Source organism: Hydractinia symbiolongicarpus, chromosome 12, assembly GCF_029227915.1.
Source record: "Hydractinia symbiolongicarpus strain clone_291-10 chromosome 12, HSymV2.1, whole genome shotgun sequence".
NCBI lineage: Eukaryota > Metazoa > Cnidaria > Hydrozoa > Anthoathecata > Hydractiniidae > Hydractinia > Hydractinia symbiolongicarpus.
This window is the reverse complement of record NC_079886.1, coordinates 11,146,832-11,268,727: the sequence shown is the minus strand read 5'-3', so window position 1 is coordinate 11,268,727 and position 121,896 is coordinate 11,146,832. Positions and strand designations below refer to the sequence as shown.

The following is a 121,896-nucleotide window of genomic DNA, read 5'->3' as shown; positions in this document are numbered from 1 at the left end:
TTTTGTAGTAGCACGTTTAATCTCCACTTATTCACCCTCCAACAATTTCGTTACATCCGATCTGAATTCACTACCTTGTTCGCATTGGAAAATCTTCGGATAACGGAGAGGTCCTGCTTTGTAAATATCCTTTAGCATCTCAGCGACTTCGCTCGCTCTCTTCGTTCTTAGGGGCCTAGCTACTTTATATCTTGAGGCAACATCGATACCCGTGAGTATATACTTGTATGTGTTTCCATACACTGTATCATGGGGCATATAGAGCAAATCGAATTGATGCAACTGATTCAGCTTTGTAACAGTGAAATGTGGGTAGTTGATCTTTTTTCTGGCCTTTGATATGCCTTAGCCAGAGCAAATGGCGACTCAGCCAGTGAATAATTTTCTTTTTGGAAAAACCACTCTTCTCAGAGAGTTATTTGATAGCCTTGCGTCCAGTCCAAAGATTTTCTGGAGAATAGCATATTTTACTCAATTTTTCAGATTCCTCTTCTGTGGAGGATATGTGCTTTTGTTTTCGACATGTTTATTATACATATCAAAAAACGATTACATGTAGCCGAGGAGGGCCAAGGAGCCTAGAACGAACGTCAGTTCACCGTCCTGTTGCTGCTTCGAAGGTGTATAAAAATCAGATAACGTAGGTGCCTGTTCAATTGTAGCGATATAGTACTGTCTCATATTTTCATCCAATTCCTTTAAACCCTGTCCAGCAGCACGTTGTTCTTCTCGTCTCTTATTATACCAGTCTATTTTTGATTGCCTGTCACGTACCCATTGAGCTTGGGCAGCTTGTAATTTCTCCACCGCTAAATCGTGTCTTTTGCGCTCTTCGTCGCTATGGCCTGAGAGTTTACTGAATAAATAGTTACTGCCGCTGAATGTGAGCGCGTTAATCAGCGCCCCGCCAGCCATAATTGCGAGACTTGCCATGTTTATTTTGTAGACCAAAGGCCTACAAAAACAATTTTTAATGCTCTTAATATTCTACTGAATGAAAACGACCATCCAAAATATTCAATTGCGCGTCCATCAGCAAATACACGTAACATTTTATATCACATGTGCCATCTGGCTTCCTGGTGATATGTAAGGTAATGCCATCACTAAGTCTTTGCAGAGGTCTTCCGCTACCATACAATCCATTTTCTGGGATTGATCTGAAGTCGATAAACAGCGCGTATCTTTCACTAAAGAACTGCCCAATGGTCACTTCGCTATCGTGGGATCCAAAAAGTTCAAAGACTTGTCCCAGATGGTCCTTAGGCAACATGGCATGGCTATACAGTTCATTCGGCTCACCCTCGACAATAATCGAGATCTTTTCGATCTTGGGGTTGTAGAAGACCTCGTTGTTCCCCGAATAGGCCTTCACTTTCCCCGGGATCTACGAACAATAATAAGACGCCTTTTAAACTTTTTGCTGGAGTATCGATCTGGAGGTTGTAGCTGGTATCAGCCTTTTTTATGGTGACAACTTTCGATCTCAGAACTCTCTCGTAGGGCAGGGCTAGACGGCTGTATGGAGACATTATGGCACTTGCTAATTCTTCGTTTGTCACTTTATCAAATTCGAGGCATATATTGCTGATCTTGTAAGAGGAATCGGCTGGCTTAGTTGCTGTGCTTCCAGCGGCAGCCGTACCAGAATCTTTGATAACTTGGCCATAGGGAGCAAAATGTATTACGAACTGCAGCCTATCGTGTAAGCCTGCTTGATAGAAGGGCAAGTCTCTAGTGAGTTCGAACATTTTCCCCAATGGTATGCAAAAGGTGTTGCCATACGCCGCTACGATCGCCTTTTCCTCGTCATTCCCTACATGGTCGCTGGCTTTTACTTGGAGAGCTCTGAGGGTGCCGTCATTCGGATTGATGCCCTCTAAAATTAGGTTGTTATCGCGTTCGAATTTGGGCAGCCAAAGATCGCCATACACGGAAAAGATATTAAAATCGCTGATGTTCATCACTTCATTGCCGTTCAAGCTTATGCGAAGGTTCTGTACTAAGGCCTTGCCGATGTTGCTGATGATGGTGCGTTTGGTATTGGTACCCGTAAGCTCCAAGTCAAAGAGGAGTTTGAGAGAGCCTGGGAAAATTACATCATTCTGACCCATGTTTGGCACGTCAATATACAAGTCTTCGTTCTGGTTGATTGTTGAGGGACATGACTCACCTTGACACGCTGCTTCTTGCCTTTCAAGGCCAGCATTGTTTTAAATTCCTTGAGAGGATATAGCTTAGTTCCAAAAACAGACATCTTTATTTATAGCGGTGCAGGCTTGAAATAAATGACTGATAATCCGGGATATGACTTTACGCCGGAAGAGGATATTCCATATGAACCTGAGGAGTTTAGTAGTGAGATCCTTCGACCCGAGGATATTCCTGATACAAGCACTACGCCCGCAACACCTTCACAAGGTGGCCTTACTGACACCACGACTGCAAGGCATGAACTACTAACATCAAAAGTTGATAGCCTCTACGAAGCTCTTAGTGGGGAGCTAGGGCAACCGAATGCCAGGCATTACGATAACTTTACAATAGAAGGTAATCAGCTTACCTATGATGGTGTAGAGCTCACGAAACAAAATGGTGAGTTGAGGGGTTGGAGTGATAAAGGAACACTTAGGTGTTGGTAGATTGCGAGCTCTGGGGTTTACTGATTATGCCACACCACACAAGGGTAGTAAAAAGATGGCGCAGGGACTCCTTAACGAAATTGTTCACGTTGAAGAGAAGGCTGATGACATTGAAATGTTGCCGCTACTCGAGAATGTTCTAGATGAAACGAAGAGTCTGATGGAGGATACTTCCTTTACCGAAGCTTTAGACGAAAGTGAAAGAAGGGGGCTTCATTTCTATGTTAGAACGCTCCAGGACGACTTGAATAACGTGAAAAGTAAGATGATCTACTACGATGGCGAGCTTTCCAAGGCAGATGACAAGATCAAGAGGCTTGAGGCGAAGAAGGCTGGATCCGACGTATCCGAGGAACAGCTAGCTATCTGGGATAAGGACCTCGATAAGGCTAAGGAGGATCGTGAAAAGCTAAAGAATGAAAAACGGGCCATTCTAGAAGCCCATGGTTTACTATCCTCTAGCATCCACAACCAACTGAAAAATATCAAAGATACTTTGATGAAGATAGCTGGCGATGATGTATCATTACGGGAGAAATTGTCCATTTTGTTCAAAGAGCAGGGTATAACGATTGCCAACATCGTTAGTGCCATTGGCTTGCTCGTGTCGACCTTGGTCCTAGCACTCACAGGTGGTAGTGGGGCAGCAGCAGGAGGAGGAGGTAGTGCTGCAGGCAAAGGGTTTGTGCGGAAACAACTGGAGAGACTGGGAAAATTCCTTAAATATTTAGCAGGAAAGGCAGGTGCTGCTTTGCCTGGCATTATTGACACTGTTGTGTCGTTCTTCTTCAGGGTTGCAGGGAGGGTTGTCGAATATGTAGCGAAGAACCTCTATTTAGCGATTGCGGGAGCTGTGGGTTTAGTTGTTGCATACGTTGGTGACAGGAGGAGTAAGGATGGGAAGAGATCGTAGATTATTCTGGTAAACCAGTAGCTTATCAGGCAACTATTACATCTATCTCTTCAACCATATATAAGTGAGGATCAATCCTAATCCCACCGTGATAATGGTAGCCTTAGTTTCCTCGTGAACAGCAGCTTCCTTGGTATCAGGCGACTTTATATGTTGCCTCGGAGCTGTGGTGAAGGTGCCTTATGTTTGACACTCAAGGTATTCATATCTAGCTCTACACCTACACCTATATTAGAAGGTGCTATTAAAACGTTGTTGTTATAACCCACAATCTTTCCAATACGAAGTTCCATGTTTGAAGGAAGCATGTAGACGCTGGGCATTACGGCGAAATTTACTGGAGTCCGTGCATACTGTAACACTTTTTGAAACTCGATAATATCTTGACCTACGTTTTCCTTACGTTGAACCATATCCTCGAATTTCTGCAATAATATTTGCCTCGCTGTATAGTTATCAGCATTAGAGCCTAGAATTGATGCCTTTGCACTAGCTTGGGACCCTAGTAGCAAGATTATGTAAACGCGTATACTTTCACTCAATTTTGTCAGGCCCTCCGATGTCAGACCTTGGGAGGTTGGTATGATGAATTTAGCCCAATCCCCATCAACCTGAAGCCACCATCTACCGTTTGTTAACGACGACACTAGGGCTTTAAACTTGTACAAGGCGTTGGGATCGGCACCATACTCACGACATACTCGCGCATACCCCGAGGTAGAGTAGGGGTTATCATATTGAGAAAAGCCTCCCTCGTATGGCATGGGTACCTTCAATCTCGCGAGGATATGACGCATGTGGTAATATACATGAAATTTGAAAATGGCGTTAACGAGGGGTACGGAGCCACTCGTGTCCCCAGCGCCGTTGTCGCACAATATTCATCTTTTCTATTAATAGAAAAAAAACAATGAAGCAGTTATATATTAAGAATATTGAGGAACCAATAGTCTTTGATGAATACCTAGAGCAGGACACGAGAATCGCTCTGAAATCCATAAGTACTCGAGCTACGTGGCTGAATCTTTTCGAAAAAAAGAACGATATAAAGATTTACAAAGCGACGCCTGGATCAACCAATGATGGAGATTTTACCGTCGGGGATTTTGAAACCCTCATTACCATCGAGAAAGGCCTTTATAGAATAGAAGATCTCGCCGGAATAGTAAATGAACATGCGGGAGGGAGGAAACTTTTTGTACTTAGAAATGGAGTCTGTAAAGTAAGGGTAAGCAAGGGATATGTTGCGATAGTTGATAAAACATTGACGGATCTTCTGGGATATAATTTTGATACCAAATCAATGTTTACTGAAGGTGATCACGATTCAGTCTATAACGTGTACCAGAGGCTTAGGCTCACTTGTCACCAACTCGATGAAAATTATTGCCTATTTAACGGAAAAAGATCAAATATTCTTGCCATCCTACCAACCAAGGAGGTAGGATGGGGAGATATGCTTACTTGGACTTTTGATAACCCTGTTTACCTCCCTTTGAAGGGCTCCACCGAACGGCTAGAATTCATGCTTACTGACGAGTATCACGAGGATAAGAACGTTTTATTCATGGGTATAACCATGCATATTCTGATACAATAAATGACAGATATTACAAAGCTTTACCCGAGCTTACCACCAAGTGCTCCAGATCATGAGAATAACACCTAATTAGACTGTATCATACATCCTAATTAAGGTGAGTGTAAAGGAAAAAATGATTTTTTTTCATTTTTTCTTTTTTTTTTCGTGAAATCAGGGCAAAACATACTAAACTTTTTAATTATGATTTTTTTAAAAAAAATTCCATCTGGATCTCTGTTTATTTTGTTTGTTTATGTTTACTCGCTAATAACGCTGTGATGATCTTTGTAACAATTTTTTCTGTGTCATATGTGCTCACGTGCGCATATTTCCTTCAAAACAAAAAAAATTTTGAAGAGCTGATATTTTTCTCACTTTCCGAAGAAGAAAATATCACGCTTTAAAAATGGAAAACCTGTCAAGCGTAATTTTAATGCCGCAAGTAGCCGCATGTGAGTAAAAACTTCAAAACTTTAATACTCTTTTTCTCAGTGTTCATTTTTTGATAAAATGGTATCTACATATGAACTTTCTCCTACAAAACTAAATAACGTTTGTGTAGGAGAGCTGTTTTGAAATAAAGCTAAATAGCTGTGATTTCTAGACATGGCTTGCAATGAGACCCAAGGGTTTGCGTTGTAGTATCTCTATATTTTATTTTGTTAATTGCGGCTATAATTTCAGCCTTTTTCATAGTGGAGTAGCCACGGATACCCAGCTCTCTGGCTTCTTTTTTTAAATCATTCATAGTTTATTTGTATACTAATGTTGTATACAAAAATCTATCGAGTTTTAACTATACCACAACGAATGGGTCCTCTTCATCATCTAAATCAAGGTGTCGTGTCCTGGATTGTTGAACGGACTTATATTTACACTCCTCAAGAAAGACCTGCGGATAGTGCTTATTCCCCTGTTGATAAATGCTGGATATTTTTAGTATACAGATACATTGACATGGCTGTCGCATAGGTACTGGAAGATCGTAGAAATACGTGTTTATTTTACCATCCCATTCTTTAATTTTTGTGTTCAGGTATCTACCGTTCTTCACTGATGAGGTCGTGAATTCGCTACCATACAATTGCTGTATCCTTGCTAGAATACATTTATATTTTTAAATCCATTTAGGATGTTCATGCATATCAAATGACATGGTAAGAGAAGATCCATCGTAATATCTGGATGCACCATTTGAATACAGCCCCTTTGGCGTTATGATTAGCAACGATGGTATATTATTACCATTTTTGTACCCTATCACATATCTAGCATCTTTACCCCTATTAGCTTGTCCCATACAAGCTAATAGGGGTAAAGTACTATTTTTTCAATTTGAACCTCGTCAATATCAAGTACTGTTGGTTCGCTATAAAAATCCCTTGTCTCTACGGAATCATTGTAAAATTTGAACATCCCTTTATTTATAGAAATTGAACCCTCAACTAGGAATTTTACAACACAGTAACCTCCATTATACGTTATATACATCATATTGTGTTACCAACAGAGCATCCTTCCTTTAATTATTAGCCTTCGTCCACACTTATCGCATCTGTCATATTTATCAAGATCAATTTGACATTCATCACAATATTCCCTGGTCATATTTATTTGATATAACTCTGGTAACTAGCAATTAGGGAATTCCTCCTAGTCAATTCTAATTTTATTGATGTCAGCATATATATTATATATGCTATTGCGCATATGACGTCATATGATTTCATTTATATTATTATGTGTTAGTATTTAATGTATTTATTATTTCATATTATTATGTGTTGGTGATTGGCAGATGACGTCATGTATTTATAGTATATATTATTATGTGTTAGTTATTAGCATTTAATATTATTTCATATTATTTTGTGTTGGTGACTAACAGATGACTTAGGGAATTTCCCTTTGGTCGACGTCGACTGTTCCAGAACGAACATTTCTCTATCTCTTCATTTTAATATATGGCCCTTGGGTTGTCAGCAGTTGTTTCAAGGTATAGCTAAAAATAAAATAAAAGCGTGTTTGAAGAGTGTGTTGTTGTGGAGAGATTTGGCTTGCCTTGTTCCTAGTATACTTATTAAAACAGTATCTCCTTGCTGTATAACTACAGTGGGAAGCTTTTTATCATGTTTATTATGTTGGAATGTGTTGGTCACATTCATAAAGGAGTTGATGGACGCTTGCGAAAACTAAAAGCAACAAACAAAGCTTTGCTGTCAGATGGAAAATCCTTAGCCAGTCAGGGGAATCCTCTTAATTAAGCTGTATAGCTTAATTTGGAGATCTCCTAAATAAGCTGTATCATACAGCTTAATTAGGTGACATACATCTAAATTAGGAGGTAGAAAAAGTTTTTCCCTGATTTCTGGAAAAATGTAAATTTTAGTAGAATTACCGCTGCAGCTCTTTCATCGTCAATTTGACCACTATATTATAAAAAAAGAATAGTATTTCCAGCACCCCGTGCTGAAAAGATATGGACTATAAACAATGGTTCATTGTTAGCGATAGTCTATTTAAGTTGTACTGCATCCTAGTTAGGATGTCACGTCACGTGATACATCCTAATTAAGCCGATACTTTTAAAACTTCAAATTTAGCGGATCTCCGGGGTGCTACGAAAAAACTAATGTATTGGAGATGTTTATATGCACGTAAATATTGGATTTATTCAGTTAGATAGATGCTAAAACACAGTTAAATGTGTGTTTTAGACGATCAAAGTTTTGTACATTTTAACTAAGCTATAAAACGCCTAATTAGACTGTATCATACATCCTAATTAAGGCGAGTGTAAAGGAAATCAGGGCAAAATATACTAAACTTTTTAATTATGAATTTTTTTTAAAAAAATTCCATCTGGATCTCTGTTTATTTTGTTTGTTTATGTTCACTCGCTAATAACGCTGTGATGATCTTTGTAACACTTTTTCTGTGTCATATGTGCTCACGTGCGCATATTTCCTTCAAAACTAAAAAAATTTTGAAGAGCTGATATTTTTCTCACTTTCCAAAGAAAAAATTCACGCTTTAAAAATGGAAAACCTGTCAAGTGTAATTTCAATGCCGCAAGTAGCCGCATGTGAGTAAAAACTTCAAAACTTTAAAACTCTTTTTCTCAGTGTTTATTTTTTGATAAAATGGTATCTACATCTGAACTTTCTGTTACAAAACTAATTAACGTTTGTGTAGGAGAGCAGTTTTGAAATAAAGCTAAATAATATATCTAAAAAGGTTTTTTTTATTGAATTTCCGCGCCCGAAGGCGTAGGAAATTCTTTAAAACCGTCGTTTTTTTCTTTCGGAGCATTTTTTAAGAAAAAATCGACCTTGGGATTTCACGTTCCTCCGTCACAGATGTAAACTTCGTACCCAAGCTCCTTAACTACTGGAAAGTCTCGTATTGACGTTTCAGGCCAAAATTGGTATTTGTTTTCGACAAAACTTGGCACAGTTAACAAAAAAAGTATGCTGAACATAATGGTGACATAATAATTTTGATTTTTTCACCTAAATGTCATTTTAGGCCAAAATTGGTCCAAAAATTAGAACTACTTTATTTTCAACAAAATTTAGGCACAGTTAACAAATAAAGTATGTTGAACATGATGGTGACATCAAAATTTTGATTTCTTGTTACCAAAATGTCATTTTAGGCCAAAATTGGTCCAAAAATTAAAACTACTTCATTTTCAACAAAAATTGGCAAAGTTAACAAAAAAAGTATGCTGAAAATGATGGTGATACAAATGTTTAATTTTTTGTCACCAAAATATCATTTCAGGCCCAAATTTATCCAAAAATTAAAACTGCTTTATTTTCGACAAAAATTGACACAGTTAATAAAAAAGTATTTTGGTAGCGCGCGGAAATTCTTAGAGCCCCCAGGGCTTCTTGTTTTTTTGTAAAAACGTGTTTAAATTTTTTTACAGCCGTCTATGTAAAAGAAAACAAGTTAAAAAAGTAACATTTGGAAGAATATGAAATAGTAATAACCCTTTTTAGATACAGCCCAGCTGGGAAGAATAGTCAAAAAATTTTGAAAAAAATCCAGCCGTTTTGTAAGAGAAACATCAGTTAGGAGAGACTGGGGTAAATTTTGTATACACCTAAACCTCAAACGACCTTAATTTTTTTCCCAAAAAATTATATCACTCAATTGAGAAAAATAAGAGCTTCCAAAATATCTACATATCAGCTTATGAAAATGTTATTTAGAGATGATATTTGGATTATAAAAATCATGCGCACTTTCCTTTACACTCTCCTTAAGCTGACATCTAAATTAAGCTGTACAGCTTAATTAAGAGGATTTCCCTGACTGTTACCTACCTAGCTCGCTAGATGGAAAAGAAAGACACACAGAAAAAGTAATAAATTTTTTTGGTATAGCTGTTCGTCAGTACACTGGTACTTCTGTGTATCAACTGAAGAAGGAAATTGGTGCAACATTGTACCATTGTTTTCGTCAATCTGACTTGTACTTCAAACATAGAATGTGTCCCACGTACTCTGGTAATACCCGGTATCACTATCAAGCTGACCGATTGAATGACACAAGTACGTATAAGGAAAGACCTGACTTACCAGTAGCAATTCGTGAAGCCATTAAACCAGTGTTTTTTTAGTGACAACAAGTTACTGAGCAAATATTTGCACGGTCAGACTCGAAACAACAATGAGTCAATAAATGGTGACATTTAGGAGCGTTGTCTTGAAGATGTTTATGTTTGACGTAGTACCATAGAAATGGGTGATAAAAAGATAAAATGTAGCATATGGATAGAGTTTTCATTAACATTAATATCTAGTCATCATAAATAAAGATTTTTGATATAACAGCTTCATAGTTACTGTAAATCTGGCTTAAGGAAATGAATTGAAACCGGAAAAATATATTTTCAAAACTTTAAGTCGATTTTTCTAATATATGCTTTTTTTCAAGGGCTGTGGTCAATAACTTTTTGTCACTTTCACCGATTTATCTGTAATTTTTAGGGAATGTTTATCCATATAAATGACAGGTACTGATTTATTTTGGGTATGTGATGAGTTTTCATTTGTGAGTTATGGACCTAATTTTTTTAAAATTTGGGCAATTTCTTTACCTGAAAACTCAAATGCGCATAAATAGGTATCCATTTGACCTTTTGTCTTGAATTTCAACCAGTGCCTGTACTTTCATAACATAAATAAGTGATGAAAATTTTAAGAAGGTATCTTCACCTTTACTTGAATTATTGACCGCAGCGTATATAGTACTTTTTTGCTCCCGATGGACCGAAAAACCATAATCAGAATATAAAAAATTATTTTTTAATTTTTATTGTATTTTATACATGTAATGTCACATTCAGTCAAAAAATAAAAGCACATAATGCTGTAAATCGGATTTTAGCATTTCAGGTATAGGACCACCTTAAATTGAAATTGAAAGCGACATCGTTCATCCTAAGTCATCTCTTGTTCTTTTAAAATTTCACTGAAAGTTAAATCGTAACTGCTGTGCCGATTTACAGTCCTCTCATTTATTGCAACGAGTACAGTAAGCGTGGGATCAGTGAATGCTCTAATTTCATCAGGGATACGATTTTGCCATCTCAATACAACTAAATCTATTTTCTTTCTTATGTGTATATTATAATTATTAATCTCCTTGGGCAAGGTGTCAAGAATCACTTTCCTTCTTTTTCTCCAGGTTTCTCTTTCATCCGCCATTTTTGTTAGCTCGTGTAGCGTTGTGTTTGACCATTCTATTAGATCGTCACTCCATTTTCTTTTTGGTCTACCAACTTTGTTTCCCCCCTCAACTGTTTCTAGCATAACGGTCTTGATAAATCGTTTGCTGTCCATACGACAGATGTGGCCAAAGACACCAAGCTTGCGTTTGATGATCGTTTGCATTACTCGCATTTTGGATTGGACTCGCTCAGAAAAATCAAGGTGGATGCAGCAGAGATGTGAGGAAAAAGAGAAGAGCGCCCAAGAGAAAAAATCACGCAAGACATACCAACTTATCAAAGACTTGAATAAGAAATGGGCAGCCAAACAGCGAACGATAAAAGACAAGAACGGAAAGATCCTGCAATCACCTGAGGCAGTGAAAAGGAGATGGACATAGTACTGTCAAGAACTGTTCAGAAAAAATGATCAAGATTAAGAAGTAAATAGAATGCTAGAAAACCTTATTGCTATAGCACCACCTCATCTTAACACTGTAGACGACCAGTTTCTAAAATCGGAAGTTGAAACTGCCATCAAGAGACTTCAACCTCATAAAAGCACTGGATCAGACGGCATCCCTGCAGAAATAATCAAAGCAGGAAGAATTGTCTTAGAAGAACAGATGTACAAACTTCTGAACAGACAAAAAAACTACCCAAAGAATGGACGAAATCAGTAATGGTGATTCTTCCAAAGAAAGGAGACCTTGGGCTCTGCAGCAATTATAGGACACTGTCGTTGTTAAATCACATGTGTAAAGTGTTTTTATTAATAGTTTTGAAGATATTGAATAGCAGAATCGAACCTTTCTTATCAGAGGAACAAGCTGGTTTCAGAAGTGACAGAAGTACAGTTCAACAAATCCTAACATTAAGATTGATTAAAGAGAAGTACACAGCAAAGCAGAGATAGTACGTTTGTAAATGTTCATCGACTATAAAAAAGCTTTCGATAGCGTGCAAAATGACTTGATATGAGGTGTATTAGAATCTTATGAAATAGATAATGGACTTATAGAAGTTTTAAAGAGCGCATACTAAAGTGCAAAGGCTGCAGTAAGAGTGGGATCTGAGGCAGGTGAATGGTTCAAACAAGAGAAAGGAGTTCGACAAGCGGACCCAATATCACCTTGCATTTTTAACATCGACTTAGAAAAACAATGGAACGAACTCAAGAGTCAATGCTGGGACTTAAAGTACATGGACATACCATTAACAATTTAACGGTTGCAGATTATATAGACCTAATATAAAAGAATTGGATACAGCTATAAGAAAGTGTAAACATGATAACAGCAGATGCCTTTGATTGGCTTGGAGATAAATACCAGCAAGACGAAAGTAATTTTTCGGAACAAACTCCACTAATAGAAACATCAAGCTAAATGGAGAGGGCATTGAAACGGTTGATCATTTTGTATATTTAGGAAGCCTGTTTTCAGTTGGTAGTTGTGAAAAGGAAAAAAACATGCAGAAAAGCTCTTGCTTATGGTGCTCCATCCAGCTTTGGGAAAGTCTTGTCCAGTAATGAAATCAGGGTAAAAACCAAGTACTAAGTGCTACAAACATGTGTCTTGAGCATCTTACTCTATGCATCGGAAACATGGACACTTCGCAAAGAAGATGCACAAAGACTCGAAGCTTTTGAAATAAGATGTTACAGAAGACTGCTTGGAGTATAATTGTATGATAGGATTACCAACATAAAAATCGTTTCTCAAGTAATAGCAAACTAACCTATGGACTATATTACCTATGTCATCACTTAAACGCCACGCAAGCATGATATTAAGTTTAACAGAAGCTTACTTTTCGAGGTTCTGAACATATCATATATTAAATACACATTGTACAGAAACAAAATCGCTGCATTCATCAAATTAATGAGCAATGCAACAACAAAGAAACTATCTATGGATCAACTACAACACAATGCACCAAATTCCTTTATCTCGGATTTGATTAGAATTTACTCAACCTCAAACATAAAATTTGAAACTATACTTCTAACACGGAATCCTTATGTTATTATCATGGATTGTCCAGCAACTGCAGACAAACATTAGACTTTGCTTCAATCTTATATATTCTTTATTATATATTCTTTATAGTATATATTCATGAAGAATATATAAGATAAAGAAAAAAGACACTGTAAATAATTTATAAACGAGATGTACCTTTCTGATGACAAAGAAAATATGTTGTTATTATTATTGTTATTATTTGGGTTATTCTCGCCGTTCGAGATGTAAGAAAGAGAAAAAGAGCCCTGTGGACAAGGTTACCCAATACTCTCTTCACTGGTGCATTGGCTGTTACAGCCGCCAAACTGCAAATCTGCTTACTAGAAAACGCGCTGAAACAATACGAAAATGCTTAGATTTACGCGTTTAAAATACTGAGGAAAGCAAAGACGAAGATTTATGAGCACGAACCTTTACATTAAACAGGGCCGGCTAATTGATTCTTGAATTGGGGAGGCTATATTTGAAATGAAGTTTTAAGGCGCCAACCATAGCATTTGTTGTTGCAGTTGTTGTTATGTAGGGAACATTTTAAAATTCGTTTCAAGCGAAAAAGTAAGGGCATGCCCCAAACTCGACCCCAGGGCATCTTGTATCTTTCTGACATCCGGGACGGCGATACGAACATAACCCTGATGTTTGTGTTGCCTTCCCCGTGTCAAAAAGATATAAAAGATACCTTTGGGTCGAGGTTGGGCATGCCCGACTGTCACCTCCAACTCTTTTTAGTGCTCTTGTAAGCCTATGATAGCCGTTCCGTGTAAGACTCTCATACGCAGTTCACTCGAAATCAACGGTTTCCAAAAGTGACGATCGACGAACACAGAGGGAGGTTGCCAATTAAAGCTTTTATTTTGAAACTGTTCCGCAATCAAATTTTGACAATGTGTAATCTACATTTCTTCGGCTTCTTTTGAGTGTTTTTTTGAAAATTGTAAAAATAGCAGTAATAGTAATTCGACCTTCACGACTGTTAATGAGTTCTTTTTGGAATTCTCTATTCCACTCAGATCTTTATCATCAACTCTGTCAAATGCTTTCCATAAATGTTATCAGTGCTTTTAGACTGTTGGTCAGACTCTCGGTTAATTTTTATTTTGATAAATCTCCAACGTGGACAGATAAAGTTTATTTTTTAATCGAAATCAGTTAATTAAACTCCTGATAACAGTAGGAGGTTGGTTGAGCTGGGTACTGACAAACATGTAGCTATCGTGATAAAAAGGGCTGCGCTCTGCTAACCAATTTTAATTTAATTTTTCTTTTCCCTCACTTTATAAGAAAGTAAATATATGCTAGCCGCCTGTGGTTTAAAAAAATTAAAGTCACAAGTCAATTTTTATTTATTTACATAAATATTACTCCATTCTAACTACATATAAACACCTAAAAATTTCTTGTATACTATGCCCTAAGTACGTGTTCTTCACGCACTGATCACATCTTAATCACGTGTTATAATCATTCCTTCTGGTGAATCGTCCCCATGTTCTTTGATTTCCTAAAAGAAGGAAAGGGTAAAAGAAATTGCTCATATCTTCACATACACGCGAGGTAGTTTATATCAACGCTGCAATTCAAACTGTATAGCCATCGGCGAGAGGTCCTGCAAGCAAGGTAAAGCAAGGGACAAAATATATAACCGTATTCTGGCGCAAAACATAAGTATTCACAAGCAAATATAGAGGGGATTAAAGCTCGTAAGAGAAATCTGATTGTACCAATCTTGTTTTTAGCGCATTTGTGTTTTAACAACGCACAGGATTCTGACAGTTCCTACAAAACAGTGTCGAATTAAGAAACAAAAGATGCTATAAACTAGGTTGCTGTCTCATCTAGTTGTATATCAAGTTTTACACACCCACATCCATGCTAAATTATACCTGTGCGTCTTGAATTAAAGCACAACATGAGCAAAGCCAATTAGTTACCACATCACTAAAATACGAACCCTAAAATAAACAGAGTAAGGGACATAAGATAATGCAATAATCAAGAAAATTGCTTATTGTATTTCTACTTCAGATAGACTGGGGATGAGGTTACCTGTTGGTAAGACTCATGGGGACTGAGGCATAAAGTGTAACGCTGGGCAATTATTTAGGTTGTCTACAACATTTTAATTCTCAACATAACTTCTGTATCTCACTCTTTTTTGGACTGCTACAACAAAATTGTTATGTTTGGTACTGATTTATTAGTTGGTTTTGAAATCATAACCTTCCCAAAAGAAACCTTTCCTCGTCTGCCGGACATTTTTCTTTTCTAATACTCATGACTGTGATAACAAAACAACCTGAGGACGAAGATGACAGTGACTTCTCACTTGATAAAAAGGTAGACTACAGAAAGAATACGAAACTGCAATTATTTAATTAACAGCGTAATTAGGCTTTTATTTATATATATAAGTGACAGATTATTCCTAACGTTTAGCATATGACAACATGGCAACATTAACCCCAGACCTTGTTGGGTTTTAACGGTTTCGTGTTAACACAAAAAAGCTAACAAGCCATGGGTACGAGTTTGACAGAGCTGATTAGATATTTTGCTATTTGTTATTGCCGCACATTCTTTTTTAAATCGTTTCTGCTTGCAAAATCGCATTTCTTAAAGAGGGGCGTATCTCTAGCGTAAAAGTTAAATTTTTAGAGTTTTTTATGCGTTATGAAAGTTTAATCGAAAGTTTGCACGATGCATGCAGTACTTCAGCATTTTACTTCAAGAATGCTGTAAATAACTATAATGTAACTTCTGTCACGTGTAAAGAAGGCCTTAGTTTATTTGATGCTGTTCAGTGCCGTTCTATTACAAAGCTAATCTTGTCTAACGAGATAAAGTTAGGGAACAATACGTAAAAAGATCTGTTCCCTGTCATCTTTTATACGATAACGTAATCATTGCGTGAACAACATATTTTCTCACGATATCTTTCAAAGAGCCCGGTAAGCCAGGAACGCTTAGGCCTTTATAATTGGTCAAAGTCATAGGGATGAAAACTATACCAGTTAGCGGAGAAAATTTGTAAAAAATATTTCCACTTCATTTTCTCAACTTTCAAATCAGACAGTCAAACCTTGGTTGGTAAAGACAGTTTAATTGTCAAGGGAAGAGCGCAATATAAAACGTGATTATTTGAGATGTCAAAACAATATTGAAATTTAAAATGATTATTTTGAAGTTCGCTTTTGCGAAAATATATTGATTTCATCTCTAAAAAGGTGGAGCAACGGGCGACAAAATATTAAGAAGAAAAAAAATAATTTGTGACACTTCAACTCCAGAGAGGGAGTTGGGGTGTTTAAGCATAGTTTTTGTCTAAACTATGGTTTTAATGGCCACCAGTTTCACTGAAAGAGATGCTTTTTACTGTCTTTGAAAGCGAAGCAACCTTGTCACAATAGTCTCTGACCGCAAATACTTTCAAAGAAGGTTTAAATACAATAGGGACGAATTGGCGTGTTTTGGGCAAGTTACTAACAAAATAGCATGTGGCAAAATTGTGTAAACAAAGCGAAAGATTTTTATTTGTCTTTGAAATCTCTTTTTACATTTTTATTTGCTTATTCAGTGATGACTCTCGGTTGTTTAAAAACAAGATGAAAGCGGAGTTCGGATTACCCCACTATGTGTGACAGCATGATGGAATAACATAAGGCTGACAAAATTCACATCGATAGCTGTTCCTGGTGTTTTTAGACTTATTGTGTAAGTCTATTAAACTCTACTTGTTGTGATAAAAAATAACTGAAGATTTTGCTACTGCAATACTTAAAAACTGGGAACTATATAAACAGAAAGATATAGCTGACCCCTTGGAATAATAATATAAAAAAGCCCTGAAAACGTAACAGAAACTCAGAAAAATAACTCAAGAAAATTCAACTTACGTGAATTCCGTACCGCTCTCGAATTTTCTTTCTAATAATTCCATTTGTTATTGGTAGAATTGGGGTTATGCTCGCTATACCAAACAATAAACAACTCTCCTCCAATGCTTCTGCGTTTTTACCGGCTGTATAACATGGTACAAAAGTTGTGACCAGACATAAACTAACATTGTTCATACAAGAACACAACCCATGTTGGTACTCGCTCATAGTTTACTTTGCGTATATATTATGTGTATGTTCATATATCTATATCTATATATATATTATTCAAGTCTGTATATCGTATATGCGTAAAGGATTGTAAAGCAGATGTTAAAACCTTCTTCTGAAATTTTAAACTTCTAAAATTTACAACTTTTTTGATAAACTTTTTTGTTTTTCTGTGAAATAAAATTCTATATTTATTTGAACAGAAACACAAAAAAATAATTTCTTATTATAATAACAACATTAAATATTAAGTACGATTTACACGAGCAATAACTTTAACAAAACCGAAAGAATAAGCAGTCTGTAATCGTGTAGTCTTGAACACACAATGCTGTTTTTTTATGTTTTTGATTAAAAAGTTCTTGTTGAGGTTTTAATCACCGTAATATAATCCTATAGCTTGATAACAATCTGCCTTTCCTTGGCGACATAAAATGTTTGTAATCTTCCTCTAATAGCAACATTAAAATAACAAATAAATACACACATGCATATATATAAAATATATAAATGCATATATATAAAACAAAAGTAACGACGTTTATAAGAACACTAAAAGTCATATACTTAGCCACTGTTTAATATTAAACATGTTTTTAAAATTTTGAATATGGAGACGTGTAAATGAAAATAAACTGATTGAGGTTTAAAACAAACGACGCGCGAAATTCCCCTTTTTGAAAGACAAAAATAAATTCTTGAAAGTTAATTATGAATTATCTGGTGTAAATGAAGCTTTTGATGTGTAAAAATTGTTAACACGCGAAGGCTGTGCATAGTATACGCTTTTGTGTTGGATAATTTTTTTTAATTCTTCAGGGAAAACTGGGAACGAATTTGTAATTATATTTGAATTTCCGCGCCCGAAGGCGTAGGAAATTCTTTAAAACCGTCGTTTTTTTTTTCGGAGCATTTTTTGAGAAAAAATCGATCCTGGGATTTCACGTTCCTCTGTCACAGATGTAAACTTCGTACCCAATCTCCCTAACTACTAGGAAGTCATCTAAATGACGTTTCAGGCCAAAATTGGTATTTGTTTGCGACAAAATTTGACACAGTTAGCAAAAAAGGTATGCTGAACATAATGGTGACATAATAATTTTGATTTTTGTCACCTAAATGTCATTTTAGGCCAAAATTGGTCCAAATATTAAAACTACTTTATTTTTAACAAAATTTGGCACAGTAAACAAATAAAGTATGCTGAACATGATGGTAACTTCAAAATTTTGATTTCTTGTTACCTAAATGTCATTTTAGGCCAAAATTGGTCCAAAAATTAAAACTACTTCATTTTCAACAAAAATTGGCAAAGTTAACAAAAAAAGTATGCTGAACATAATGGTGACATCAAAATTTTGATTTTTGTCACCTAAATGCCGTTTAAGACCATAAAAGTTTCAATCGCAAGACTTTCAACCATGAGTGATAGGCTGTATTTTTTGTTAGCAATTTCTTTTATAATGTGAGTTTATTATGACACGTTTCGTTTTGTTTGCGTTTGTTGTAAGATATAATGTCACTTGTGTGCTCTATCTTCAGAGGTTCATGCACCAAACCTCCTCGAATGTTTGGCACAACAACACAACGAATTAGCAGGTTTTCATCAAATATTTTTGTAGTGAGCGGAAATTCTTAGAGCCCCCAGGGCTTCTTGTTTACTATAATAAGGAATAGCGTGAAAAATCATTGTCTAAAAATTTAACCTCAATCGCTAAGTAAAAGCTGAAAAATTAAGAATTATAGGCTTGGTATATTCTCGTCACTAGAGCTTTTTGAAATAAAACCTGGGAACGAGAATGTGGCTGATAATAAGAGTTTACTAACTTCGTTTCCCCAGGTTATCTTGTACCTTTTCTGATAGCAGGACGAAAATAAAAGATGCCCTAGAGTTTTTTTTCCCACGTACATAAAGAAAAGGGGGAAGCAAAAATTAAAGATATTACAAAAAAAAATGTCAGTTTATAGTTTATTTTGCTTTTTCTGCTTGAAGTAGGAATCCAAGGGAGGGAGTTTTATAATAAACGTCCGTCTTAGAGGGGTGGGTTGCGCTATAAACTTTTTTACCTTTTAGGTGGGGGCACACACTCGTCTTCAGGGAAACCCTGGGTACATGGGGGGTGAGATAGGATATTAAACTATCATGACAAAAGTGAAGTTTTTAGAGCAATATAATATTCTGGTTGGATTTTATTTAGATTTGAAGAAAATAATTATTTAAAAAACGAGGCTATTCTTAGTAACCTCGGCTATACGAAGGATTTAACCGTAACTTTCAGCTCACAACTGAGGCACTTAAGGAACAGAAATATCTCATAAATTATTATTTTTTAGAGGGGGTGGTGGTATACAGAAGCATGAATAACTCAGCAATATGTCGCGAATCATCTTCGACCCCAGAGCTAATTAAGATAAACTCGAGGTTTTAACCCAAGAGCTCTGGGGTCGAGAATGGTCGCGAACACTTTATAATCCTTCGTTATGGATTTTTTTTATTTCTTAATTTTATAATTATCGTTCAACCGAAACTAGGACGTGTTCGGTGTACAAAAATAATAACATTGAGCGCGGCCATCAGATTTAGGAAAAAGTAAAATGGATATCATTTTTAAAATGAAACATGCCTTTCTTAACCACAACAGAGACAGCGACACAGCATTTTTTTTACATTTAGTTTAAGTGTAGCAACCCTTTTGTCTGTTCGCCAGGATTGAGAATGACGTTGTATTGTTGTGACATTAAAAATTTATGAGACAAACGGCACCCTTTATACAATCATTTTGCAAATTTAATCAGGAATTTCATTTTCAATATAAATATTCTTAACAATTGTTTTGTCTAATTTTCCTTAGCCACAGAAAACAAGATTTGAAGACAAACAAAAAATGCCAAATCAATGCAGATGACACTGTAAGACTTCTGCTTATTTTTTGCTTAAATTGTGTTTATCATAAGGTGGCCATGAAGTGCAGATAAGTATTAAAGCAAAATTTAAAAAGTAACAACTTTTAAAATCATGCACGTATTTTTCTTGTAAACCTGTGTATTATAGGAACACATACAGTCCTGAGATAAGTACAACTTCTAATGTAATCCTCAAAACATGACGTAAATATATTTTTACAAAAGGTTACAAGGTGAAAATTAAAAAAATTAATTTCGATCAAGTATGCCACAAAAGCTTCTTTGTTATTTAGATAGAAATAACGAAGGAGTTAGTTTCATAAATTGAATTAGGCATGTGAGTAAGGCCTTGCAAACCCTTTATAAACGAAGAAACTACAATCTTATTACAGGTTTTTACAGGGCAAAAAATTCCAATGTTATATTTTTGTCTGAATATTATTCTCTTGCCATTGCCATACCACCTGGTGCTCCGCCTCCATGAGCTTTGATTTCCTGAAAGAAAGAAAAATACCTAAGTTGCTAACTTAAAGAAAAATCAAATCTTTACTGGCTTTAGCAGTTATCACAGAATGGAATATTCCTTCTTGTTGGTTTAGAGGGTAGTAAAAGAGGAGTTTTAGTATGGCTGTTTACTCCAAAAAACCATACAGGGATTACAGCCTTTCATTGATCAAAAGCTAAAAACATGCCAATGTTCTTGGCATGAACCATGTTACGTTAATGAGAATTAATCAAAGTTCAGTATTCTTGTGTACGCAAAACTAATATAAAAGACTGAATACACCTTTACGATAATTCAATTGTACATGCGTTCCTGTGGCTCTCCATCGTTTTACAATATCGGAGAAAAGGAGGTAAAAATCGGGTTTTATGAGAGTTTGTTAGAGACAAGTTAGAGTTTGTTAGAGTTTTTTAACTTCTGTTGTATCAATTTCTTTCAAATTTTCAGGAAACGTTAATAATAATAAGATACAACTTATGTGTACTTTTTATTAAAAACAAAACGCGGCAAGAAAAGTTATCACAAAAAAAACGTGTTTTCTCCTTAATAAACTCTTATGAAAGTGTGATGTTTACCTCCTCTGATCACAAAATAAGCTGCGATGGAGTGTTTGTTTTCCCGAATTATCGTAAAGGTGTATTGTTGAAAATAAAGATAGCAAGGATAAAATAAAAATTTACAAATATAATACATCCAAAATATAGACAAAAATACCCTAATGTTGGGCATGTCAACTAGTGGTCAGACCTTAAAAAAATCTGTTAAAGAGAAGTGGCTTGAGAGTTGATATTGTTTTTATCTGCTTTTCTACTTCCTTTAACTTTAACTTTGGAATTTATTTGCAGAATTAAATTCCACGTGAAAAGTAAGATCTTGTGAAGAAATTTTCAATTTTTGTTTTTAACGTTTACACCATATATGTCACTAATATTTAGCAAAACAAGATTTTTATACATACTAAATTAAAGACTGTCACATCTCTTTTGGGCACATAGAACACCAATCAGAGACAATGAATAATTAATTACACAAGAATTAGTTTAGGAAACATCCACCATCTTTGTTTTGAACATATTTCTGTGGCTTTCTCTTGATTTCGAAATTACAACTTATTTTAACTCAACTATATTACATTGTATTTTAAGAAATACATATTTTTTTTTATAATGAAAAAAAGAAGCTATTTAAAAGGTTATGATAAATATTACATTTACTGTTGTTTATTATTATTTAAATTCCAACTTTCTATGCCTTCTATTCTAAATTCTAAACTTACCTGTGCATCTTGGACAAGGGCACATAAGGAACAGCACCAATGGCAGATTATGTCGTTAATAAATGATCCCTAAACCGAGAAAAAGAAATGAGAATTAACATAGCTAGCTAAGAAACTAAAAAACACACGAGATTAGCGAAGTCAAATTTATACAAACTATATACTATAAAAATTAACGAGTCAAAAAGTCACTTACTTCAATTCCATATTTTTCACGGACTTTTTGTCTTATCATACCATTTGTAAAGGGAAGTACACATGTAATTCCAGCGATACCGTATAACAAACAATTCTCTCCCATAGCCTCTGCATTTTTGCCCGCTGTATAACATGGGACAAAATATGTTATAAGACACAAACCTATATCATCAAAACAACCACATAATCCATGCTGAAATTGCGCCATGATTTCGTTGATTTAATTTAGTAACACAACTTTTCAATAACACAACTTTTCGGTAACACAACTTTTCACTCCTTTTTCACAAACTTTCTACCGCCCAATTTACTTTCAGAAAGCTGTTACGAATCGTGTTACATTATTCGTATCCTACTTCTGAATGGCATTGTTTTTTAAACCAATCGCGTTGTTCAAAGCTGAAAGAACAATCAAAAATTTTAAGCATAAACAATGTAACGCGGGTTACCGTGAAGCTCTCTAGAGATTTAACATAAAAATTAATAATTAGTATACATTATAAAAAGTACTTATTGTTTTTACTATACTGGAAATAATTATGCAAAGCAAAATAATTATAACAGTAATATAAATTACGAAAAAATAAAAATTACTACCACTCTCCTGCGTAGGGTCTCGAAACTTTTAAATATGCAAATGAGCTAATTAATTGTTGTTAATTTTGTTCACGGGGGTAAAAATATCATAAAAAGGTATTGCCAAATAAAAATCTTTAAGCACTTCCAATATGTAAAAGGCAAAATGAAGTGTCTGTTTTTTAATGTATTTGATACAGCCTATGGTTTTAACTTGGTATTAAAGCCACACAGCTTCATCAATTTTTCCATCATAGTTAAAGTCTACACTTTGTATAAAACAAGGCCTGATTCAGTGTTTACCGGGCCAAGTTTTTTTATATTTGACAATAGCTAAAACCGGTAGACAAAGGGCTTGGTTTAAAAGAAAGTGTCTGGTTTGGTTGAAAACTCCACACCATAGTTTTTATAACCTCAGCCTTGCGACAAATAAAAGGTTTTTGTATATTATTTTTGACAATCTTGCCCCCCACCCTCCCTAGGCCTTTTCTTTCGCTTGCTTATAGAAGGCGAAAAAGAAGCTCTGTGGACCAGATTGTTATTCTTGTATCTAACACTTTAAACTAACTTTAATTTGTCTAGATTTTGCGTGTGTATGAAAAAAAGATCTCGTCTCCATGGCATATGAGAAAGCAAAAAAGAGGCTCTGGGGACAAGATTTAAAAGGTTTTTGTTGTTACAAGATGCCTTATTCTAGTAACAAACCTGGGGACAGGGTTGGTATGCAAATATTTGTGAATTATTTATCACTTGACTGACTGCATTGTCCAATAATAAACTGCTTACACTGCATGCTTTTATAAAAGCGGAAAAACGATCCTTCTTAGAGGTTAATTAAGCGGAATCTTCTTGATTTTTTGTGGTTTGTAAACTCCCAAAAAAATATGTCTTATCTTTATATAATCATTTTAGGTTCTTGTCAACATTATCCCCAGGTCTCCGCCGTCCCGATGTCGGAAAGTTACAAGATGCCCTTGGGAGGAGATTCGCAGGATCGAAGAGGATGCATTTTTTTATGAATAAAATGTAGTTTTTTTTCATCTAACTAAAAAGTACAGTCAGTGAGTGTGTAAAAAACTCGATATTTTGTGTAAACATAATAGATGCTTGCTATATGATTTACGTCAATCCATATGGTCGGTGCATGAACAAAGACATTGGTAAAAGAGATCCTTTTCCCGCACACAGATTTCACTATAAAGTTAAAACTTCCGGTCAATGTCGTCTCTTCTGCATATCCATAATAAGCTATTATGGAGCTGTCCCGCCAGACTCAGGTTGCTTTCTGGTCAAATGTAGAGTAAAACTGGGTGCACAATATCCAAAAAACAGCTTGCTTTTTTGAGTTCCTCTATGTTGTTGAAAAAAATAATTTTAATTGATGATTACAATTGGGAACCAAATGTTATTTAAGCGACAAAAATGTCATCACAGTGCTACTTCATGGTTTTTAAGATAAAGAAGAACTCTCTTTTGATCCTGGAAATATTTTGTGCGCACGTGTGTAAAATGGGACGGGAAGGCCAGTGTTGAAAGACAATTTATCATCCCCATCCCTGCCGTGTTCCCGAGCTGTTATTATGGCAAGGAAAATGTCCTGGAAAATGGTTTCGTATTTTACATTTAAAATACAGCCTTGGCCGCATTTTGCTCCATATAATAAACACGTTTATATAAAATGGAAAATGAAGGATGAAAGCGGATCAAACATCACCAGGGAGACTAGAAATGATCAACCTCGATCCCAGGGATTTTTTCTCTATTTGATATAAAAATGAGGAACAGCGAGAAGAAAAGGAGCCCGGAGGTCGAGGTTGTAGAAATGTAAAAATGATGCAAGAAAACATACAAGATGCCCTGGGGATGAGGTTGTTTTTGACAATCTCAGTGAGAAGAGATATTTTTTCTCGCGTTCGAGATTTTTAGAAAGAGTAAAGAGCCCTGGGGACAAGGTTGAGAGAAGGACCTTAAGGAAAACAGACTACGAAACTGAATGGTAACTTTGTGGTAGAGCGTTCGCTCCCAGTGCGGGAGGTCTTCAGTTCAAACACCGGCTGAGTCAAGCCAGAGAATATAAAAGTGTGAATCTATCCTTTCTGCTTATCGTTCATCATGAGAATAGGGGATTGATATCTCAGACGGTAGTCTAGTTGAGCGAGTGATGTGCTTGCACGACTTTCGTAGCTCAAATGAGAGCTTTAAATACACTAGGACTCCCTTTGCGCAGGACCCTTGTTGATAGCATTACCAACAGGAACTAAATACGCCATCCTGATGGGTAGACAATTTCAATAATAATAGTAATAAAAATAATAATAATAAATCAATATTAACATTGAAAGTGGCACATCATTATAACTTTTTAATAAAGATAAAGTCCTACTTTATTCGTACTAACTTTCGAGCGAATTAATTTTCCAGCAGTTGGAGAAATTAATTCCATGCGTAATAATTTGTGGGTGACTAATTAACCTCGTTCCCGGGGCTTTTTGTCTCTCATCGATGCTGCGCTTATTGATAAGTCTGACGTCCGTGTGTAAAAAAAGACAACTTGTCCCGGGGTCGAGGTTGGGTGGCTATAATATAGACGTATTGTACGTGTTACTTTGAGTTTTAATTCCCTGCAAAAATATGGAAAAATTAGAAACATCTAGGATTCTAGACAAAATATAGATACGAAAACGCCTTTCCTAATTTGAACAAAAAAAATATTTTAAGCGTATTAATTTTTGCGCAAGATGCTTTGAGGGTAATTTTTGTACCAAACTTAGCAAACTAACAAACTTTTCTGAGCAAAGGCGCAAAAATTAGGATGCAAAAGTTTGTATTAATAATTAATAAGTAATCTCAAAATTCAATATACTCATCAATCCTGTCAACCGAGATCTATATTTGTGGAAGATCTTTTAATTCGAGCACTCGCTGCTTTGAAAGAAGGGTATATTTGTCACGCTTCTACTAACCTTGGCGGAAAGACTAACACTGCGAAACGACATAATAGGACTTCCTCTTTTTGCGGTCTGCAAAAATGTGAGGCTTGATACTGGTTCTTTTATTTATCAGGTAAATCAGGCAAAACGAAAAAATAATAAAAATAAGCAGACAGAGGAAGAATAGACTAAGAAACATCGTGATTTCTCGAAAAATATATTTGGCTCTCTAAGTTACACGGTCGGATCCATAGATTTTTTACAAGTAGGCTTAAGTAAAAAAGTTCTTAATAATTGAGCTTTCAACGCCCCAGCAGGGCGTTGTATTGCGCCTGTTAGAGCTCAAGTCAGAGAAATTTAAGTTTGGAGGAAGTTGTGAGCCTCCCAACGTTGCCAGGGCGGAAACCCTGGAAGCCAATGCTGCTTTAAGAGCCCTCTAAATGCCTTAAATGGCTCTAAATTTGTTAATTGATTATTATTGATTGATTAATATATACAATGCTTCCAGCTCGTTTCAACTCCATCTCGATTCTTAATTTCCACAAAGATAGGACTGACAAACTAGACCTGATCAAAATTGCCAACGCATTTGTTCGGAAAATTTACAAAGGAGGACTTGTGGTTGTCATATGCTATAGCCTTTCTCTGCATTATCTTTATTTTGCTTCGATGTTACTATTGCTTATTTTGAAAATATGTTTCTATATTCTTATGTATAATTTCCTGCATTTCGTGAAATTTGAATTACGTTTTAGCCAATCTTAGGGGGCCAAAAGCTAAAATATTTTCTTAGCCTGTCGGCCCCAAGCATAATAATGAATAAATTAGCGTCTCAACTTTCAAAATTTCTTTGCTAGGCCTGTTTTGCAATTCACTGCTTCAGTCCAATGACCTCTGAAGACATTTGCTATAAGAAGCAGCAATTCTTTAATTTTGCGGTAATCAGAGCGATTAGTTATAACGCGCTATAAAGTTGAGTAATAATTCATTCGTTGCCCCGAAGTTCTGTCGGCGTGGTAAAAGGTAAAACAAGATTTCCGTCAATAGCCTGAAAGATATTGAAATTTGAAGCGGACCTTGATAACAGAGAATTATGGGGTAAACAAATCACCGAGTATCCCAATTCTCAATAATTATTGTAACTAACCTGCAATGTTAAAATACAATCTAATTAATAAAAAATAAAATAAAATTTTTACATAGCTATATAAAGTATTCTATAATAACAGTTAAAACTTTAACTGGATATTTTTAAAACTGATCAGGAAATTCTGAAAATTTTAGAATACAAATCTTGTTATGTATAAACTTGACAATTCGAATATAATAACTTTTGAACGAGCTCCATTTAAATGAAGGAAGTAGTTCATTGTTAATTAATTCAGCAATAATACATATTAGCGTTTAAATATTTCAGTATTTAGGCCTTCAGAATTTACTCTCCTGTTGAAGATTTATTTAAATTTTGATGGTGCATGGTTTGATAACAGCTGATCTGAAAAAGAAAGTACGTTTTAAAAATGAGAAACAAGAAAACAATTTTGCCATGAACTGAAATTTCATTAGGTTGTTTAATTATTGCATCTTTAACCTCTCTTTGCCTCTTTGATTTGAAAAGGGAATTTATTAAAAAGATACAAATCGATGCCATGTGATGCACGAGGCATATTATATATATAAATATATATAAATATTATTGTTAAACAAGTAACATATTAAGCAGGAGATCCATGATTTTGACACCTGTGGACAATACAGGATTTATTTTGTCGAAATCGATTTATTGAATTCAAAAAATTTAATTGTTTGTTATCCTTTTTTGATATGAAAATTTGAATTTCTTTTCGGAGAGTCTGATTAGTTGCATTTTTCTGAAAATACTTCTACTTTTAAATTGACGAATTGAATTCAATAATGTGTAACAAAAAAGGTAAACACAAAATAAACTTGCGGATTTGATAAATCGATGGTCCTTTTCGTGAGATTTTTAAAAATGAAGTCTTTTCTAAGAAATCTTAGATTTCAGCACACCTTTCTCACTTAATAAAAAATAATTCTTACCTGATAAAATACACGATTTTAAAAAATGTGCTTAGCTCCCCAGCTACATCAATAAAACTACTACGACCAACTACGACCAAACCATCAGAGACCAGCAAGTGGCAAGGGGGCGACCAACAAAATGTAAGCACTTTTAGTCATGGCCATACACAAAATGTTCTGGCCACACGAAGTACGATGGCTCCTATGGCTCACTTCTCTTCTCAATAAAAACACTTCTCTTCTTAGTCAAAACACTTCTCTTCTGTATAACAACACTTCTCTTCTGTATAAAAACACTTCTCTTCTGTATAAAAAACTTCTTTACTTTGATACCTAAAGTTCTCTTCCGTTCGAAACACTTCTCTTCCAAGTGCGAAACACTTCTCTTCCATAAGCTCGAAAATTTCCCAGACCGAATCTGGTCCTTAATATATGAATTTATTCAAATATTGTTTATGAATAAATGGCACACCCAGGCCCTGCGCATAGGAAATTTTGGACCCAGTAAAGTTTGCATAAATTCTTACGGGGGCATATGAACGTTTCTACAAAATTAGATTTTTCGCGGGAAAAACTTTGCGAAATTTTAAGCTATATTCTTATACGGTTCCAGAAGCGTAATACGAGATAGCTTTTTTTATCTAGTGTGCGGGAATAAACATTGATTGTGATGTCTGTTAGGAACAGAACTCGTGGTTTTCAAAAAACAAGATATTTTTTTTGCAGCAATAAACATTGTGATGTTTGTTGGGAAAAGAACTCGTGGTTTTCAAAAAACAAGATATATATATTTCTAAAATCCAAGCATTTTACATTGTTACAGTTGTTGTATTACATATATCTTTCTACTGCACAAATCAAGGCGATATAATAATCAATAGCTTCATGAGCTGTCTCTGACTTAAGTTTGGAGAAACCCTCCATTGGAAGAACTGTTTCCGCAAATTCAATAAATTCAGGCTCATTATCGTGATCTGGTACAGATAGTTCGCTAAACTCTTCTAGCTCATTAAGATCTAAAGTTTTTTTAAAAGACTCGCAACCATATAATTCTGGAACAAAGGGGAGCAGTAGCACCTTTGCTTGGTGCTAACAGATGTTGATTCCAATGAATCGCAAATTCATTAAGGTCCTTTTTGATCAAATCCATAAAGCAGTGGCGTACACATTCAGCAATGAGTGCATCACCAGCAAAAATCCTAAGTCTGCAAGTTCTCTAAAAAATAACCTCCACCAACTTGGTCTGTCTTTTGAAAGTTGTGACCAAAAAGATTCGATTCTTTGATTAGCTGTTTATGTACCAACAATAAAACTGCCAGTGCCAGCATATTCGTCATTATGCTGAGATCTTAATGCAATCTGAATAGCTTCCAAATTACAGTTTTCAGTACCATCATCAGACCTTATTCTTGCTGGAGGACGATTTAACTGCTTAATAGATTTTATAAAAAAGTTTGTAATAACTTCAGGCTTTTTGTTCGTTCTACTAACTTCTAACCAAATAAGCCGACGGGAGAAACTGTCTATACAACCATGGATACTAAAACCAAACGGCTTAAGTTTGTCGTGCCCGTCAAAGATGCCACAAAAAATCTGGCCCAGGAACGCAATATTTTCTTTTTCTTAATCTTTTCTTTTTTATTGAAGAAACACCTTCAGGGTCTAATTCTCTCAGAATTTCCATCACAGTTGTTCTATTTACAGCAACTCCATATGATTTAAATATTTTCCACTCTTTTTCTTATTGATGGTGGTTAGTAGGGTGGTCAACCTACTTGATACGTTACTTGTTCTACCACTACTGCTAGCATGACTTGTGTTAGCTACACAAGACAGCGAAGACCTTGTGGCTGATGGTGTTATTGTGGTTGCTGTCAGGGACGAGCAGGACATTAGATTTTCAAGCTCCTCATTAACAATTTCACGTACCACAGACTTCATGCTCATGCTTGCTTGACGACGGTTGAAAAATATGACACATGGCGAGGGGACTGGTCCCGTGTAATAAACCTCACAAAAGGTTAAAACTACGGACCAATGATGTAAAATTGCGGACCAGATTTTAGAATTCAAGTTGTAAAGAGCCACATGCAGAGAAGTGTTAAGTGCAGAAGAGAAGTGTCAAAAAAGAGAAGTGTCTCGTTATATAAAAGAGAAGTGTTTTTGATTTAGAAGAGAAGTGAGCCATATAGGGGCCATCGTTACGAAGAGTACACAATCTCTGTTCAGATTGGTCATTTAATTGACATTGATTAAAATAAAGCATCTTCATTGGCTTTCGAAAATATGGAAATTTTTCGAGGTTTTAGCCTGGACACAAACTTAGCAGCGTCCAGGCTCTGTGCTGTCTCTAGATATATACAGTAGAGTCTCCATAACTCGAACGGCCAGGGGGAAAAGGAAACCGTTCGAGTTAAGGAGACGTTCGAGTAGTAGAGGTTTTCAAGTTTTTTCAAATTTTTTCTCTTATTTGCCTACCAGATGAACAAAAACAGTATATTAAGTACGTAGTGTTACTTATTGAGGTTTTGGGTTGGTGAAATACAAAAACAGAGCGTTTTAGTTGCTTTTAGCTCAAATTTTTTGAAAAAAATCAGTTATAATTGATTGTTTACAAGTATCATCATAATCTCGTTTGATGTTTTTATTTAAGTCCTTTAGGGAAGCCAACATTTCTTCCCCAAATTTCGAGAAAACGCTTAGGTCCTCAAGGACGGTGATTGCTGAACGCACTTGTTCGGCCGTCGGTCTTGAAAGATCATGCTCATCCATGTCATCGTCATCTTCTTCATCCTCTCCAATGCTTTTATGAACTTGCGGACTGCTAACGATCGATACTTCGCTTTCAGTGGACGAATGATTCCTTGGTCCATAGGTTGAGCGGTATCGACAGGGTAGTGTTTTGACACCTTTAGAGCAACGAGGTTTGGCAGACTTTCCGATTACAAACATTGGTAAGCGCTCTCCTAAGGCATTGCCAGCAGCTAACCCAGTAAGTCAGACTTTACTATGCTTTCCTCCAGAGCACTTTTCACCTTTCATGTGCAGAGATTTATTTGGAAGGCATTGGAAGAAGAGCCCGAATTCTTCGGCATTGAAAATGTTTTCCAAAGGATAGCGGGACAAAATGGTTGGTAAGGTTGTCTCTGACAATGGTGCTGTTATCTCCACAGTGACAGATCTTGATTCGCCGGCGATGGTTTTGAAGGATACGCCATACAAGAAAATATAAGATAAGAAAAATGTGTATCTCCGTTGTTGTGTCAAGTGTGACTAGAGCATTAATGTTTGCTTGATTCGAATATAAAAGATTCGACTTTTCTAAATTTGTTTACTTGGTTTTCGGAACAAAATTTTAAAAAAAGTATGGATGCCATGGAAGTCAAACAAGTCAAAAAATTAAAAGACATTATTTGCTGCAAGGAACTTCCCATCATTAGGCTTCTTACTTACGAAATCAACGCTTTTGTAATGGGTTATCATGTTTATAAAAGTAACTGGACACCCTCTACCGGAGACGAATTTTATGGTTTTATGGAACCGACAAATAAAATGGATAAATATGCAGTTGCAGTCAAGAAAAATGATGGAGAAATCATAGGTCATCTACCACCCTCGGGAAGTCCGGCCGTTTTGCAAAAGTCATTTTTTATTTTCTCAAGAATGACAGCTTCAATGTTTGCAAAATAACAATTACTGGAAAGTCATTAAATGCTGGTGATGGTTTGGGGATGAAAGTTCCATGCAAGTTATCTTTCATCTCAGAAAAAAGTCTTTTGATATTTTGCAAAGACAACTACCAAAGCTTTTGTAATATTCATAAGATTTATATAAATTTAAATAAAAGAGTATGTTTAACCAACCTGGTTTTCCATTTAGCTAGCCACCAGAGATATAAAAATGTTCGTTCCGGTGCAATCGCGCACGCACATCATACAGCAAATGAGCAACCTCTCCAGAAATGATGTCACGTTTCATTGCATAATATAAGGATTTTCCCAGAAATCCCGGAATCCAATAAACTCCAGGAAATACCGATAAAATCCAACGCATGTGCAATAGCGACTAACAGGAATAATGCTGACATCAACAAAAATAGAGATTGAGTAGGGGAATTCCTATACTCAAGGATCCCTTGCCGAGATCGGGATAATATAGATGAGTTGGAGGCAAGAAAGATGGAAAAAATTGGTTGAAGAGAATCCTTTGGTGATAAGGTATATACCGGACCAATTCAAGATCCAGGAAATGTGTAACAAGGCTGTTCAAGAACATCCCAGAGCACTTGGGGATGTACCGGATTATTTAAAGACAAAGGAAATGTGTATTAGAGCAATTCAAGGGAGGGACCGGCTGCTCAGGTATGTTCCAGAGTGGTTCATGACCCCGGACATGCGGAGGGATAACATTTATCCCCAATTACTCGATGCCTATTACGCGAGAAAGAAAGAAAAATCCAAGATCAAGGAGGAGCTGGCTCCAATAGCGTGGCATCCCGATAGGGTCATAGACTGGTGTTTTTCGGAGGATGAAAAGGCAGACCTTGAGCTCTTGTGGAGTAAATAAACGATGAAGGAACAATGCGATGAGTGTGAACGGGTACTCGACACCTATGACAGATGCTTCTGTGGACGGAGATTCATCATAAAAGGTAAACTGCTTTGCTGGTACTGCTATTATGAGTATATTACATATAATGGTGGTAGCTGTACCTGTAACAAACCCTAGTTGAACTCCAGTTTCCACAAAATAAAAGGATGCTCAAATTCGGTAACGAGAATGTTAATTCAAGAGACTTTTATGCCAAAGCGATTTCACTAAATATTGAAGATGTAAATATTGAAAATATCGTGCTAAGCGATGCTATTCCAGCAAACAAGGGTAAAGATTAACGTTTCGTTATTGGCTATAAAAATAGTGACAACAAGCTATCACCTCTATTGGTCAAAACACCTAAAAAGCTCTATTCCAATGGTGCCTCGCGTTATAATGAGGGCTGCTCTCTTACCATGTCATTCGATATCTATAACCATCCCGAGTGGTTAGAGAAGTAGAGAGTATCCTGACCAAGGTAGAATCCTTGGAGGGTCATTGCTTCACCACCCCACCTGTGAAAAAAGGTAAATGCTTCACCACCAAAGTGAAGGAGTGGGAGGGTAAAGTCAGAACCGACTTCCATTCCAAAAAAGTACCAATAAAACAAAGCTGCGAGTGCAGCGCCATATTTAAGCTATCTGGTATCTACAGGCAAGGTTCAAATTACTACATGCAAACCTACTTGGAAGAGTGCAAGTATAAGGTTGTCGAGTTTTATGGCACCCGCTATCTTAGTGATTCTGATGACGAATCCTTCGTCGTGGTAGACTAAATGTGAGAGGTTTTGATATGTTGTTGATCCAGCATACCAAAACAAACATGTTTATAACCGAATTAAAAAAGCAAGCCAAGGCGTTAGGTATCCGTAACATTTCAACCATAAATAAGGCCACCCTTATCGAGGTGATTCGTAAGGTCGCTCCCGTTTATTAAGGGACTCTACGATTTTACGTGTTCGTTGCTCCTTCAACATCATATACTTCTGTTTTTCTTGCATGATTAAGCTGAACTCGTGGTCGCTAATCACACCATTCTCCACAGCTCTGCTGAGAAGGTCAACGATAGAGTTCAACTTGGTCTCTGCTAATAGTCTGATGCTCTCATGCTTTTTACTCTTAGAGACCAGTCTCTTCCCCGCATTCCGCAGACCCGCTTGTCCCAACCCTACAGCAATCGTAATTCCACCCATAGCCACGGGTAATGGTACGCCGATCCCAGATATCATACTGCCAATGCCAACGCCTGAAGTTATCACACTTACCGCTAGTAACCCGTGATCCATGTATCTAACCCACGTATCATGCATTTTGAACTTTTTGGCGAGCTTGTCCCGCTCTTTAATCTCGTTACGTAGGTACTGTTCAACCTCTTCTATTTTCTTGAGTCTGTATACTTGTGAACCGTCCTCCGTACCCTCTAGAGGTGCAGAAGGTAAAGGCGGGTAAAGCTTTGTAATATCCGTTATTTATTCCATAAGCATGGTTATTTCCGTGAACAAGACATTCTTATTGTGGTGATTCTCATCCGTCAGCATGAACTCGAGACGACCCGTCGAGCCTTTATGAGGAAGGTATACAGGAGTATCAAAACTCCACGTAAGCATATCTATACAAGGGATCCGGTACATCCTATATGCGAAGGTACTATATGTACACCAGCCACATGGTACGTGCCTGTTCAGCTTCTTCGTCTTGGTCTCCTTCGCATTCTCTTTTATTGGAATCAACAGGCTCTCAAAATCTGCATAGATGGCGAAGGATTCTTTGAATTGCTGCTGACCATCAGTATAAAATAGCCACTTTTCCTTTTCGCTTGGCATCGTGATCTTGACCGCTTCGTTGTCTTTGCAGTATGTATAGTGCTTATCACGCTACTCGATTGTTGGAAAGGCTTGCAGGCAGTTCATACAAAAGTGCATCTTTGCATGATTCTTTGATATTTCGCTGCCCAGGAGTCGTGAGAGATTTTTGATGGTTATATAATGACTCTTTTTATCGTCCGTGAGGAGTATTCTCTTGTCCGTTTTATGTCGATCGACGTAGGATATTGAACGTCTTCCCCGTAACGTATAAGACATTCACTGCGATGTCTGGGTTGTTTCTTTCAAACTTGGAGATGTCCTTGATGCTTGTGGGAAACTCAATGCCTTGCCAGTTATACTGTTTCATATAGGGTTTCAACTTGCTCATACGTTCTGGATTATATTTTATTTCCTCATGATGTAGCGCTGCTATAATACTCCACTTAAAACACTCTTCGTCGTTATTCTGTGGATTAATGGTAGCCTTCTTAGTGTATATCCACTTTGGTGCTTCAATATATGGAACCTCTCGTCAGCTTGAGCTTGTGGAAGTCTACATCGAGATGTATGATTCGACCGATGCTAAAACCGCTTTTAGGAAGTGCTGTGTTCTCCACATGCGTTTTGACTTGGGTAAACATCGTATCCAACGCCTCCTCCACATCGCTACCCTGGAAGATTGGTGTCATGTTGCTGTGAAAGACTTTATCCACCTCGATAAACTCGCTGGTACCCTCCACTGGTTTCTTCCATAGGATCCAGATGGATAATTGCGTCTTTGCAGACCCCATGTATTTAACCTGGTTCTCAAACAGGGTTTTCACATGTGATCGCACCATCCCCAAGTATCCATCAACATCCGTACCTTCTATGCCGGGGATGCGGAAACTTCGGAAGGTTCTATGGTGAGCATGTTTATGTTCTTGGGGTGTAAAGTCTTGCTTCGGTTGCTGCTTATCTTCAGCATGATCCTCCCCTGCCTCCTCTTCAATTTCACCCATCAGGGTCTTCTTAGCTCCATCATAAAGAGCAAGGATGCGATTTTTTGCTGATGCATATATATCCCGAACAAGCTTTCTAATACCCTCTGGTACATAGTTCACAAGCCAGTCAGACCATTCTCGCAGCTTACTCTTGACTACTGGGCGGGTCTTTGACATCTCTTGGCGCTCGAAGATATTCATGGCTTCGGGTCTGGGGAGTCGAGGTTCAATTCTGCTTTAATTGGACGGGCTTTTGCCATCTCTTGACGCTCAAAGACATTCATGGCTTCGGGTGTGAATGCTTGTGGCCTTGATTCTGTTGCAGGAGCAGGTTGTCGTGGTGCCTCCAGTAGTGCAATAAGATCGGCTTTGCGTAGCTTGTAATATCCACTGAGTCCTCGGGCCTTTGCCTCATCGCGTAATTGTTTCACGGTTATATTTATTTCTTTATTATATATTTAGACTCCAACCAGCATTTTTCTGGTGCGGTCAGCGAGTAGGGGAAAGTCCCTATATTATGCAACGAAGCGTGACATCATTTCTAGAGCATTTTAATCATTTGCTGTATGATATGCGTGCGCGATTTCACCAGAACGAACATTTTCATATCTCTTCACCCTTGTGAAGCTTGAAACGACTCAACACCCAGTTCTTCTGCGAACTCAAGAGCTTTCTTCTTCAGAATCACTCCACTTATCGGAATACTTTCGCTTCTCATCACAAGTAGCCACTTATGAAAAGCCTTGTTGACATCTTCAAAATTTTCAGGTTTTGATCTCTTAGAGATTAACCCTTTGTTAAACTGTTTAAAGAAGATTTTTTCCTTATTTTTTTTCCACGTCGACAATGTGCTTGAAGGAATATTGAAAGCTTTTGCAACATCTTTTGGAGCAGTTCCTTTTTCAAGCTCTTTGTGGGCACTGTATTTTATTTTACAGGACTTGTTATCGGCTCTACTTCTTTTTGACCCTGCCACAGACGCCATTGTCAGATTGCTATGAAATTCTGTTTTTGAAAATTGGTTGAGAAAGCGTTGTCGCTCGAAACACAAACAAAACATTCGAATCATGCATTCGAACAATATAAGGCCCACCACACACGTAAACATTAAAATATGAAAATGATAAAGAGTTATAAATGATCAGGAAAACTTATCATTTTTTTTTAAAATGCCACACAATTCGAGTTATGGAGTCAAAAACCTTCAAGGGAAAAAATAATCTGTTCGACTTAAGGGAACATTCGAGTTGGAGGTTCGAGTAGTAGAGGTTTTTTTATAAGAGTTTACTAGGAAATTTTTACGGTGCCAACGAATTGGTTCGAGTTAAGGAGACGTTCGAGTAATAGAGGTTCGAGTCATGGAGACTCTACTGTATCTATCTTCCATCAGGCGATTTTAAAGATTCCGCCCCGCGTAGCGGCGACGGAAATCAAAAAACAACCTCGTCCCAGGGCTCTTGTGCCCCCCCCCCCCCCCCGAGTCCTTATTGCGGAGAGTTTCATCATCAACAAGGCAAATTGCCCTTGGAACGAGGTTAATGTTGAAAGGCAGGTCTCAGGTGTACAGAAGTCTAACGCCCCCTTATAATCTCGCCTTCCCCTCCTTCAGGGCTTCTTAGTTTTTTACTATCAGGAAACGGAAACTTGTTATGCGGTGTTGCTTTCTTTAACGTCTTATAGAGTACGGAAAGTAGACTAAAAACATCTTTAAATATACGGAAAGGAGTGGTGTGTGTTAGTCAAGTGATTTAAAACATATTAGTACTATATAATAATAGGTAAGGGAGGTTTAGGGGAAGAAAAAACGGTTACAGGTTTTTCCGTCCCGGAGAAAAAACCCGGAGAAAAAAACCCCTGCACCCACGCTCTCATCGTTAACCGTCTTCTTGATCCGTGTGAAAAATAAAATGGCGGTTTCACTGTTCGTCGCGCTTTCTTTTTTTTTCTAGCTAGGAGACACGCGTTTTTTTTTTACTACTTGGAAGTCGTAATAGTAAGGTAAGAAACTCATTCTAAGATTTTGGAAAATATGGACAAAAGTGTCAAACAGTCAATGCGCTGCAGCTGGCAGGCTGCAAAGTCGCTACTTTTGCACACGGGGACGGGTAGGCCAGGCGCGCATAAGAGCAGACGGTGTTGAAAAGTTGCTAGCTAGTCACATTCACTACGCCTACACACTGAAACAAATAATCCTTGTTGGGCTAACAAAGGCTCTAAAATTCGTGAAAAATGGCCATGCTGACGTCAGCAACAATTAGCACATATTAAAAGTTTGGACTTAACCAAATAGCCTAAAGATCCTAGGTTGTATAAGTCTGCTCCCCAGTCAAGTTGTAAGAGTCCACCCTTTTGGTGCACTCTGAACATTGACAATGTGTGAATCTAATATAGAAATGAACTTCAACATTAGCTGTCTTTTCACAACAAGTTTTGACCAAAATTGTAGAGTATAGCTACCTAGCTATCGAAAAAGATATAGCTAGCTATATAGCTATATAGGATACCTAGTCTAGCTACCAAAAATATATACTATCAACTAGTAGTAGGATCTTGTTTTACTGAAGAGAGTTTAAGTCAGGAGCTTGACAAAAGACTATGTTTTAGATTTTTTACAGGATATAGATAAGTTTCAGTTTTACCAGAATTTGCGTTTTTATGGGTGTCTATACGAGGGTGCTGATAAGCCCCATACGCCGTAAAAAAATGCAGGGCGTTTTCGGGCGAGTTCAGGGTTTTTTAAAAAAATCAGGTATTTGCCCGAAAAACCCCGAAGAGACCCGAACAATGCCCGGAAAAGAAAAGAAAAACAGACACTAATGATTCAAAAAACTATAAAAATTAAAATAAACTTACTATGTGGTAGCGAAGTTCTTAAAAGAACTGTTTTTAATAGTTTAAAATAAGATATACTTGATAAATACCTTATATATAAACTTTATTAACTCCTTTATCTTTAAGCACCTTCTTCCAACTATCGTCCGCATTGTTTGTTACGTTTTCCGTTTGCGTTGCTAAACATTGCTTTTTATAAAAAGAACTTTTAAAAGTTTCGCATGTTAAAAAATATATTTCGACGATAAAGAAATATTACTAAAAGTTTTAAAAGTAGCATTAGTTTTTTTAAAATATTTAGATCATTGGATTTGTTGTTTTTTAAAAGAGCTTGTGTTTTTTAAATATATCAGATTAAAATCGCATTACTATAATTAGTTTCGTTGTTAAAAAAAAATAAAAATTCAATGGCCTTCGCGTTTAATTTTTTCACGCGCAGAGTATTGTTTTTAAACAATGTTTCTTGCTATGCTTTTGTTTTTAACACGAAGCAATTATTTTCGCGCAATTTGAAAGGAACTCGCTATCCTATTGTTTTTTTTAATGAAAGCAATTATTTTTGCAAGTTGAGCGTACGCGTACGCTTACATCTGGACTGTACTGTAGTATGTATGACTATACTGTCATTTTTGTATTTACTGTTTATTTTTCAGGTCATCACAAGCAAATAGGCAAAAATATGCTTTGTTTTCAAATTAAAAAAAATCATTATCCATGTGGCTTAAATAAAACTTAAAAATTCGTTCAGAAAGTTCAGCTACACCTTAACAAAATCTTCACAGAAAAAAAATTATACCGCACGTGAGTTTCGTTTTCACAGGCATAAAGAAAAAATCTATTAAATTCGGACCTGCTATGGTTTCCAATTGTTTTGTCAAATAAAGAAATTATCTACAATTAAATCCATGATAAAATGTCTATTCCGCCTGTAAGTGCAGTTTTGCAGACTTGCTTTATCCGTGCTCCGTTGGCGTTCACCTCCGCATTTGTTAAGAACTGCATTTCTTGGTACAAGAGCTGGTTACCAACAACGAAGGAGCCAGGCAAAAGAGATTTATGTCTACGTAGTTCTTTTAACTAAGTCAGGAGTCTGTGAATTAGCTAGGATGGTCAGGTTGGCTATGCATAGGCTTGCTCATGGATTAAAAGGACCAGGACTATTCAATAAATTCTGAAATCTAAAAGTGTCCGACCAATACGGAAATCTATCAAACGTTTTGTCTGACAAGTCTCCAAAAATTATTTTGAGGGCTGCCATCTCCACTACAAAATGGATTTTATAGGTTGATTTTGAGAACTCAATATTTATATTTTATTTTTTTTTGGCACATCCCTAAATCGTTTTTTAAAACGATTTAGGCGTGTGCCAAGGCATGCGCGTGCGATCGTACGCCCCTCCTGAAAAAGACTGCTTATACATTATTTGTCATTCTAAATTTTGCTACATGTAATGGACCTTTTACAAAGTTCAATGGTTACATCTGCTTTCTATTTTATTCATGATTCTGTACCTTCTCCTGCTCTTGCTCAAGCACAAACAATGGTTGTGACAAGAATTAAATATGGCACATGTATATATTTTATGTTTACCAAGGGACGATTCTTAATTTGAAATTTAATTCATGTATTCCTATGTTCGTTATATTACAATTAATATTGAGGTGCATGAATGGTGTACACGCGTGTGCTTAGAAGGCTGATGCACAGAAATAAAAATTACACGCTTGTACACCTATAAATAATGATGTGTACTAAGATTTTGAATTTTTAAAGCTTTAACAGCTTAAATTTCAATACCACCGTTTAAACTGTAACCTGTAGTTATACATGCTGTTAAAATTTTAGTTCATAATAGAAAATGCCACCTGTTGCTATTGAGGTAGATGACAATAGTGGGAAGACAGAAGTGGAAAAAGATGGAAAAATCTATGAACGCTCATCCGAAGATGGCGAGTTATATTCAAAACCAACTATTGGTATTATTTATCCACCCCCTGAAGTAAGAAGTATCCTTCTCAGTGCGATATATTAACTAAAACATAGATTGCCTGCACTTTAATCTAGTTTTAAATATTGCCTATCTAACACAGTGATAAATCCACATTTTCCCTATTAACAATTCATGTCTAAAGCGTAAAACTAAAAAACATTTATTCTCCAGGTTTGTTTCTACATTTAATTTTGATTTCCTTGCTTAGATTTCTTAGGTAATTTTTCAATTGAGGTATACATACAGGGTACAACTAAGGTTGGGTCATTAAGAAAGTTATGTAAACAAGGGTACGTTGATATAACAAACATTTGTTATTTATTTGTTCAATGATATTTTTCCTTTACATGTGTGTATGTTTCTTTGAATCCAGTGTAGTTTATGTTTCCTTAGCATGTTTTTTTAACAGATATTGTTGATAGAACAGCTTTGTTCGTTGCCAGAAATGGTAAGTCTTTAGATATTTTTTGTTAACCCCTACTTTGATGCTATATTACGCAACTGAGGGGCTTGTACAGTACTGGAAAAAGGTTGTTTAACATATCAAGCGCACAACGTGCGTGGACTCCCGCGATATGCGATGTACAGCGTTTATAATAATAAGAAACAATTAGAATGAATTGTCGTGATCTATCGAGAATCGAGTATCGTGACAAAATCCGTCTCGATGTATTCGCAATACATCAAGACGGATTTGGGTGATAATGAGAATAAAGAGAAAGTTTTTTTAATGAGAATAGAGAGAAAGTTTTTTATTTCAAACACATCTCGGCTTTATCTTTTTTTATTTTAAATAGGTGTATATTATAAGAAAATGTTTAACTTTCGTATTTATTAAAGTAATTCTAGCGCATTACTTTTTTAACGTATTTTTTTTCTAACGATACTTTTTTTCTTAAACTTTGAAAATGCGATTTCTAACGAAGCTTTTTTTGTCGCCGCTTTTTGTTCTTAAACTTAAAATGCGATCTTTTAAAATGCGATCTATCGAAGCTTTTCTATCGCTGTTCTTTGTTCTTAATCTTTTAAAACGCGATCTAAAACAGCATTTCTATTGCCGCTTTTTCTTCTTAAACTTTTCTAAAAAAACATTTCTATCGCCGCATTTCGTTTATAAACTTTTTAACTTCGACCTAAAAAAGCATTTCTATTGCTGCTTTTTCTTCTTAAACTTTTAAAATGTGATCTAAAAAAAACATTTCTATCATCGCATTTCGTTTGTAAACTTTTTAACTTCGATCAAAAAAAGCATTTCTATCGCCGCATTTCGTTCTTAAGCTTTTAAAATTCGATCTAAAAAAACATTTCTATTGTCGCTTTTCGTTCTTAAACTTTAAAATTCGATCTAAAAAACATTTCTACCACCGCATTTCGTTTATAAACTTTTTAACTTCGACCTAAAAAAGCATTTCTATCGCCGCATTTCGTTTTTAAACTTTTCAACTTCGATCTAAAAAAGCATTTCTATCGCCGCATTTCATTTTTAAACTTTTTAACTTCGATCTAAAAAAGCATTTCTATTGCTGCTTTTTCTTCTTAAACTTTTAAAATGTGATCAAAAAAAAGCATTTCTATCGCCGCATTTCGTTCTTAAGCTTTTAAAATTCGATCTAAAAAAACATTTCTATTGTCGCTTTTCGTTCTTAAACTTTAAAATTCGATCTAAAAAACATTTCTACTGCCGCATTTCGTTTATAAACTTTTTAACTTCCATCTAAAAAAGCATTTCTATCGCCGCATTTCGTTCTTAAGCTTTTAAAATGAGATCTAAAAAAACATTTCTATCGTCGCATTTCGTTTATAAACTTTTTAACTTCGATCAAAAAAAGCATTTCTATCGCCGCATTTCGTTCTTAAGCTTTTAAAATGTGATCTAAAAAAGAAAGATTAACGCTAGCTTTATACCCTAGATTTTCATGCACAAGTTAAAAAATATAACACAAAGGAAGTATAATTATATTTAAACCTCCGCGATCATTGTTGAATACACTCTTATTTTTAAAATAGTTCTTTTATGAAAAAGTGTTAATGGCCTCGATAGCTTCGAGAATGACATCGAGACGGATGCGATGCGAAGCCCTCTCGATACAATTTGAAAGTAAAAAAACATCTATCACGGATCGAGAATACCGTCGCGATATGCAAAGCGCGATGTTACACAACCTTTTTCCAGTACTGTAGTTTTTTAGCTACTCCAGATATCACAATTTGCCATGCAGTAGAAACACAGCAACAGGAAGGGTAGCACTTAAGGAGTTAAACAAACAGTATCAGGGTGCATTGTTATACCTAAGGCTGGCTTGATGATAGAACAACAATCAATTAAACAAAGTATTTGATGCTTAGTCAAAGAATAAATTGTATGGAGTGGACTAAAAATCATAGTTCTATTACCCTACTTATGGCCATGTAGCACGACTCCTTTTCAAAAGATTGTTTCTTCTTTTTTAGGTCCGGAATTTGAGGACAGAATTCGTGCTAATGAAGCCGATAACGTCAAATTTAATTTCTTGAATCCCAACGATCCATACCATGCATATTATGAGTACAAATTAAAGGATTTCAGAGAAAATGATCAGGAGGAACCAGGCATGTATTATATAACCTTTATATAACTTGTTCTGTCAATTAAATATTATTGTAATGTGCTATATACAATTACAAATGGCTAATAAAACATTTAGTTCTATTTTTCAAAATATTTTTTCTTTTAATTCATGATTTTGTACAACATTTTATTTTCATTTTTTTAATGTTTATTGTAGCTCCACAAGAAAAGGAAGCTGTCAAACCAGCACAACAGCAAACAAAAGTAAACTATTTACAATATTGTTTTTTGTAATTTTATGACTTTTGTTCATTCTTAAAATTTTTTTCTATTTTACAGTTGAAGCAATCTGCTCAAATTGTTGAAACAATAATACCTAAAGATCCTCCTCCTGTGTATGAATACATGGCAGACCCACCTACTATCTCTGCCATTGACTTGTAAGTGAACTTATAATGATTGAATTTCAATAAATTTTGTAAAATAATGAGATAAGAAAAAGATAAAGGACTGTAGATTTACATAATATAATTAGACTTTTGTAGTTTTCAGTTGAAAATAATAAATTAATCTTGACTTAGTCTTGACTTTATTACCACATGTTTTCTGATTGAAATAGAATAGAATATAAGTATGAATAAAAACTTTTAGATATCAGGGAAGTGGTGATTTAACATGATAAGTCAGAACTCTTATAACTGAAGAAGATGTCTTATACATCAGAAAGCTATAAAAAGCTAAAAGTTGCCATTGTGATTGACTTCAAAAAAGTTGTTTTTGCATATTATTGTTAAACTACTATAAAACCTTGATTAAGCACTGCAGTGCTTATTTAAGATTAGATTCTTTTATTGTGGGGCTTAATCAAGGGTGGTGCTTATGCAGGCAGCGCTTTTTCAAAAAAACAACTTGTGTTGCTAAAAAATTTCGGCTTGCTGTTATTCTTCATGATGAATTGGAAACAAAAAACAACAAGTAAGCTGTTTCGAACTTGACCATATAGTGTTGATATGAAGAATTGGCATATCTTGGTGTACTATAAGAAAAGTCTCTTTTCTTTTGAAATTCCCTATAATTAAAAAATGCTTCATGCTTGTAACGATGTGTTCAAACTACAATATATAAGAAAAATGTATGTAGTGAAAATTCAAAAAATGACTAAGTGAAATATAACAAATATTTATAAACATATATAATGCATACCAGCTTGCCAAGTGAAAAATAAACTGAAAGATTATTAAAAGATTATTTAAAACTTTTCTTGACATTGATTTTGTGACTTTTTTCCTAACATTGAAAAAGATGTGATCAACTCAGTGACTTCAAGTGAACAGGTGGACTGAAAAAATACTTAACAACACAATAGTTATATAAATTAAAGAACAAACATGGCAGACAAAACATAAAGACACATTTTAACATAGAGCTGACTCAACACAGTTATTCGAGGGTGGTGCTCATTCAGATATAAGTTAAAACTAGTTGATAAAGCCAGTGGAAAAATCCACTGAGGCAGGATAAAAAAAAAGAAGCATCATTTGAATTTTGATGACGTCTGCAACCCATCAACAACAAAAAAATTTCCAACCTTGTTTTCATGTTTCCCCTATTGTGTAGAGCTCAAAGCGCTCATCAAAATAATTTATAGGACCATATATTTTAGACAAACGCCTAACAAGATATAAGGGTTTAAAAATTTTGCTGACGTCAGTAAAAACGCACAAAAAATTTTTTTCCAGAGTTTTATATATCTAATGCCTTCATCGTATAGATCTTTAAATGGTGATAAAGAAAATGTATAGGATCATGTACCTTTTTACAAACGGTTGCAGAGATATGGGAGTTTGAAGGTTTTTGATGACGTCTCTAACCCGTTTATTCCGAAACAGATTTAGGGACTCAGGTTTGGGAAACATACCCAAATTGGTCCCAAGTGGTCCCCAGTTACCCACGCGGTGAAAAACCATTGACGTCATCACCTCGTTTCTAAGTTATTTGGCCTAAAAGTTTGTAATGGCTTCATTAATTTAATATAGGATATTGACGTTAAAGTAGTGTTTTTGACGTCACGTAGTAACGTCACATAGATTAAGAAATTGGAGATAAGTTTTTCGTCGACATCAAAAGAAAATAACGATACCCACTTTGGCGGTCACAGACTGACACAACTTCCGTATTAATATATAGAAAAATGGGACGCTTTTTAAGGGTGGCGCTTATTTGAGGGTGGCACTTACTCAAGAGGGTGCTTAATCGAGGATTTACTGTTTGTTTTCCTTAATCATGATGGAAAATATTTATGGCCTAGCAATGTTAAAACTATAAAAGTTAAATTTAATTTAATAATAGGGCTTTATAGGAGATATATTTTTGAAAATAACCGCCATGGAGTGTTGTTTATAAATATCAACATATAAAAATGTAATTCTAGAAAATGAAAAGTTTCACTTGCCGAACTTTGGCACATTTGGTGTACAGATTTTTAAAAAAATTTGAACCCAAATCCAGCTGAACAAAAATGAAACCACTTTTAATTTTGCTGCACCATAATTGACTGAAGGAGTTGTTAAACAGCAATCTTGCCAGCATATAAAAGTATAAAGTTTAAAATGTAGTCAAAGAAAAGTAATGTAGAAAGTAAAATAAAAATAAAAAAGCTTATACTTTGTTAATAGTATAATACCAGACAACTAGCATTGATGTGAATTTTTTAAATATGTACAAGTCTACAGATGGAGAGTGGAACCTTCAATTGGTCACCACCCATAGTAGCAACTCCTTACAAAGTGTATTCAGCTTTGTAAAAAAAAATCTCGAACAAAAACAGTATCAAATTTTATAACTTTCTATGCGTTATGTTGTTAATGGTATGTTGTTTATTTTCAGAGACATCGTAAAACTTACAGCTCAGTTTGTAGCAAAAAACGGTAAAGATTTTCTTACAAGTTTAATGACACGAGAACAGGTAATCTTTGCACATACTATATTTGTTTATTTAATTTGTCTTTATTTTTCTCAACTTTACCTTATTTTTTAGAGAAACTACCAGTTCGATTTTCTTCGCCCACAACACAGCTTATTTCAATATTTCACTCGATTAGTGGAACAGTACACAAAAGTATAATTTTTTATGAAGACAATTGATAAGGAAGGCTCAGATTATTGCTTAAGAGCTTATTTGTCACAAATATATTCAGGTTTTGTGGGACTCTTCTGAAGTTTTATGTTTCTTTAACCTTAAGAAGTTTTCACTTTCATCAAGCTGCCACAAATCACAAAATGTTCTAGTATTTTGTATTGTTGTCAATCGAGTATCTTTACAAGTATTACACTGTTTAACAAGCTTCTTCACTTGTTCATGGTTATTTTTCAGGAATAGGGTATGCAAGTTAATTAGCTAAGTATGAAATTTCAGGCCAAAAAAATAGACGCTTTAAAAGATGGGTGTTTTATGATTGCTTTTTAAGAAAGAAGAAATACACTTTACATTTCTAAAAATTCATAGGCTTTGGTAATAACAACAACTGGAATAATATTAAAAAATTTGCTGCTCCACCCTCTTTCTTAGATCTTACTACCACCAGATGATATTACAAAGAAATTAAGCAAAGATTTTTCGGAACCATGGAAGGTAAACTTTCTTTTCTTGTATTATTAAAGTTTTATCCCATGTTAGTGATAATTAGTAAAACCACTAACCTTTCGTCTTCTAAAAGACTTTCTAATATTCTTCCTTGCTCAGTAATCTTTTGTTCCGATAGTCTATGATCTTTCTGATAGAATCCAACAGCTTCTCTTGCTTCCTTGCTCAATAATATCATCCAATACTCATGTGCAATCTTTCTTGTACAAATCAACACTTTCTTAGCTATATTTACGGGGTCAGTGATATTGCCTTACTCTTTGTTCTATATGACAATAAATACATGTTAACAGTTAGTACTTTTATAATAATTGGTATTTGTTTGAAGTTTGAATGAAAGGAATTAATCAGTTTGATTAAATGTTACCCTAATTGTATATGTTTCATTGATTTATTCAGGTATTGGATTGTGTTAAGTATCGAGTTGAGTGGCAAAGATTTCAAGATAGAGAGAAAAGAAAAGTTGAGGATGAAAAAGAAAGGGAAAGAAGTACATTATTTTCTTTTTATTATTACATCATAAACTTTTATGTGAACTTTCTTTTTATGTGACAGTCTTACAAAAGTTTAAAGAGATTTGCAAATTGTATTTTTAAATTCTTACCTAGAAAAATTATATGCATGCGAAAGTCCTCTAAAATATCTGCAATTATGTAATAAAATAGTGGCTACATAATGTTAAATATTTGTCGCAACTTAAAACTTATTTTCTTCTGTAATTTTTTATCATTTGACTAATTAATTTTAGATTGCAAAGATTTTAATTTTTTTTTTTGATTTTACTAAGCCTTCTGACACTAACTGCACTTTATAATGGATTTGTTTAAATATATATTCTTGCGTGAATAAATGAGACAACGTTTCCTGTCTCTTATATCAACTTATATTATTCCCCATATTTGTGTCAACGTATATTATATTTTTTTTGTAGTTGCATTTGCACAGATTGATTGGCATGATTTTGTTGTTGTGGAAACTGTTAATTTTCGAGAGAATGAAACAGGTTAGCGTATAAGCTTTTAGATTTAATGAATTCAAGGCATCTAGTAACCTGGAAACTAGGATTTTGTTTCTACATCAAGAGAGCTCCAAACAGTTTTGCAGTCACATTCAGTGACTCACAATCAATCATTTTACCATTTTTCCCAAATTTGAAATTGTTTATTTTTGCGTTCACTGTGTTTCTAACAATTTCTTTAGTTAAAAGTTTACAAATGCAATTCTACCATCAGTCGTCATCTATTTTAAAGTTGATAACTACGTCTGCATAGCTACATTTTTTATGTACCCAATGTCATGTTAATGCCCCCTCCCTTCCGAACTCAAATTTACCAAATTTGTAAAAGGTGGACAGAAATATTTTCGCCAAATGCGCCTTGATACTGCTAATCCACTCTTGTATATATAATCAACACCATAATTATTATTGATATATATTTTACAACTTTACAGCGTCGTTTGGATCATTTGATGAAGCTAATTTGCTGTGTTTTTATCTTCAGCTAACTTACCTACTCCAGTTACAAAAGACCAACTTGGTGCACGTTTATTAGCTCAAGAACGCTTCGAGAAGATGAAGGTTTGTATGGCATTTTAGCCTGTCAATATAGGTCCTTTCCGAATAGTCAACTATCCTGAATTCTGAAGTAAAGTTTTTAAGTAACTTATGCATTAGCTGACTTGTCAAATTTTTAAAAATCTGGGTTTTACAATCAAATATTATTTAAACACATTTTTTAACTCTTTCCGGACAGTGTAAATTCATTTTTTAAAACACAAAACAATTTCCAACTTTGAGCGACTGTATCCCAGGACTGCAAGGTGGGAAACTGGTCAAGTTCGGGTTTAATCGGAAGCTCTATTTAAGTTTTCAGCCATAAGAAAGATAAAGTAGCCCTCTCTACCCAAAGATTTGAAGTGGGAGGAGGGATCCAAAGGTTCGTGTTGAAGATTAAACGATTATTTATGTTAATAGATCTGCAATCAGTAGACAACCTTTCTTGCATTAATTTATATAATTATGTAAATAGATCTGCAACCAGTAGACAACCTTTCTTACATTAATTTGTGTAAATAGATTTGCAACCAGTAGTCAACCTTTCTTATATTAATTTATGTAAATAGATTTGCAAGCAGTAGACAACCTTTCTTACATTAATTTATGTAAATATGTAAAAAGATTTGTAACCAGTAGACAACCTTTCTTACATTAATTTATATAATTATGTAAATAGATCTGCAACCAGTAGACAACCTTTCCTACATTAAGGCAAGTTGCTTTGAAAGTGCGAGTCTATATTCGCCTTTTTTAATTTTTCCGTAACGTACTCTTATAGGCAGCGTTGTGTAAAAGTTTCACTTCGCCCATAAATCAAAGTGCTGTGTTTATGCCAAATTTGGCTTAGTCCGAATGAATTAAAATTTTGGCCCGCAGTCTGTTTTACGCCAACCAAAACCTAAGTTTCACTGTAAACTGTTTACATGAGGTTTTTATAACAACAGTTATATTTAACTTCTGTAAAAAAGATCGAAGTGGAATTCAAACAGGACTAACTTTTACTGTAGGGATATTGTGAAATGCTTCTTATGCAGAGTTATTTCTTTGTAGAAAAGTGGCGAAGTCAATGCTGAAGAGATTGAAATGGACGTGGAGGAGGAGGAAGAGGGCGAAGAAGAGTTGTATCAACCTTTCCAACAAGAGGATAACGAGGAGAAAGGTGATGAAGAGAAGGTTGGCTCTGATATGGTTAGTGTCATACTGTAGTTAAGTTTCTGAAACTTTGTTACCAACTCTTAAATTGCTGTTTATCCAACGTGCTTGGTGTGAGTAAATCTTGAGTGATTAAATATTTTGGAATTGGATGGCACATACCTTGGCAACCTAAAACTTGGAATGGATTTTGTTTCGATTACTATGCCAAAATCTATAGCATTATTTGATGATATACTGATGCCCAAACGTTAAGGACCAAATATTCTGTAGGCCCAGAAACCAATGCCACTAAAATAGATAAAATCTTTTGATAATTATTCGATTTTCACAACTCGATGATCAAAATGATCAAACTTGTTTATCTGTTAATAGTTAATTGAATAATTCTGATTATTTTTATTTAATATCAACTGGCTCCTCAAAAAAACAAGAAAATCGTTATCGGTATCAACATAATTTGGTTTTTACTTATTATTAGGAATCACAAAGTAGGGTTTTTTTTGGAGGGAATTAAGTTTCGCAAATAAGAAGCAAATCCGAAAAATTTTTGACCTGAAAGTTTCTGACATGTAGTGATTTATAAATAAAAGATTTACTGAAATTGTTGTTACCTTTCAGGAAGAAGAAAGTGACGATGAAGAGGGAGGTGCAAAACCGCCAGAAATGCCTCCCCCAGTTATGCCTCCCATGCCCGGTCTTAACGCACCTATTCGTAAAAATTACGATCCGAAAGCATCCAAGCAGAGTACAAGCAGTTCATTGTCCGACAAGTATTTGATATCTCCTCTTACAGGAGAGAAAGTTCCTGTTGAATCCATGGCCAACCACATGAAGGTTAACCTGCTTGACCCTAGATGGAAAGTACAACAAGAGAAATTAATTGAAGAGAAAAGACAGCAAGATGATGTGCTTGCACAAGGTGAGTAAACATGAAAAGATTTGTCTTGACAGCTTGATAGCATAGATTACCAAAAACCTTTAAGAAGCAGGTCAGCAAAGTTCTGATGTTACTTAAAATCAACTCCACTCAATTTAGCACTTTATTTACCATACACGTCACAGAAAACATAAGCAAATATAATGCATTAAAAAGAAGTATAAGAATTATATTATTTGACTTACCTAAATTATAATATGTTATAATTACTTCAAAAAAGTGTAAGAGCAAAAAACGAGATTAATGGTAAACAAATGCGGACGTTTTCTGCTAGTTTTTCTTTGAAAGATTCTTTTTTCGTACTTTTTATTTCTGTTTTCAAATTATCACAGTTTCTGTGTTTTTATATTTCAGAATATTCTTGTGTTTGTTACGTCTGCGTTTACTTGCGTTCTCTGGTTCACACGACAGAAGCTGTGCTTTAAACACAAAAATATCAAAATGCTTCGAGATCTTGCGCCAAGCTAGTGCTTCCGTCGAACGTGTTTACGCAGTCTTTTTCTTGCGCTTTCGCCACAAAGTTGGGCCAGACTTTATCTTGTATGCTAAAACATAATATCTTAGATAAGCGTTTTGTTTCGGTTAACCCTGTCACATCTGGACTTTTTTTTTGTGACGTCACTCGCGACGTCACTATTGGCATGAGAGATATTCTTTGACAGGCTTGAACAAGCCACCCTCCCTAAAACACACGTGCACTACATGGCATCACATAGTTTCCGAGACAGCTCTCTATCTGGTTTCAAATTTAAGCGTGTATACGTTTCTATTTTTGTTCTAGGTGTTCACATTGGTGATTCGCTGAAACAACTTGCCGAACGACGTTCAGATATCTTTGGTGTTGGTATCGAAGAAACGTTTATTGGTAAAAAACTGGGAGAGGAAGAAGCGTCTAAGAAACCTACTAAAGAAATATGGGATGGACACACGGCTAGTATGGAGCGTGCTACGAAGTTAGCTCATTCAAATATCACGTTTGAAGACCAAATCAAAGCTATCCACAAATCTAAAGGCTTACTGTAAGTTTTTCGCTTGTGTTGAAATGCGCATGCATGAACGTCTTGTACTATTAAATTTAGTATCGCGTAAGTCATTGGATATTCCGAGTTTTTGTTAATATTTAAGGTGGATGCCAAAGTTTTCACCATTCTGTTAAAAACTAAGATAAATATAGTTTCAGTTACTGTTGTATATAAATCGCATATGGTAAATATTTGTGCTCCGTTTTTAAACCAGATATAAAAAGCGTTTAATAACAAACACCACAGTGTGGTTAAATAAATAAAAATAAACATCTTGGTGTCTTGTAGAAATAAACTCTTTTTTTAGACCGTCAGAAGAAGCAGAAAAAATTGGTCCTGCTGTTCCCTTTTCTCGTCCTACAGAGTCGGCACCGCCTGTTGTATCAACTCCTACTGAACCTATTATAATAGAGACTTCTAGCGCAGAGTTATCGAAGCCGCCGCAACCTCCAACCACCCTCACTGGATCCAGTATAGACAAGCCTGTGGAGGGACCCCCTCCTCTTCTCCCACGAAATATGCCAGTGAGCTCTGCACCTGTGTCTGCTCCGCCTCACCATAATATGCAAATGGGTATGCCTCCCAATATGCCGCCCAACATGCCGATGCCACCGCCCATGTCAAATCAAACCCATCCTCCCAATATGCCTATGATGCGCCCGCCTTCAATGTTACCGCCAAATATGATGATGCCTCCACAAATGCAAAACATGCCGCCCCATCAACCTGGATTTATGCCGCCCCCGATGCCCTCAACTGGAATAGAAGGAAACCAACTTGTTTTACCATCCCCTGCAGAAGACGAGGAACCGGCAACGAAAAAGGCCAGGGTAGAAACTGAAACTGACCTAGTACCAGAGGATACATTTGTTGCACAAAACAGATTACCGGTTACATTCCGTGTCCAAGTGCCAGAATTACCGGATAAAACAGAATGGCAGTGCCAGGGACAAGTACTCAAGATTTGTCTACCTGTGACAGACCAGGTAATAAATAGTTTGTTTTTTTTGTTACCTGGTTTTACTCGTATACAATCCATACTTCCAATGCGATTAAGTGAGACTATATGCGTCGATTTTATTATGTGGGATGTTAATAACGCGCATACAATTTTGGAAAAAATGATATCATTGCTTTTATTATTATTTTTTACTTTTTTTATTTTTTTTTCCTTTTTGTTTTTTGTTTACCAGTGTACAATGAGAAGCAGGCTTTTACTGTCATTTTCCAGATTTTCTTTGTTTAACTGATTTAAAAGCAGTGGGCCGAAGTTTTGGCAAAAACGTACAAATTGTGTATCAAAGATGGCGTAAAATTTATTTAATGTCTTTATGTCTCAGTGCTGACGTCAGCACATTTTTACATTTAACATATCGCCATAATGGAATATCACCTTATTTTTAGTGTTCTGTCATTAAAGCTAAGATCAACGAGATGATAAATATGCCAGCTGGAAAACAGAAGTTACAGTTAGGTGTAAGTGGCTTGCTTTATCTATCCTAGCACTTGTAAGAGAGTGTTCTCTCGCAAACATCTGAGAGAAGCTATTTTAGAGTTTATGTCGCAGTACTTTCTACGCCGCGTCTTTCCGTCACCCTGTTTTTGTTTGCTTGTGTAGAAACATAGGTCTAACTTCAAAGATAAAGTTTGTGGATCCGTTTTTAAATTAGGGTTTACAAAAATTGTAAAAGTTAACGAATGAACGATAATTATAATAAGACTAAACAAGTCCAATTATTAGAGAAAAATTGAACTCCCGTAAAATTTGGCCGTTTAAAGGCGTGGTTTATATACAGTGTGTTAACATATCCTCCTGTTTTTAGACGTTGTTCATCAAAGATTCGAACACACTCGCTTATTACAACTTTTCATCTTCTACGTTGATTCAACTTCATGTCAAAGAGAGAGGAGGTCGAAAGAAATAAGTGAATTAAACGTAAATTCGAACATTTCAACCCTCCCTGGAACCACATGGTCCTGGAAATACCTTTTCCTTCAGGAGTATGCTATTTGTTGCCATCACAACATTCTGCATCTAAAAAATCTGTATTTTATTTGTGTGGATAATATTATAAAAGAATTCTTCTTTTTATGAATAACTTGTTTATTTTATACGAAAACCAATTTCCTTGTAAGTATAATGTCTTGGTATTCTAGATGAAAATAACCAAACCGTTAGGATTCTAACTTTTTACTTTTCTTCTTCATTATCCTGCGATAATTTTACCAACTCTTCCCTACTGCTGTTTTTTGGTATTATTCATATACATTCGTTCTAGTCTCTTTATTGACATCTTAGTCAAAAGTTTTTGACCAAGATATTTCGCGTGGAAAATGTTATAGTGGTCAGACTATATATTTAAATCTCGTCACAACAAACAAATGATAACAATAGCACATATAACCAGAGTTGTTCCTGTTCCAATTAATTGTGTGGCTTGTTTATATTTTTGGATTTTGTTTACAATCTTTCGAAAAGCTCGTGTTTTAAATCGTCCACTTGTTCTAACATGACATGGCCTGTTTTTACTCACATTCAACGCTCTGTAAAATTCTGTTTGGTCAGTGTAACCAGAGTAATCAAAGTCGGGAGCTGTTGGATGGCTCTCTTGAATGCCCACAGTACCAACAGAATATGAAGCACCTCGTACGCATTGCTGTTCATCTGTTACGCAAAAGGCACCGCTATCCATATGTTCTCTGAAAGATATCTCTTGTTTGTCTATATATTCTGCAATTCTTTCTTTAAAATGTTTTTTGTCTTTTCTACAAAATAAGTCAAATTGCTGTGAATATTAAGTTCATGACTGGCGTGTGCTTTAACAAAAAACAAATTGAAATAAAAAAAGGATCTACCTTTTTCAATTTGTATTCACTCTTCTACAGCTAAAATATTTACTATGCTTCAACTTCGCGTTAGCTAGCATATTTATACTTTTTAGTGAAGAACGCGCCACAGCAACTGTTTTTTCCCTTTCAATATCTACCTGACGTCAGCATGTTTCACGTGATTTGATTATTAGTAAAATCACATCCGATTAAACGCAGAACAACTGTTGCCTCTTTTACAGATTACAAGATTTTTCCATGTAAAATGTCAGGGGTTTCAGTTGAAAAGAAAGATTTATATGCAACGAAGCACAGTTTGATAGAGATAATCTGTTATCGCATCACTGACGTGACCGATAAGGTAAAATCCTCCTTGCAAATCACAGCTAATTTCAGAAAATCGGCGACGTGACGTCTTCTTGACGGATAAGATCCTGCATATAATCATCCACAAAATAAAAATTAAAGACTTCACCTCCTTTTTTCTCTTCATGAACAGTATCGTTTATTTAAATTTCTATGACGGCATGCAAATGTTTCAGATTTTCACGAAATCATCTGCGTTGGAGCTCAAGTGTAATTAAATTATATCATGATTACGTCATGTTTGTGTTTGTTTTTACTGAGAAAATTCTAGATTTATGGAAGTTTTTTTTTCTTGCTTAGAAACGAACAAATTCGGTTAATACTGAAAAAACATTTCTATATATATTTTTATTCTAAATGGTAATTCATCTTCGGCACTGAAATTCCCTGTTTCCAGGGGCGGATACAGGATTTTTTTCCCCTTGAGCAGATTTGCGGAGCGAAGCGAAGCCAAAATTTTTGCTACGCAAAAATTGCGCGTGTTAATATCAGATATGGGGCTCTTGGGGGTGCTGTAAGCCCCCTAAGTGGCGTCTGGGCGAAGTCCCAGAAGCTTTAGCTTTTTTACCAATTTCAGCACTTCAAAATGCAGCAGACAGGACCTTTACAAGTCTATTTCTTACATTTTATTTGGAAAAACAAACATAAAATTCTTAAATCAAAGCCAAATGATGTTTTCAGAAGAATTAAGGCTAAAATTAGCTAACCAGCAAAACTTCTTCTTTCTTCCACATCCAGAAAATTTCTTTGCAAGTTATGGGTAAATATAATAGCTCTTAAAGGCTATAAATTTTTGGAAACTAAATTAAGTAAAAAAGACATATAATTTTTATAATTCGGTAAAATTTTCATATTTAATCTATTCAAAACATTTAATAACATGAAAAAGGAGGCCTGAAAGAAAAATAAGCAAAAAACAACATCAGAAAAATGCATATGTAAATAGGCTCTATTTGTAATTTTAGATCATAGTAACAACAACATAAACAACATCAGATAAATACAATAAAATAAAAATGGCAAGATTATATAGCTACCTAAAAACAACTTTACAACACAACAACCTACAAAAACGAAAGAATGAACACTGATTTAGCACAACATTCAGTCAAAAAATATTTAGCCCTATTAGCCTAATAACAAGAAAAACACTGTTTTTATTTTTTGGTAACAATTTCTGGCTCAGACTCTTAATAGACCATTTCGGAGATTATGCGCCATTATGTACGATGGCCCCTATGGCTCACTTCTCTTCCAAATCAAAAACACTTCTCTTCTATATAACGAAACACTTCTCTTCTGTATTTTGACACTTCCCTTCAGTATTTTGACACTTCTCTTCTGCACTTAACACTTTCTCTGCATGTGGCTCTTTACAACTTGAATTCTAAAATCTGGTCCGCAATTTTACATCATTGGTCCGTAGTTTTAACCTTTTGTGAGGTTTATTACACGGGACCAGTCCCCTCGCCATGTGTTATATTTTTCAACCGTCGTCAAGCAATCATGAGCATGAAGTCTGTGGTACGTGAAATTGCTAAAGAGGAGCTTGAAAATCTAATGTCCTGCTCGTCCCTGACAGCAACTACAATAACACCATCAGCCACAAGGTCTTCGCTGTCTTGTGTAGCTAACACAAGTCATGCTAGCAGTAGTGGTAGAACAAGTAACGTATCAAGTAGGTTGACCACCCTACTAACCACCATCAATAAGAAAAAGAGTGGAAAATAATTAAATCATATGGAGTTGCTGTAAATAGAACAACTGTGATGGAAATTCTGAGAGAATTAGACCCTGAAGGTGTTTCTTTAATAAAAAAGAAAAGATTAAGAAGAAGAAATTATTGCGTTCCTGGGCCAGATTTTTTGTGGCATCTTTGACGGGCACGACAAACTTAAGCCGTTTGGTTTTAGTATCCATGGTTGTATAGACGGTTTCTCCCGTCGGCTTATTTGGTTAGAAGTTAATAGAACAAACAAAAAGCCTGAAGTTATTACAAACTTTTTTATAAAATCTATTAAGCAGTTAAATCGTCTTCCAGCAAGAAAAAGGTCTGATGATGGTACTGAAAACTGTAATTTGGAAGCTGTTCAGATTGCATTAAGATCTCAGCATAATGACGAATATGCTGGCACTGGCAGTTTTATTGTTGGTACATCAACAGCTAATCAAAGAATCGAATCTTTTTGGTCACAACTTTCAAAAGACAGACCAAGTTGGTGGAGGTTATTTTTTAGAGAACTTGCAGACTTAGGATTTTTAGATGCCGGTGATGCACTCATTGCTGAATGTGTACGCTACTGCTTTATGGATTTGATCAGAAAGGACCTTAATGAATTTGCGATTCATTGGAATCGACATCTGTTAGCAACAAGCAAAGGTGTTACTGCTCCCCGTGGAAGGCCTGATACATTGTACTTTGTTCCAGAATTATATGGTTGCGAGTCTTTTAAAAAAACTTTAGATCTTAATGAGCTAGAAGAGTTTAGCGAACTATCTGTACCAGATCACGATAATGGGTGTAGAAAACTTCAATACACTGCCCATAGAGATATGGTGAACAGATTCAGATTCTAGGAATAGAGCCATTAGTCATTTTAATTGCAAATAATTTTTATTATATTGATATTTTTAAATTTTTGTTTTTCGATGATAATTACACTAATCTTTATATTTATCCCTTGATTCGTCTACTTAAACACTCCTATCTTTGAGTCTTTCAAGAGTGGTATTAGAAAAAAATAGCTGCTATTGCCCTATATGTATTATTTATATATACACGTATGTCTTTATCGGTTTCATTATCAGGACACGCAATTATAGCAGTAATTTATTACTAAAGTGTAAATCTTTATGATAAATAAATAAATTACTCTGTTAAGCTTGTTTGAATTATTTGCATAATAAGTTCCATTGCAGAAAAAGCTCTGGCGATTAACTCATCTATTACTCAGCCCACAAGAAGGCATTCAGCTGCCTCATGCTAAGTTCTAAAAAATCCTCATACGTTGTAAGAGCTGACAAGAAGTCAGTTAGCTGCCTCACACTAAGTTCTAAAAAATCCTCATACGTTGTAAGAGCTGACAAGAAGTCAATCAGCTGCCTCGCACTAAGTTCTAAAAAATCTTCATACGTTGTAAGAAGCATAATTCGATCTTTAAAATATGTTTAAAGTTGATTAAATATCCACTTTAGCGTTAAATAATAATAAAACACACTCAGTATCCCTACGTCCTACACGTGTATTTAATTACTATTTCTAATTCATTAATAGGTCAAAGCTAAATAAATGTTGTCTGGTGTTATCCCCTGTTACTTAGATAAAAACATTGCGAAGACCTAAACACCCTAAGAGTGTATACAAAACTCGTTTCTTTTTTTGTGTTTTAAGAGAGTTTTCTACTACGGCATATAGGGTTAAAGTTCAACTTGCACCACCGAGCTTTGAAAATCCATAATGGCGCATAATCTCCGAAATGGTCTATGTTGAAACAAACTTGAAAATACCTTTTAGCTGTTATGCAATAATTACTATAAATACTTTAAATTTTTACCAAAACAAAATCATTCAAAAACAGATATCATTAACTACATTATTACACGTTTTTGTGTCCATCTGGATTGGGTTGTAATAAGTATATATGCTAAGTCTAAGTCATGTTCGCCATGTTGGTAGAACCACAAACATATTTCAAGTTTATCAGCAAGACAACTTCTTTAGTGAAAATGTGAAAAACTTTTGTCATTTTATCCATTAAATAAAGCCATGCCTTTCTCTTATTCGAATTGTATATAATTAGCACCATTTCCAGGAATACTTCGATATGAGGCTCAAGATTTTACACCAAAACATCATAAAGTCTTGTCAAAGTTTTCCTCCCAAAACTAGTGTTCTTTTCTTGGCCTCGTGGCATGTTAAAAAATCATTTGGAAAGTGTCTACTGCCAGAAGCTTTGAATCTACAAAAGTAAACATAAAAGGTTGTTACGAAGTCAACAAATTGTTAGCTATTCAATTTATTGTGATGTTATAAAATGTCTTGTTACTTAAATAAAAAAGAAACCCAAGAAAAAATAAAGCTCTTTTAAATTTAACACAAAGCTTTTTCAAGTTTGTTGAAAGTGAAACTATAAACAGTTTCATGTTCACACTTGCTAGCACAGCAATAGAACGCAATACACCTATACGATAATTCGGGAAAACTAACACTCCATCGCAGCCTATTTAGCGATCGGAGGAGGTAAACATCACACTTTTATAAGAGTTTATTATGAGAAAACACGTTTTTTCGTGATAACTTTTCTTGCCACGTTTTGTTTTTAATGAAAAGTACACATAAGTTGTATGTTATTATTATTAACGTTTCCTGAAAATTTGAAAGAAATTGATACGACTGAAGTTAAAAAAACTGGAGAAAACACGCTTTCGTCTCTAGCAAACTCTCATAAAAACACGATTTTTACCTCCTTTTTCCGATATTGTAAAACGATGGAGAGCCGTAGGCGTTCCTACATGTACAATTGAATTATCGTAAAGGTGTATTGTGATCTTACTCTAAGATCAATGGAATTAAAAGTAAACAGATGTACCTGAAAGCGTAGTCATCAAGTTACTGCTATTATTTTTGTAAAGTCAAAGCCTGCTTTTCTGGCAAACTGCTTTCCTTACAGCAGACTATACGCGTTCTCTCATGTTCATTGCTGAAGCCATGATGAACGGAAAGAATTGAAATAGGGAAATCTCAGGAGACACTGCTACAACATAATATAAAAAAGCGAAGTGAAAACAGAACCTAATTGTAACGTTTCTAGAAAGCGCGGGAAGGCTAAATTTCTCCTTAGGCGATTTCCGAGTTCGCCAATGTGTGAATCCCCCCCTGGTCTCATATGACTAGACACCAGGATAAAGGATGGAATCTTGAACTATCACCCAACCTTGATTCCAGAACCTGTAGCGTTTTTATAGGAGGAGAAAATGTGTACGAATCTCTTACATAAATTTTTTCCAAACCGCGCATGCGCAGAAAACGACACACGAAAAGAAGCCCTGAAAAAGATTTAAAAAATGAAAGAGCTCTTCCCAACGCAAAAACCAAGTATCTTAGTCAGGAAAAAACAAGGTTGGATTTATCTGGGGTAAATAATAATCGCAACCTCGTCCCCACCCCTATTTTTCTCTTTCTGACAATCTCGCGCCGGTCTCGGATATCAAAAAAGCGAACTGGGAACGAGGTTGTAATAATCGAAGGAAAATTTAGCCATCTGTAAATTAGTCACTTTTCCCCGACTAAATTTCAGTTTCAGATTGAAAGAAAAACAAACTGTTTGATAGTTATTTTACTTTTACTTTGTTGCCAAAACTACCTCAAACCTTTCCTTATTCATCTTTGGTGGCTGAATCGGTATACAACAATTGTTGGTCACCGTAAGGTTAAGAAATAAATCACAATACCATTTACTATTCCATCTTCTTCGTCTTTTTTCATCAGCAAAAGTCGAAATGATATAATCATACAAAGATTGAAGAAACGATTTCATTATCTCAAAGTTTACTTGTTGTAACTCGAAAAAAAATTTATTCTGTTCTTTGGTACTAGCGCAGGAAAATATTTTGCAGACATGGTGGTTCCATTGACAAAACATCTGTTTTTATAAACTAATGCACGTATCTAGAAATAGCTTTTTAGAATGTTTTCCATCAGTTGAATTATTTTTCCTTTGCACGTAATCTCCCAAGTAAAGAATGATAAGGAAAAAGTGACCGATTCTTACGCGCTCTGAGGGAGTGTCTAAAATCTGTGTTGTATGGAACTCCGTATATTAGCACAAGCATTGGCCCCGAACCTAAGCGTCAACACAGCTGCAAAGCATCTCAAAAACGGCACAGCATCGCCTGATGTAAAGGTTTCTATTCTTACTTTAAACTTTTTAGTCAAGGTTAATTTGAGCTATTAAAATTATTAGTCTAACGAAAACTATAAGTCCAGGAAAAATTTATAGTTCCCAATCTCTAAAATTAGGTCACGGGCTTCTTTGTTTCGTACGGGATGGTAAAGGGTTAAAATGGCAGATTTACTGCGAGTGGGAAATAAAAACAATTGAGAAAAAAGTTGAAGTTGAAACGAGAAGAGAACAGCCAGATAGAAGAATAAAGAATGTGTACATAAATTATGTATATACAAGGGAAATAGGTATAGAGTGTAGATTACAGTTAGATTTAACTGACTAGTGTCTGATAGCTAGCAATTAAAAGTAAAAAAAGGGGGTGAGATTTTTTATAAGCAGTGCTGTGGTTTCTAAAATAATCAAACTTAACTAGAAAGGTAAAGATGTCTTTTTGCAAAAGGTTCTTTTTATACCTCTTTTAGCTATAAATAGCTATAAATCTACATGTAAGGAAACTATTCATAAAATCTTTTTAGAGTATATAAAGAAACAAAAATGAGCAGCAGACATAATCAGCGTACAAATTTGATAAAAACTTTATCTAAGGATGATATTCATGAAGTATTAGATCGATATGGAGCAGGTTAGTTGTACAGCCAAACCTTTACTTTTCTCTTTTGTATGTTTAGGTTTTGAAGTTAAAATGTAGAAACGAGAAATTATAATTTGTTAAATTTCACCAAACAATACTTGCATGACTTTACCAAATTGTACACTAACTAAACAGACTAACAGTAAGTATAACATGTTTTTAATCTGTCTCTAACTATATATAAACATGTAAATCCTATTTGAGTGTTTATAGCTATAGTTCCTCGTTTTTTCATTCTGAAATTGCGTCTGATTTTTTTTAAATTTTTTTCATTTTCCGATATGTTAAAGATACTATTGGTCTGAAATTTTGCTTTTTTGTTTTCAGTGAATTTCTGCGAGGTATTTTCGAAATCGGATAAAACTCGAAAAGGTTTACAAAACCCTTCTTTTCGATTGAAATCTGTAGTAGTTATGGGTTCTGCAGATATGGACCGAAATATCAGACTTTTATTATATAAGTAAAATAAATGGACTTCTTTGCTGTTGAAAGTTTTACTTTCAGTAGTTTCACAGAGTTGTTTGAGTTCCTAGTTATGACTTAATGACTCACTTTTTTCAAAGTATTTTTCGAAGTCTGGACAAATTTCTCCATCTAAGCAGTTTCTAACGAATACACATGACTGCTTCAACATTTCGTTATGAATATTTGGAATGTTTACACCATCAATACGTCTAGCACAATTTGGTAAGGAATGTTACTTACCAAATTGACCATTGGTTAGGTGTGGATGAACCATTGACAGTAAGTAAAAACAGGCACAATCATTAACTGGTAGATCAATTGAGCTGTTATTAAAATAATGAACATGGTCAAAAAAAGTGTGACCTATTAAAAAATATCAAAAGTGACTTATATATATAAATAACTTTTGTAATATTCTACTAATAAAGCCTATATTTTACAGGAAGGTGCTAATACCATATTTAAAACCAATAATTTTTTTGTTATTTTAGTCATTATTGTGGCTTCAGACACATCATTGTGACAACTCATTTCTTGTCAGCCACCAAAGTAATTTCAATAAAAAAATGCAAAAATAAAATTATTTTAAAGCAGCAAAAAGATAAACGAAAAAAAAAAATCTAGAAATGTACATTGTTTTGCACTGTAAAGGATATATACATTTAGTGGCTGACATTTTACTATTTCATCCCGGCTAAATCTAAGTCAAATAAACTGTATGTCACAATATTGGATCATTTAAAACAAAATAAAAACATAATAACAAAACGTTACCATATTAACTTCAATACAATTTTTTTTATTAAAAGGACCAAATTGTGGGATAGGAGAGTTAAATAGAGCTGAAGGAACTATTAGTGTTGTACGCACAAACATGTGGACACTATTGGTTTGGTTCAAACGGAAATGAAATAATTTAACATAATGATAGATTTTAGTTCATAAATGCTTACTAAAAATACGAAACTTGACTTAATAAAAAATACAAAAAGAGAAAATAATAAAAAGAAAGCAAGCACGCACGCACAAAAACCTCCACCTACCTGGGGCAAGACTAAACAAAGTGCCCATATACCCAGCACAACAAACAAGATGGGAATCAAGTGGGACAGTGTGAGACTAAGAATAAACATATACTAATAAAAACATAGAAACAAAACAAAGTATCTTACTAAAAGACATTGACTAAACCACCACCAAACAACATTAGACGCAAGCAGCTATACACACATACTAACTAACAACGCACCCATGAATCCACTATATGCGAAAAATGTAAAACGCAACAAAACCCATAATACAAAAAACAAAAGAACTTTAAAAGTAACACAATAAGCTGTTAACAGACATGAGAATAGAGAAACAGGACAGCAATAACATACATTAAAATGCTAACATGTAACACAAAGTTAATGAAGTGTGACATTTAACATAAAACTTAAGGCTAGGAACATACAACAGAAATAAAACTATACACAGACTACAAAATAAACACAATCTTCAGGGATACCTGAAGGCTGGCATTGCTGTGCCTCAGCAGCAGCAACATGGCTCCCCTCAATATGGTGTCTTACATCTTGACAAAAACTAACTATAACATTTTAATCAAAATATACAAAACCATGGCTCCTCAATTGGGAATCGTTTTTTTTTAAATTATTTTTGACAAGCAACACCAACTTATGTATTGGACGTACTAGTTCATGTTGATTACAAACAGTTTTCAGTGACACTGATTGAACCAGTCCATCATTGTCTGGAAACATGTTTGTTATTCTTGCCAATTTTAAATCAGAACGATGTTTAGATTCGTCTTTCAATATTACAATATCACCAACTTGAAAGCAACATCGCTTGTGTTGCCAAACAGCTCTTTTTTAGAGAGTTTACAGGTATTCTTTCCTCCGCCTTGACCAAAATTTATTTGTAATATACTGGATTCGTCCCCATCCTCACCAACTGTAAAGATTAGTTTTGTCAAAAACAATTGCATTTGATTTCATAGTAGGCAAATTTGATGGTGAAAGGGGGAGTGGGATATACGCATCAATTGGTGTTTCGCATGTGAGAGGTCTTCCTTCTCTGATAATAAACGGACGAAACAGATCTACTCCACATACTGTGAAGGGTGAAATTGCTTCAAGTGGGTTGCTCGGAAGATCAGCCATCTTTGATCTGCAGTTTTTCCTGGTAAGGCTCTGCAGGACACATTTTGATATCAGATGCCGAAAAAATGAATTACAATTGATAACCCAATATCCACTCCCTCTGAGCTCATTAATTGTAAAACCTCTACCTCCATGTCCGAAATCTTCATTGCACCTACGTACAATTATTGTTGTAACATCACCAATTCTGGGTAGAATAATGGAGTAAGCTGTCCCATATTCTTCCATTTCGCTTTTTTTAGGGAATAGTTTTTCTTTGTATAGGTATTTGCTATGTGCATTAGTTGGCTAATCATAACACAAAAAGTCATTTTCTACACTTTTCTGTCGTCTTGCGCATTGTCAGTCCATTTTTTTGTCTTCTACGACCACAGCGACCATCTACTTTCACGTCCACTGCTTGTCTAATGCAACCTTCATTACGATACACATGTCCATACCACTGTAACCTGTTATATCAACATGCTAATTTAATATCGACTATACCTAATTTTTTCAACAAAGACTCTGGACTAACGTGACTAACAGTGTGGGCAACCTGAATCTCCCTTTCCATTTTGGCAATGGCATTTAGCACCGTGTCAACCGTGATAAAAATAGCAGAACCAGCAACTGAGTTAGCTGTGCGGTTGTTGGAATTCCATGGAAACTCATTTAGATGGCGCTCATGGTTTTGTTTCCAAGTGCCTTCTTAGCCTCAATATCTATTGCAAGGTTTCCAGAATCATCTTTGACACATTTATCTCCAATGATATCTTGATTATCATTTCTCATCTGTTTTGCTATTTTAAGGATGTAATTTATACCAGGTCTGAGGTAGGCAAACTTATTTTTCTCAGCAGTCTTCTTAACAGTGTATACATTACATTGGGCTTGGAGATATATTTCTTTGTTACCACTCCGCTTCCATAACTCTTAACACCATCTTTTTTCAGCAATAGCTACACTTACTTTCTCATTCCACCACCACGTAACCCGTTTCTGGTATTGTTACCTCGTTTTGCCAAATATTTCATCAGTGAAGGTTAGGAGAGCTGACTTCAATAGTTTCCAGATGTCCTCTGTATTCTCTTCAACAGTGGTGTTAACCTCTCAGAAAACAATCGCTTAAAATCATTGTGTAACATTATTCAACTTCCCGTAGCGAAGTCTTCGTATAAATAGGTTAGTTTGATGTTTTAGTGTTTTTAGTTGTATTTTACATATGAGGAGTTTATTTTGTGGAATACTCTCCTCACTAGGTATGATCTTGATGTCTTTCACCATTTTCTGATGTTGCTTCTTCAACAGGATAAAGTCAATAAAACTACACTTAACTAAACCTATGAACAAAAATACTGAAGCTGATAAAATATAAGTGGAACTTATGCTTTACATATGCATCTGATAAGATATAAAGCCTTAACATTAGAGCTTAATATCCCAATTGTATTGGTGTTCTTTCTGTATGACAATATGCACAAAGTACATTCATCCTCAGGAGATATCTGACGCTAATGATGTATGTCATAACTTTTCATTAACTTCAAAATGAGTAAAGTTATTTATTTTGACATAGTGCATCATGTTAACTAGGTCAGTGTTATTCAGTACAAGATTTTTCCTTGCGTCACTGGTATTTACAAATGGATACACAACAGCTTCTTTGTAGAAATGCCTTTATTTCGAACTCACTTCATATGTTTTAGCTTTAGCATTTTTTGATGTATTTTTAAGAAAGTTTCCTTTTAGAAATGGAACACTATGTGGAATTACATGACCATAATCATCCTTAGATTCATTTTCACAAATACATTTATAGTACAGTGCATTATTTATCACTCTACATTTTACCAAGATGCTAGAAGATCATTGAAGAAAATAATGAACAATAAAGGCCTAAAATAGAGCCCTGTAGAACTCCATTAAACACATTGATGATGATATGCTGCTCTCTATCGATACGAATTTCTGCCTCTATAAAAGATAGTCTGTGAATCATGACAGTTTGTTGTCTTTCATACTATACATTTGAAGTTTTTTGTAGCAAAGCAGCAAGGTCCATCTCTCCTAATATTAACTACAAACAATGTTGCAGCAGAGGAAGTAGATCTTTTCGATAGATAGCCAAATTGAAGTTCGAATAACAAACTTTTACTTTCGAGATATTCATTTAACTGGTTATGAACTGCCTTTTCAAGTAACTTGAGAAAACTGGTAAAATAGATATTGGTTGGTAACTACCTTGTTTGTTTTTATCTTCAGACTTATAAAGAGGTGTTACTTTTGCTAATTTGCAGATAGGAAATTGTCCAGTTTTTAATGACAAATGGTTGATATCACATAGCGGTTTACTAATGACATGCGCACAGCTCTTTAGAAGCTTGGTGGCTAACTGATTTAACACTGCTGCTTCTTCTAAAAAGATTTTATCTCTTTTTTGATGAATAGTTTTGTAGCGTATCTCATCTTAAAGATTTTACCTGTTCGATATGCAATAAAATTTGAAGTCCTCTGCATATAATAGTAAAATATTGATATACCAGGTTTCAAAGACTTCACTAATGTTAAAAAGTAATCACAAAACTTTTTTGCTTTGGCAATATTTTCTGCCTTATTACAAGTTGTGGTGAAATTTGTTTTACTCTTTGTTGTAAACAAGTTCTTAATAATACTCCAATTTAATTATTGATTTTTCTTGTATACAACCATTTCGTAATGACTTATTGACTTGGTGACTACATATTGTAGAAACTATAGCTAACGGTAAATTTGTCGCTATCACCATTCTCGGCTTCACGTCTGTTTACCATGCTAGCATGGGTTGGACGCGGTATATTAATGACCCTCTTCCAATCTGATCAAGACTGTGTTAGATCTAAACTCAACTTCCTCTGTATCAAGTCTGTCCTTATAACCTCCTGCCAAGTCTTTCTCGATCTGCCTCCGGGCTTTGCCCCAGGAACTATCAAGTCTCTACACTTTCTTACCCAATTATCTCCCTCCATTCTTTCCAAGTGCCCCAGCCAATTCAATTGTCTTATCTGGATAACATCTTTAATTCTACGGATACTTTCGGACTGGCGTTACACATACACCTAACCATTCTCATATCATTCCTTTCTAAACGGTCAAGTTCTTCCTGCTTCACTGCCCATGTCTCACTACTGTACAACATAACACTTCTTACACAGGCCTCATACAACCTACCTTTTACCTCAATTGACAAGACTCTGCTAGTCAACAAAGGAAGTAACTCTCTGAACTTTTTCGAAGCAGAACCTATACTGCAAGTAACACTTCTATAATGTTGCTATAATGCTATAATGTCAATTAAATTAGACGTAGAATCACTGATACATGTTGGCCCTTAACTAATTAAGTTAATAATGACTTAAATTCTTTACCTATGTTAATGTCAAGATAATTTACGTTAAGGTCTCCAAGGATGATTGTTTCCTTGTTTCTCCATTTAAAATTTTATTGAACGATGTTAAAAGATATTTTGATCCCATGGGTGCGTTATAGAAAGCAGCTACAATTACACTGCGCAAGTTTTCATTTAAAAATCAACACCCATTGCTCTCTTTCCAGATCATTTCACAGTTTTTAATTTAAAGTATGGGGAATATACATGGCCACTCCATTGCACACCGAAATGAGTTTGAGATAACATTATGATGTCAAGTTTAGTTAAGTGATCAGTTTATATAATCCGTTAAAGTTGTAAAATAACCCTCTCATATCATAGTGAACTATTTTCAAACCTCTTGTTTTCAAGTAATCAGTAAATTCATCACAGGTTAATGATGTTGGACCAGGACATGATTTATATCTCTACAAGCTATCAAAAGAACATTTAGTAATGTTATGTTTGATATATAACAAACGTATGCTCTTACATCGATGTGTTATTGCTGACATGACAAAAATTCAAATGACATATCTTCCAATTGTTCTTCTGTTTAAATAGATTTTTCCAGTAAATAGTATTATATAATGAAACAGTAAATGCTTAGGCAATAAAGTTGAGGTATGTATATGTGTAATTAAGGTATACAGCCTAGTCATATTACTCTTGCACAACATTTAATTATACAATATCATTAGATCCTAAAACAAAAGTTTTGAAACCAGCTTTGCAAGATATGTTTACCAAGATATATTTTTCTGCAGCAACAAAAAATTTGAATCCAATTGCATAACACACTTGCTCATAAACATTCTTTTCTTTTACTTTTTCCAACTCTTTCCAATACTTTCTATTCAAAAATAGTAAAACCCAAAAACTTGTGCCATGTAGATCATTTCATTTAATCTTTGTTGTCACAAACAAAATAAAGATATATAAATGAGAGTGTTGTGCTAGGATAAACAATTTAACTATATTCCTGATATTTTACTGTAATTTAGAATCATTTTACTCATCAAATCTCCAAGTTTTCACTACAGTTATGATTTAATGGATATCAAATACTGCTATTAGGCACCACAAGGTCCCAAATTAAAAATAAAAATGTAAAAAAAAAATATCAAAATAATATAGAATAGAGGAAGTAAAGAAACTTAAAAAATACTAATTTATTTTTTTGATTTGTTTCTTATGGCTTTGCTATAAGTGAAATACAAACTACAGATAAATTAAAAACAGTTTACCTCCACTTCAGTCATGGGAATCTAAAAATTATGGTAACAGCATTTTTAATAAAATTTTTGTCACCGCTGTGATAAAATAGGGCTGTCACTGAAACGAAGTATAACAGCAATTTTGAGAGACTATAAAGATGAAATAAGACTAAAGAAATGAATCCAAACACAGTCCCATGCTTAAAATACATGGAAAGATAATAAAAGTATCAGAAAATTACAATCGCTAAAAGAAAATTGAAAACTAAAATTGCAGAAACTCTTTATTTTTGCATATTATTACAATATTATTATCAAGAACTTTGTTAATAATTGGTTGTCATGTATGTAACTCATTAAAAAGAAAATACTATATGAAAGTGACAATGGCAATTATTTTTGCCGTCTTTTGGGCAAAGTAGGAAGGCAATTACGACGGAACTGCCATATGCCATCATTAATTCCCATAAATGCAATGTAGTAAGCCACACATAGATTACCTTAGCTAATTAAAGTTTATGTGCTTAAAACATTATGTGCTTACTAACAGATTTAAGAAAGCTTTGATGCTACAAAGCTTCTGGTGATAACTATAAGTGTACACATACTGTGCTGTTGAATGTGATGTTTATGTTGTGACCAATGTACATAATTTGTTTAGAACAACCTATGGTTGATCCCTTAATTACAGATCCTGAAAATGGAGCTGGTGGATACTTAGAAGGAAGTCTGCATCAAACTAAGTATTATGTTGATAAAAATGCACATAACAGTGTTCAGTAAGTAAATTCATTTTTATTGAAAAAATTATGATGTTATGTCTTTTGATGTGATGGACGTAAAATGTTTAAATCTCTAGGGAAGAGTGGGATCAGCTATTTAAATGTAAAAATATGTTGGAACAGGTAAGAAAAGTCAAGTCTCATTAGTTTTCCTTTTCTTCCGTTTGATAAATTTAATAACCACCAGACTGCAGAATTTCTTCTCTAGTGCATAATATATGTAATTTATTTGACAATCTTTTTAGCTCAAATTCAAAGCATTAGATGGGAATATGGGTACAAAAAGGTTTAGAAGCATTTGCTGGAGGGTTAGTTTTCCCTATTTTTAATTATATCAAGTTGATAACTTATTTGGTTTTAAGTATATTTATAATGTTGTATACCTTAATAATACAAATTTTTGCTGGTAAATAATTTTGTTGAAAATATTGATATTTTGAGGGTATTAATGTTAGCATACTAGTTGTAAGTAAAAAAATCTAAGCGAATTTGCCGGTTGCTACCCGCAGCTACCATCTTTTTTGCAGACGGAAAGTTAGCATTAAGATTAGTATTAGAATTCGCCTGTCACATCAAAGTCGATACAAAATATATTGCATCTGTTTTTCGTAGCTTAAAGATTTTGTATGTGGTTAGCAGGCCAACAGAAAAAACCCTGGCTATTATTATTGACATGATTGTTTGCTAGCAACCTGTGAAAAGTGCTAAAATTAATGCCTATAAAAATTAATACTTTTTTTGTCTTTCATTTTCTTAAGTTATTTTGGGAGTGTCTGCCTGAAGAAGAAAAGTTTTGGTTAGCTCAAGCCAAAGTCAACCGACAAAATTATGCAGATATTCGAAAAAAGGTTGGAATCTTATGTAGCATGTAATCTTATGTAGCATGTACTATCTTGGACAAAATATTTGTTGACAAAGGGGAAAAGTTCATCCTCACAGTTATATTTTTGATGTGTGCGTTTTAAGTTTGTCTTTCTTTACAGTGAACTTGGAACATGAATCTTTTATTTAATTAGATTAGCAATCTTAAATAATAATTCTTGCTAAGGTCAACATGAGACTGTTTTACAACTTTCAAGGCTTTCAGTAATATAATGTGCAACTTAAATGCTGTGTCCTATGGCTTATTTATTTGTAAATGTAGGGCTTTTATATAGCAGCTTAATTGTGACTGCATCTTTTTTAACAAATTTCACCAAGTCTTTTTATTGTGTTGTTTCTAGTATGTTATTGATCCATATGAACAAAAGCAAGACATTGATCTTTCAAAACATCATCCATTATCTCTTGCAGAAGATGTAAGTGGCTTTATTTTTTTATTGTACCACTAGCGTGATAACATTTCACCATGAATTCCCCATGCAAATCACAAGATTGCACTTTTGATTCTCTTAGAATTTGCAACACAAATCTAACATCAGCCTTTGAGAATCAATTTTTAGGTTTATATATTTCACTCTATTTATTATTGCTTACACGTTATTTGTTTATGTTTACATTTCCTGTCAGAAGAGTTAAAAATGGCCACTTTGAAAGCAATATACATACACTTCGACAATTTCATAAACAAAAGGGACAGCTGAAAACCAAAAACCAAAACAAAATAAGAACAACAGTGACAATTTTACATGACAGAAATCTTGTAAAACTATTGTATTTTTTATATAACTGGACTTGAGACCCCACACAGAAGCCATATTACCCATATTACCTGGTTCTTATAAATAAAAGTATATATCATGTTATAAAAATAAAAAAGCAATGAACAGACATTTGACATTTTTTAGTGGGACATCCAGAATTATTCATTTATGTTAGCTGTTGTAAAGACATTCAGCAGGGTCAAATATCAACAAAGCGAGACTAAATAACTGCGGAGGTCTCATTTAACCACGCTGACTATACATTTTATCTTTTCATTTTCCTTAAATTCCTCAATGTGATAATATTTTTTTGTGATATAGAAAAAAATATAACAGGCCAAGAAGAGTTAAACAAAAAGTTTGCACTGTGCTGGTTTTTTTTAATGCACTTTATGTGGCTGAAAGCTCTTCTGTTATGTAACAGAGCATTTTTATGTATTACGGATGTTTTTAGTTATTTTAGTGTATAATCTACATCTTGATTTTCTTTCTTGTCCCTGGACTTACGCAAAAGTACCAAAAATGTCATCTTGTGTGCTAAATAAATGGCATTGTTATATCTTTTCCTGTAAAAAATGTTGTAAAAAATAGGGAATTTGGGTGTTACGTAATTATTGAACAGCCCCTTAGGAATACAAATTTATGTGGTTGAATAATTACAATCAATTTGAATGTTGCTGACATTGATTTTATAGAGTGTAAGGGAATTTGATTTTATGGAGTGTAAGGGAATTTGATTTTATAGAGTGTAAGGGAATTTGATTTTATGGAGTGTAAGGGAATTTGATTTTATGGAGTGTAAGGGAATTTGATTTTATGGAGTGTAAGGGAATTTGATTTTATAGAGTGTAAGGGAATTTGATTTTATGGAGTGTAAGGGAATTTGATTTTATGGAGTGTAAGGGAATTTGATTTTATAGAGTGTAAGGGAATTTGATTTTATGGAGTGTAAGGGAATTTGATTTTATGGAGTGTAAGGGAATTTGATTTTATGGAGTGTAAGGAAATTTGATTTTATAGAGTGTAAGGGAATTTGATTTTATAGAGTGTAAGGGAATTTGATTTTATAGAGTGTAAGGGAATTTGATTTTATAGAGTGTAAGGGAATTTGATTTTATAGAGTGTAAGGGAATTTGATTTTATGGAGTGTAAGGGAATTTGATTTTATAGAGTGTAAGGGAATTTGATTTTATAGAGTGTAAGGGAATTTGATTTTATGGAGTGTAAGGGAATTTGATTTTATAGAGTGTAAGGGAATTTGATTTTATAGAGTGTAAGGGAATTTGATTTTATGGAGTGTAAGGGAATTTGATTTTATAGAGTGTAAGGGAATTTGATTTTATAGAGTGTAAGGGAATTTGATTTTATGGAGTGTAAGGGAATTTGATTTTATAGAGTGTAAGGGAATTTGATTTTATAGAGTGTAAGGGAATTTGATTTTATGGAGTGTAAGGGAATTTGATTTTATAGAGTGTAAGGAAATTTGATTTTATAGAGTGTAAGGGAATTTGATTTTATAGAGTGTAAGGAAATTTGATTTTATAGAGTGTAAGGAAATTTGATTTTATAGAGTGTAAGGGAATTTGATTTTATAGAGTGTAAGGAAATTTGATTTTATAGAGTGTAAGGAAATTTGATTTTATAGAGTGTAAGGGAATTTGATTTTATAGAGTGTAAGGGAATTTGATTTTATAGAGTGTAAGGGAATTTGATTTATGGAGTGTAAGGGAATTTGATTTTATGGAGTGTAAGGGAATTTGATTTTATGGAGTGTAAGGGAATTTAATTTTATGGAGTGTAAGGGAATTTGATTTTATGGAGTGTAAGGGAATTATAATTGGTTATTTATTTAATTGTGTTGTTTAATTTTAGAGCATATGGCATAAATATTTTCAAGATAATGAGTTGCGTTCAACCATTATGCAAGATATTGATCGATTGTAAGTCTCTTTCAGTTTTAAAAGTCCACTTTTTCTTTTTTAACACATATCGTAAGATAAAAATTTGACCATTAATAATTACGATTTGACCTTCCATTTAGATGTCCTGAAATTGAGTTTTTTAAACAAGAAAATGTAAAGTAAGTATCATTCTGTTAATTAAAAACTAATCTATTGGATTCAAGTATAGGTTGTTGAAATGACACCTAAAACATTGTGAAATTTTGTTTTTGTGTTAAAATAACCTGCAACTTATGCTTTGAATAAACACGTTTAATAGTAGAAACTGCTGCAATAAGGTAAGGTATTTTCTTATGTCTGGCCTTATAAAGAGAATAAAATTTAGTTGATAAAGGACTAAATTTAATGCGTTAGTTTTCATAATACTCTAGCACACTTTAAATACAGTACTGCCAACCAATTATCTGTCATTCACTTACCGCAGTCCTCATATATTACGGGTCAGAAGGATAATGTATTGGATATACTGTCTAAAAGAAGGAAGAAATAGCTATAAGCATGGAACCTAAAGAATGTTAAAATTATTAAACCTCTACGTTGACGAATTCTCCGGAAATTTCTCCTTCAGTTGATTTTACAAAATGTTATAATGTTAAGTTTATCTCTCTTGTGGTATCCTGTTCATATTCATTTCACTGCTAAATTTTAGGGATTAATTTTCGCAGGTAGTTTTAAGTTTTAGCAGAAATAAACTATCCCAGACAAAATTTTGAGACAATATTGATTAAAAACAGTTTCTAGCAGGGACTTACCTTAAGCAAGAAAAAAACGCTTGAGAAAGAAACAATGATTTTCTACCACAAATCATTTTTTCCTTAAGTAAATGGTATGTTGTAAATAACCATGTTCTCTTTAGATCGATTATTCTTCACGTGCTGTTTTGTTATGCTAGAGAGCATCCTCAAGTCTCCTATAAACAGGTGCGGTGATTTTTAGGAACTAGCATACACCATGCTCCTCTAAAAATAAGTTTTACTTATTTTTACCTATCTCCTGAAGTCTTTTTTTACGCAAAATAAGATCTCTTGCCAACTATCTTATATTTGTTTTTATTCTTATATAAATTTTATATATAAAACCTTTTAAAATAATTTTAAAACTAATTTTTAGTATATTAGTTCTTTGCTATTTAACTGCAGTTGCGAAAACAAGAAATTTCGTGTTCATTGCAACAAAGTGGATAAGTTGTCTTAGTGGTGTAAATTAAATTTTATGTAGCAACATGGATAAATAGTTGACTTGAGCACTTGTAGAAGAACAATTGATGGGAGGACTGGACAAATAGGGACTTAAGTTTCAGGTTTCCTGTCTCAACAAATTAATGACATCATTTTTCTAATAAGTTCAGGTCTGGTCAAGTCTATTGATAACCACTCTCAACCCACCAATTAACTTAACTTTTCCATTATAAATATTTTTTTTTATACTCCCATCTTTCGAGTTGCCATGGAAATGGTGTTAGCAAATGTGGTTCTAAAAGTTTATGATTTTTGAATTATTGTTATTGCACATTTTGAGCACTTTGGCCACCAAAAATTAGCACTGTCTCAAAAGTTTGTATCCATCCTAGTAACAAAACAAACAAATCACAATTACTAATTTTTGGAAATGTGTCAATGTCATACAGAAAATTGGTGATGTCAGCAAATCTTTTTTTTCATCCTTTATACCACATTTTTATACCACACCATATTTCTGACGTTTGTCAACAGGACTTATCTATTTAAAGGTTAGGATGCCAGACTATGAAAACGTTGAAATTAGACTAGGCGTCCCTAAAAACCATAAATACCCATTACTTTCTTGAGACACACCTTAAATTATGAAATATTTCAAAAAACATTTCCGCCTAGATGCCTTGTGGTAATTATGTTTCCCCTTTTTTTAAATAAATAATTTCCAATAGGTTTACATGTTTAGCACCTCAATTTTGGGGTATTTTGCCTTATTGTTTACTTCTGTATTTTGTATGTGTGTCTGTGTGCTTTGTAACCTTAAAATTTTGCATAAAATTATAGTAAACCTGAAAAAAATTTGAAATCTAAGAAATTGTTAATAGACACCCTAGATAATTGAATTTTCTCAATGGCTTATCTGCAAATTATTTTTATGTTCTCAGGGTATGCATGAATTATTGGCTAATCTTGTATATGTTATGATGACAAACAGCCTTGCAGTTAAAGATTGCACAGAGAAGTTGAGGTATATAATATAGCCAAGTTCAATTTCCTATTTAATAAATGGCCGTTAACCCATTTGAAAATCCACGGTTTCGAAATAACGGTGCACACAACCATTTTAACCACACACTGATGACCTGTGTAACTCCACAGGGTTATTTCGTGCATCTCTAGCACTGATTAACTCTAAGTGTAGAAAAAAAGCAGGGTACAGCCATTTTGAACTGACAAAATAGGCGTATTAGTATAGGAGGTTGATTTTTATTAACAACTTTTTTCAGATTTTTCTTTAAACATATTGGAGGCTTAAAGACCTTAAAAATTCAAATAATTTTAATAAGAGGATTTTCCTCTGTGTATATAAGCCATATAAAAGACAATAAAATAAAAACACCTGCTCTTTTACAACAAGTTTTCATTGCGAAATGTAAAGTAGAATAAGTACTTATTTGATCAAGAATGACATTGGTGTAATTTTCATGTCAACCTAAACTTAGAAATTTCATTTTAGTGAAACCATAACCAGCATTCTTGATATTTCATTTATTGAGCATGATGCGTAGTAAGTTAAAATATTATTTCAGTTTTTTCAGTTGTAATTTTAAAATCGTTCTTGGAGAAGGCAGTGTTTAAGTGCTAAATTGAGTGGGATGGTAAATCTGTTGCTAGGTAAAAATGGTAATCACTTGCATGTTTGTTGTTCAAAGAAAAGCGAATGAAACTTCTTACAATTCAATGTGTTTGTACATCTTATCAAAAATAGTAATGGTAATGGTTATTTGTAATGCTAATAATTGTTTCTTTTAGAAAGAATTCGAGTTTAAAGCAGTTTTTTAAGAAACTTTAGAAATTACCTTCTTTCATTAAAATACTTGTACAACCCTTCTATTTCAATTTATTTCAAGTCAGCAAAAATTTTCTCATACGAAATGCTATTTGCTTGCCTGATTAGTTAACATGTTAACATTTGCTTTGGCAATTGCTGAGCGCCGACATGAACTAAAAGGCTGCTTGTTATATACCTATGCTTATATATAATATAAAAATGTTTTTCAGCTCTTTATTTCAAAACATAATGGATGTTATCGAACCATGGTTTACAAACCTATCTCAGAATCAACAAGCATCACAACAGCAAAGTGTATGTTATATCTTAAAAAAACTTAACAATTAGCAGCAATGTAACCATATTTTGAGCAACTGTCTTTCCTATTCCTGAATTATCATTTTTATCTAGTATGATATTAAAAGTGTAATCCCTCGTGTTTGTTATTCGTTTTTAGTGAGAAATTGTAGTCGTGAGCTTTTCATTTTGTTTACTAGGTACCAACTGATAGAAGGATGTTTCAAAAGCCAAATGACAACCAAATGGTAATGCATGCTTCTTTCTTTTAACATATATGAGTCAAATATATGTTCAATTTTTCATCTTTTTTTAGATTACAGCTATATCAAAAAAACTGAACCGTATCCAGAACTACATGCTAAAACGATATGACGCGGCTCTTAGTGATCATTTGCAAAAAATTGATATCACGCCACAATTATATGGAATGTAAGTTCATCTAGCATTGTTGTTGTTTTTGTTGTTGTTATTGTTGTCATGTTTTTGTTGTTGTTGTTGTTGGTGGTGGTGTTTTCGTTGTTGATTTCGTCGTTGTCGTTGTCGTTTTTATTATTTTTGTTTTTGTTGTTGTTGTTGTTGTTGTTGTTTTTGTTATTGTTATTGTTGTCGTTATTGTTGTTGTTGTTGTTGTTTTTGTTGTTGTTGACATTGTTGTTGTTGTTGTTTTTGTTTTTGTTTTTTTGTTGTTATTTTTGTCGTTGTTGTTGTTGACGTTGTTGTCGTCGTTTTCGTTGTTGTTGTTTCTGTAGTTCTGAATTTTCATTTGTATGCCTTCGCATGATTTTCCATGTGTATGATATATGATTTTGTTTCTATTCTATTCAGACGATGGATTCGATTGTTGTTTGGTCGGGAATTCTCCTTAAATAGACTTTTAATTTTATGGGATGCATTGTTTGCTGATGGCATGTCGTTGGATCTTGTTGATTTTGTATATCTAGCCATGTTAATCAATTTGAGAGGTGTCTGTAAGTAACAATTTTAAATTAATATAATTGGGTTGGTTTTCTAAAGTTTTTTTCTTGATATTCTTGTGAAGTTTGGTTTATCTGGAAACTTTTTGTCATACCAAAACACCTCTACAAATGGATAGTATTTTTTAAAATTACTTGTTCTTAAACTTGTTGAAAAGCAAGTTTATTTTTGTATTTTTATACGTTGTTTTTAGTGTTACAAAACGATTTTAACCACTGTTTAACGTATTTGATGAAATATCCTGCAAATACAGATACTAAATACATTCTCAAACGGGCAATTTTTTTGAAGAATAGTAAGGTTAGTGCGTTGCAACTAAAAATTTATCGTTTGTGGGAAGATCAATATTCTTCCTACGTCTAAGTGGCACTCAAGTGTTCTATATAGAGAAACTGGGGCTGGCCAATAATGTTAAATTTATGTAGTTGTTTCAAGCTTTTTTCGTTCTCATTTTTTTTAAAACGTGTATTTGAACTTCTCATGCGTAAATAAAGGTGTGATTTTATCCTTTCTTCACCATGTTGATTAAATATTAATAACCATAGAACTATCTAACTGAAATTTGCTGCTCTATTTAGCCGCAGTCTACATCCCATCCACACACTGTGCATAAATCAAGTCCAAATCATCGCTCAAAACCACCTAGGCCTGTCCACCCTGTACGTAACCGACTTGGTGAAACAAAAGAACAAATGGTATATGTTGAAGTGTTACATGAAATCATTTTTCTTGACTAGCGTTTGAGTTTTTGAAACTGAGGGAGTTAAGGATATACTATTCTTCTAATCATTCCTGACTAAACTTTTTCTGTTATGTTTTTAAAATAATTTGTGTGACATATTTTAGTATGCTAATGCACTTGGTTCAGGCTCGCATCCAGTTCAACATAGTTCAAAACGTTCTGGGAGCTTGGCCGCATCTGTCAATAAAAGTCAATTTTACACAGACGGCCCAACAAACGTGGAAGCAAAAACAGATTTTTCAGGTTTATGTTTTTTCAAAGTTTCACAAAAAAAAAATGAATCCGTCATGCGTGTTTGATTAGACTCACTCTCTCTTTTCATATACCCTTGTGTGCTTTTCTTTTACTTTAGAAAGTAAGTCAACGGAAAGAAACACGAAAACATCAGTGGCCTCCCAAATTTCAAATCTTAAAACCAAAGTGGGGTCTCCTACGCAAATTATTAATCGCATTTCAAATCCCATACGAACAACTTTGCATAGACATCGTGGTGGAGATTTGGATGTTAATGCATTGGCGGAAGTTCGTAAATTTAATTTAATTTGTTTACCTTGAACAAAGCATCATTGTTAAAAGTGCTTTTTTTCAGTAATATTCACTTTCCTTGTGTACTAATCAAACACATATGTATAATGCTGTTTTTACTCATAAAGGAGCGCCTGATGAGAAATCTCAACCTATGTGTGATGGCTACCAATTTGTATGAAATTTTAGCATAATCATGAAATTCGTGAATTTTAACAGCTGTCAATTTCGAACCAAATTAATTCTTTTATTTAGTTAGAGCCACGTGAAATTTTTTTGTGACATTAAATCAATTTTTTACCAATCTATGTTACAAGCACTTCCATACACATATTTTAAACGAGAGTCTCCTTCACAGAGCTTTTAACTTTAAACGTTGTTACTTGTGTTATGGTTTATTTCTTGCTTCATCAGGTCACCACTACATTAATAAGCTAACCATAGTACATACAAAAGATTTTCGTTATAATTTTCTTTAAAAAACTTGTTTTAGGATCATTCTCGACTGCAAAAACAAGTGAGTGAGTTAAAGTCTGAACTGGATATGATGCAGTCTTTATGTGCGTACTGTGGAGGAAAGATGGACCTGTATTTAAGTGAGACAAACGTTTTTAATTCATTAAAATTGTTTTTACTTTTCCTGCAGGAAAAAAAAGTATATATGCCTTAATTTATGAAATATTCGCGCGTGCTTAGAAAATTACAATTTTCAACAGATCATGCATAGTGTTTAAAAGCATTATCAGAGTTGAATTTTTACCAACAAAAGCACTGTTAATATTGTGTTTATTTATAATCTCTGTGAATTAATATTATGTGATAACAGGTAATACGGATTTTCAAATCTCGTCATTTTTTTTTTACTTTGCGCAATCGTAACTTTTGTGTATCTTCTGAAAAGAAATATAACGCGCACATCAGATTCTAGCGCATCCAAATGCACGAAATTTTAGTACTATCGCTTAACCATTTGTTCGCGCAGCGTTTCTGTGAAAAAAATAGATTTGCGCGAAAAAAATAAGATTCGCACGCGAAAATTTCATGATAAAGGTGTGTGTTGGTGCTTGTTTCTTATTATTTCAGCTGTATTCAAATTTTACTTTTTAAACATAGTGTACGGTAGGTATAATAAATACTTATGGATATACGAAATATACGATGAATATACGAAACTTAACACAGGCGCCGACTGATGAAGAGTACCCATAAAACAAGAATAAATCATAGTAAATGATAAGTAAAGACAAAAAAGTACCTAAATACGTTATAAGATAGAATAAAATAGAATAAAAAATGGATTCCAAATTTTTTAGATCTACTTTATGTAGATGACATAATGCAACATTTTTATGTCAATTTTAATTTTTGGGCCAATTTTGTCCTTAAACTGTATCATGGTGACGAAAAATCAAGTTTTTGACGTCGCCATATTTAGCTTGTTTTTTGTTATCCATAACAAATTTTGTTAAGACCCAGTCAGTTATGCAGTTCTGGAAACCACCAGAGCATATGTTACAAGAAAACAGATAACCGCGGGAGCCTGTTTTATCAAATCACTCTCCTTCGTAGCGTTTAATGATTTTTATCGTCGCATTGGTCGTATTCTCTTTTAGACTTATTACAAGACCGCTTGCTAAAAGAAGAAAAATTTTCCGATGAAGTTGGGATACTCAGTTTAACAGGTTTAAAACAGGTTTGCCACTACCGTTTTTTTCTCAATTTTCCTTCATATATGTCTTAAGTGCAAGTGTCCTGTTTTTTAAAGTCATTCCCATTTAGAATTTTTTTTTCTACATTTTACAATATATTTCCAGCTCGTACGCTATCTGTTTAAATATCATCTAACTTTGTTCCACCGAAAGTTTCAACAGTGCGAATTGTTACAATTTTATTTTTTTGAAAACTGGATTAAATATGTTATTTCATATGCAAAGACGCGTGGATTGTTAAAAGTAATTTGTTGTTGCTTTGAATGTCTGATTGCGTCGTTAACTGGGCCACGTGGCATGAGGTACTGGCTTTAATAGCAACGTTTATTTAAAAACAAAATTAAAACTTTTTACAATATTAGAAAAAGGATTTAAAAAACTATCCGAATAAGAAAATAGCTACACTCCCTCATAACCTTATTTTTTAACCGTTTTTAAGTTTTAAAGAAGTCAAGGGTATTTCCATCAATTTTCACGAGTTTCACTGTTATAAAAAGTGTTTCTATTTCATTTCAAAACGTTATTCCTACCATCTATTTTATATTTTCGTATACGTCTGCCCGTCCGTCCGTCTGTCTGTCTGTCACGCAAAATGGTAGCTTAGCTGCGCAGGCAGCGAGACGCACGCAATGCGGTATAAAAAGGACGGGCGAACCCGTGGATTTTTCCACGGGCTAACGACTAGTTGTTACAACGACGCTGCATAAAGATTTGACGCTAAGTTTCCTTCTCTGTTTACATGAAAAAACTACAGAAAAACCTTATACAGAATCCATTTATTTGTAAAAGGATCCGTTTTTTAACCCTATAAGGTACGGGAGTTTGCGAACACATAATAACCAGGAAATGTTTCTGATTTCACTTCCACCCTCCTCCTCCTCTTCCTCCATATCTCCAAACTTGGCACCAAAACCATAATATCATAACTAACACATAAAACTCTGGAAGAAATGGGACCTAACATTTGGCAGGTGTCTAATAGTTACATGTGGGAACTTAGTAAGTACCATACTTGTGAAAAATATAGCCAAAAAGCGGTATTGAAACACTGGAAGATGCTGTTTTGAATGACGTAAACGTTAATTTTTTTCGTTGAAATTACGCTGCCCGACCCAGGGAAGATCACGAATAGAATATTGTTAGCTCAACATTTTTTTCAGGTTCGAGATATCTTTAAAGATGGAAAAGATTTTCGCAGCACAGTGCAAGAATATGATGTGGATTTTAACGATATTGACCGCCATATTGCAACAGCCTCTGGTCTGTCTTTGTCCCAGCAACAAGTAGAGAAGGAGACTAGTTCTACACCTGTAGCAGATCTTGCGGATTTTAATTACTTTGAGACTGACTCCACCACGCAAGAAAAAAATCATAATGAAATTTCAAAAAAAAGAAAGGGTGAGTGTATGAAGAAAAATTCTCTACCTGTAGAAAGCGAAGAAATTCCCTCGGATTATGATCCCAGTACTACTGTTAACAACTCAAATCCAGAACCCTTATTTGTGCCGTTGGAATCTAGTGACGTCACTGACAGTGACGTAAAATTAATTGCAAACGATTCGCTGAAAGGAGAACTTTCTACTGTCACTGGGCATTCAGAAAGCACGGATAATCTATGCTTTAGTGAACATTTGGCTGATCCTCTTTCAGCTTTTGTTGTGGACACATGACCCAGACTGAATTTATCTGAAGGACATTTTTTTCCCTTGCTTCTATTAATTAGTTACTAGAATGACATTTAACGTATTTTTAAAGTTTTGCGAGAATACAAGATTTTGCGAAAGTATCACGATTAAAGAGGTGTGCAAATCTGACAGTTTAAGAATTCTTTTTGAAAAAATTAGTTTTTGCGAATGACTAACCCTGAAATATTTCACGCGAATTTACTTAAAGATTCCTTTCCCTGGTCAGTGACCTCTACGATTTATTTCAAGTATTCATCGCTAGTTTTACCAAAGGTAGACTGACCACGATACTGTAAACTTAGTCTCATTTTTTTATTCTGTTCAGAAGTTATCCTTTTTGTAGTGGAGAACGTTTTTGTAAATACGGTTTTTTAGAGTTGAATTTTTTCGCAGGAATTTATTTTAATACTTTTCAATGTTAGTTTTAGGAATTACATCGGAAATAAAAACAGTTTGTACATCGCATCAAATTATATACTATAAATTGAATTAAAAAATTTGACATTTGTGTTTTTGTGTTTGTATTTATCTCCTTATTTTAGCATGCCGTGTTTATTTTTGTTTATTTGAAATGAATGTTATGCTGAGAGTTGTGTGAACTAGTTCCAATTTTTGGTTGTTTAGCGTAACCATGTATTGACGATGTAAATGACAGAATAGTATACTCTCTAGCAACAACTATTTTGTAATCTATGTATAAAAAACAGATTACTTCAAAAAGCTGTTTTAGAATTAGACAGTTGTATTGGAAGTTTGAAGAAGTTAATTAATGGGTGTGTCGTTTGCTTTAAGGTTGTTTGGTTGCTAAGGTTTATTGGTTGATTATTTGGTTGCTAGGTTGCTTGCTTGGTTACTATGTTTCTAATCTGGTTGCTAGGTTGCCTCATCGGTTGCTAAGATGCTTGTTTAGTTGCTAGGCTGGTTATTTGCGGATTTGTTTTTTCCCATTTTTGTTTTTCCGTTTCTATGTTATTGTTGTTAAGGATACATGAAACACGCGATCGTTTTTTTTATCAATATATTTAATTTTTATATTATTGGAAAGCTTTTAACTTTTTTACTGGATCTTAAAAATTAAAACCGAGCGTGATTTTTATACACTTGGCTTTAAATGCCTGTACCGAGGCAACTCAAAAAGGTTTTCGATAATTTTTTTACGTCTTCCAAGTTTATTATTTTATGACAAAAAATAAAACTATTAGATAGAAAATTTAGTGGCTTTATACTTTTATATACTTTCATATGACAGTTTAGAAAATAAAGACAGTATTCTCAACATGGGTGATAGGTGTTTCATGTATCCATAAAAAAATTTGTTTGAAAGCGAAGTGCGCTTTTAAACAAAATTTCGACCTTTAAAACAATACTTATTGTTAACGTAATTTAATTAAGGTTAATTAAAGCAAGAAAATAAGAATTAATTTCGTTTTTGTTTAACGTTGTAAATTTGTATCTTTTTTTTTTTTCTTGTTTTTATGTCGGAAACAAATTTTTGTCATATTACCAAATTTTTATTGGCTATCAAAAATAGTTAGTTTTTACAATTTATAAAATCATTTGGTTTTTAATCAATTCTAAAAGATTACGATTAAAACAAGTAATGTGACTCGCGCTTGAAAACATGACGCACTCAACAGTTTTCGTTTTTTGTGTGAAAACGTTCAGCTGTAGAATGCTTTGAGCATTTTGGATAAATGACATAAAGTAAGGTGAGGTATGTTTTTTTAAGTAGGTACACATGTGGCATTCATGATTCTGATCCTCAAAATCTGAAAAAGCTAAAATTAAGAAGTTTGATATTTTCATGCTGCAATGTTTGTGAAAGTTTTTTTTTTTTGTCAACTGAAAAAGCATCGCAAATGCTTTTTCAGTTTCAAATTAGGTGGAATTTATTACAAAATTTTCCCGGTTTGCATTACCCCTAGAACTTACCCTCTATAGTGGACACGCCCAAAACCAGACTCATATATTCCTGTGGGTTTTACTACTATACCCTTACACCCTAAAAAAGGGTACTTGAAGGAATATTTGGCAAAAACGTCTACATAGTAAACACCTCTCACAGGACACTCTTTGGAGGTCTTAATAGTGTTTGCTATAGAGAGGTTGTATTTTTACAGATTATTTTTTAAGTAGGGGAGGGGGAGGGCAACAAACAAACGAAAGACAAAAAAGAACTATGCCAAAAGTAGGTTTTGAAAGCCTCGTTTCTGTTTAGACAATTCACTTTAAAGTTTTATTGTGCCCAAATAAACATCGGGAAGGTTGGGTACGAGTTTATAAACAGACGAGTGGTAAGAATTTGAGAGTATCGAATAAATTCCGTGCTTCCACTCTTGAACTTTAGGTTGAGACTAATCGGCGTGTCATCCTCAGCACGGCTGATGTTAAACAGAGAGGTGTTGTCACGTTCTTCTACTTATTTTTTTTCTCATGTTCGTCACTAGATTTATATATATAATTTTTTTGCTGATAAGAAAGTACTTGCCCTGTGTTTAACTATTTGTTTTTACACACAACTGGAGTTCATTCAAGTACATCACGTCATCAAACTTTAAGTGACTTTTATTTGGAACGCAAGTAAAGAAACCTCAGAAATTCCTTAAAAACTGAAAAAAGAATGAATAAAAAAATTGGCGCGAGATGAGAAGAATCGTCAAATCTTTTAGAGCAACATACATAACGTTTATCACCACATTAAAAATACATTTTAAAATTATTTTCCTGCGATTTTAATAAAACAAATTAATAAAGACAGGAAGGTAAATTACATGGTAAAACAGACAGGATGTACTACCAAGTTTCAAATTACGTGTTTATGTGACTTGGCATTTTTCCTTCTCTAAAGTCTGGCTTCCATTTATATAAAGAAACAATCAAGCTTTTTTGGGGGGAAGTAATAAAGTTATATGGGGAAAAACTAGAAGTGATTCCTATTCAAGCAGTTGGTTTATAAATTTTTTAAAGATGTCGGCAAAGATAACAGTGTACAGCCTATTCATTCCAGGGTGTGGGTAATTGTGGGAGCGGTGAGAAGCAAAAGTGCTTTACCTGGTATACAGTATTTTCCCCGAATACGGACAGACACTAAAAAAGGGGACACCTCTCATTAACGAACAGATTTCATTATGCTGACCGAATTATGCTCTAAGTTTTATAAAAAAACGTCCTAAAAAGCAGAAAAGTAGGTAGCGGACATAAATAATGCGCAAAATAGATATTTTTAAACTTTTTCTTGCGCCATCCTATTTGGTAATCACGTCATAAAGAGGATGGTCCTAAAAACAGCTTTTCAGTCATGCGCATTCTCAAACTCATTCCCTATTAATAAATTTTTGAAAAGTTCAGATAGAAAACTTCTATTTTTTGCAATTCACACTGAAAAATATTTATAGGCGTTAAAACAATCAGGGCGTTTTAAAGGCGGGTGGTAAAGTCTGGTCAACGAAAAGTAACTTAACTATAAGACCTAAAAGAAAAAAATCCTATGTTGAATTAATATTTGTCTTCTTTAGAAGAATTAACGAATAATAAACACGTATTAATCCTTTTGCTCCCTACCTTCTCTAAAAATTTGTCTGTGGGAGTGAAGATGATGGTGGTATTGTATCTCTTCTCTACGCACGCGTAAAAATAACATTTTGGAATAAGCTTCTATAAAATCTTCACATTCTACAGGTGCCCATTCGATTTTTTGGAACAGTTCCCTGACTAAACGAATATTGAAAAACACGTCCTTTCACACGATAAAAAATAACAAAGTTGATTTCTTTTGGAAACGAATGAGTTTACACAGTCAATCTTTTCTAATCTTGTATTTCCCGCCAAAAATGAAAATACTTCATCATACAATGTGCAAAAAGCATTTACACTTAACGAAGGAAAACCATTTCTTGAGGTCAATTTGCATATCAGCGTAATTGTGTGAATACAGCACGTATGTGCTGTGTTGTACAATAAGTCTCTTTTTTCGACATTTAATTCGTTGAAGCACCAGGCAGTCTTCGGCGTTTTATCACATGGTTTTCTACAACAATCACCTCGAGAACAGCGCATTATAGTATGTAAATCGACCTGAATTTTCAATTTTCATTTGATAATCCGTTAATTGATACGTGCTTTGTTTTGTTTGGAAAGAAAGTCTTTCTACATTCTACCATGTTTGTTTTACCTCTTTTTGGTGAACTCGCGTGACATTTATTGTTTAACTATACTATATACGGAAATCATAAAGGAGCAGTGAACACGTAAAGTATGGCTAATTATAGCATCAACCTATCTTTCTAGAAGAAATCCGAAGTAGTTATTGCTAGATCCGGCAACAAAGTTTAATATTTGTAAATGTTTGATATTTCATAATAATAAAAACTTTTTTTTAAACTGGAATGCTGACAGAGCAGGTAATTTTATTTTACGGAATTTACAAAATTTCACAGAATTTTTACGCTGAACGGAAATGTACATATACCGTAATGCTTCGAATAAAAGTCCCCTTCTATTAAACGCCCCCTTCGAATAGACGCCCCTGCTTTTCAGTCATTTTTTAAGTAAACGCCCCCCTCGAATAGACGCCCTTCGAATAGGCGCCCCTTCGAATAGGGGGCGTTTAAATTGAGGCGATAGTGAAAGTATACTTACTTACTTACTTTTTTCCTAAATCTTAGGTTTAAGGTTGGAAATTTAGCTTTTCACTTGTAAAGTTCATTCTCTAAAACATGTGAATATCTTTCATTTTCTGTTGTGAAGATATATATTATAGGTATCATAAGGTACGTATAAAATAATCTTACGTTGATTAGGCTTTAGGTAACTTTCATCAACCTTGGAGGAAAGAGCTCAAAAACTCGGTTAGAACATTATAAGAATGACTATGGTTGGAAATAACAGAACGTTTTTTATAATTTAGTATTAGTAATTCTACTGAAGCACGAAACGATTTTTTGTGTAGCTGTAGTTTGAATAAACTTTAATAGATGTAAGCTATGAATCGAATAAATATGTGCTAACATAAAAATAAAATTGAAGTGGCTGATCAACAAAGCTCAAACCCGAAATCTAAATTCCCATGAAATTTTTTTTTGTAAAAAGGAACGGGCTTGAAATTGCTTGTTGTACATTTATTTTTTATTTCTGTGGTATTGCTCATTTTACCATACTCAATAAACAGAAAATGGGAGAGGGGTGTTCCCACCACTTACTTTGAGTTGTTATATTTATCTATTACACACCTGCTTGGCACATTTTTCGGCTCCATACCCCTCAGAATCGGATTTTGGGGTAATTTTTGGCATTTTTATTTTTATGCGAATTATGTAAAAACAAAAAGAATTGATAAAATAAGTTTTATTTAGCTGCCAGAAACTTTAAACAGAATGTTAAAATTCTTTCTGAACTTAGTAATTGAATTTTAAGCAGATAGTGGTATTTTGGACAAATTTCAACCTGTCGATGACGTCACAAGAAAAGGCATGACATAAACAAAAAATTATTTATTAGCTATTGTGTTCCTGTGTTCCTTTTATGACGTGGTATAAGTGTGCCAAGTTTGATTAGTAAAATCCTACCAAACGTTATGGAGGACCGTAAATGCCCTTAACTAGAACGTTGAGTTTTAGCGTTTACCGGAGATGGTGTTTAGCTGGGCGTTTATTAAGTAACCAGAACAATTTTAATATTTATTTTTTGACACAACTATATTTTCATCATAACCATCAATAAATTGCTTGAATGAGGAAAACTCTATACAAGCGCCCTTTTGGGCAGAGAAACGGGTATTAGGGACGGACATTTATTAGTTCTTTCAATATTTTGGCGGGGCGTTTCTTTAAGGCGGGCGTGTAAAAGACATCGGGCGTTTATCGCAGTAGATGAAAGTTATGTTCTGGGTCTTATACCCTTGGTAAAATTTGCTACAGTATTGACAGTACTCAAATAATTTATCCGGCTGCAATGTTTATTTAGTAAATAATTTGCAACCTCATCTCCAAGCCTCTTTTTTATGATTGTAGAAAACAGATGTATTTTAGAACAAAACTCTTTTGTTTTATATACACAAATCACTATATCATTTACGTCAATTACAAAGCTAATTTTTCTAATACCGACAAAATTTTTTCATTGTTATATTTATAAAACTGAAGTACCTATTAAAAAGGAAGAAATCGGAAGTCGGCCCTTCTGCATTTGATATTGCCGGTTTCCGTAACAAATTGACTGTCTCGCTGTGCAACGAACAAGTATGAAAATATTATCTAATAAATTTAAATTTTGAAGCAAGGCTAATAAAAAATGATTTGCATTTCTGCTGAAAATATAATTAGTTAACAATACGTTGTGTTATATAAATAAAATACACTTTAATTATGAGGTTTTGTTGTAAGTACTATATTTTCCTGGCATTTTTTATTGTGACATGTAGACGCCAGCAAAAAGACGTATCTTTTTACTCCTTAAACCAATGTAAATAAAAGTCTCCTTATTTGTTTGTGGATAATGTAAAACAGGCCTTAGTATCAATATACCATTAACATGTGTTCATCATTTCTTGGTTTTTTAACGGCTGATATATGTTAAATCATGGTTTGAATACATTCTGAATTGACGTCACTTTACTTAATAAAAACGCCATTTTGTTTAGTCAATGTTCTCCTTGAGCTATTTGAAGTTGGAGTTATTGAAATGATAGCCAAGTTCAATGTTTTATAATTTTTCCAGATCTTTATTTGTGTACATATTCTAAAAATTTTTATAAATATTTGCGTGATATTTACAAGTTAGCAAATAAAACAATAGCGTGGGATTGGGAAATTTTGATTATACGTAGGCGCTAATAAAACAGTTTGTGGCGGAATTAAGTGAATTGTATTGTTCTTTTGATAAGAAAATGACAAGGTTTAATGGCTCGAAAAGAGAAGGCAGCGGAAATGATCAGTTTTTAATGGCTATTCACGTAAAATAAATTCTTATTCAAAAAAAATGCAACTAGATGATTCATGTTGCCTAGCAACTTATCAACCAATGAACAATGCAATTAAAAAATGGTACAATCAGACTCTTCGCTACTTTAATGAAGGAGATTTTCATCTTTAAATTAAAAGGTAATTAATTCAGCTCTCTGTTGCAGAGGATTTTCGATGCCATCCTCCAACTGAATATTGGATTGTGACAATTAATTTTAACCAAGATTGCATCAATGTTTCAATTTAGCGCAATATCGCCTGCAAGTCAGGTGTGCTCCTAGATACGCCAGACACGATTGCAGTGTTAAGAATTTAGGGAAAAGAATCCTTCTGTAACTCTTTACTGACTACGGTATATGGCCAACCATATTAGTTGAGGCGGAACCCCTGCTATGTTCTTAAATAGGAGGAACATGATGTTGTGTCTACGAAATGCTACAGAAAGGTAAGCGGCTTTCGAATTGTGGGTCAGTTTTTATCCGAAAAAGATCTTCCGGAAAAAAATTAAGATCAAAGTTTGAAAAATTGTAGAAAATTTTATCATCATCACTTACCCTCCTCCTCACAATTTTAAGTTGCATAAAATGTGGTTGCCAATCCGAACATTTCTGTGGGAGGATAAAAATTTAAAACATCAAAGGGTGAGAACATAAAATTTAAAATAAAATTAATTACGCTAGCAAATTCATATCATTAGATTATGGCATCATAAAGTTAAAACGAGTTTAGAAAAAGCAACCTAAAATTGCGTTATTATTTAGTTTACTGTGTTTAACTATTTTTTTTTCGGTTTTGATAATTGTTCACGTGACCGAGAAGGAATAAATTTAGCTTTCAAAATGACATATTTAGAGAGTTGTCGTTAAAGGTATGTCAATGATTTGTTATGTTAGTAAAGCACAGATGTTAGTTAATACAGTGGAATCTCTCGTTCGAGATAAAGAAAGAAAAATACCTTAGGTGGACCACAAAGGGACCGAGACTTTAGTTCGAGATAGAGAGTAGTCGAGATAGAGAGAAGTTCGAGATAGAGAGATTCTACTGTATTCAACGTAACAAAAGTTAACCCGATTTTTTTTTCGGAACTTTGACTGGCCAGTGTATATACATTTTGCATGAGTTATGTCAGTTGAAAAAACTTTTGTTTAGAAAAAAGATTATTTGGTATTTTTTAATTTATTTATTGATGTTAATTTCAAGTGTCTTCCCAGGGTCTTTATTTGTATACATGAACTTAAACAAACACGGCAAGAAATTTGATATCGTAAAACGTTTTCAAAAAAATGGAGATGTTGTATTGAAAGGCTGCTTTTATCTTTGTATCATGATAAACGTTATCTACACCACGTGAAATTTTCTTTTTCACATGCAGACATTCTTGTCGTTATTTAGAAGGAAAATGTTGAAAGTTTGTGTACATGTAAAAAAATTTATTTTAAATAGCTGTTTTGTTGATTATGTTTGTGTTATTTTATAATTTGTACAGTGTGTATGTATGTGACAATACACAAATAAGGATGAAATTTTCAGGAAGAGCATTGAAGAGTTGTATATCCTGGGAATTTTAATACGTACGAGTTGGCATTGCAAACTGGATTATTATTTTGAGTTATGTTGCATTTTATATTATTTATTTACTTCTTTTCAGCTAGCAAATTCGTTGTGCAATAAATACCCCTCATATCTAAATGTCCCGTAGAATTCGTTTGTTAATCACTAATTTGTGTGTTTTGGAAACATAATTTTAATCTAAACTCAGATTTCGTAAGAGAATGCCAAGTGGTATTTTATTTTAACTTACGAACTTGGCTCTGCGATACCGCAAGTGCTTGTTTTAAACCAGAATGTTGATTTTAACGATTACTTTATTTAGAGGAAGAAAAAATTAAACAAATAAGAGCCAATGAAGACTGACCACATCTCGAACAGACTCAACATGTTTCCGAACAGCGAATATGGCGCTAATGTACGATCAAGGCAGCATGCCTCATTTCAAGACAAACAACAAAATATAAACAATAACATTAGAGGTGTGCATGAGAATGACTTTTTTGTTCCCAGAATTCCAAAACAAGAACCACTCGATTATCCGATTTCTTATGAGGATGCGAGTTACAAGAAGGATTACAGCCGGCTTCAGCACAACAGCTCCATTGTCTCTGATCATACATCTGTTATTCCTTGGAATAAAACTCCTTCGCGCTCAGAGGATGAGATGGTTTGCGACAGTAGCACATCGCCGATTTCACATCGTCAGGGTATATTTGCCGTCCCCAATGACCCGACAGATACACGCAAAAGCATCGGAGAAAAACATGATTTCCCTGTACGACCCATGCCACATATGATCCCTTCAGAGTTTTTAGCCAATATTAGTAGGCGCGGTCACCACATGGATCGACCCAACTCGACTGCGACATCATTACGATCGACTGTGATAGATTTTCCAAGCAGAAACAGTAGCAGTTTTTCTAGTCCAAGACACTCTGCTAGGGGGAAGAAAAGGGTATTATCTATTTCCCCGATTGGATCAGACTTGGATTTAACCGAAATTATAAGAACTTCACCGAACTCATTGGTTGCTTATGTTATAGATAACGAAGTTCGTTCCGGATTTGCGTCGCGCAATTCCGGTAGAAATTCTTCATCAGCTTCCATTCATTCGCATGGATCATATGGCCATTTAAGTCCTTCCCCTTATAGTACACCTGTTCATATGTCGCGACAAAAAAATCCTTTCTCTGCACCGCAGGCTCATCCAGAAAGCCCATCTTCTTCTTTTTATTTAAGAAAGAAATGGCCGCATGGAGGCGGTCATCCTTCATTTCTGCCTCCACCACCTGCTAACGTTAACCAAGTCAGTTCGTCAACCGGTGATTTAGGTAGCCCACAAAGTTCTGCCAAAGAAGAGGAAGAGGAAGTTTCTTTACCGCTTCCAAACAACAACACGGAGAATGAGAATATCAACAAAGAAACAACAAACGAAGTAGGCTGAATATTTTTTTGTTTTAACTTTTTGTTGTTGTTTACTCTTGTTTGCTCAGTTGTTGTTCTCTTTATGTAGTTTACTAAATAACGCAACTCGAATTTTTTTCTGCCGAAAGATTTTGGATACTATTTTAGGCGTTAATTTCAATGCAGTGTTTATTTAAATAGTGTTTTATAATGTTGCGAGTAGTTTATTGATTAAACATATATATTCAAGTAAAAGTACGGGTTGTTTACTATAGGGGATGATTGAAAAAGAAAGGCGTATATCACCAACTTGAAGTTTAAGTAGTACCTTTTTTAAAGGGCTTAGGACCTTTCAATCGAAGTTTAATCGTAGTTTCACTTTTAGTACAGAGTTATGTTATTGTTTTGAATGAAAAACCCAACATTTTTTATGCTTTGATAAAAGCGCGCAGCGGTAAGGAACTGTGCACGAGGTTGGTCATCAATTTTCTCAAAGTTCAGTGTATTTAACAACACAGAAATGTCGCAACAAATAAATGACCGAAATCAATATAAATAGACTTGTTTGCGAGGTGCAAGACTCATTAGATGTAAAAATTTCCTCGAGAAGTAAATTCTGTATGAAATATGAAACAACCTCCAACCTTATAACTTCTTATAAGGGCTAGTTTACACACACATATTCACCTAGAATTTTATTTACATGTTTAGACAAGCATCAGTATCTTAATGTGATTTAAATTTTTCTTTAAAATTCACACGAGTCTTTTCCCATCTTTTTCCCACTCCAAACTTTGTTGCTTAATACTGGCGAAGATTAATTCTCGCGTTTTTCGCAAATTTTTATTAATATTCGCTAAAATTAATTTTTACGTTTTATTTTTGAGAAACAGAAGGCCCTTCACGTATGATCTTCTCTTGTATCTAGGTAAATATATTCTTTTTTGAAGTTGTTGATAAAAATAATGACAGTCTTTGTGATATCCAATCAAAAATTACCTCATTTGTGATACATCAATGAAAATTGTCTTAATAAATATACCTAAAAAACAATTTCGAAAACAATTTCTTTTGGACCTCGCGAAAATAAGTCAGGTTTCCAGGTTAAACACTGCGGTTGGATACTATCACTGTACCTAAAATAAATTTCTTTAAGTTGCTCAACTCGTATAGGTAGCAAATTCATACCTTTCTCTTGATAATTCGAGACAGACAAGGATTTTACTAATTAAACAAGGGCGTCGTATGTAACTAGGAGGTCTGGTTAGAGATTCTTCAATTCCCATTCTTAATTTTGTTGTGCAACTTTAAGAAAAAAGTAAATTGAAATGAACCAAATTATAACGTCAATAAAAACAAAAAATATTTCGGTAATTCATTTTAAGAAGAAAAAAATAATAGTTGAAATAAATGTTCTTTAACCACAAATATCTTTTTTGTCTATATTATCTATTTTGGGAGTTGCCATGGCGACGTTTAATATGTTTGCGTTGAAATATTTTACGACAATATATTTACGGCGAACGTCACCTAAGCAAATTGCACGCATGCGCAGTTTTGTTTGTTATGATTTTACATTTTAACAGGGAAATATTCTGCTTTTGAACAACTGTTTTGTATTTAATGCTCAGAAAACAATCTGTATTTTAAATTTGCAACACGTGAAAAACAACAAGATTTTTCGTAGCGAATTCGCCGCCAAATAAAAACAATTTGTCTTTCCTCTATTCTTTAAGAATGATAATAAAATCCATTTTTAAACTTTCTTTTGAATCTTCCAGTCTTTTGAGCTCATAATTGGAGTTGCAGAATGTCCACATTGTTGAATGTACTCTTAAGGCGTGGCACATATGGGTGTCATATAAAGAGGTTTTAACAACTGACTTTTAGCCAGAAAATATGCAGATATCTAAAAACTAAACTTTGAATTGACGTGGTAACAAGTCTTTTTATTATTGTTTTTGTCATGGTACACGTTGAATTGCTTTATTTTTGATTTTATGTTGTACAATATAGCGGGTGACTATTAGTCAGCACCAATTACATTTAGGCTGCGCGCGTTTCTTTAACTCCTTTATTGTGCTAATTTGTGTAATTAAAAATTTCATGAATGTTGGCACGTTGTAGATCTTAACTAACTGCTGCAAATCTCCTTGAAGTATTTTGCTTGCAGAGCTGGCAGAGTTTTTTAATTACAAAGTTCCGCAATAGATTTTTTTTAATAAAACAAAAAATCAAATTTAATTTTGTGGACAATTTTCACTAAAAAAATTTAACAGCATGTTTTTCTCAAAAGTAAACCACTGTAGGAACAACAGTCTTTTACTGAATACAAAATCTCTTTTTTTATATATGTGAAGCGTGAAATGCAATTTGTCTGTTTGTGCGCATAAAAAAAGTCGTGTTACGGAAACACGAAATGCTATATATAAAGGACAGGCAACCCCGTGGATTTTTCCACGGGTAAACGACTAGTTATATTAAAATACCCGTATACGTCTGTGTGTCTGTCACGCAAAATGGTAACCGCAGAAGCGAGATACACGAAATGCGGTAAATAAAGGATAGGCTGGATTTATCCACCGGCCGCCGACTAGTACTGCAAATTCTTCAAAATATAAATTGTGATTGAACATACCTTTGGTAAACTCGTGTATTACAATTACGCATAATCTCATCAATTTCGCATGTATTAGAATTTCCTTGATGTATTTTTGGTTAGATTGTACGCCTTTTTTTATCCTTCTGTTGTTTTATATTAATTGTATATATATTTGCATGTGTGAGGTGAGTCGGAAAATGGAAAATCTTCAAGCGAATCCTAGTGAATCTTACACGGAACTAACTCTTTCAAATATATGAATGAAGTAAATTTATTGCTGATGGATTGTCAAAGTAGATTTTTTATACATAATTTAGTGATACTCTAAAAGCATGATTATTTTGAAGTTTATCCCACTTTTGTTACATTATTTGCAAGTTATGTATGTGCGTGAGGCCCATTTGAAAGATGGAAGTCATTCAATGAAATCCTTACATGACGACATATTCATTAAGCCTGCTGGGCTATTTGGGGGCTCTTTAATGCCAAGGGAGCGGTTTTTGCCTCTCTCTCTAGTTTTTAAAACTACTATTGGACACGAAACTTACCAGAAGTGCAGCCTAAGTCTAATTAACAACTTGGTCAAAGAAATTTTTAACTATATTAAATCCGCAGAAATGTGAAAAATTACCTCAGGTTCGAGATTCGTAAAAGATTTGTATAGTTGTTTGGAATTATATGACAAACATGAAATAATTGAACAACATGCAGTTAAAACTCGTAAAGTTAAAAATAGCATTTTAAAAAATTTCTTTAGAAAAATTCTGCTTAATTTCCCCTAACTGGAAAAATGAACAAGGAAGGTAGTCGCCATAACAAAAAAATCAAAGAAAAAGTGACGTTTTGACTGCTTCAAGAAATATTTAAAAAGTTCTTAAATGCAATTGTTCAACCATTTATAATAAATCCAGTATAATGTAGTGAAAATGTTTAAGCAGCCTATTTTGAACCTCCTAAAGAGGTGTTGCAATCCAGAATTTTATTTGTATCACACCGTATTGGTGGTAATTTTTTAGTTTTTACGGTTAAACTCTCACAAAAAAATTCTCAAAGCTGGTCAATTTTACGCAACTTGCGAAAACGTACGCGTCCTTTTACCAAAAAGATAAGATAATGAATTTTTTTTGGTTGAATTATGAAAATTATCTGACGTTTTTCACGAATTTAATTCGTAATTAGATTATAATCTTTTTATTTTTTATTATTATTTATTTTTATTGGAATGGCAGGATATCCTTCAGAAACAAGATTTTATCTTCACATCCACCAGCGCTATCCATTTCTTTTTACTTTGATCTATTGGTGCGTCAAAAACTTATCAGATTAAAACAACGTAGTGTATATATATCACCCATAATGCCCATGACCTTATTAAGAATACTACGCCACATTTATCTAAATGCTTCGAGTTTTAATAAACTTTTTCCAAAAATGCCTATTTTTTCTATTTTCTATTTGAATAGTTTTTCAATTACGGAAAATCACAACTTTGTATACACTATTTGCTCTGTGTCCATATATCTCTGCCTCTGTTGTTTAAAATAGGGCGCTTTATATTTCCAGTGTGTTTGAAAATGTTTTTATGTATATTTCAGGGCGCTTATTTCACAAGACTTTTAATCGGCTATTTGCCATATGACCTTTTAGCATGCAGTGAACTTTTTAAAAAAGATTAAAATTGCCTTAGCAAAATATACATTGCTAATTCGGCTTCGCTTTCTTTAAGAGTAAGGCTGTCATCTTGATCCTTACTTGGATTCTTTATATCCTATATTAATCCTGAGAAATATTTTATAAACATTATACTCATGTTGTTTGTAGTGATAATATTTTTATGTTTTCGTTTCCAAACAAACAACAAAACGGCCGACAGGCGAGTTTTAATATGAAACTGACAAGCCTAAAGTACTTTAATTTTGCTGTCAATAAGAGACATATTTGAAGAAAACGCAAACAGCAAATAAACGTTACTCAGGCGTTTTGCAATAAACTCTGACCCAGGACTCCTTTTTGTTTTGTTGATACAGGACCGCAAAAAGAAGCGCATAAATGAAGTAGTTTTTGTGACATTGATGATTTGCGCAACTCTACATATTTCTAGACTATAATGTTTTTTGATGATTTTTTTACGGGCTGGCGATTAATGTTTTAAAATTTTTTTATATTTTTAAATGTATATCTTAGAGTAGCCTTCGAACATAAATTCAGCTGTCTTACATTCCACAGCAAAAGTAAACATGCGCATGACAATCATGTTGAAACAAGATTTATAACCACTTCCGATCATGTTCATTTATCTTTTAAATATTTCCTCAACATTTCTGGGTCAAATCTTTCTTCAGGGGCTCTTATTACAAAGTCACGTGTCTTAGTAGATGTGAAACTTCTCCCCTTCTTTTCTTTTAAAACAAGAACTGACTTTACCAAATCAGCAGTGGATGAAAAACTTTGCAGTTACAATTTGAAACGAAAAATCGGGAAGTCCAGGTACATAATGACGTCATTAAGAGCAATGCGGATATTTAGACACGGACATAAGTGAAATCAAACCGGGAAAAACATAAACTATTTTAATTAAATTCAAAACAACAACAACACTCGGTTGGCACAGAAAAATCAGACGCGGAATGTTTGAGATGAACTCTTAATTGCCTGGCAACACTAATCCCAAATTAATCAAATTAGATTTCCAAACATGACGTATTAAATCCATTTTTTTCCAAACAAAAAACCGCATGCTTATTTGCATGAAAAAATATGACGTTAACATGTAACTAAAACACAACTTAAAACGTGATTCGATACCAACCTTTCATTACGTTAGTGTTTGCACCAAGAAACAAACAATATAGCATACAAGGGGCCACAGGATTTGTTCTGAATGTAACATTTAAATTAGCGAATGTTTTCTGTATTTTTATGCTTTTCTATTCTTCAATTCGCTAATTCAAATGTTCTGTTTAAAGCAAATTCTCACATTTTTTACTGTTTGATTCAAACATTATTTGATGGAAAAAATTTTCACTGTGTACAAATCAACGCGCGTTATGCTTCTTTAACCGCGACTTCTAATTCGCGCGATTTGCTCCAAATAGCTGTGTATCAAAAAGGGTCTGGAACTAACTGGATTAATATAATGATATATGTCCGCTAACCGGAAAAAAATGCACCATGCAAATAATAACGATTATAGAGTCAGTGAGAGCTTTAGCTCGTTCTTTGAATCCATTCCAACATTTTCGTGTCTTTCAGCACTCGCCGCTACTTAATCTGTTTTTAGTGTTAACATCTGCTTCTGATTGTAGCAATAATACTTGTATTGTTCTTCAAATAATACGCTGTAAGGAGTCAAAAGAAGGTATTAAGTAGATGTATTTACATGTCGATTTAGAAGGTTCAAATAAACATAGTGTTGTTGTAATTGAATTTCTTAAATTCCTTAGCAATAAATTACAACCATTGAATTCAAGGAATATATAAGACAGGTACATTTTCAAACTCTCATTAGGATATGTGTATGAGAGTAGAAAGTGTACAACTGAATATCATCAAAAAATCCAATATGGTGTATTTTCCAGAAACAATTTGTGCAGAGTCGTTTTTTCAACTGATATCAGACTCAATACTGCCATATTATCTTTACAAACAGGCTGTACCCAAATCAACAAAGGATGATGATTCAATCGACGAAGAAGGTGCAGAACCGGAGAATATTCAATGTTTGTGGAAAGATTGTGGGCAATATTTTGACAATCAAAACCAACTTGTTCAGCATGTTAACACGAGACATATACAAAAGAACAAGAAAGATTGCACCTGCTATTGGCAGGATTGTAGCAGAGAAGAGAAACCATTTAAAGCTATGTACATGCTAGTCGTTCATGTAAGACGACACACGGGAGAGAAGCCTCACAAATGCCATGTAAGTACTAGGCTTTATTTGTATGATTTTATATTTAAGTTTAGCTTTCCTTGGCAGCGTTTTTTTTGTAAGATTTATTGATTTTTTAATTTTTTATTATAATTACTTTCCTGAATTTTTTTTTTTTTTTTTTTTTCTGTTTTAACTATTTTTTCGTATTCCAAAATTTTCGGAGTTATTTGAAAGCATGATAAAGTATAGGAGAAGCGGACTGTTATTTGACAGTAATGTTTAACCAATATTTATATAATTCCTGTGATATGTTGAACAGTTCGCTGTACTTCATAATGCCCAAAAGAAACCGAAAAAATATTTACATTGGGTAATTTCAAAACGTTAAAAACAATGTCTCCTGAAAAAATAAATATAAAGAAAAAACAAAGTTAAAAACTAAGATAGAAAATCGTCTTGCAAATTAATTACGGCCTAACTAACTTAGTATATTAAATTCTGCATTCAAAATCCGGTTTCCGTCTTTTTTTTGACCAGAATAAGTTTGCACAGTATCGCTGTTACCTGATTTATCACCTCAGTTCTGTCATACCTACTCCAAAAAACTTGCGAAGTTGGGTATGCTGTTAACAAACATGACGTTGTCATAGCAATAAACTAAAATTATTGTTTTCATTCTTACGATCATGCAAGCCTTAACAGGTTCATGAGTCTGTGCTTTTACATGGTCGTGAAAAGTTGAGATTAAAATTTGAGACAAACTAGTCTTGTAATTTTTTTCCAGCTGGTATTACTAGCTTTACCGGTTAATTAGACATGTGATATGTTATTGACAAAAATGCCCTTAATTAATTAGTTTATAGCTTACGATAAGATTTCACAAAAAAAAGCTGTCATTGCAATCAGTCCAGCAAATAGTCAGCATTGTTGACACATTGGCGCGTCGTCACACGCATATGTGTATGTTGAACTTCTAAGAACTCAACGTCAAGATACGTAACCATATTTTTCATGGTAGAATCATGTGACCAATTTTATGTTACGGGAGCTCCGAGAAAAATTAAACTTTACATTCCAGAATTCTTTTTTAAAACGCTTACCCAGTTTTTGTTCCCAAAACAATTATGCGTAACAAAATTGGATACGAAAAGTTCTACAAATGGAGATTTTAACCGCCTACTAGTCTCAATATTAAATAGCGTCGGTTGAGAAAAAATTTTGTGAGAACACAGCTTTATTCAGTGTTCGGAATCGCCAAAAATAGCTGGTCGTTATAACTTCGGCTAATTCTATTGCCAGGTTTCAGTAAAGAGTAGAATGACTTTATTGAATGTTTGTAAAAAAAACATTATTGTACTAGATGAAATCTGTTATAAATAAAGAAGTCTTATATAGTGAACGCTGATATATATTCGCCTACGTTCTTCTCTACGCTAAACACCAACTTTTAATTTTGTGTTTTTAAATGCCTTTCAACGGGATACGTTAGCCTTTTATTTATTTTTTATTTTGCGTGTATACGAATTTAAATGTTATTAATGATGCAGCATGCATGCGTAGGATTTGTTCATCCATCAATTTTTTTGTTCATCCGTAAATATTTTTTGGTCTCCTTTAATAGAGGTGCATTATACTTTTAGTATGAAAATTGCAACAAGGCTTACTCAAGATTGGAGAATTTGAAAACCCATGTGCGGTCTCATACTGGAGAGCGACCATATGTTTGTGAGATCACTGGATGCCAAAAAGCTTTCTCAAATGCATCTGATCGAGCAAAACACCAAAACAGAACGCATTCTTCAGTGGTAAGATTTTTCTGATACCTTTCGTCACGCCATTTAAAGGAGGCGTAGGAAGATAAATTCTACTTACAGAAAAAAATATACTTCCCATTTTAGACGATTTATGCTAATCACGTGCACTGAGGTCATCTATATATCATTTTTTTAGAAACAATACGGGTGCAAAGTACCTGGGTGTCCAAAACGTTACACGGATCCAAGTTCTTTACGAAAGCATATGAAAACTGTACATGGTGCTTTACCTCAACCGACTAAAAAGGTATGACGATGATTAAAATAAATTTCTTTTTCTTTTCCATAATTATTTTTTTTTAATCTCTTTTAAAATTTTAACTGTTAGTTTAAAGCCGATCGACCAATCAAACGCGAGGAACATGCTCAATGCAAAGTTGAAGAAGATGATTCCGACGATATAAAAGAGGAGAAGAAAAATCTTTCGCAGTGCATGACTGTTAAAAAGTTTGCAAGTAGCAGTAATCACAATGGCAATCAAAATGGATCCTCGTATCCTACTTCCTCAAGCGGAAGTTCAGAGTACAGAAGGAGAGGAGCGTATATGCCAGGTGCACATAACAACAGTCAGCAAATTGGCGGCGGTGGAAACGTGGACTATGGTGGTAGTATTCCACGCATGTGGGGCGTTCAGCAGGCTAGTCCCACTAGTACAACCAACGACGCTGATTTAGCACAAGAACAAAACGACTACATAATAAACGCTTTCCAGGAAGAAGCAAATCTAGGAAACGGTGTTCAAGTACAAGCGCCTGGAGTTCAAGTCAGAAATTTCCCACGAGTTATGAAACCCCTTGAACGGCTATTAGACTCTAACATAAACCCACTTCCTCCACGTCGTGGTAGTAATGCAAGTGTTGGATCAGCTGATTCCAGTTACCAGTCAGGTTCAGAGACGTATACAGGAAGTAGACGGGGTAGTGATATAAGCCTTCACTCGTATACATCGAGTGGTAGAAGATCAGCTAATCTTTCAAGTCCAATGCCGTCACGAGCATTAACTCCAAATCGCATAACACAAACCGTAATTGAAGGAGAAGTCTTGGAACACTACAATAATCAAAATACTCCTCCGAAGTCGTTTACATTGGAAACCCGCGATAACAATTTGAATGATTTTGTAGCGCCTGTCACACATAGTCGCGTGAGTAGTGGGTACGGTAGTCAAAACAGATACTTTCCTTCTAAGAGTCCTTCGGGTCTTTCACCTGTGCCGCCATCGGGTAACAGAGAAATACGGCGTGCTAGTGAGGGTACTGTTAGAAGAATGGGCGATTTTAATACTGCGTTACCAAACCGACCCTCAATGCCACAGTTAAGGCGAGGAAGCGAGCCTCTACACGTACCACATATCATTGAAAATGTTCCACGAAGACATTCGTTTCATTCTTACAACCCTCTTCCCTTGCCTGCGACCATGCAAAAGTCATTCTCTGATGAATCTCCTATGATGATGGAAGGAAATAGCGCAACAACAACAACTAGTTCTGTGCCGAGATCTTTCGCGAATGTAAATGCTGACGTTATGTCAGCTGCCAATGTTTTGCAAATGATGTCAAATCAACCTCAGTACACTACACATGCAAAACAACCGCAGCAGCAGCAGCAACAGCTTCAATCACGCAATCTTGTTGTCATGCAGCAAGGGAGTGATTTTCAACAGCCTTTTAGCTCCTGCCAGCAATCACAAATTATGCATGCTGTTGTCGATTCTACAGTTTCTAAAATGGAATATAGTGAGACAAACGATGATGATCCATTGACTTCATTTGTCGAAAGTTACAACATGTCCGAGCAGACTTATCCAGTCAGCTCTTCGTCTGCTATGATAAACTCAAATCTAATTCTAAGTCAACAAAATCGACCCATGAACGAGAATGACATGTTGAACTCGAACCAAACTTTTAACCAACAAAGTCATCAAAAAATGCAAGTAAACCACCTAATGCAACAAACACAACACTTTCAACAACAACAACAACAACAACAACAACAACAACAACAACGATTGCAGCATCAAAACAGACAGTCACAAAATCAACGTCAGCAGCAACTCACAAATGAACAATCAAACTCTAGGTTGAGTCACCTGGGAAACTTTAATAACAATTCATTTCTACATCCACAGCAGCTAGATGTACCTTACAGTCAGCCGGTGGAGAGAGGGACATATGACCTCACGCTGCAATGGAGAGATAATCATTTTCGAACAAAACATGTGGAGGCGGATTCCACAATTGATCCATCTTTAGAAGAACTTATGATTCAGGGACTTGGTGAATTAACGACACAAACATGCGAAGAAAATATGTGTCGGCCTCAGAGTAACATGGTTATAAATACTATGAACACGCTTCTGTCGTCGTTTGCAGAAGAAAATAAATACTTTGAAAATCAGTTACCTTTTGGTAGATATCCTTAAGACATTGACAACATTGAAGAAATGTAAATAAGTGTTTAGGGAATATATTATAGCAATTAAATATTTCACGTTGTATATACAGATTTATCATATATATATATGTGTAGATATATATTTTTGTTTTACATAATAGACAAGTGCTGCGTATCAGTATATTTAAAACAATGACGACCATATGGCAACAAGTTAAATTGACCAATTTTATGTAAGAAAAGCATGTTTTGAATTATTGTTTGTACTTATTCAAAGACTAACATCTTTAGTCCTCTTACGATCATCTCTAAATAAAACCATGTTTATAATTTTTGAATTTTTTTTCTTACCTTTTGTATATATTGTTTTATAGGATTCTTAGTCAATGTTTTATTAAATAATTTCTTTGTTTAATCTGAAATGGCAACACGTTTGCTTAAAAAATTTTGACTTTTTATACTTACGTCTATGGGAAGGCTTGGAGGATGGAGGAAGCCCCATCCTCCTAACCTTCAAATAGACCTTTTTACGATGGTTGCCTTCAACGTCATTTCTCCCGACACCGACTTCTTTTGCAGTAAATACTAACACCATAAAAGTAGCATAAATAGGACACGATGATTTCTCCGACTGGAATTGTTGAGAGGTTACCAAGATAAATTTGTTGTCTAGAACAATCGTTTGAGAGTAAGCTAGTTTCTATTGTGTTGTAACCGACCTAAACAGCCTAGATGTGATAACAAAAATAAATATACAACGATGAGACTATGAGTTTTGTTTACGCCAACTGTCTGACGCCGGATAGCGCTACCATCTTGCACAAAACAAATGACACGGCTACTTCCTAGGGAATACATTGATGGTTGTGTTTATATAACAACGAATGTAAAAGTTGAAAATTGCAAGCAAAATACGGTTGAGATTATCAGTATTGTAATAAAATTTTCAAGGCTACATCCTGCAAACTACACCGTTCTTTCTTCTTCTTCTTCATCAACATTTCACCACGATGGATTAAAAAAATGGTACCGTTGGTACATAATTGCAAACACCACCAAATTTCAGGAAATTTTGGCCCTTATATTATAATTTATTCCAAAGAAAAAAAAATTTGCGATTAAGGAAAGCAGGAAGCCCTGCGGCTTGAAGATTTCCGTCATTACCCTGTCACTAACTTTTTTATAATACAGATAACTAAATCCAAGCATAATGATTCGAATAAAATAACGAATAAGTTCAATTTGAATAAACCTAGCAAAATTTTATTAGTTCAGCAACAAATATATTAGTATTTGAATGTTTCAATATTTAGGCCTTTAAAATTTACTCTTTCAGTCAAGATTTTTTTTAAATACTGATGGTGGATGTTTGGGTAAAAACTGATCTGAAAAAGAAAGAACATTTAAAAATAAGAAACAAGGATACAATTTTAGCACTGAATTACCACAGTATTGTCTCCTTAATTTCTCATTTCCTCTTGAATCTCTCTTTGTCTCCTTTTTCTTTTTGTCTTTTAATTTAAAAACGGAATTTAGAAAGAGACAAATCAATGTGTGGTGCACAATGTATATATGTATATAAATTTAATTAAACAAAATATCCCTTTTTGTACTGGTTTTCGATTGTGTGTGTGATCGATTTTAATTCTCAATACACTTTAAAGAGACCGATTGGGCAACGTTTCTTTTGACAAATTCAAAAAGTTGAAATCAGTAACTTCTGAAAAATGAAATTTATCAAAAATGGTAAACACACAAAAAAATTTGTATAAATCAATAAAACGAAAGCATATTCCGTAAGGCATTTTAAAAGAGGGTAATAAGATTTTTTTTTTCAGGAAAATGTTCAACGGTAACGAAGTAGATAACAAGAAGCCCTGCGGCTTAAAGATTTCCGCCATTAGCAATAATCTGAAAAGAGATATAAAATCGTGACATACATGTCGTAATTATATTGGATCAATCTATCTGTGGAGAATAGTGATATGTTATAACAGTCATCGTAATTTCTCCATTTTTCATGTTATTATTTTGTTGTTATTATTCGCAATATTTTATCAATCAGGCCAACTAAAGCTCAAATATGAGAAAAATATATAACAATGCCATTTATTTAGCACACAAGATGACATTTTTGGTACTTTTGCGTAAGTCAAGAGGAAAGAAACAAATTCAAGATGTAGATAATACACTAAAATAACTAAAAATATCCGTAGTACATAAGAATTATCTGTTACATAACAAAAGACCACTGCTCCCCACCCCTTCCCTAAATCTTTGTAACAGTTAGTAACAAAAATGATCATACCCATCTCTCCCCCCCCCCCTTCCCTTAGGCGTTACGTAATTATTGATGGCTGTTCTGCGCTGCGCGATGTAGGTTTGTCTTTCGTTCGCTCTGTGAAATGGACCACTCCGTTAACTTCGGTGGCATTAGGGAACTTGCGCAAACCCCTATTTTACGAACGTACGAGCCTCTGGGGCGCGGAAATCGGTCCCGATCGTCGGTCCGTTTTGATGTTTACAATTGAACTTGCGCAAAAGTCAAAAGGTGGCGAACGGTGGCGCGAAACATTTTTTAAAATTTGTAAACAAACATGGAGGATGTGTTAATGTTCCAACTTGAGAATGGTTTCATTGATGAAGAAGAATTTTTTTTTTCTTGACGAAACACGAAATAAAAAGAAAAATCCTGTGTTTCCCTATTGGGAGCAAGATAAATTTACTCTTGATAATTGGTCAGATGATGAATGTTGGGCAGATTTTAGATTTAGAAAGACAGATTTGTTACGTTTGTGTGATGCCCTAGGGTTGTCAGATGAAAGAGTTAAAACAGAAAATCGGTTGACCATAGACCCAATGGAGGCTTTATGTTTGACTTTGCGTCGCCTTGCCTTTCCATGTAGGTTTTCAGATCTTATTCCGCGGTTTGGGCGGTCTGTACCTGATATGTCCTACATATTTAACAGAACTTTGGATATCATACACAATAGATTTGGACGACTTCTCACATCATTCAATCAGGCGTGGTTGTCAAAGGATGCTTTGAAAGATTTTGCAGACTGTATACACGCAAAAGGTGCCCCACTTGATAACTGTTGGGGTTTTATTGATGGCACTTAAGGGGGATTGCTCGACCAGGTACAGATCAGAAAGCCATGTACAGTGGCCATAAAAGACACCATGGCTACAAAATGCAATCTGTTTCCACTCCCAATGGTCTCATTGCGAATTTGTTTGGTCCAATTGAAGGCTCGAGACATGATTGTTACCTTCTTGCACAATCTGGCTTTATGGATATTCTCCAAAGATATTCAATTGCTCCTGATGGCACAGTTTTATGTGTTTATGGTGACCCTGCATATCCTCATAGGGAGCAGCTACCAACAGGTTTTAAAAATCCCCTATTGGAAGAAGAACGTGTTTATAATGAGCGCATGTCATCAGTCAGGGTGTCAGTTGAATGGGTGTTTGGTGATGTTATCGAAAGATTCAAATTTACAGACTATTCAAAGATGCAAAAGATAAGTTTAAGTGCTGTTTCAAAGCAGTATATTGCATCTGCTCTCTAACGTAATGCAAGGACCTGTATTTATGGCTCTTGCGCATCAACATTTTTTAACTGCCAGCCCCCAACATTAGAAGCGTATTTATCTGGATGATTGAAATTAAAACGGCTATTTTTATAGCCACAAATCTTCTAAGAAACAATATTGAGGCAAATGTATATTTTCTTGCTGAGAGCTCAATTCGCAAAAATAAATCCCGTAAAACTCATTTTTTTTGGACGTTTAATCGCAAAAATTAATATCGCAAAAATTTATCCTGCATTAATTTATACGCTTAAGGACAGCAAATTCATAAATTCTTTATAAAATACATAAACGTTTTATTTTTCAAGTTTCTGTAACAGCAACTGCATCATTTGGCTCTGTTGAGCTTGCATTTGCAGTAATGAATCTTGAAAAAGTTTCTGCTGGTCATCATAGATTCATTCCTTTCTCTAAAAAAATCCATCCTGTCATTATCCTTGTTTTTTTTTCTTTTTCCTGGATCTCCCATTCTTTCCATACACCTTTTCCTTATATTTATAGCTTTTTTGCGGTCATGTTCTGTGTTTTCTTTTTTACTCTCAGTTGCTTCTTTCTCACAGTCGCGCTCTAAATCAATTAAATCCTGCATCAACTGCTCCAACTCACTGTATGTACATGTGATTCCACTGCCTTTTTCTTCTGCCCTTATTTTTCTTAAAAACTTATCTTTTACTATCTGGAACCTCTCTCTCACCACTCTTTCGGAAACAGGAATTGTTATGCTTGACTTCTCGCAATTTTCTGCAATGTCTTGCCATGCCATTCTTCTTTGCGTTGATCCTTTCTTTGTTTGAAAGGGGTTTCTTACTGATATCTCCTTCATCAGGATCAGCAAGTCACCCTCTTGCCACCTAGACCTATAGACAGGAAGCACAAATATATATAAATTGTAATAAATATACCCTTTTGAACTGGAACACTAATCAATGCTAAATAGTATAATTTACCCCTTTTCTGTTAAACTGATGGTGTTTTTGTGTTGTTGTTTTTGTGGCGGTTGAAATTTTGATTTCGTTATGTTACCTGATAATCCCAATGTCTGACTAAATATATAAAAAACTTTACAACTAATTCCTATAGTCTAGCAAACTATATAACTATTAAGGCTAAAATATGATCAATTTAATAATATTTACCCTTTTTCTGATGAAATAATAGGGTTTTTTTGTTGTTTTGGTTTTGTAATTGTGCACGATGATCCCAATGTCTGACTAAATATATAAAAACTTTTATTGCAAGATTTATATACTGGGAAAGCAAACTAAATAAATTTCCTTTTTCTTAAAAAAACTGAATATATATATATATATATATATATATATATGTATTTTAAAAAAACACTTAATTTAAAAATAAAATTCACGAAGCTTTTCGAAACAGTGTTTTATTATCAAGGATTTTTGGCTGATTTTATAATAAATATATATATATATATATTATATAAACTATTTAATATACTAATACAGCTAAATTGTGATTCCATCTAGTTTTTTACCTATTAAAATTAAGCTAAATTTTTAAGCTATTTAAGCTAAGCTTTTACCGTTTTTCTGTTAAACTAGTTGATGATGTCTTTTGTGTAGGTTCGTTCTTTTCTTGAAATTGCATGGTTGATGATGATATTGACTGACTAAATAAAAAGAACTTAGTACGTTGTACACTTGTTTCACGCTGCGAGATTTACTTGGCCACTTCTAGAGATCATGCAGTCAGCATATAGCTGTGCTACACAGTTTAAATTACTCTAAGACCTTTCAATCATGTCGGAACTTTGTGTTGTCTAACAAGAAGCTAGCCAGCTAAAATGTAGCAAGCTAGCTATAGCTAAAACTATTCTTTTTACTATATATATAGCTACCTAGCTAAATAAAAAGACTATTCAACTATACTATAATAAAAAGGCTCACTATTCAACTATGCTATAGCTAGCTACCTCGCACATAATTTATCCCACTCTTCCACAGCTTTTTTGCCATCACTTCCATGTACTATAAAATCTGTTGGAGTTGAGACGGTCCGATGGAATGAGTAGGAGGCAATATAATGAACATGGTTTACCAAGACGCCATATGTCAAGCAAATTTTACGTCTGTTGAATTATGCGAACAAAGTTGTACCAAAATCACATCTATCTATCTACCAGAAAACGAGCTATTAACAGAAAACTCCGAAAATCGGAGACGCTCTCTATTCATTTGCTGGTAAGAGAATTAAACGAATACGTCTCATTGAGTTCATTAAATTAGCAAATTAAAGATAAACCAATTTTCACTCAATATTACAGAAAGGGAGGAGATCTCGAGGTCTTCTTTCGGGAAATAAGCTGCATGATTGATGTTCTATACAGTGCAAACGAGAGTAATAAGTTACAAATATAAAAAGTTGTATTTGAGCGAAAAATGTAACGCAAAACGATGACTTAAATTTACTGATGTCTATCCGACACGTCCATTCGGCACGTCCATCCGACACCTCCACCCGACACGTCCATCCGACACGGCCATCCGACACTCTTTGAGCGGACGAAATCTTCAAAAAAATTTAATAATATTACGAACAAATAATTTAAAACTCATTGGATATATTTATCATATTTTAACAAAAACCGAAAAAAAAGAATAATGGTGAAATCTTTGGTTTAAATGCCAATATATCTGGTAGTGTTGGTTCAAATACTTTATTGCGTCGAAAGCTATCGATGTCAATCCGACATCATTTTTTAGAATATCGTAATAGCCTTGTCAGCACTAATAGGAACTCCAAATAAGATGCGGCAGGCTAGCAACAAAAAGACGTAAAATAAGCCAGCATTATCTTTTTAACTTTTAGGCAGCTAGCTAGCTAGCTAGCTAGCTAACTAGCTAACTAGGTAACAAAAAATACTTGATGAAATACATGACTTTAAAAAAACAGTATCAAACTTTGTTTAACATTAGCTACACATCATAAAAATACTACCACACTAACATGACCAGCCAGTAAGTGAAAAAATAAGCACTTTTGATATAGCTGTGGTTTGACCACGGAATGTTCTGGCCACACGAAGAATACACTCTGCTTGTAAGGATCAGATTATTTACACATTGTGTTCGGATTGATCGTTGAACTGGCTAGAATTGTAATAAAGCATTCCCATTGGCTTTTGAAAAATCCCGGGGTCAATTGTTTTAGCTTGGAGTACCAGCATAGAGACCGTTTACACATGATCTCATCCCGGGATGAGTTTCGTCCCGGGATGAGTTCATCCCTGTCTCTAGTGAAAGTCCTCACATCGTTTACACGTTTAAGGCGGGATGAAATTTCATCCCGGGATGAGTTCATTGCCACAACAACGCTAGCAGATAATAGATCTATTGTCACACAAACAAAAAGCATTCGAAACCAGATCACCAACAATATTAAAAAAATCAAACTCATTTGATTTTATTTAAATATTATAGCCATGGTATTGAAATTATACATATTATAGCTATATTATAAGAAATTATAAGAAATTATAACCATATTTTAAACATATTTTAAGATTTTATATTGATATTATAAGTTATATTTCAGTGATATTGTAAAGTGTATCAGGCCCTTTACAAACCTCCCTAGCAAAACGAACTTTGTATATGTTGCAAATGGAGTGAAGGTAGGTCCATATTACAAATTGTTTTGCTAGGTTTATCTAAATTTGCTAGTTTTTATTGTTTTGGTTTGAAGTTTTTAGGTTTTGATTATGTTACACGTTTTACACAGAGCCACGTTTTTTCTAAATCTGGCTGGGTGGATTTAGGTATTGATTCCAAAGAAAGCAAATGTTGTGACTGACATTTATCTTCATAAACCTCCAGCCAATTCAATAAACATGGTTGAGTTAAAACACGCAAGAAGAAGACTTAGGAAGACATTTTTGCTATGCTGCACAAAGTTCACTATCTGCAAACAAGTCAATCTGGATATCTCAATATATTCAACAAGATAATTTCAGATAATCCTGTAACTTTGGAGAGATAAGCTTGAAGAGATAAGCTTGAAGAAATTAGCTTGAAGAGATAAGCTTGAAGAGATAATCTTGAAGATAAGCTTGGAAAGATAAGCTTGGAGAGATAAGATTGGAGAGATACGCTTGAAGAGATAAGCTTGAAGAAATAAGCTTGAAGAAATAAGCTTGAAGAGATAAGCTAAAGAGACTTTGTAATGAGTGGACTTTATCCAACAATAAGTGGAAGTCATCCAGTGTATAAGTTTAATATCTTTCTAATCACTTTAGTCAACTTGGCTAACTTCTAAGACAACTTGGTTTAATTCTTAGTCTTCCTCAAACTTATTAGTGTGTTTGTTTTTTAATCGCTAATAATTGTTTTGCTCGAACTGTTGTTGCGTTGGAACTACATAGCAAAAGAAGCGTGTCCCATTCATTAAAGTCGATCAGATGAAGTTTAACGATGATCTTGCAAAACATTTAGTCGATCCTAATTGCAAAATTATGTACAGAGTTTTCCAAATGATTTATTTTTAAGCTTTTCTTTTGCGCTACTTTTTTGCACTATTTTTCCAGGTTGTCAAATACCCTGTAATAAAATAAAGTAAAGAGTAATAAAGAAACGAATTGAATTTATTTTCGTATGTATGGCAAAGGCAGGTCACGTAGTTTTTAAGGTTTTAAAGGGCGTACAAGGCATGAAAGCGCTCACATGTCACATGTCCATTTCAATGATTCTTCGCAAGAATTAACTTTTACGATAGACATATAGGTGATCATTATATACTCAAGGAGGTATTTAAATTAGAGGTGCATTCTTTTGTTTGCAGGTGGTCTTTGCTAATGACTCATATCTCAATCTATCCTCTAAAATCCCGACTGCTTTACAAAACAAGGGAAGAAGCTATATATAACAAGCATTTTCTGTTGCAAAGTTTGTGAAGGAAAATTACAAAGGCTTCACAGATTATGAGACCAAATGTTCCAATAAAGACAATATTTTCAACTCTAATATTACACCTTTACACCTTCTTTTCGGCGAAAATAATTCCTAAAATCCGTTATCTTTTTTTTTAATTATATCAAATTGCAGGTGAATGAGCCGCTAGACCTAAACAATACTTTATTATCGGGTGTCGATGTGTGACCAAATGAAATTCGTAGATAATGATCTGTTTTTATTACCCTATTTCAAGAAAAATGTAATAATGTTTAAGAAACACTTAAAAAACCTAAAATTTAGTTGATTATGACTAAAAAAATGACACCATTATGATTTTTTTTTTTTTTGAAACTATAAAAATGGGCGGATCCAGAGAAGCTGTCACGTAGGGACCTCAATTCATAGGCTACTTTGCTATTGCGTATGACCAAAAAGAAAGGGATTCATTTGGAAGTGATATTTGAGTAAGAAGCGGTGAGCTACTCCCGAGGAACAGCTGATGACGACCACAGTGACGATTTTGACAAAGGCGTCGACGACAGAATGCATTCGAATACGGTTAATTTTTTGATCTCGCGAAAAATCAAAAATTGGCTAATTCGCGAAAGTTTCTACCAAAATTTTAGCCATTGTTTTGCCTCACGAAACTTTCTACCTTAACCCTATTCGGTCCGGGGGGGGCGGATTCCGCCCCCCCCCCCCTGACGTTTTTTTTTTAATAACTCCTTATTGCTTTCTTATATGGCTATGATACTTACTGAGTTTCAACATTTATCTATTGGACACCTGCATGCTAAATTTTTAGGTCCCATACCATTCAGAGGCTTTGATATTGGCCATTACTCGAAACTACCCCTAAAATCTCTATGAAATCCTTATAATGGGGAAAATATAATAACTCCTGTTAGGATTATCCTTAGAACTTGAAACTTGCAACACAACTTTGTTTCGTCAAGAAGAATTATTTTGAATAATTTTGACACGTGACTAATCCAATTTCCCGATTTTCTCGGATTTTACCCGAAAAATCGGGAAAAAACGGATTTTCGGTCAATTTTTGGCAATTTTTTATTCGATCCATGTAAAAACCGGAAGATATGTTAAAAACATTTTATTTAGCTTTCAGAAACTTCAAAGCGAATGTAAAAATTCGCTCTAGAACAAAAGTAATTATATTTTAAGCAGATAGTGGCATTTTTAACAATTTTCAAGCTTCTGATGACGTCACAGAAAATATGCTGACGCTAGCAAAAATTTATTGCCGCCATTTTGTTCCTTTTATGACGTACTATAAGTGTGCCAAGTTTGATTCAATTTAAACAATCCTATGAAAAGTTATTGAGGGGGGGCGGATTCCCCGGACCGAATAGGGTTAAAGCGTATACATACATATATATCTCATCTCTGCCAAGTGTCCTACATAACAAGCGATACTTATTGGACCTACCTGGATTTACAATATCAGAAAAAACTAATGATCAAAAAAGTTTAAAATTCTTATTTTCCCACCCTATGCTGGATTTTTACTTGTTCATATGCAAAAAAAAAAGCTAAATTGGAACATAAAAACGTTAAATATTGAAGAACAATATTATAACAAAAGAATTTAATTGTGTGAGCATGGTAAACCATCTCGACTAGGCGGGCCAGACCGATTCCGAGATCTGGAGTAAATAGACGAGTCGGCAAGCCAAAAAATCGAGAACTTTATTACCTTACGCGCGAAATTTAAAATTTTTAAGCTCGGCATTCGCAAAATAAAAGTCCATGCGAAAATCAATCCAAGTAATTTCATTTATACTATTACTTAAAACTTCGCCATAAAAAAAATTTGTTTAGCTAGCGTTTTAAAATTTTGGCAATTTGGTGGCCGATTGTTGAACTTTGGCATTTATTATGAAAAAGTGTACCAGGTGCTTCAATATCCTATACTTTTACGCAAAAACCATTAAAAAAATACACAGGACAAGGTTTACAGTGTGTAATCAAAGTACCCTAATTTATCTCTTTCATATTAAACAATAACATACAACTGAGTCAATGTTCAGCTTACAACAGGAACTTTTGTTTACATGTGCAAAATTTACGTGCAAAAAAACATTTTTTAATCAACTTCTTCGATAGTTGGACCACCACTGGATGGAGCAGATGGGGCTTCACCCGGCATTCCACCAGGCATACCTCCAGGCATACCACCGGGCATTCCTCCAGCTCCGCCAGCTTGTTGGTACAGCTTAGATATGATTGGAGCACAAACCTTCTCTAATTCTTTTTGTTGGCTTTCGTACTCATCTTTCTCTGCGTTCTAAAAAAGTAAGGTGTAATTTTAAATTTTTGGTCATGTTGCTAACTACCTTAGCAGCAAAAAGGTTGATCTAATGACATTTTTTCCTTTTTTCAGCACGCATACATTTGCAGCACAAAATGTACCATACCATTCATGCTTAATAAAAACATATTGATTAACATGTTGTTTAAGACAAACTTGACAATACATAAAATAGCTGCTAGGGTTGATTTCATATAAACATTTTTATAAAGAATTTACCTGGTGCTCATCCAACCAACTGATCGTTTCAGTGCATTTGTCAACAATGGTCTTCTTGTCTTCTTCACTAATCTTATCCTTTAGTTTTTCGTCATCAACAGTTTGTTTCATATTGTAGGCATAACTTTCAAGACCATTTTTAGCAGTGATTTTGTCTTTTTGTGCTTCGTCTTCTTTCTTGTATTTCTCAGCTTCAGCAACCATACGTTCAATATCTTCCTTTGATAGTCTACCTTTGTCATTTGTAATAGTAATTTTGTTCTCTTTACCAGTACTCTTATCAACAGCTGACACATTTAAAATTGCATTAGCATCAATATCAAAGGTGACTTCAATTTGTGGCACACCACGTGGTGCAGGTGGAATTCCAGATAACTCAAATTTACCAAGTAAGTTATTATCTTTGGTCATTGCTCTTTCTCCTTCAAATACCTGAATAAGCACTCCAGGTTGGTTATCAGAATAGGTTGTGAAAGTTTGAGACTTCTTTGTTGGAACTGTTGTATTACGAGCAATCAAGCTGGTCATTACACCTCCTGCAGTTTCAATGCCAAGAGACAATGGAGCAACATCCAACAACAAAAGGTCCTTCACTGCATCATCAGTATCACCTGTTAAAATGGCAGCTTGTACAGAAGCTCCATAGGCTACAGCTTCATCAGGATTAATAGATTTGTTTAATTCTTTTCCACCAAAATAGTCTTTTAACAAGGCCTGGATTTTTGGGATACGAGTGGAACCGCCAACAAGCACAACCTCGTGTATCGCACCTTTGCTCATTCCTTTTCCTGCTGCAGCAATACACTTCTCTACACAGCTAATTGTATTATTGAAGAATGTGCTATTCATTTCTTCAAATTTGGCACGAGTTATCGAAGTGTAAAAATCTATGCCTTCAAACAAAGAGTCAATTTCAATACTTGCTTGGGTACTTGCAGAGAGAGTTCTTTTAGCCCTTTCACAAGCTGTTCGTAAACGTCTGACAGCTCTTTTATTTCCGCTGATATCTTTTTTGTGTTTCCTCTGGAATTCTTTAGAGAAGTAAGTAACCATAGCATTATCAAAATCTTCCCCTCCTAAATGAGTGTCTCCATGGGTAGATTTGACCTCAAAGATACCATCTTCAATAGAAAGGATTGATACATCAAAGGTTCCACCACCAAGATCAAAAATCAATACATTTCTTTCAGCACCAACTTTCTTATCCAGACCATATGCAATGGCAGCAGCTGTTGGTTCATTAATGATACGTAATACATTAAGACCAGCAATAGTTCCAGCATCTTTTGTAGCCTGTCGCTGAGAGTCATTAAAGTAAGCAGGGACTGTAACAACTACATCATTTACTTTTTTACCAAGATATGCCTCAGCTGTATCTTTCATTTTTGTAAGTACCATTGAGGAAATTTCTTCAGGGAAAAACTTTCGTTCCTCCCCTTTGTAGTTGACCATGATTTTGGGTCTGTCGCCTTCATTAACAATCTAATAGAAAAAAGATCAGTGTTCATAAGCCAATTAAATTCGTAAATTTTTAAAATTTATATTTCATTGTTATTAAAAATGAAATTAAGAAATTTTTCGCTAAAAATGGCCTACTTCAGCAGTAATTTTGCTATTGTGATAATACTAGTTTGAGTTTCATTCCTTGAAATTTTTATTTAGGTGATCATGGGATGCACTTCAAGAAGTTAACATTAATTGCATACCTCAAATGACCACTGTTTTCTATCTTGTTGTATGGAAGGATCGTTGAATTTTCTTCCAATCATACGCTTGGCATCTAAACCACAAATAAAATTAGTAAAAATATTTTTATATATAAAAGTTTTTGTTACTGCTTCCGGAACATAAAGTATACATATATACGTTAATAGAATTTAAGGACTTGGTGCTTTTCTGCAAAGATTACCTGCACTATGTTTTTAGTGCATTGCTCATGGACTTTTTCTCCTATACATCCCTACACAAGCTGAAGGCATACTTAATTTTAGACCAAGTAACAAATCGACTTGAGTACAAAAAATTCCCAGTCTCCAATTAAAATTTCCACTATTACTTTTAAGCAGGAGCTTAAGATAAAAAACAGATTTGCATGGCATAAAAGTAATTTGTTAAGCGTTTAAGTTTTCTGACAGAGATCAGAACTGAAGCCTGATAGAAAATTTTGCCATTTCATGATTTTTGGCCTAAATTTAAAGTTAGGCCTAATGGAAATTTTGAAAAGTAAAATATATTAAAATACGTTATTGGCAAAGTTTTTTTAAAAATTTAAGCACTCTGAAAGGCATAAACACTAGTTTTCATAAAAAGTGATGAAATTGTACCATCATATTCTGGATATCTGTCCATTTAAAGACATTTGTGTGAGGAAATGGAAGGAAAAAATAACCTTGCTTCACTCTTTTTTTTTTTTTTTGCCATGTACTGTAGATATTCCAGTCAGAGAGCTTATTGCTGAAAATATCAACAAAGGAATCATAGGGAAGGCAGAATTTGATCTATTGTGCCAAAGTTAATTGAATCACAAATACTTGCATAGCACTGCAAATCAAATTGGCTAAATCTAAGAACAAAATAAAAATAATCTCAGTTTGAAAATGTGGAAAAAGAGGACACCCCCTAAAGAAGTCAAATAAGAATTGATTTCTTACCGAAAACTGTATTAGTGGGGTTCATTGCAACTTGATTTTTAGCAGCATCACCAATTAAACGTTCTGTGTCTGTGAATCCAACATAGCTAGGAGTAGTTCGGTTGCCTTGATCGTTAGCAATAATTTCGACTTTTCCATGTTGGAAAACCCCAACACATGAATAGGTTGTACCTAAATCGATACCAACAGCAGGTGCTTTAGCCATTTTCCTTTTTATGTTTTACTTTTCCAGAAAGCACGCTGAACCTATACTTGTTTTCGACACTTTCCTTCGTCCTGGTGTGTACTGAGAGGCTGATCAAAAGCGAAAGCACGCTTTATAGATATAAAGCAAAAGTAATACGGGGGTCAATAAAACATTAAGCGCTTTTTAGATAGGTTTTTTCTCTCTATTTTATTTGTATTAAAATGTTAAAGAAATTTTTAAAAATTAGTTGGGATGGGATAAATTAAAAAAATTAAAAATGGATCATCAAGTTTAATAATATTTCATTCTCACATCGCTAATATTTTTATTTGTACGCCCTGACTAAATTTTTTCTTGATTTTTCCAGAACTTTCTACAGATGTTTATTACGCACGCGTTCGGTATAACCTAGCGCCCCTGTGCAGATTTAACAATCTCCTTCACAGTTTCTTCCGTTTTATCTCTGACAGTGTATTCTATCTAACCTTGTTCCAAACGTCCGTTGTCTCTTTTCATATTAGAATGTGAGACGAACAAGGTTGCATTATACGTTGCTTTTTTCACGGCAGCAGATAAAGGTCGTCCTAATGTAAAGACTGGGATCCTGGAAACGAGTTTGCATGATGATGACATCAAAATGTCGAGATTTTATCACCTGGACAACGCTTTGCCCAAATTGATCTTAAAACCTGCTTCATTATTATCGACTACAAAGTCAACCTCGTCACCAGAGCCACATCCGCTCCGCAGGACTTTTGATGAAAAAGAAAAAACTTGGGGACAAGATTACTTCGTTCCAGGCTTTTGGCTGCTCTTAGCGGTCGGTGCGCAACAGTAGAAATAAAATTATGGTGTTTTTCAAGCTTGTCCCCAGAGCTTCTTTATTTTCGCTCTCTGATATGCGGGATGGCGCCAAAGAAGTAATTCTTTCGTGCTAGCCACATGTATCAGAAAGCTAAAAAAAAGATGCTCTTGTAACGAGATTGCGTCCTTTTAAATTAAACGGATTATATTTTATTTAACATCTGCTCTGCCATATCTACGATGGCCCCTATGGCTCACTTCTCTTCCAAATCAAAATCACTTCTCTTCTATATAACGAAACACTTCTCTTCTGTATTTTGACACTTCTCTTCAGTATTTTGACACTTTTCTTCTGCGCTTAACACTTCTCTACATGCGACCCCACACTTTCTTTTTACTGAATTCAAAAATCTGGTCAGCAATTTTACACCCGTGTAAAAGTATACTTGGCTAACACGTGCTCAATTTACGAACAGCTTATAGAATAATATCACGAATCAATTCAGATCAGAGTTAATAATTTTATTTGCCAATAGACACAATAATGGCAAAATAAATGGCTGTCCAGAGTCCTCAAAATCATGGTGGTGTCAAAATGTCAAAATCACAAATGCTTTTTCTTTATTATAATGAATGTGCTTTTTAAGAATATCAGGCCGTGATTTTAGGTTAAAACAATATTTCTTTTGTTTAGAACAATAGAAAAATAAGAATACTGACCAGCCCGGTTAGAATTCAGTCTTATATATAAAAAAGTGTGTATTAAAAAAGATAAAGAAATGCCTTAAACGGAATACCACAATATATTTTTATCTTAAGTATGTGTAGTGGCCCACTAAACATACTTTAGATACAAGTGCTTTTCATGCTTTTTGTAGAAAAATCTAAAAAGCCCTGGCGACGAGGTTGGCCTTCTTTTAACATCTCAGGCTTAGTGTACAGCTACCTCGCTCCCGGAGGCTGTGACGTGACGTCTGTCCAAATATGAACAGGACCTGTAGCGTTTGTTCGAAGGGCGTAGTAATAAGGGACATCATCAAGTTGAAACATGTTTAGTAAGGATAAGATCCATAATCTCTCATTTTAGTTGAGTTTTACATTTTAGACTTTTTAGACCATAATGTTTTTCAAAATAGATTTAGTAAAACCACTCCTCTCCCCCACTAATATGGTGTGAAGCATGATCTAATAATTTAGCCTGTAAACCGTTTAAATAACTTTATGAAGCATACCAAACATTCTATGCTTTCCGTGGAAATATTCTTTGCATAAGAGAAACCTTGGACGTTGGAATAGGATGCAGTGCGTAAGCGCATTACTTTCTGGTGCCCAATGCTGAACTGCAAAAGTTTCTTTCACAAACCCCTAGTTAAACAAGTACATAGATAGATAGATGTGCATATTTTACATAAGCTTTAATCTTGGACTAAGTAGTAGTCTGAAGATGATTTCGTGTACCGGAAAGAGTCCCGGCTAGAAAGGTTAATCCAACAGGTAGTCCCACCTAAACAGACCTAACGGCTTAACATGCGATACTCATAAAAATTGTGTATGCTGCATATCTTGAAAAACATTTATTTATTGATAATAAATACTACCATAACAGAGTTAAAGCAATAAAGTACACAAATGTATATTCGTAGAAAACTAATAAAAATTTGATGCATTAAAAAGTCCCCTTTCCCACTTTATTTGTTTGTTTACATTTATATATTTTCCACTATTCGTCATTTCTTAAAAGTATCACTGGTACATTGTCATGAACACCCTGCAACAATAACTCCCCCTCGTATGTTACTATCTTCTTTCTTTTTGCAGCACGTAAAGTTCCAACAAGAGCTGAAAAAGAATATTAAAAAAATCATTCACTGTCATGTTTGGTTTCCAAATAAAGTGGCTGGAAAAGTTGGAAGTTTCAAGTGAAATCATCATTTCGTATCCTCACAAAAAATAATTAGGATTAAAAAACATCCGACCAAAAACAGTAACGTTTAAAATTTTTTGTTGTAGTCTGAAATTTTAAGCGTCCGAAATTAGATTAAAAGAAAAATATAAATTTTTTTTTTTAAAACATAGTTAACAAAAAAATTTTCATGTCAAAGAAAACAATGTCTTTATCGTCAGGATTTCCATCTTGCTTTTCCTCTTTTTCCAATTCTATAATCTTAACTTCATATACCATTCCTAAAGACTCGTTTGAATCACATTGTATTATGTCGTATACTTTGATTTTCTTATTTTTATGCAGTACGATTTTTCTTGTTTTAATAAAATTTATGAATTTGTCTGAAACTCATATGAGATTTAGGCTTGAAAACATCCAAAAAAATTTTCTCTGAAAAATTAGAAGGAGGTGCTTATAAAGTGAACCTTACTTTTTAGCAAGTTAATTTATCAATTTTCATTTTCAATATACCTAATATTTTAAGAGGTAGCAGTTAAAAGTACCTATAATCTCAGCTTCAAATTAAGAAACATGGTGTTTTTTTAAAAAAGAGACATGCAGATTAAATTAAAGTCTTTATATATAAACTGAATTTTTATATGTACCTTCAAATATGTTTGCACACCGAGTATCATGAAAAAGTACACCGAATGTTGTTTCATAGTTTCCATCTGCATTTTGAGTACCAAGTCGTTTAATTTCTTGGACAAGAAGTTCTACTTCATGAGCAACATTCATAATTACTATTATTTAAGTGTTGATCTAAAAAGAGTGAAACAGATTAAAAATTAGGATAAATATCTAGACCTTTTTTGCAGAGTTAAACTCACACATAAAAACTCATCATTGTAGAGTACAGTTCTATTGCTGTAGATAGGACAAAAGTTACAAAACATTCATATATAGTAATAGTTGAAAATATATACAAGCATGAAATGAAAGTAGAACACATATATAATATAAGCAACAACAAAGCCAAGGTAATAACACATCTCTATATAATATTAATAAGCGTGAACAAAATATATATATACATTAGCATAGCTCACAACGTAAAATATGTGAAAACATAGAGGTATATATAATAGCAGCAGGGAGGGAGGAGGAAGAAAAACTGCTAGAACTGAAAAGGAAAACCATGAGGCAACTGCAGCTTAAATACTAGCAAGACTGCTGACCAAAATATATGCTGCTGACCAGAAAAGGCACATAGGTAAATGGTGAACTAACTATGGGCAATACAAACCAGAGTACTGTAGGAAGAAGATCTATATATGTGTGCATTTAAACACTCATAAATATATATTTATGAGTCACTAAAAAAAAGCTTTTTTTAAAAACCCTGAAAAACTTGATATAAGCAATTTTTATGATCTATAAAATATACAATAAAATAATAAGTTACAAGCACAAATACAAAGTAATCCTAATTAATAATCAGTATACATGCATCAAGTTTTTAGAATTAATTCACTTTAGAAAACAGTGTTATATATACACAGCTTTATAGCAATTTCATTTTCTGCTAGTTCCTTCAAATTTCGTTTCCTTCAGATCTTGAATTTCATCCTATCTCTCTCAAAAGACATGAATGAGTAAAGCACACACAACTACGTTGTTATTGCATATATTGCATCAATTACATATGTGTTTTCCACATGGTCAATCCTTTAGTCTTAAATAGGTGTGCTGGCCTAGCTTTAAGAAATTGCCTGTAAGCTGAAAGCTAACTATATACAATATATATTCAGGAAATATTAAATCAGAGAAAAGATATGCGTAAAATTTGGGCAATGCTAATTACTAGGATGTATACTCACTTGCTGTGAGCTTGTTTGCATAAGTATATATAAAAGAGCTAGTCCATGGAGACATTCTGCCAGAAATATAAGCAAACTCTCAAAGCTCTCATCCTATAAAAAAACAAGTTGAGCTCTATTCATATCAGCTTGAAAAGTTGTCTAGGAATCTTAGAAGTTTGGATAATTGTGATAATTAATGCATAAAATCATGTATTTTATATATATATATGATCCCTTAAGGGTGTATTTAGGCATGTGGTGATGTAAACATATTTTAACCTACCCAGTTTGGTATTTTTCACATATTTACTTGAATATTAATACTTAGTTATTCTGATTATTATGCATACCAGAATTTCTTATTGAGCATCTAACTTATAATGTCATAATTCTGCAAAATTTATGGAAATATCTAAAATTACAAGTTCATACACTATATACAACTGTCTCTATTAGTAGCCAAACATTGGATGTTTAAAATAAGAAAATAACCACACATGATGTTAATTCCAGTCAAAAATTTTTTTTAAATAAAAACAGAATTTATAAGCACACCAAAACAAAAAATACTACAGGATTTTAGTACCTGGATACATTGCCCTTACTATAAAGCTAGATGATAGAATAACGTGCAGAAGGAATGCATGTAAAAGCAAGGAAAATAAGAATAAAAGATGTGAGGATAATGCAATATATATATACGGTACGAATGCTGCACCCTTTGCTTTGTTTACAATTGGGTCATTGAGTTTTTATTTTTGACTTGATTACTTTTGCGAGCGAGCCAGCTAACACAACGATGAAGTTCTTTGACGAATAACTCGAAGAATTTAATTTACTTCTTTTGACAAAAAAATTGCGTCTGGTTCCTCCCTCATAATAAAGTCTGGCTCAGCTACAAATTCAGTGGAATCATCCCCTATATCAGTCTCATCAGGAATTAGAGTGGATGTTTCTCTAAATTTTTTTCGAGGAGATGGTCTGTTAACAGGAGCTTTTCTTTTGCTAAAATCCTCCACATTTTCAAATAGTGTAGGTTTGGCTCCATCTCTCAATCTGCGGCGTGTCCCTCCAGGGGCTTTTATTATATCACTTTTTGCAAAGTGTTTTTCGCACAGCACAGTATGGCTGGTTACTCTAAAGTTGTCTTGTCCATCAATACGTTTAATTCGGCTGCACCACACTTTCCTTGTTCCTGAATCTTTCGGAAATTTAAAAAAACTTATGGTTGAAGATATTAATTCATTTTCAAATTCAACCAGGCTACGATTATTGCATCCCCAGGCAGCACATTGCTTTCCTTGAGATCTTTTATGTTTTTTCTTCGTATTCCCCTCCGACATTTTGTTTACAAAAAAGTTTAGCACCGCTTGTCTCGTTTTCAATACGAGGCATACTATTGCGCAATAATTTATGAAAAGGTCTATTTAATTTAAAAGATTCGCCTCCGACTTGAAGCCTGGTATTAGTTCCTACCGGTAAGCACAGTGTGTTTTTGTAAAGTACAGATTGTGGTTTCTATACCGTAAATCCTCGAATTAGCGCCGCATTAATTGATAAAGGGGGTTCGATAAGACTAAAACGTTATATTTTATAGTGGACCAATTCTTGGTCAATTTTTCTTGTCCAAATATATCTTATCAATTTTAAAATGACTATATTTAGTTTTCTTCTATTGAAGACACAGTAAAAAAGTCAATAAACGCTAAGAAAATTGAAGTTGCTGTTGTGCCAGGTGGATGTACTAAATACATACAAGCGCCTGATGTGTCTTGGAACAAGACCTTTAAAGCAGAATGTACAGAACGTTACAATGACTGGTTGACAGGAAGAAGGGATTAATAATGGGACAGAGGGAGAAAAATTAAAAGCACTACCCAATGCTTGGGCAGCTCTTGAAGAAGAAGAAGATGTTCATATTTTACATGGCTAGCCTCACAAATATCGAGGGATATACCCTGTCTATTATTTCCAGGAGGGGCCATGGCGTAGATGGAGAGTCCTAGAGTATTTAATGCTCATTTTGAGCTACGCAGACCCAATTAGAGCCCGCGCTCTACTAGACAAC

The 121,896-nt window shown here is 34.3% G+C and overlaps 7 protein-coding genes across 8 annotated transcripts; 3 read left to right on the top strand and 4 right to left on the bottom strand.

The window, feature by feature from the left end:
* Positions 1–14,214: 14,214 nt before the first annotated feature.
* LOC130621922 (uncharacterized) lies at positions 14,215–17,198 on the bottom strand. The gene is made up of 3 exons (XM_057437291.1): positions 16,783–17,198; positions 14,773–14,841; positions 14,215–14,390 (listed from the first exon to the last, which is right to left on the bottom strand). The coding sequence occupies exons 1-3, from the start codon at positions 16,990–16,992 to the stop codon at positions 14,334–14,336; spliced, it is 336 nt and encodes a 111-aa protein (XP_057293274.1). The 5' UTR covers positions 16,993–17,198; the 3' UTR covers positions 14,215–14,333.
* A 2,803-nt stretch (positions 17,199–20,001) lies between these two features.
* LOC130621921 (uncharacterized) lies at positions 20,002–22,206 on the bottom strand. Its single transcript, XM_057437290.1, has 3 exons — positions 21,877–22,206; positions 21,681–21,749; positions 20,002–20,394 (listed from the first exon to the last, which is right to left on the bottom strand). The coding sequence occupies exons 1-3, from the start codon at positions 22,084–22,086 to the stop codon at positions 20,338–20,340; spliced, it is 336 nt and encodes a 111-aa protein (XP_057293273.1). The 5' UTR covers positions 22,087–22,206; the 3' UTR covers positions 20,002–20,337.
* A 14,505-nt stretch (positions 22,207–36,711) lies between these two features.
* LOC130621432 (splicing factor 3A subunit 1-like) lies at positions 36,712–52,679 on the top strand. Its single transcript, XM_057436716.1, has 18 exons — positions 36,712–36,805; positions 39,485–39,645; positions 40,039–40,077; positions 42,081–42,218; positions 42,395–42,441; positions 42,517–42,617; positions 45,064–45,142; positions 45,215–45,295; positions 45,746–45,808; positions 46,220–46,310; positions 46,752–46,823; positions 47,323–47,399; positions 48,429–48,566; positions 49,152–49,452; positions 50,252–50,489; positions 50,800–51,478; positions 51,897–51,968; positions 52,316–52,679. The coding sequence occupies exons 2-18, from the start codon at positions 39,498–39,500 to the stop codon at positions 52,415–52,417; spliced, it is 2,466 nt and encodes an 821-aa protein (XP_057292699.1). The 5' UTR covers positions 36,712–36,805; positions 39,485–39,497; the 3' UTR covers positions 52,418–52,679.
* A 7,040-nt stretch (positions 52,680–59,719) lies between these two features.
* LOC130621615 (TBC1 domain family member 5-like) lies at positions 59,720–81,292 on the top strand. 2 transcript variants are annotated; one of them, XM_057436935.1, is made up of 23 exons: positions 59,720–59,877; positions 60,262–60,366; positions 68,124–68,241; positions 68,322–68,367; positions 68,490–68,552; positions 69,003–69,092; positions 69,468–69,542; positions 71,760–71,827; positions 71,929–71,967; positions 72,705–72,768; positions 73,968–74,050; positions 74,540–74,590; positions 75,085–75,169; positions 75,352–75,399; positions 75,468–75,583; positions 75,980–76,122; positions 76,323–76,429; positions 76,708–76,824; positions 76,976–77,114; positions 77,224–77,393; positions 77,890–77,992; positions 79,010–79,089; positions 80,266–81,292. In XM_057436935.1, the coding sequence occupies exons 2-23, from the start codon at positions 60,327–60,329 to the stop codon at positions 80,773–80,775; spliced, it is 2,355 nt and encodes a 784-aa protein (XP_057292918.1). In that variant the 5' UTR covers positions 59,720–59,877; positions 60,262–60,326; the 3' UTR covers positions 80,776–81,292. The 2 variants fall into 2 exon arrangements, with proteins under 2 accessions (XP_057292918.1, XP_057292917.1); XM_057436934.1 differs by lacking the exon at positions 60,262–60,366 and adding an exon at positions 60,109–60,215 and having other exon boundaries at positions 59,726–59,877.
* A 7,158-nt stretch (positions 81,293–88,450) lies between these two features.
* On the top strand, positions 88,451–101,718 carry LOC130621911 (zinc finger protein GLI4-like). The gene is made up of 6 exons (XM_057437280.1): positions 88,451–88,617; positions 89,623–90,735; positions 96,956–97,228; positions 98,821–98,985; positions 99,131–99,241; positions 99,323–101,718. The coding sequence occupies exons 2-6, from the start codon at positions 89,653–89,655 to the stop codon at positions 101,414–101,416; spliced, it is 3,726 nt and encodes a 1,241-aa protein (XP_057293263.1). The 5' UTR covers positions 88,451–88,617; positions 89,623–89,652; the 3' UTR covers positions 101,417–101,718.
* A 10,144-nt stretch (positions 101,719–111,862) lies between these two features.
* LOC130621426 (heat shock cognate 71 kDa protein-like) lies at positions 111,863–115,393 on the bottom strand. The gene is made up of 4 exons (XM_057436711.1): positions 115,091–115,393; positions 114,146–114,219; positions 112,440–113,921; positions 111,863–112,196 (listed from the first exon to the last, which is right to left on the bottom strand). Exons 1-4 carry the CDS (start codon positions 115,293–115,295, stop codon positions 111,996–111,998), a joined length of 1,962 nt encoding a protein of 653 aa, XP_057292694.1. The 5' UTR covers positions 115,296–115,393; the 3' UTR covers positions 111,863–111,995.
* Positions 115,394–117,640: 2,247 nt separating this feature from the next.
* Positions 117,641–118,818, bottom strand: LOC130621427 (costars family protein ABRACL-like). The gene is made up of 2 exons (XM_057436712.1): positions 118,632–118,818; positions 117,641–117,920 (listed from the first exon to the last, which is right to left on the bottom strand). The coding sequence occupies exons 1-2, from the start codon at positions 118,762–118,764 to the stop codon at positions 117,802–117,804; spliced, it is 252 nt and encodes an 83-aa protein (XP_057292695.1). The 5' UTR covers positions 118,765–118,818; the 3' UTR covers positions 117,641–117,801.
* Positions 118,819–121,896: the final 3,078 nt, after the last annotated feature.

Excerpts from the sequence above, each read along its gene's own strand:
- LOC130621427 (XM_057436712.1), bottom strand. The coding sequence starts at position 118,764 with ATGAATGTTGCTCATGAAGTAGAACTTCTTGTCCAAGAAATTAAACGA. Across the intron at positions 117,921-118,631 it reads GTGTGCAAACATATTTGAAG|CTCTTGTTGGAACTTTACGT; the intron begins GTACATATAAAA and ends ATTCTTTTTCAG.
- LOC130621615 (XM_057436934.1), top strand. The coding sequence starts at position 60,128 with ATGAGCAGCAGACATAATCAGCGTACAAATTTGATAAAAACTTTATCT. Across the intron at positions 72,769-73,967 it reads CTCAAGTCTCCTATAAACAG|GGTATGCATGAATTATTGGC; the intron begins GTGCGGTGATTT and ends TTATGTTCTCAG. Across the intron at positions 77,115-77,223 it reads AGCAAAAACAGATTTTTCAG|AAAGTAAGTCAACGGAAAGA; the intron begins GTTTATGTTTTT and ends CTTTTACTTTAG.
- LOC130621426 (XM_057436711.1), bottom strand. The coding sequence starts at position 115,295 with ATGGCTAAAGCACCTGCTGTTGGTATCGATTTAGGTACAACCTATTCA. Across the intron at positions 114,220-115,090 it reads CCCCACTAATACAGTTTTCG|ATGCCAAGCGTATGATTGGA; the intron begins GTAAGAAATCAA and ends TTTGTGGTTTAG. Across the intron at positions 112,197-112,439 it reads GTTGGTTGGATGAGCACCAG|AACGCAGAGAAAGATGAGTA; the intron begins GTAAATTCTTTA and ends TTACTTTTTTAG.
- LOC130621921 (XM_057437290.1), bottom strand. The coding sequence starts at position 22,086 with ATGGCGCAATTTCAGCATGGATTATGTGGTTGTTTTGATGATATAGGT. Across the intron at positions 21,750-21,876 it reads GTGAAAAATATGGAATTGAA|GGATCATTTATTAACGACAT; the intron begins GTAAGTGACTTT and ends TTCTCGGTTTAG. Across the intron at positions 20,395-21,680 it reads CCCTTGTCCAAGATGCACAG|GAAATCAAAGCTCATGGAGG; the intron begins GTAAGTTTAGAA and ends TCTTTCTTTCAG.
- LOC130621432 (XM_057436716.1), top strand. The coding sequence starts at position 39,498 with ATGCCACCTGTTGCTATTGAGGTAGATGACAATAGTGGGAAGACAGAA. Across the intron at positions 42,442-42,516 it reads CAGCACAACAGCAAACAAAA|TTGAAGCAATCTGCTCAAAT; the intron begins GTAAACTATTTA and ends TCTATTTTACAG. Across the intron at positions 50,490-50,799 it reads CACAAATCTAAAGGCTTACT|ACCGTCAGAAGAAGCAGAAA; the intron begins GTAAGTTTTTCG and ends CTCTTTTTTTAG.
- LOC130621922 (XM_057437291.1), bottom strand. The coding sequence starts at position 16,992 with ATGAGCGAGTACCAACATGGGTTGTGTTCTTGTATGAACAATGTTAGT. Across the intron at positions 14,842-16,782 it reads GAGAGCGGTACGGAATTCAC|GGTTCGTATTTTAGTGATGT; the intron begins GTAAGTTGAATT and ends TGTTTATTTTAG. Across the intron at positions 14,391-14,772 it reads CTTTAATTCAAGACGCACAG|GAAATCAAAGAACATGGGGA; the intron begins GTATAATTTAGC and ends TCCTTCTTTTAG.
- LOC130621911 (XM_057437280.1), top strand. The coding sequence starts at position 89,653 with ATGAAGACTGACCACATCTCGAACAGACTCAACATGTTTCCGAACAGC. Across the intron at positions 90,736-96,955 it reads ACAAAGAAACAACAAACGAA|GCTGTACCCAAATCAACAAA; the intron begins GTAGGCTGAATA and ends CTTTACAAACAG. Across the intron at positions 99,242-99,322 it reads TACCTCAACCGACTAAAAAG|TTTAAAGCCGATCGACCAAT; the intron begins GTATGACGATGA and ends TTTAACTGTTAG.